At 48.9% G+C, this 140,346-nt stretch overlaps 5 protein-coding genes and 1 pseudogene across 9 annotated transcripts; 1 reads left to right on the plus strand and 5 right to left on the minus strand.

The window, feature by feature from the left end:
• Positions 1-6,757: 6,757 nt before the first annotated feature.
• On the minus strand, positions 6,758-16,075 carry BCAM (basal cell adhesion molecule (Lutheran blood group)). The gene is made up of 15 exons (XM_043998092.1): positions 15,888-16,075; positions 13,615-13,742; positions 12,991-13,219; positions 12,597-12,667; positions 12,344-12,440; positions 11,884-12,066; positions 11,393-11,529; positions 10,925-11,084; positions 9,537-9,652; positions 9,269-9,410; positions 8,790-8,926; positions 8,385-8,520; positions 8,143-8,281; positions 7,271-7,394; positions 6,758-7,178 (listed from the first exon to the last, which is right to left on the minus strand). The coding sequence occupies exons 1-15, from the start codon at positions 15,997-15,999 to the stop codon at positions 7,173-7,175; spliced, it is 1,917 nt and encodes a 638-aa protein (XP_043854027.1). The 5' UTR covers positions 16,000-16,075; the 3' UTR covers positions 6,758-7,172.
• A 2,380-nt stretch (positions 16,076-18,455) lies between these two features.
• Positions 18,456-35,728, minus strand: CBLC (Cbl proto-oncogene C). The gene is given in 12 exon segments (XM_043997532.1): positions 18,456-18,999; positions 19,343-19,412; positions 19,414-19,460; positions 23,957-24,043; positions 24,305-24,424; positions 25,580-25,711; positions 29,650-29,737; positions 32,315-32,452; positions 32,596-32,717; positions 32,890-33,046; positions 33,429-33,575; positions 35,391-35,728. Coding segments are annotated over 12 exon segments (1,518 nt in total). The 3' UTR covers positions 18,456-18,927.
• A 708-nt stretch (positions 35,729-36,436) lies between these two features.
• On the plus strand, positions 36,437-40,215 carry LOC122748234 (annotated as a pseudogene).
• Positions 40,216-44,665: 4,450 nt separating this feature from the next.
• Positions 44,666-52,012, minus strand: BCL3 (BCL3 transcription coactivator). 5 transcript variants are annotated; one of them, XM_043997810.1, is made up of 10 exons: positions 51,517-51,650; positions 50,277-50,556; positions 49,882-50,029; positions 47,814-47,922; positions 47,322-47,526; positions 46,739-46,827; positions 46,470-46,547; positions 45,963-46,130; positions 45,442-45,568; positions 44,666-45,196 (listed from the first exon to the last, which is right to left on the minus strand). In XM_043997810.1, exons 2-10 carry the CDS (start codon positions 50,380-50,382, stop codon positions 45,006-45,008), a joined length of 1,221 nt encoding a protein of 406 aa, XP_043853745.1. In that variant the 5' UTR covers positions 50,383-50,556; positions 51,517-51,650; the 3' UTR covers positions 44,666-45,005. The 5 variants fall into 5 exon arrangements, with proteins under 5 accessions (XP_043853745.1, XP_043853747.1, XP_043853744.1 ...); XM_043997812.1 differs by having other exon boundaries at positions 50,388-50,534; positions 51,517-51,647; XM_043997809.1 differs by having other exon boundaries at positions 50,277-50,534; positions 51,517-51,647.
• Positions 52,013-54,004: 1,992 nt separating this feature from the next.
• Positions 54,005-99,903, minus strand: CEACAM16 (CEA cell adhesion molecule 16, tectorial membrane component). Its single transcript, XM_043993908.1, is given in 17 exon segments — positions 54,005-54,249; positions 71,797-71,996; positions 72,107-72,131; positions 74,341-74,529; positions 80,492-80,818; positions 84,004-84,282; positions 85,195-85,470; positions 85,903-86,262; positions 87,363-87,424; positions 88,100-88,281; positions 90,018-90,118; positions 94,712-94,822; positions 94,825-95,112; positions 95,162-95,247; positions 96,281-96,467; positions 98,203-98,571; positions 99,849-99,903. Coding segments are annotated over 17 exon segments (3,342 nt in total).
• Positions 99,904-114,593: 14,690 nt separating this feature from the next.
• LOC122751811 (nectin-2-like) lies at positions 114,594-126,148 on the minus strand. Its single transcript, XM_043998973.1, has 9 exons — positions 126,022-126,148; positions 125,566-125,791; positions 123,654-124,031; positions 122,695-122,991; positions 119,871-119,988; positions 118,793-118,941; positions 117,754-117,861; positions 116,221-116,252; positions 114,594-115,895 (listed from the first exon to the last, which is right to left on the minus strand). The coding sequence occupies exons 2-9, from the start codon at positions 125,633-125,635 to the stop codon at positions 115,788-115,790; spliced, it is 1,260 nt and encodes a 419-aa protein (XP_043854908.1). The 5' UTR covers positions 125,636-125,791; positions 126,022-126,148; the 3' UTR covers positions 114,594-115,787.
• Between the last annotated feature and the right edge of the window lie 14,198 nt (positions 126,149-140,346).

Raw genomic sequence — 140,346 nt, forward strand, 5'->3', positions numbered from 1 at the left:
TCTCAGCGAAGCATTTTTGTTTTCTCCTCCATCCAAAAATAATTCTTCTGCTCAGAGAAAGCAGGAGCAAAAGACGCATTGAATTAGCCCTGCCCACTCTGTGTTGACCAACACCTTTATCTCCGCCTTCTCATTCCTTCTTTTATCTTGCTCAGAAGACTCACCACCATCTTTAGCGTTAGTCTCAGGTTTGCTGCTCCGGCCAAGATTCTTCCAGAACCATTCCCCTCTTTCGTATCTTCCTCCTCAGTGACTTGCCTTTGCTTCCATTATATCAGTGCCACAGGATTTTGAGCTGGGAGGGTCCTTTAGGTTCGATTGCCCCAACTCCCTAATTTTATGTAGGGGAAACCGAACCCCAGAGAAACTTCACCAAAGTCCCAAAGGTAGAGAACAGCAGAGCTGTGATTCGAACCCAGGTTTATACCTCTTTTTAAACAATGCCTCTAAGATTATTTTTCTTTTTAATGCCTCTTTTAAAAAAATGCCTCGGGGCAGCTAGGTGGCAAAGTGGATAGAACACTGGCCCTGGAGTCAGGAGGACCTGAGTTCAAATCCGGCCTCAGACACTTGACACTTACTGGCTGTGTGACGCTGGGCAAGTCACTTAACCCCAATTGCCTCACCCCCCTCCCCTAAAGCCTCTAAGTTTATACCTTTTTAAAAAAAATAATAAACATTTTGATTTATAGTTTTGAGTTCCAAATGCCATCCCTCCTCCCCTCCCTCTCCTCTCCCCTCTTCCCTCCCTGAGGTGGTAAGCAATCAGATATAGCTAAGTTTATACCTCTTAACAAAAATGAATTAGTTGGCGCTGAGTTCCGTCTTTCTGTGTATGTCTCTCCTATCTTTGTTAATGTCTCTGTTTCTATGCGCCTCACTGTTGATGATTGAGCTTCTTCCTTCCAAGCTCAGCATGGGTGCCAGCCACATCCTCCAGGCTGCTTAACTTGACACCCACCTCCCCAGCTAGGAGTGTGCTCTCCCTTCTTAACTATCCCTAGAGTCCTGGACCCTGCTTTTGTTCCCCTCACCTCCTTACTTTGTATTTCAGTGGAAAACTGGCCTCCCTTCACATCTGGTCTCTGATAAGGACTTGGTTATTCAATGTCTGACCTTAGGTAAGTAAACTGACCTTTCTAAGCTTCAGTAATTTCCACATCTATAAAATGGGGATAATGGCAGCACAGGATTGTTGTGAGTTTCAAATTTCGGATAATGTATGTAAAAGTTTTGAACATACTAGCCGTGTGACCCTGGGCAGGTCACTTAACCCCAATTGCCTCACCCCCCCAAATATATTTTTTAAAAAGTACGTCCTTTAAAAAAAAAAGAGCTTTAGAGCTCAAAGTGAAAACCCTCCCCACCATAGGCAATAAGCTAGTTAGCTCACTGAGCCTCTGGGACTGTCTCCTGCTTGCTGACTTTGCAGTCCAAATGCCTCTTGGATAAATGTTGAATTCTCAGCCTGCTCTCCTGTGTCATCCAGGTTGTCTATGTCTTCCCTCAAGTCCTCTCGCCTCTTTCTCTAGATTCCCTAGGGAGTCTCAAAGAATTGGTCAGAGCCTGTAGTTTCTCCCAGCCCCACAAGGGGGCAGCACAGCCCTACCCCGGAGCTGGCCTTGGTTCTCCCATCAACCTATGGTGAAAAGCAGAGGTTTGTGGGAAAGAAAGCACTGGGCTGCTCTGGCTTGTCCTTCTTGTCTCACTGTCTCTTTTACTTACCTATCATGGGCAGGCGCGTGTGCTCGCTCTCTCTCTCTCTCTCTCTCTCTCTCTCTCTCTCTCTCTCTCTCCCTCTCTCTCTCCCTCTCTCTCCCTCTCCTTCAGTCTTGTTCCCCCATTATCTGTCACTATCTCTGTTACTTGTTCTTTGGCTCTCACCCATTAGGCTTTGTGCTTCAATGGGAAGCATGCTGGTTGCTGAGTCAAAGTACCTGGGTTCAAATACTGCCTCCCCCAATATGACCTTTGCGCAAAAGTCATTTATACTTCTCTACCAACCTCCCCAATTTTAACTCTTCAGTCCTGAACCCTGAGATCAGATTTCTCTTTGTCAGAGGATATTATTTTTTTAGGCAATTGGGGTTAAGTGACTTGCCCACAGTCACACGGCTTGTGTTAAGTGTCTGAGGCCAGATTTGAACTCAGGTCCTCCTGATTCCAGGGTCGGTGTTCCATCCACTGTGCCACCTAGCTGCCCCAGATTTCTCTTTGTCAAAAGCAGAACAGGGCCGGCACAGACCACTGAAATCCAAGCCCTCGAAGAGGGGAAGGAGGGAAGGGCAGATTGGGAGAGGGAACAGTAAAAAGCAAAACACTTTCAAGGAAGGTGAAGATGTTCTGCATAACTGCACATGTATGACTTATATTGAATTGCTTGATGTCATAGGAAGGGTTGAAGAGGGAGGGAGGAAGAAAAATTTAGAACACAGAATTAGCTCAAAGACCTTAATCTCATCAGAGTTGGCTCAAGGATGGAATAACATTAACCCTACAAAAAAAATAGAAGGGGAAGAGTGAAAGAAGTGAAAGGAGCGAAAGGAGGGAAGGGTGAAAGAAGGGAGGGCAGAGCAGGGGAGGGGACAGTCAGAAGTAAAACACTTTTGAGGAGGAATAGGGTAAAAGAAGATAGAAAATAGAGTAAATATAATGGGAAGGGAATAGGATAGAGGGAAATAGTTATGATGATTGATTATAATGGCAAAATGTATGGTACCTACTTTGCTTGGCTATTGTGAAGAAAATTCTTTGTCAAGTTTAAGGGTACTATATTGTAAAGAATTAAAAGTTATGATGGGGGCAGCTAGGTAGTGCAGTGGATAGAGCACTGGCCCTGGATTCAGGAGGATGTGAGTTCAAATCTGGCCTCAGATACTTAACACTTGCTAGCTGTGTGACCCCAGGCAAGTCACTTAACCCCAATTCACACACACACACACACACACACACAAAGTTATGATAAGCAGGATGCTATCAGAAAAACCTGGAAAGACCTATGTGAACTGAAGCAGAGTGAAATGTACTGTATACAAAATAACAGCAATAGTGTAAGATGATCTGCTGGGAAGCATGTGGTTATTTTCAGCAAGGCAATGATCCAATATAACTCTAAAGGACTTATGAAAATTGCAATCCATCTATAGAGAAAGAACTGATGGTATCTGAAAACAGATGGAAACACATTTTTTCCTCAAAAATTCCTAAATCTGAAGTTTTGTTTTTATGTTTCTGTCACAATCTAGCTAATGTGGGGATGTTTTCCATGACTACTCATGTATAACTTATATTGAATTGCTTGAGTTCTTGGGGGTGGGGATGGGAAGGGAGGGAGGAAGAGAAGTTGGAACACAAAGGTTTTGTTTTGTTTTGTTTTTTTGCAGGGGAATGAGGGTTAAGTGACTTGCCCAGGGTCACACAGCTATTAAGTGTCAAGTGTCTGAGGCCAGATTGAACTCAGGTCTTCCTGAATCCAGGGCTCATTCTTTATCCCCTGTGCCACCTTGCTGTCCCTGGAACACAAAGTTTTTTAAAAATTGATGTCAAAATGTGTTTTTCCACATATTTTAGAAAAATAAATTCTAAACAGAAAAAAGAAAAAGAAAAAAAAAGAAAAGAAAAGAAATCCAAGCCCTCATCTTACAGGGGAGGAAGTGGAGGCCCAGAGAGGGGAAGGCATTTTCTCTGCCACACAGCTAACAAGGGAATGATAGAGCTTGTATCAAAATCACTTTACATCTCCTCCAGCCAGGGCTTTTCGAATAATTGGAATAATCAGACTTATCCACAGGCTGGGATTGATTTATTTTGAGAGGGGCTATGTGCAGTGGGAGGGTGGCTCAGAGAACTGAATTATCTGGACTTTATTCTGACTCAGGTGCCTCTGATTACGTTACCGTCTCAATTTGTCTCAATCTCTCTGCCTGCAGGACAGAATATGTCAGAGCTGGGAAGGGCCTTAGAACATAGAATGACAGAGGCGGAGGGTCCTTAGAACAAAGGATGTCAGAGAAACAGAGACTTTAGGATGAGTGTAGGAGGACCCTTACAGCAGGAAATGTCAGAGCTGGGAGAAACCTTAAGACAAAGACCCCAGAATGCTGGAAAAAGAAGAGATCTTTGGGACCATCTACTCTAATCTCCCCATTTTACAGATGGGTACCCTGAAGCCCAGAGAGGGGAAGGGATTACACATTACAAATGATTACACATTAAAGTAGTGGCAGGGTTGGGCCTCTGTCCCAGTGTCTCTGGACTCCCTGCCCTGGCCTCTCACTCCTGCATTGAGAAGCTCTGTCCCTCTCCCCCACACTCCTCTTAACATTCCTGTGGTCACTGAGAAGAGAGAGAGAGGTGGCTGCCCAGTGGGGCCATCCCTGTGGTGTGAGGTGGTGTTGGCCATGCTTGTTCCCAAAGACCTTTGCCTCAACAAGCTCCCCTTTTCTGGCCATTTTAAAGTTCGAGACACCTGCCTCACAACAGCCTTGGGAAGTTAGTCTCACAAGTGGGGTGTCCCTCTTCATGCAAATGAGAAAACTGAGGCTAGGAATAGCTAAAGAGGCGGAACGCTCCAAACCAGGGGACAGTCTCCTCTTCCCCTCTCTCCAAACAGTCTAATCCTCATGGAGGCTTCCGAATTTCTCCGGGGACGGGTCCCCAGAAGGGCGGCAGCGTCAGAGAGTGGGAAGAGCCCTGAGATCCCAGTCTGGACTCTGCCTCTTGCAGAGCTCAGACCTTGGACAAGTACCTTCCCTTCACTGGACCTTGCTTTCCCTCCATTTATAAAACGGGCCCATTTGGCTCTCAGGATGTAGGATTTCTGTTTTGGAGGGTGTGCAGAGGGAAGGGAAAGGAAGGGAATGGCATTTTGTGTCTGAATAGAAATGGTGCTGGGCATTATGCAAACAAGGCAGGCCATATGTAAATATATGCCATTCCCCTGCTGGGAATGGAGCCCGGGGCTTCCCTTTATTAGCTGGGAGCAGGTGCTGGGCGGGATGCCTCCTGACTGTCCATCGGGGTGTGTGGGGTGTGTGTGGGGGGCTCATGTGACTCACCACCCTGTGCCATCTGTCTTCCCTCAGATCCCAGTCTGCCCATCTGCCCCAGAGTGTCTCTTCTGTCCAGCTGAGTTTCTGGCTCTCTCCCCTTGGGGGTCCCTCCCTCTCCCTCAGCTTCTTTCTGTCTTCCTTGGCCTCAGGCTTCCCTTCTCTGTCTCCCAGCAAAGAGTCTTCTTAGAGTCTTAAAAATCCTCCCAAGGCAAGCGCAGAAGTCGGGGGCTGATCGGCACCTTGGGGGTGATTGAGGCTGCCCGGAACGGAAGAGTCTTCAATCTGCCCCATGGGGAGGAGGAGCCTCCCACCTCCGCAAGCGGGCCAGCTCAGGACATCAAGGAGTTTTTCCCAAACCTGCCTCTTTGTAATTTCCTCCCATTGTTCCTGGCTCTGCTCTCCCCAGCCAGGCCAGACTGAGCAAAGCTGATCTCTCTTCCGTGGGGACAGCCTTTCAAACACTCCAGCACAGGGGTCCACTATCATCCCCCATGCTGCTCTTCCTCAGGCAAAACTGCCCCGGTCCGGTCCTCTCAATCCGGCCCGGCAGGCCTGCCCTTGATGGTGGCCGATCGATCCTATGCCATGCAGATCTGTGGCCCGACCCTCGCATTTTAGAAGGGGAGAAGGACATGGCGGGAAAGCAGCAGAGCAGGGGGATGGGAATCTCGATTTACCTTCGTCTTGTAACATTTCTGTGTTTCTGTCTCATAGAGCTTTTCTCAGTATCTTATTGTTTCGGTTTGTTTATCTGGTAAAACCAGTCTCAGAATTGGAAAGTCTCTCAAAAGAAACACTGGATGTCAGAGCTGGAAGGAATCTTAGACCAGGGAATGTCAGAGCCCGGAGGGTCTTCGAACACAGAATGTCAGAGAGCTGGAAAGGAGCTTAGGACATAGAATGTCAGAGCTGGGAGGGAACCTTAGGACAGAGAATGTCAGAGCTGGGAGGGCTTTAGAACATGGGATGTCAGAGTTGTGAGAGAACCTTAGAACAGAGAATGTCAGAGCTGGGAGGGCTTTAGAACATGGGATGTTAGAGTTGGGAGGGAACTTTAGGACATAGAATGTCAGAGCTGGAAGAGAGCTTAGAACCTAGAATGTAAGAGATGGGAGGCTCTGACATTTAACAAATGGGGAAATTGAGACCTAGCCAGTAGATGGGCTTTGCTAGAGGACACTGAGCACTGGGACAGAGTTGCTACTTGAAGCCAGAATCCTGTCCCATCCCCTAAGTTTTCCCACAGTGTTGGGCTACCCCACCCCTCTCACAATTTGTTCCTTTTTCTCCTTCCACACTCAACTTGGTCTCCAGCCTCCTCCCCAGGGCCCTGTAACCAGCAGCTGCAGGAACAATTCACTCCATGGCTTTTCTGGCCTCTTGGGCTCAGTCCTGTCTGTCTTCACCCTCACAAGGACACACCTCCCAGGCCTCAGGCGAGGCCCAGGTACCCAGGGGCCCATCCCCCTCAGGGGCCCAGCTGCCCATCCCATCTCCCCACTCCCCTTCCCTCCCCTCCCCTTCCAGTCGGACCTCATTAACTTTCCCTGCTTCATTTCCTTCCAAATGCTGGTCAGCTGTTTCCGGGGATTGGGGATGGAGGTGGGGTAGTGGGGTCCGGAATAGGCGGGGCACGGGTTGTGTCTCCCACTCTTACCCAAGGGCCCCCCAGGCAGTGAGAACAGAAAGTAGGCAGGGAGGTGGGGGGCAGTTGGACGGTCTTTATTTAGTCTCCAGTGTTTTTGACTAAGGTGAAGGAAGGGTGAGGGGGTGGGCAGGGATCCAGTGTCAGACTGTACAGTAGAAGGGAGGGAGGACAGACCTCAGAGGCTGGTAAAAATAGCTCCCTCCACTGACCCCCTCCTCCCAGGGCCAGGCCCCAGGCCAGAAGCCAAGGGATATTTCAGGGGCTGGGGAAGGAGATTCTCATCTCTGAAGGGCGGGCCAGCCCAGGCCCTACTCAGTATCCCAAGTCTCAGGCAGGGGAAGGAAGTGGTGGGGGAAGGGGTGGCTGGGACCAGATTGAGGGTACTCCCCTGCTCCCACCACCTGCAAACAGCTTTCTGGGAGTCTGCGGAAAGCCTGGGGGGTGGGGCCCAGCAGACTTCCAAGTCCAGAGGCTCAGCACTGTGGAAGGGCAAACAAGGGTGGAGTTAGGAGATTCTGCCCCCACCCCTCTCCTCTGCCCTCCTCCCTGAGCCAGGCCCCCTGGGGCTAACCTCGTCCCCAAAGCTATGGCCTCCTCGGCTGCTGCCCCCTCCTCCTCCACCTCCCCCGGACAGTAAGCCTGTCTGCTCTGGCCGATCCATGCCAGGCCGGCTCATCTCCGGCTCAGGGGGCAGCCTAGGAGATAAGAGAGGAACGGGTTAACATTAGGTTAAGAACAGGTATTAGTAAGAGTCAGGGGACAGAATCTGTGTCTGGAGCCCTTGATTAGATGGGGATCAGCTCTAGAGCTGGGGTCAGGGTCCAGCTCCAACAACAGCGAGGTGAGGGTCAGGAATCCCCAAAGGATCCCCAAACCCCCGCCTGCTTCCTAGTCCCTTACACCATGTTGTGTCTCTAGACTCTGCCCTTGCCCAGCTGACCAGCCCCCACACCTGCTCAGCCCTCCCTCCCCATCTCTCTGAGCAACCCAAGTTTCCTCCCAAGTATAATATATGCCTCCTTTAAGAATCCTTGCTAGGGGCAGCCAGGTGGCGCAGTGGATAGAGCACCGGCCCTGGAGTCAGGAGGACCTGAGTTCAAATCCGGCCTCAGACACTTAACACTTACTAGCTGTGTGACCCTGGGCAAGTCACTTAACCCCAATTGCCTCACTAAAAAAAAAAAAAAAAAGAATCCTTGCTAATCCCTTCTTGGCCCAATGCCCTCCCCTCCTTGAGTTATTAGTCCTCCTCCCCACCCCTGAAACTTCTATGTATTGACGTTATTAGTTTGTATTTATTTATCTGTGTTCCTGTGGTCCCTCCCACCGGACCCCAGCCCCACTGATTGGCCTTTGATGAGTGCTTAAGAATACGGGGAAGGTGAGGGACAAGGATCCCATGGGAAGAGAGAGCCTGGAAGGTGGGGGTTGGAGCACACTCACGGGGGCACCTTCTCCCGGCTACGACAGCACCGGCCCTTCCGACGCATGCAGTAGAAGAGGGCCACAACCAGGAGCAGCAGCCCCACGCTCACGGCGGCTGCCATCACCGCCACGCCCGCCTGGGGAGCCTGTGAGGCCACTGTGACAGAGGGGAAGGGGTCACCGGGTGGCTCTAAACGCACCGGCCCTGGGGCTCCCCCTCCAGGGAGGCTCTCTCCCCTGCCCACAGGACGCTGGCTCACCTGCCTCAAAGTGGAAGATGTGCTGGGTATCACCCAGGGGGTTGGAGGCCGTGCAGGTGACCCCGTCCCTAGCCACGGTCCCCATCACCTTCAGTTTCAGGGAGCTCTGGACCCAGCCACTGACGATTCTGTTTACCTGTGAGGGACAGAGGTCAGGAGGGCGGGGGCCTCCATGTCTACATCCCTGACGGGGTGGAGGATAGAACATCAGGACACCTGGGTCCCCAAGATGTCAAGGGATCAAACACAGGCATCTCTGTCGGACAGGAGGGAGGAGACCCGGGTAGCTGGGTTCCTGAGGGTTCACAGATGGCACTTCCAGACTCCAGTGTCCTCAGGGGCAGCCCCAGATGTTGGGAGTCCCCAGGCAGGGGATTCAGGGGACAATGTTGGGGAGGGTCTTACTGGTTCCCCTTGGTGATTCCAGCTCATCTTTGGCGTTGGGTGTCCCCGGGCGGAGCAGGTTAGGGTCACTTCATCCCCTTCTGTCCAGCCGCTCTTGCCCTGAGGCTGCATCTCCTCTGGCTTCAGCTCCGGTTTACCTGGTTGGGTGTGGAAAGACAGAAACAGACAGAGGAGAGAGATCCAGAGAGACAGAAAGGGGGAATACAGAGATAAAGATAGAAGGGAATAGAGAGAAAGATAGAAAGGGACAGATAGAGAAGGAAAGAGACACACAGAGATAGAGAGACAGTGAAGAGAGACATAGCCAGGGGAAGAAGAGACAGAGGAAAAGGCCAGGGGAGGGAGTCGCAAGATAAAGAAACACAGAAACTGAGACAGTTAGCAGTGAATGAACCCTGTGGCCCTTGACCCTCCTTTCTTCTGGTTTCAGGGTCCCCTTCCTGCCGCCTCCTTAGCCTCTCTCTAGGCCCTTTGGTTACCCTGCACAAACAGCTGCAGGTGCCGGTTCCTGGTGAGCCCAGGCACCTTGGGCACTGAGGCCTCACAGGTGTAGATACCAGCCGAGGTGAAGGAGACGTTGGTGAGAGTGAGGTGGGGGCCCTGCTCCAGGGGGATGGAATCCTAGAGTGGAGAGAAATGCAAAGGCTGAGAGAGAGACAGGGTGTGAGGTGGGGGTGGGGGCAGCATTCATAGGGTATAGATCCAGGGCTGAGAAGCCAGTGGGAGAGATGGGGCCTCCTGCCTCACCTTAGTCCAGAGGAGTTCGGGGGTCGGGTCCCCAGAGGCCAAACAGTCCAACTCCGTGGAGCCCCCCAAGGGTACTGTCACATTCTCCCCAGGGATCAGCTCTAGGGGGTCCAGGTCTGGAAGTTGAGACAATGTAGGGAGGAGGGTAAGGGGAGAGTAGAGAGGTGGGTAGAGACAGAGTGAAAGAGAGAGACAGAGACAGAGAGAAAGAGACAGAGACCGAGACAGAGAGAGACATAGAGAGAAGAGAGAAAAAAGGAGAAGGAAGAGGATAAAGAGGAGAGAAGGGGGCGGGGAGAGAGAGAGAGAGAGAGAAGAAAAGAGAAGCAAATAGATTGGTCCAAGTCATCAAGTCATTGGCCTTTCCTCCCCCTTCTCTTCCCTTCTTCATCATCAATGTCTTTTTTTTTTTTTTTAGTGAGACAATTGGGGTTAAGTGACTTGTCCAGGGTCACACAGCTAGTAAGTGTTTAAGTGTCTGAGGCCAGATTTGAACTCAGGTCCTCCTGACTCCAGGGCCGGTGCTCTATCCACTGTGCCACCTAGCTGCCCCTATCATCAATGTCTTGGCTGGTTCTTCCCCCTTTTTTTTTGGGAGGTGGTGATAGAAAGGGTCCCTTGTTCTTGGGGGTTATGGATAGAGAGACATGATTCCAAACATAACCAATGAGTAAGACCCTCAGAGCCTCAAAGGACAATCTAAAAGAGTTGGGCAATGTGGTCTAGTAAAGAGAGTACTGAACTGGGAATCAGTAAGACCTGAGTTTGAATCCTGCCTCAGATACTTACTAGCTGTATAACCCTCCCTAGGCAAATCATTGAAGCTCTCTGCCTCAGTTTCCTCCTCTGTCAAATGGAGATTGTCACAGCCCCAAGTAATAGCAGTAATAGTAATCTTGGGCTTGTTTTGAGGATCCAACGGGGTGCCCAATGAAGCTATGGTATTATTACCCAGAGTTGATGGGGGGAGATGCTCAGAATTCTTAAGATCACTGGAACTCAGAGGGAGAAGGGCTTTGCCAATTGTCAAATTTGATCCTTTTTACTTAGGTAGCACAGAGGATAGAGCACCTGGCCTGAAATCAGGAAAGACTCATCTTCCTGAGTTCAAATCTGGCCTCAGACACTGACTAGCTGTGTGACCCTGGGCAAGTCACTTCATCCTGCTTGCCTCAGTTTCCTCATCTGTGAAATGAGCTGGAGGAGAAAATGATGAACCACTCCAGCATCTCTGCCAAGGAGACCCCAGATGGGGTCATGGAGAGCCAGACATGACTGAATCACTTGATAAGGGGGAAGAGGATGAGTCACTGACAGACCTTGGCTCTGGGGCCTCCGGCCATTCCCTGCCCCCAGCACCGCCCCCACCCTGCTTTGCTCCTGCTCACATCCCACATGGATCTCCAACTTCTGGGTCAACTCCACCTCGGGATCTGCATCAAAATCGGGCACCTCACACTGATAGAGGCCACTCTGATTCCGGTAGATTCTCCAGAGGGTCAGGTTGCCAATCGTGTTGGTCTCAAGTGATTTTTCTTCCTTCTTTCCCTGGTAAAGACAGAAAAGTGATGTTTCCCCACAGCCTCCACTCCTTCAGAGGGCAAGAGATCTGTCAGGGAGGTGGCCCGGGGCCCCATATCAGGAGCTGTCCCAGGGCACCAGGGCTTACCCTAGGACAAAGGGTCAAGGGTCTTCCTGGGGCAAGAGAAATGACATTAGTCCAGGGCAGTGAATTGGGAACTCCCAGGAGAGGACTTTGAGATTACCCCAAGAGGGGGAATTAAGGGTTATCTTAGGGAAAAAGATTTGGGTTAGGGTCCAGGGTCATTCGTTCTCCCAGAGAAGTGGGGGAGTACCTGCTTCAGGGTAAAGATGTACTCAGGAGTCGGGTTGCCATCTCCCTGACAAAGCAGGTTGACAGTGTCCCCCTCTCGGACCCAGCCACCAGGGGCTGCTGGGCTGGCCACCCAGAACTGCACATTCTCTGTAGGGTCTGTGGGGGGTAGGAAGAAATAGGGCAAGGACTCATTAGGGGTCAGAAGGTGGGCTTGGGGTTGGAAGGTCAAGGACTGGGCTATGGATCAAATGGAGGTCCCGAGGTCAGGATCCAGTCAGAGTTTGAGGCCACTCCCCAGTGTCAGGGGCCTGAGTCTTACCCACTCTGCTGTGGTCAAGGGTCACAGAATAGGGCTTACTAGGTGGGGTCAGAGGTCAGGGATCAAGCTTGTGGCAAGGGGGGGAGAAGTTGACATAGTATGTGATGCACCATCAGGTCAGGGGTCAGAAGCTGGTCACTGTCCTATGTGTTGGTGGTTGGGGGGCAGAGGTCAGGGGTCAAAGTGCTTACAGTGCAGCGTGAGATAGAAGGGTGCAGCATCTTGTTGGCCCTGCTGGCCATTGGGCAGGTGGTAGGTGGCCCTGCAGTGAAAGGCGACATCGCGGTCGGACTTCTTGGGCCGGAAGTAGAGGGTGCTGGTGAGGGACTGGAGGCCTGAGGCCTCTCGGACAGTGCGACTCACGGCGTATATTTCTGGGGGGACAATAGGATCATGGGGGTTCCATCCGACCCTGGCCTGACTCCCCCCATAAAAGGTGATCTCCCCCAGATGTCCCTGTGACAGAGTGAATGGGGAGAGGAGAGTATCAGACCTGCACACTACCTCCGCTGCTTTCCCAAGTCTTCTCAGCCTCAGTTTCCTCTCTTGTAAAATGACTGGGTTGTACCACATGGCCTCTGAGTTCTAAATTCTATCAGGATCAGGCTCCCCTGGGCATCCCTCCCATTCCATCCACCCCATTCAGCTCACCCCCGTTCAGTTCCGTGGGAATGTTCAGCACCTCCCCATTCCGATACCAAGTGATATTGGGGGTGGGATTGGCATTTCGGCTGGTACAGGTGGCTATCTGGAGGGAGGGGGCTGGGCATCAGATTCGTGGGACTCGGGTGTCCAGACCCCCAGCTTCTGTCCCATCAGAGCCCCAGGTAGCCCCTCCCCCGCAGGACCCCAGGAGTTTCATCTTCTGAGAAAGGCCTGTTTCTCTTCACCAGGGTTTTCCTACCTCATGAATTTTCTCATCAACCACTGAAATTGTTCCCTTGTTGGGTGTGACCTCAGGGCGCTCAGGGGCCACTGCAATGGACAAAGAGGAGGGGGGCCCATCAGTGAGAAGTGCCCCTTCCTCTAACCCCCTTAGCTGTATTCTCCCCTCCTTCCCACTAGAATGAAGTTCGGCTCTCTTCCCATCAGTCTTTGTTTTTCCCCCATCTCCCTGTTACCCCCCCCCCCCAATTTTTGTCTCAGCTGCCTCTTCTTTTTTTTCTCTGGTTTCCCTTCCTCTCTGTCTTTTTCCCCTTCCCTCTGTCTATTTCTCTGCCCATCTCTCCTGGCATTTGCTCTGTCCCCTAGTCAGTCACCCCACTTCTCTCTCTTCCAGGAAGATCTCAGGGACTCACCAAAGACTCGAAGGCGGCCGGTGGCCTGCCCCTTTCCTGCTGTCGCAGTGAGGACTTGACACATGTAGCTCCGCTCATCCCCTATCTCAGCTGACAGCAGTTGCAGGGACCCGTTGGGGTACAGTTGAAAGGGACTGCTGGGCTTTGGAACAGGGTCCCCCTTTCTCTTCAGAGCTCCTTTTCTGCCTTCAGCAGAGATCAGCGGAGACCTATTGCCCAAGCGTTCTATCTGTGGGGAGACCACCCGAAAGAGGGGCTGGGGTAGCTGACAGTAAGCCCCCAGGCCTCCTCTTTTTTCTGTTCTCTAGTCCATCCTCTGTCAGTTTGCGGCCTCTCTCTCTTTCTCCAGCCTTCTTTCTTCCCAGTGTCTCTCTTTGTCTCTGTCTCTCTGTCTCTCTCTGTCTCTCTTTGTCTCTGTCTCTCTGTCTCTCTCTGTCTCTTTTTCTGTCTCTGTCTCTCTCTGTTGGTCTCTGTTCCTCCCTCTGCCTCCATCTCTGATTTGATCTTTCAATCACTTCCCTTCCTTGCTGTACATTGCTCCTTCCCCCTCCCTTCCTGGCTTCTCTCTCTTTCAATCATCTCTGTGGGTCTCCTTCCTTCCTTCCTTCCACACTGGTTACTCACAACAAACCACTCCAGAGTTAAGTCTTCTTTGCTTCCAGGCCCAGAAATGGAGCAGTTCAGGGTCACTGACTCCCCTTTCATGACTTCCACCAGGGAGGGTACTGATACTCGAATCTCAGCCTGGGCACCTGGTGGGGAGGGAGACACAGGGATCCACAGATTCCATCCCTGGACTCACCATTAGTCAGGGTCCCAAGTCACCTGAGGCCTCACCCTCTCAGGAACCCAGGGATCCTGATTTCCCAGGCCTCATCCTGCTCAGGGACCCAAGCCCCCAGCCCTGCCCCTGGTGGTTAGGGAAATGAGGGATCCATCAGGCATCCATCCCATCCAAGTTAAAGGGAGGTGAGAAGTGAAGGGGAGGGTGGATGCTGTCTCTCCCCTCCCATCTCTGTCTCTCTCTTTAGATCTCTTGGAATCTCTTGCTATTCCAGTCTATGTCTTTGTGTCTCTCAATCTCTGGGTATGTCTCAGACTGGGTTTCTTAGTCTCTTTGCCCTGTCCTCTTCAGATCTGATGGGTCTCTTAGGCTTTGCTATCTCTGTATCTCTCCGATTTGATGGATCTCTTAGACTCTGATATTTCTGTGTCTACTGGATCATTTAGTTTCTCAGTCTCTGTGGGGTCTCTGGGTGCCTAGGGAGATAGCAGGCAGCCCCCTGTTTGTGGCCTCCTAGGAGCAGGGGGGAGTTAGAGAAGGGAGGAGGAGGTAGATGAGGGGGAGACAGGGCTGGGCAGGTTTTAGGAATGTAGGAGGGGTGGGCCAGCCCAGACCTGCCTCAGCTAGGCACAGCCCCTTCCTCTCTACCCCCCCCACCTCATCAGGTCTTTTTTCACCCCTTTGGGGGGGGAAAGGGTGGGGAGAGATGAGTCATGAGAAGGGAAAAGGAGGTCCTGAGAGGGTTGGGGGGACACTGAGGGGAACAGGGACTGAGGGCCCAGATGTCTGGGTCCCTAAAGGGATGGGAGAACTGCGGGGCTCGGGTGCCCAGCCCTACTGGGGATGAGGATTCCTGGGTCGCTCCCCTAAGGGAGGTGGCTGAGGAGCCAGTAGCCTGGGTCCCTGAGGAGCCCCCTGGGGGCTGAGAGCCTGAGCTGAGGGTCCCTGAGAATACTTGCTCAGGGTCTGGAGGAGGGAACAGACAGGTACAAAGAGAGAAACACAGGCCCTCGGGGTGGGCATCCCACACAGTCCTGCTCTTCTAGTTCCTTACCAGGCCCCACCCAGCCCCAGGGGCTTAGGATTTGCTGAGTGATGGCTGGCAGGGGAAGGAGCGAGGGCCTGTGTGCTCCAGGGAGGCTGGGCACGGGCACGGGGTCCCAGTAACACAGCAGACTCGGGGACTTTGTGTGCCCATGCCTCTCCACAGTTGTCTGTTACCGTGCCCCTCTACCTCCGTCTCTGCACCCCCACTTCCCTCTTGCCCCCCCCCCCCCCAAGCCCGCATCCATTGCCCTGGTTCGCTGTCTCCCTCTGTCTGCACTCCCCCATGCCTCTGTTTCTGCCCCCTCCCAAGCGGTGCTCTCCCTGCCTAGACTATGCCCGCTCTGCCTCGCTCCTCTCTCGCTCCTCTGTAGTGTGTCTGTCTCTCTCTTTACTCTCTCTCCGTCTCTGGGATTTCCCTTCTGTTGTGTCCATTTTCCCATCGCTCGCTCTGTCTCCCTCTCTGGTCCCAGGGTCTCTGCCCCTTCCGCCCTCCAGGTGTGTATGAGTTGGGGTGGGACCAGGAAGTGGGGAGAGGAGGGGAGGGGGATGAGACTGAGCCCAGAGAGCTCCAACTTTTCCCGGTCCCTCTGCGGGTCGCAGAGGGAATCTCAGAACCAGCCCAGTCCCCACCCGGTTCAGCTGCTTGATGCCCCAGGCGGCACCTGCTGACTTCCCAGCCCCGCTCCCTCGCCTCCGATCCCTCTCCAGGCTCGCCCGCCCCCAAGATCGCTCCCGGGGGTGGGGGACGCTAACCCACCAGCCCTCTCCGGTCCTCCCCGGCGCTACGCCCCCCCGAACCCCCTCCGCCCCAGTCCTTCGGCTCCGCCACCACCCCGAGATAGCCGCCGCCTGTCCTACGCGATCCTTCCCCCAACTCCCCCCACCTTATGTCCTGCCGATGCCCCTCTCTCTTGGGGTCCCCGGAGTTCTCTCTAAGCCCTCCCCAAAGCGCTCCCCAGGGCGCCCCCTCCTCCGATTGCGCTCCAGGCGAGCCCCACGCCCCCCTCCAATACATCCCCCCCCCCCGCCCGCTGCAGCTCCGAGCCCAGAGTTCCCGTTCCCCTACCTGGGGCTCCCCGGAGCAGCAGCGCCAGGAGCAGGAGACGCGGGGCCCGGCCGGGGCCGGGGCCGGGGAGGGGGCGGGGGCGGGAGGCCCGGCCCGGGCCCGGGGGCTCCATGATGCCGCGGGCTGCAGGGGAGGCGGTGTCTGGGCCAAAGGCACCGCTGGCTCCTCTGAGTCTCTCTCTCGCTGGGGACGTAGCTTCAAGAGCCCAAGCGGGAGGCCCCGCCCCCAGGCCCCGCCCCTCCCCTCCCCCCTCTTTCCTCCGGGCCCCCAAAGTCCCCCCTTCACCAGCCCGGGCTCCCAGCCAGGACCTCCCACCGCCGCCCGCCCGCAGGCAGCCTCGACCTCCTCCTGGCCGGCCACTGTCCAATCCCGTCTCTGCTCTGACCATGGCCTGCGGAGACCGTCTCCCTGGCGGATCAGGAGCACCCAGATTGACTGGTCACTTACAGCCTGGCCAGTGACTGACCTGGGCTGGGCTGGGCCGGGCTCTCTTAATTTCACCAATGTCCTGAGCTGGGCTCTCCCAGACTAACCAATGTCCTGAGCTGGCTTCTCCCAGACTAACCAGTAACCTGAGCTGGGTTCTCCCGGTCTTACCAGTGACCTAGACTGGGCTCCCCCAGTCTGATCAGTGACCTAGGTTAGGTTTTTTCAGTCTGACCAATGACCTGGGCTGGGCTGGGCTCTCCCAGTTTGGTTGGCCCCAGTCTAACCAATTAACTGAGCTGGGTTCTCCCAGTCTGATCAGTGATCTAGGTTGGGTTCTCCCAGTCTGACCACTGGCCTAGGTTGGGTTCTCCCAGTGTAATCAGTTACTTGGGCTGGGCTCTCCCAGTCTGACCTGGGTTGGGTTCTCCCAGTCTGATCAGTGGCCTAGGTTGGGTTCTCCCAGTCTGACCAGTGGCCTAGGTTGGGTTCTCCCAGTGTAATCAGTTACCTGGGCTGGGCTCTCCCAGTCTGACCAGTGACCTGGGTTGGGTTCTCCCAGTCTGATCAGTGGCCTAGGTTGGGTTCTCCCAGTCTGACCAGTGGTCTAGGTTGGGTTCTCCCAGTGTAATCAGTTACCTGGGCTGGGCTCTCCCAGTCTGACCAGTGACCTGGGTTGGGTTCTCCCAGTCTGACCACTGGCCTAGGTTGGGTTCTCCCAGTGTAATCAGTTACTTGGGCTGGGCTCTCCCAGTCTGACCAGTGTGACCTGAGTTGGGTTCTCCCAGTCTGATCAGTGGCCTAGGTTGGGTTCTCCCAGTCTGACCAGTGGCCTAGGTTGGGTTCTCCCAGTGTAATCAGTTACCTGGGCTGGGCTCTCCCAGTCTGACCAGTGACCTGGGTTGGGTTCTCCCAGTCTGATCAGTGGCCTAGGTTGGGTTCTCCCAGTCTGACCAGTGGTCTAGGTTGGGTTCTCCCAGTGTAATCAGTTACCTGGGCTGAGAACTCTGTTATTCTGACCAGTAGCTCCGGTGGGCTAGGCCACACTAAGGAGGTAGCTCCAATTTGCCTCCCTTCCCTTTTGCAGGAATCTGAGGAATTTGCCCCTCCCCCTCATTCCTCTCTATGGCCTGGCCCTCCCCAGGGGGAGGGAAAGCTAAGAAAAGGGAAGGATGAGGTGCAAAATCCTGCTGGCTGGGCCTGGAGCAGGTGGGAGAGCTGAGGGATTGGCAGACTGTTGCTTCCTAGGCTAGATAACTGCATCTCTGCTGGGGAGAGAGAGAGAGGTGTGCTGCTTCTTGTGGCATCATGGAAAAAGAATTGGTCTGGGTTCAAAACTCACCTGTCACCAGCTCTGTGACCTTTGAGGGTAAGTAACTTCCACTTCCCGAATCTCATTTCTATCATAAAATAAATGTCTAAAGTCTCTTCTTGCTCTAACAGTCTGTGATTCTAATTCTGGGCCCAACTAAAGAGTTGGGAGGGACACCTGCTTTTTGATGGATGAGAAGGATGGGTCCCTTAGCGGGGCTGGGCCACCGGAGCCCTCCTTCCAGGAGTCTCTCTGACTCCTGGTGGCTACTCAGGGGACCTTTTCCCCTGGCCATGGGGTTCCTGGGGTGGGTTGGGAGCTCTTCTCTCTCCCTCATTTCCAACAATAATAATGGCAGACTTTTATATGGCTTTTAAAAGATAATTTAGGGGGGCAGCTAGGTGGCACAGTGGATAAGGCATTGGCCCTGGATTCAGGAGGACCTGAGTTCAAATCCAGCCTCAGACACTTTACACATTCTAGCTGTGTGACCTTGGGCAAGTCACTTAACCCTCATTGCCTCACACACACACAAAAAGATAGGGGCAGGTAGGTGGTGCAGTGGATAGAGCAACGGCCCTGGAGTCAGGAGGACCTGAGTTCAAATCCAGCCTCAGACACTTAACACTTACTAGCTGTGTGACCCTGGGCAAGTCACTTAACCCCAATTGCCTCACTTAAAAAAACAAACAAAACAAAACAAAACAGATAATTTAGAAAGTACTTTACATACTACACACACACACACACACACACACACATACACACACACAGACTCTTTTCTCATCTGTTTAATTTCTTATCACAGTCTCTACCACTCTTGTATCAAGGACTTTTGGCGAGTTGGCTCTCTGGAGTGCAGGTTCTGAGTTCTTGTCTGACCTCCGGACTCTGTTCTGGGTCCTCTGGAGTCTGCTGCGTTTGGACTTTGGGCTCTGGGATCTTTCTGGGCTCTGAGTTCTATCTCAATTTTGCTTGGACTCCATGTTCTGGGTCTTGTGGGCTTTGAGATCTACCTGGCCTCTGGCCCTGGGCTCTAGTATGGGCCATGGATTCTATCTGGGTTCTAGTCTCTGTCTGGGCTCTGTGTTCATCCTGGCCTCTAACTTAGGTCTAGACTCTGGCTCTGACTAGGTTTGGGGCTCTGGAATTTCTTTAGTCATTGTGTACTGGCTGGACTGAGAGAATTTTTCCTCTCTCATGCTGGGTTCTGAGCTGCGAACCCTGCCTGCTCTCGGGTTTCTGCCTGGTTCCTGGGCTTACAGACTCATTGATTTGTAAAGGGGGCAGGGACCTCCGGGATCATTCTGGCCCAAGCCTCTCATTTCCTGGATGAGGCTCTGAGCTTTCTGGGTGTTGGGCTCTGACCGGGACCTCTAGAAGGCAAGGAAGAGGTTGGTCATTGAAGGCTTCCCACAGGGGCACCTGAGCAGGAGCAGCCAGAGCGGACAGGGCTCACCTGGGCTTCATGGGTCCCTCCCTGCTGGATGCTGATCAGTCCAGGGGCTGCCGTGTTAGAGACACATGGCCTAAGTTTCTTTTTCCTCCAGCGTTCCCCATCCCCCACCCCCAGGCAAATCCAGGAAAACCCCTTTCCAGGGGTTTGGTTTCCTCCTCCTCCAAGAGGAAATACCTTAAGGTCCGTAGGGACCTACTATGCAGCCCCTTCCCCAAACATTCTAGTCCCAGTGCCCCTCACTCACCCAGCTGCCCCTACTCTGAGCAGAGGACTGAGATGAGTCCCAGGAAACAGTGGCAAAGGAGCCCATCTGAGGGAAGACGAATGGTGGCCGGAGTCTTGGCAGGTGCAAGAAAGATGAAGAAGATCCTGGGGTCTGGGAAGAACCAAATGGCAGAACCAGGCAATGTCAGTCGCATTCTCTCTAACCCCCTCATCTGCCAGATGAGGAAATCAAAGAAAAACGAAAGGCAATGACTTTCCCAATTTGTTGTTATTCAGTCATGTGTTAGTTGTGTCCCACTCTTTGTGACCCCATTTGTCGTCTTCTTGGCAAAGATACTGAAGCAGCTTGCCATTTCTTTCTCCAGCTCATTTGACAGATGAGGAAACTGAGACAAACAGGGTGAAGTGACTTATCTAGGGTCACCCAGCTAGTAAGTGTCTGAGGCCAGATTTGAACTCAGGAATAGGAGTCTTTCCTGACTCCAGGTCTGGCACTCTATGCACGATGTCATCTCCAGACCCTCTGACTTGCCCAATATGACATAGGAAATCAGGAGCAAAGGTGAGACTCGATTCTAGGGAACTTGCCTCTTAGTTCCAGAGTTCTGAATGGCTCTTTCTCCTTTTGCAAGTGTCAGTCGCTTGGTGGGTTGGGGAAAGGGCCCTGGCCTAGGAGTCAGATGTTACTAATGGGCTCTGCAGCTATGAGCAAATGACTTCTTAAAATCTGTTTCTTCATCTATCAGAATGAGGGAATGGGACTTACTGGTTTGTAAAGGCCCTTCCATCTCTGATATCCTGAGCCAGCGTCCTAAGTTGGCCTTACCCACTCCAACCATCCCTCCTCTTCTCTCCTCTGACTACTATACATCCCATGCTTGAGACAGCTGGGTGGTGCAATGGGTAGCATGCTGGGTCTGGTGTCAGGAAGGCATGAGGTCATCTCTGACCTCAGACATTTACTAGCAAGTCCTTAGAAAGCTATCATGTCCCTCTTGAGTTTAATCTCCTCCAGTCTAAATATCCCTCCTATCTTTCAATGGATCTTCTTATAATATAGAATTCTGTTTCTTGGGACACTTGTGTGTGTGTGTGTGTGTATTGGGGGTGTTTGTGATCAAGATAACCCTGATCCATTGGTTTTTCTTGGTACAGTAGGGAGAGCACTGTTTCTGAGGCTAAAAGACATGGGTTCAAATCTTACCTCTGACATTTGCTATCTTTATGACTTTGGGTAAGTCATTTAAATTCTTTAAACCTCATCTGTAAAATGAAGAGGTTGGATTGGACGGTTTCTAAGATGACTTCCAACCCTAAATTTATGGTCCTTCCTGGTCAGATGAAGAAATCCCAAAGGATCAGTGACAAGTTAAAGGGACAATCCGGTGAAATTGCCTTAAACTAAGGGCAAAGCAGGGTTTGCACTTTGTTACCCCCTTATCAGGTGTGAAGAAATTCTCTTTGATGAAATTAAAGTACAGCTTTCCCATTTTGGAGTTCAAGAGCAAGCTTGTTAACAAAAAGCAGGCTTGGAGTTAACTCTGGAGTAAGGGAAGCAAGCAGTTCTGAGGAGGGGGCCTTTGGTAGTAGAGCAGAGAACCAGCTGTGGAAGAATCCAGCCACTGAGAGGGAAGACTATTCCTTCCCTCTGGGGGATAGGGAATATCTCTCCCCTTTCCCTTTCCTTTCCTGGGTATGTCACAGCTCATTAGATTGTAAACTCCTTTAGGCCAGGGGAGATCTTTCTTTTTCCTTATTTGTATTCTAAGTGCTTAGCACAATGGCTGGGAACATAAGAGGCACCTAATAAATGTTTATTGACCGACAAGAGACAATACCTCACCTCTAGAAAGGGAACCAGTTATAGATTAAAGAAAGAATTAAGGGGCAGCTAGGTGGTGCAGTGGATAAAGCACTGGCCCTGGATTCAGGAGGACCTGAGTTCAAATCCAGCCTTAGACACTTAACATCTACTAGCTGTGTGACTCTGGGCAAGTCACTTAACACCAATTGCCTCACACACACACACACACACACACACACACACACACACTAAATTAAAAAAATAATAATAAAAAAAGAAAGAATTAGCCCTGACAATTGGAAGTCAAGCTATGGAGAGTAGCAAGGCCAGGGAGACTGGTTGAGTAACCTGCCTAGTAGAGATCCTGCACCCATGGGGAATGATCTGAGGACACCCAATGAAGAGAAAGAGTCCAACAGTGCCAGAGGCAGAATTTGTCTTGACTACATTTTTTTTTTTAATGTGTGACTCTCTGTTAATCAGTTTATTAAGCACTTAACTATGCATAAAGGTGGGCCTGGAGTCAGCAAAGACCCATCTTCCTCTGTTCAAATCTGGCCTCAGACACTAACTAGCTGTGTGACCCTGGACAAGTCACTTCATCCTGTTTGCCTCAGTTCAGACAGGACTGAAACTACTGAACACCACCACCACCACCATGATGTATCAGGAACTAAGCTAAGAGCTAAATGAAAAAAAAAAAGTCCTGGGTCTGGAGAAACATACTCTAATAGGAGGTATATAAATGGTACATATGCGTTACATAACAAAGTGGGTGGAAAATACCCTTAAAGGGAAAGGTACCAGGATCTGAGGGGTGCGGGGGGGGGCACCAGGAGAGGTCCTTTTCATGAGGTGAGTTTAAGATGACCCTTGAAGGAAGCAGGGATTCTATATTGTTGTTCTCTGTGTGCCCATTTTCTCCATTGGCACCATTTTTACCTGTGGGAAGAGGTGCCTCAGATGTCTGGGGGAGACAACTTACTACTCTTTCTCTTACAATGCCATCTCGGTAAATACCTTTGCTTTGAGCTGATTGACTTAAAGGAAAGCACACTGGTGGGGGTTCCTGGGCTGTATTGTCATAGCAGTGCAGATCCATAGAATACCTTGAACTGTGGATAGAAGCTGCTCCCATAGGAAGTCAATCTTGCAACCTACAGATGGCAATTAATGAGGGGCCTTGGCTCTAACATTCTGTTATGTGTGCTGAGGTTCTTTTAGAATGGACATCTTAGGGGCAGTTAGGTGGTGCAGTGGATAGAGTGCCAGCCCTGGATTCAGGAGGACCTGAGTTCAAAGCCAGCCTCAGATACTTACTAGCTGTATGACCCTGGGCAAGTCACTTCACCCTGATTACCTATCCTATCTTTAAAGATCTCTTGCATTCTATGTTCTGAAATCCTGCTTGGCTCTAATGTTCCCCGTTCTCAGGGTCCTTCTGACTCTGACAGTCTCTGATTTCAAAGTGCTGTTCTAGCTGGATTTTCTGCTCTAAGTGCCCTCTCAGCTTTGATATCCCAAGATAAATATAAATAGCTCTCAGCCCTCCCCTTCTCTTTCCAAGGTGGGGCTTGGTTTCTATGGACTCTAAGAGCCCTTTAGTTCTGAGTGTCTCCACCTGCACCCCAGTTAAGTGGGCCTAGAGCAGCGCGTGTATCTGTGTGTCTGGTGGGGAGGGCACTTGGGTATACAGAGAAATCAAATGCTTGAAATCAATAGCTGGCCCTTCTTCAAATAAACAAGAGCTCAGGAAGCAAGAGAACACAGCCTGGCCTGGGCAAACAGAGGGCCGGCCGGCAGGAAGGGGGGAAGGACACCCTGTCAGTTCCAGCCAAATATGGAGCCGGGTCCAAGCAGCAAATGGAAGGCAGAGCGGGAGGGGGAGCTCCCCCCGGAGCTCAGGAAAGGGTTTGGGAGAAGAATAACAGCTGAGGAGAAAGGGATCAGGCTCTTGGGGCTGTCCACAGCTGCACGATCACAGGGGCCCGTTGGCCACCCCCCTGCGACTGTGCAGGCCCAGAAAAGGGGCCACGGCAGGCAGGAAAGGCCTCTAGTCTGATGAGCTGGGACTTTCAAGCCCTAGTCTAGCTGACAATTTCTGTCTCTCAGAAGCAAAGGATGTCTGAGCTGGGAGGGAATCTTAGAACAGGGAGGGCCTTAGAACTGGGAATATCAGAGCTGGGAGGGGCCTTAGAACAGGGAATGTCAGGGCTGGGAGGACCTTTAGAACAGGGAATGTCAGGGCTGGGAGGGCCTTAGAACAGGGAATGTCAGAGCTGGGAGGGCCTTAGAACAGGGAATGTCAGAGCTGGGAGGGCCCTTAGAACAGGGAATGTCAGGGCTGGGAGGACCTTTAGAACAGGGAATGTCAGGGCTGGGAAGGCCTTAGAACAGGGAATATCAGAACTGGAAGGGAATGTCAGAGCTGGGAGGGCCCTTAGAACAGGGAATGTCAGGGCTGGGAGGACCTTTAGAACAGGGAATGTCAGGGCTGGGAGGGCCTTAGAACAGGGAATATCAGAACTGGAAGGGAATGTCAGAGCTGGGAGGGCCCTTAGAACAGGGAATGTCAGGGCTGGGAGGGCTTTAGAACAGGGAATGTCAGAGCTGGGAGGGCCTTAGAACAGGGAATGTCAGAATTGGGAGGGCCTTAGAGATCACACAGTCTTATTTTACAGTTGGGGCAGTGAAGGGCAAGACCCCAAGGTTATACTGTAAAAGAGTTAGGACTCAGGTCCTTTCCGCCACATCCGTGGCCTATGAGTGGTGGCCCCAGGAGACAGGAAGGATACAGGGACTACCAAGGGGAGTCTGGCAATGCCATAGGGGGAATCACTCACCAGTTCACTGTCCCTTTCCCTCCTTGGGGGCAGGTCAGGCCTCGGGGGCAGGGGTGGAGCCACAAGAGTGGAATTCCTGGAGCCCACCTTGGGAAGATGTTGGAGGGAGACATTCCAGCCTTTCTCTCTCTCCCTGACCCTTTATGGCTTGTCTTCCCCCGCCCATTCCCACTGTCCATCCCCCAGCCTTCTTTCTCTCCCAGTGTCCTCCCTTTCCCCAATCTCTGCCTCCCTGTCTCCCTCCCCTCTACATCTCCCCACCCCCCATTTTTCTCCTCTTCTCATCTCCTTCCCTTCTCCCACAGCACCCCTCCCTCTAACCACCTTCATCCTCAGCCCAAATCTCACCTGATCTGAGGTCTCCTTGTCTTCCTGGTCTCCTGAGTCCCCAGGGAAAGGCTGGATGGTCACAGGTTCCCATCCCTGAATCATGCATCTGCAGAATGGGCAGGTGTGGCCTGGGGATTTCTGGTGGGTTGGGTGAGGCAAAGTCAGGGTCTGCAGGCCTCTCCCCTAATCTCAACCTCCAGCTTCTAGTACTTAGCATAATGACTGGCACATAGTAGGTGCTTAAATATCTATTGACTGACTAATTTACCCGAGGGTTGCAACCAAGTGGGGAAGGGGAATGGGGGTGGGGTGGGGGAGGAGATGGAGAGATGCACATGAGAAAATGGAGAAGTACTGAGATGGAGCCGATGATAGAGAAAGAATCATGGGAAGATGGAGACTGATACCTAGAGAACCAGAGGAAGAGATAGGGAAGGAATGAGAGACACAGGCTGAGGCAGAGACAGACATGGAAAGACCCAGATGGAGAGAATGATAGAGACAGACACACTGGTAGAAAGAGACTGAGAGGGAGACACATGCACAGTTTCAGAATCACAGCAGGTCAGAACTGGATCAGAATTCAGGTCATATGGTCCAATTCTTATCTGAGCAGAATAGAGAGAGATAATGAGACAGGACCAAAGAAAGAGAATGAGAGAGAAGAGAGAGAAAGATAAAGGTGGAAACAGAGACAGGGATGGAAAGGCTGGGACAGACTCTGTGTGTGTGTGTGTGTGTGTGTGTGTGTGTGTGTGTGTGAGAGAGAGAGAGAGAGAGAGAGAGAGAGAGAGTGAGACAGAGACAGAGAGGAGAAAAAGATGATAGGAGAGAGACGAGAGATAGGAGAGAAGAGGAGAGGAGAGACAGAGACAGAGAGGAGAAAAAGATGATAGGAGAGAGACGAGAGATAGGAGAGAAGAGGAGAGGAGAGACAGAGACAGAGAGGAGAAAAAGATGATAGGAGAGAGACGAGAGATAGGAGAGAAGAGGAGAGGAGAGACAGAGACAGAGAGGAGAAAAAGATGATAGGAGAGAGACGAGAGATAGGAGAGAGGAGGAGAGAGATGAGAAGACAAAAATTGATGGAGGTGAGAAAGAGAGACACAGGAAGAGGCAGAGGTGGATGAAGATATGCAGAGAAATGATAAAGGCAGAGGGGCATAGAGAGAAGTACAGCCAGAGGTCCTAAGAGAGAGACAAGACAGAAAGGCAGAGGGGCAGTGACCAGGCCTGGGACTCTCCCCCTTCTGTCCCTTCTGTCCCCTCTCCAGAGAACAGAGCCTGGCCCACCTGCCAGATATCCAGGCAGGCGTAGCAGAGGAGGTGGCCACAGGGATTCAGCCTGGTATCTTTGTCCCGCTCAGCACAGATCTTGCACAATTCAAAGGTGGAGTTCATGGTGCAGTACAGCTTAAATTCCTCCTGGCCAGGGTGAGGGGGGGGGGGAGGAAACAGGAGGAAATAGAAGTTTAGAGCCCGTGGGGGTCACTGGAGACCCTCTTACCTTACATCATCACCTCACATACCTAACTGAGGTCCAGAGAGGGACAGAAGACTTGCCTAAGGTTACCCAATAGGGTCCTGCTAACTTCCCTCTCTGGGACTCAGTTTCCCCATCTGTAAAATGAGACAGGGTAGTCCTAGATTCAGGAGGACCTGAGCCTCAGGCACTTGACACTTACAAGCTGTGTGACTCTGGGCAAGTCACTTAACCCTCATTGCCCTGCCCCCCCCCCCAAAGACAGGGTGGACCTAGATTAGCTCTGTCTACCATCCCTTCAGCTCTGATATTCAATAATTTTACATTCTAAGAAACTATCGATGATTGTCCTTTCACCACTCACACTTCGCCAAACCTCAACCCTAGGATCACTCTCAGCATTGGCTTCCTCTGCTCGAATTGTGAAATTAAGCAAACCCTCCACATGTATGGAATCTAATCTCAACAGGACGTTCACTGCTGCAAGGCAACCCTCGGGCGCCATCCACCCCTATGTGGGCTATTCCAAAGTTCTTCTTTCCTCAAACCTGCCACACCTGCCCTTCCTCCACAGGACCTCAGGGAGAAAAGTGAATCCACTTCTAGAGAACTTCCTTTTCTGAGCATCTCAAAATCAGCCATCATTGCTATCCTGTCCCCTTCTTTGCTGGAGTCTCTGATGAGGATGTAGATTTATTTATTTTTTCTCCTTGCCAAGACCAACCATCAGATTATACCCACTCTTTTTTGTTGTTGTTGTTCTTTTTTTTTTTTTTTTTAGTGAGGCAATTGGGGTTAAGTGACTTGCCTAGGGTCACACAGCTAGTAAGTGTTAAGTGTCTGAGGCCGGATTTGAACTCAGGTACTCCTGACTCCAGGGCCGGTGCTCTATCCACTGCACCACCTAGCTGCCCCTGTTGTTGTTCTTTGAGGGGCAATGGGGGTCAAGTGACTTGCCCAGGGTCACACAGCCAGTAAGTGTCAAGTGTCTGAGGCTGGACCCGAACTCAGGTACTCCTGAATCCAGGGCCAGCGCTCTAACCACTGTGTCATCTAGCTGCCCCAGATTATACCCACTCTTGCTCCCTTCCCCCTGCCGTTTACAGTCTGTCTCTGTTCACTAATTTTTCCCTCGCTTGGACCTGCCAACCTTTCGAGCGATAATCCAATATTCTTCTTCCCTTTCTTAGTCATACTTTTATAAAAAGCTATGTTATAGGCTGATTCCCTGGTGACTGGCTCTATCTGAGGCTTGGGCCATTTCTGACTTCAAGGCTTTCGGGGTGACCAGGAAGCCTGTGCAACCTGGGCCAGCCGGGATTGTGGCCCCAACAGTAACAGGGAACCTCCCCGCCCCCCATCTAATGAGAGAGTGAGGACAACTTGAAAGAAAGTGCAGGGCTACTTGCTAAATTAGCACTGTTGTGTTGTCACCAAACACAAAGGCTTGCTGACCAGTACCCTGGTCATCTCCCTTCCTCCCCAGGTCAGCAGAAGCAGTAGCCCATCCTCTCAGGAAGGACAGAACTGGGCCCATGCCAGCAAAAGCAATGTTGTAGTTCCATGATATGTCAAAAGTAACTCCTGAGGACTTTGCTAGCCAGACTAAGCCAATGGCTGAAGAGGGATTTAAGGTTATGCAGCCTGAGGAATTAGCCTGTTGTGGGTGGAGCAAGAAGGAAAACAGCCTCTTCCCTCACTGCATGGACCTTGGGGGGAAAAAAGGAAAGGAAAACTGAAGTTTAGCGTGAAGACAGCAGGGAAGCTTCTAGAACTCAAGGATCTTCATTTCTGTGTGTCTGGGGGTGCTGACATTCCCAAATACAGTCATCTTCAGACTGACACAAACGCATGTGAGGGAGTGGTCTTTGAAAGCCCAGGATTTCATAGCAAAAAAGAGACCACCAGCAGGGGTTAGACTGCCTATAAAAAGGTTCAGCCTGCCTGGGGGGACTCTCTTGAGTCCCTTGAAAGAATCAGAAAGGAAACAAGGCTAGGATGAACAATTGATCCATCAGTCAAACCTCAGGATGACTGATGTCATCTCACTAGGGGCAGCTAGATGGCGCAGTGGATAGAGCACTGGCCCTGGATTCAGGAGGACCTGAGTTCAAATCCGGCCTCAGACACTTAACACTTACTACCTGTGTGACCCTGGGCAAGTCACTTAACCCCAGTTGCCTCACCAAAAAAAAAAAAAAAAAAGAAAAAAAAAGTCATCTCACTGAGACTGACTCAAAGAGGGACCCAGCTCTAGAGCTGGACACAGGGAAGCTGTAAGAAGTCACAGAGAGAGCAGAAGTATAGGTGGAGACAAAGACCAGAAAGGGGGCCAGGACCCCGGAAGCAAGGTTGCTTGGGCCAACTGGACAAGAGAAGGATTGGGTAGAAGTGGTATTGCTGAAAATCCTCACCCCTTACTGTAGATCTCGAGGTCATAATCTTATATTTCCAATCCTGCCTTGGATTCCTTCATGGGAAGCCTTTTCCTCTGGGCTTGGGGAAGGGAAAGATGTTTGTCTTTCTTTGTTTTCGATGTTTACTTTGTCTTTATAAATAGTGATAACTGTCACCCATCCCCATTGATGTCCTTATTGGAAATACAGTTGGTAGGAAGCAAATGATGGGGTTTGGAAGTGGGGTAGGTGGAACATCCTCAGAATAAAGATAGATGTTTTGCTAGAAGTTCTGGCTGGGGGCTTGAAGCTAACAAAAAGATGAAGAGATTTACAGTTTCTTAGATATTCTCAGAGTCCCGGAGAAGCATTTATACAGGGAAAATCCATCTGTATAGTGAGTTATTAGTAGAATGAAGGATAAAATTAGTGGTCACCCCACTATCCCCTTAATACTTTTTTTTTTGGTGGGGGCAATGGGGGTTAAGTGACTTGCCCAGGGTCATACAGCTAGTAAGTGTCAAGTGTCTGAGGTCACATTTGAACTCAGGTCCTCCTGAATCCAGGACTTGTGCCTTATCCACTGTGCCACCTAGCTGCGCCCCTCTTAACACTTCTATAAGATTTTTTTTCTTTTTTGGGGGCAATGAGGGTTAAGTGACTTGTCCAGGGTCACACAGCTAGCAAGTGTCAAGTGTCTGAGGTCACATTTGAACTCAGGTCCTCCTGAATCCAGGGTCGGTGCTTTATCTACTGTGCCACCTAGCTGCCTCCCTAGGCCCTATTTAAATTCAGGTCTTCCTAAGATTTTTCCTAAGATCCAAGGCCCCCACTGCCCACTCCAATCCACTGCCCAGGTATTATTATTCTCCTCCTACCCCAAGATATCTAGTAATCATTTGCATATTATTTATGTACATATTATTTGCCCTAATGAAATCTAAGCCTGAGGACAGGAACAGTTATTTCTCTGTCTTTGTAACCCCAGCACAGGGGCCTGGGGTATGTAGGGGCTACAGAAGTGCCCATTGATTAATTGGTGAGAACTCTTTCAGCTAGGACAATCTATGTTCTGTTTTCTAAGGGCCCTCCCAGCTCTGACATTCCCTGTTCTAAAGCCCCTCCCACCTTTGACTTTTTTTTTTTTGCGGGGCAATAAGGGTTAAGTGACTTGCCCAGGGTCACGCAGCTAGTAAGGGTCAAGTGTCTGAGGCCGCATTTGAACTCAAGTCCTCTTTAATCCAGGGCCAGTGCTTTGTCCACTGCGCCACCTAGCTGCCCCTGACGTTCCCTGTTCTAAGGCCCCTCCCATCTCTGACATTCCACATTCTATACTTTTAGGCCTTTTAGTTCTAATACTCCAAGAAGGAGGACTGCAGGAGAAGTCCAGAATCATCAGGACTAGACAGATGACTGAGAGGATGCTGCTGACTGATTCTGGGGCAGGTAGGAGATACAGGGAGTTGATAGATGGGTAGGCTTACCTGTGAGACCTCAATGTGTCTGGGATTCTTCACTTCTGCCAGCTCAGACAGGTCTGGATTCACATTCTTCCCATCCGGATAGAGGTAACTGAGGGGACATGATTAATGGGGGGGGGGACAAGGAATGAAGGAGGTTCACAAGCCATTTGTAGCCCCCCCTTCTTATCAAGCGCAGCCTGGGTGAAAAGTAGACCGTTTATATTCTAGGTAAACCCTCCCATCTCCTCTCTGCTTACTAGCATCTTTCTCCTTCTCCTTCTCCTTCTCCTTCTCCTTCTCCTTCTCCTTCTCCTTCTCCTCACAATGTCCTCTTTGGAGAAGTCAGCCTGGGCTGACAGAGCCTTCCCCTGCCAAGGGCATTGTCAGAATAGGGGTTCTTTGCGGGGAGGTGTCCTGTTTCACTTTGTGCCTCACAGAGTATGAGGCACCAGGAGGAACAAAGGGCCACAGAGTGACCTATTCTCCCAGAAATTGAGCAGATGCCGAACCCCAAAGGGACAGTCACAGGAAGCTGTGGATATTTAGAATGGGAGAGCTAGGGGAGAACATTAGAACTGAGGCTGGAGGGCCCTTAGAACACAGAATGTCATAGGTGGAAAGGAACTTAGAACAGGATGTCAGAGCTTAGAATGAGAAACGTTGGCACTTCAAAGGGAAAATAGAATTATGTCATGATCTTAACAGCCCCCGTAACCATGATGATGTGTGGTTACTGTTTCAGAGCCTGCCACCCTAGAGAATGAAGTCAGGTGGGCCTTAAGAAACATTGTAACAATAAGGCCAGAAGAGATGATGGAATTCCAGCTGAGCTTTTTAAAATCGTGAAAGATGATACCGATAAAGTGCTGCACTCAATATGTCAGCAAATTTGGAAAAGACAGCAGTGGCCTCTGGATTGGAAAAGATCAATTTACTTCCCAATACTTAAAAAGGGCAATGCCAAGAAACGGTCAAATTACCAGACAATTTCCCCCATTTCGCATGCCAGCAAGGTTGTGCTTAAGGTTCCACAAACTAAGCTTCAGCATTTTGTGAACCAAGAATTACCAGAAGAGCAGGCTGGTTTTTGAAGAGACCGAGGAACAAGAGGCCAAATTGCCAACATTTGCTGGATTGCTTCATTGACTACAGGAAAACTTATGACTGTGGGGATCACAACAAAATGTGGTAAGTTCTCAAAGAGATGAGAGTACTGGATCATCTTACTCATCTCCTCAGGAGCCTTTATGTGGGCCAAGAAACAACAGAACCAAACATGGAACAAATGATTGGTTTAAGATTGGAGAAAGAGTATGACAAGGCTGTGCACTGCCATTTTATTGATTTAACTTATACCCAGAGTACATCATGAGAAATGCTAGGATGGATGATTCAAAAGCCAGAATTAAGGTTGCCAGGAGGAATATCAACAATCTCAGATATGCGGATGATACCGCTCTGATGGCAGGAAGTGAAGATGAATTAAGAAGCCTCTTGATGAGGGTGAGAAAGGAGAGTATAAAAGCTGACTTGAAGCTTCACATAAAAAAAAAAAAACCAACCAAAAAACTAATATCATGGCAACTAATCCCATCATTTCCTGGCTAATAGAGGGAGAAGAAATGGAGCAGTGTCCGATTTTATATTCTTGGGCTCAAAGATCACTGCAGACAATGAACTCGGCCATGCAATTAAAAGATGCTTATTCCTTGAAAGGAAAACTATGGTAAATCTGGACAGCACACTAAAAAGCAGAGACATCACCTTGCTGACAAAGATCCACATAGACAAAGCTATGGGTTTTTTTTGTTGTTTGTTTTGTTTTTTGAGGAGCTGTGAGAGTTGGACTTTAAGGAAAGCTGAGTGACAAGGGATGGACACTTTCAAATTGTGGTGCTGGAGAAGACTTTTGAGAGTCCCTTGGACAGCAAGAGGATCAAATCAGTCAGTACGAAATTGATTCAAGCCATTCACTGGAAGGTCAAATACTGAAGCTGAAACAAACTGAAATACTTTGGTCATATAATGAGAAGACAGCTCATTGGCGAAGACCCTGAAGTTGGGAAATATTGAAGGCAAAATGAAAAGGGGAACACAGAGGATGAGATGGAGAGATAGCGGCATGGAAGCAATGAACATGAACTTTGGAAGTCATAACTGGATGTCCAAGATGGAAGGCAGCCTAGATCATAGACTGTTAGAACAAGAAGGGCCCTTAGATCACAGAAAGTCGCGACTTGGAAGTAGGGAAATTTAAGATAAAGGTGTTTTAAAGCTGGAAGGGGCCTTGGACATCATCTTGTTCAGCCACCCCCCACCCCTTAACAGAGAAGGAAACCGAGGGCAGCCAAGATATAGGTCTGATACTCTGAGTCCTAGGATTGAATGGAGAAGTCTGCCCTCTGGTGGAGGTTGCTGGGAACGGTACCTGGATAAGGGGTAAGGGAAAAAGAAGGGTGAAAGTCAAGCGAATGCCTTCCTTTGACAGCGCAGGAGACTGAGACCCACAATAGGGAAGTGACTTATCCACAGTCACCCAGCAGTGACAGAAAGTTTGAACTGGGAGGAATCTTGGAGACAGTCTGGTGTTAAGAGGAAGAAATTGAGGAGAGAGAGAATGGAGCCAGGCAGGGGCAGTGCCCACAGCAGTGCCCCCTCCCAGGACAGGGCAGGGGATAGGACTCACAAGCCTTTTTTCTGCCCTTCTCTCAGGGCTTGGAAAAGCGGTCTGTTCAAAGGGATCGTCTGTAGGACCCGGCCGTCCTCGCTCACAAAACCGATGGCCCACTGGCCCAGACGAGTACAGCTGAGGCGGAAGATGTAGCTGGTGGGGGGAAAGGTCGGGATGAGCATGACCTCTCAAGCCCCGCCCCCCCCCCGCCCCCAGCCTGGTCCTCAGCACCCTCGGGACCCACAGTGGGATATTCTTCTCTTCCCAGCCCTGTTCCTTCCCCTGGTGTCCCACACCTGCCGGGCTTGTCCAGGTAGGTCTGCAGGCGGGCCTTCACCTCCGCATAGGTGATGAAGGCCATGTAGCCAGGGTGAGTGACTGCCAACAGGGTCCAGTTCTTGAGCAGAGAAGACCAGGGCTGGGAAGGAGGGTAGATGTAAGAGGAGGGAGCCATCCAGAGCCTAATCTCCCAGCCCCCCACTCTCTTCCGGGGTCCAGGCATCCAGATCCCTCCTCCCTTCTCAGGGACCCAGGGGGACTGATCCCCCCACCCCACTAAAGGACTCAAGCATCCTAGACCCTCGGGAGACCTGGAAAAGGCGGGTGAAGACATCAAATTCAAAGATGGACACGTAGCCGCTGACTGTTAAGTCAATGGTGGATTTCAGGGCCTGAGCCATAGGACCAGGCTTCACGGGGTGCCGGGAGCTCAGAAGTTTCTGAAATTCTTCCCACACAACCACACACCTAGGAAGTCAGAGAGACAAGCTTGGCCCTGCCTCCCTCCTGGCTTAGAAGGACAGGGAACAAGGGGAAGATACCTAGGGCCTGAATGCAAAAGGGGAGTGGGCACCTCCCTGGGCTTCAGCTGCCATCTTGAACATGGAGTCTGGGGAGATGGTGCCTAAGGCTCCTCCCAGCTCTGACATCCCTTGTTCTAAGGCCCCTCCAGTTTTGACATCCCCTGTTCTAAGGCCCCTCTCAGCTCTGACATTCCCTGTTCTAAGGCCCCTTTAGTTTTGACATTCCCTGTTCTAAGGCCCCTCCCAGCTCTGACATTCCCTGATGGGGAATGGGGATGGTGGTGGGATGCCTGGATGCTAGCCTGAGAGGAGAAACCATTACTCACCTCTTCCCACAATTCTCTCTCCAGAACTCCTGAGCCTGGGGCTTGCTAAGCTGGTAAATGTGTCCACAGTAGTGACCCTCAGGGAAGAGGGCTTTGAGCTCCGTAAGCATGTGACTGAAGATGAGGGTCAGTTTGGTCAGCTGCCTCCTGGGGAAAGGTGAAGGTGAGGTGCCCAGCCCTGGGGCCCCAGGAACCCCCCCGCCCCCGCCAAGCCCCAGAGTCTGTTGGACGATTCCCTTTGGGTTCCTTGCATGAGATCTGGGACAGTCCCCATGACAGAGTCTAGAAGACCTCCTGGACAATCCACAGGGCCCCTGAATGGGCCAACAATGCCTTGGGGCTAGGGCCCCATGTACAGGAAGGAAAGAACTCCCTCAACACCCAGAGCATTCTCTGCTGCTCAAGGGTCTGGGAGTTGTCAAGAGGTTAACTGACAAGGGGAAGACAAGGATGTGTCAGAGGTGAGATTTGAACCCCGGTCTTCCTGGCTTGGAAGCCAGCTCTGTCTGCTTTTCCTTCAAGCTTAGGACAGTGCTGGGGTCCAGAGTGAGGGAGGTGACCGCCCCTCTGCACTCTGGCCAGATCAGACTCGTCTGCAGTATGGATGGAGCCCAGGTCTGGGTGTTGCATTTTAAGGAGGGGGCATCGATAACCAGAGTGAGGTGAGGGGCTATGAGTGAGCAGGACTGGAGATTGTTTCATAGGAGGGTCAGCTGAGGGACATGGTGATAGAGAAGAGAAGAAGCTTGGGGGCTGGGGGTTATCAGTTAGCCAAGATTAGGCCCATTCTTTTGTGTGTGTGCCCTCTCCTCCTCCCCCCTCCCCTCCCTTCCTCTCCCCTCCTCCCCCTCCCCTCTTTTCCTCTCCTCCCCTCTCCCCTCTTTTCCTCTTCTCCCCTCTCCCCTTACCTCCTTTCCCCTCCTCTCCCCTCCCCTTCCTCTTCTCCCTCCTCCCCTCCTTCCCCCTTCTCCCCTTCCCCCTCTCCCCTCCTCCCCTGCTCCTCCCTCCCCACCCCCACAACTAGGGAAGCAGCACCAAGGGAGATAAGGAAGAATGTCCTTATGGGTAGAGCAATGTATAAGTGGAATGAACTGCCTTTGGAGATAGTGAGCTGCCCACCAGTGAAAGGCTACTGGCTGTGCTTGGATGACCACATTTCAGGGATGTGGGAGAGGGGAGTCTTGGCCATGTTGGGCTCAATGGTTTCTGAGTAATAATGATAATAGTTAGCATTTATGGGGGGTAGCTGGGTGGTGCAGTGGACAGGGCACCAGACCTTAGTCCAAATCTGGCCTCACTAGCTGTATGACCCTGGGCAAGGCACTTCACCCTGTCTGCCTCAGTTTCCTCGTCTGTCAAATGAACCGGAGAAGGAAAATGGCAAACTACTCCAGTGTCTTTGCCAAGAGAACCCCAAAACGGGGCCACAAAGAGTCAGACATGATGGACAATGATTGAACAACAAAAGCATTTACAAAGGGCTTTAAAGTTTACTAAGCACTTTACAGATGTTATCTCAGTTCATGTGCACAGAAACCTTGGGAGGTAGGTGGTCTTATTATCCCCTTTTTGCAGATGAGAAAACTGAGGCTGAGCCTAGCAAACATCTGAGAGGCAGGTTTGAACTTCCTGATGCTAAGTCCAGAACTGTGTCTGATAACACCACCTGGTTGCCTGCTGCTTCTGAGGTCCCTCCCAAATCAGATCTGGCATTCCAGCCCCCCAGGGGACATGGTCCACAGGGCCTAGGATGGTCAGCTGGCATCTCCTTTGCCCCCATTCAGGTCCCACAAATGAGGGTACGGGTGTGGAAACCAATCCCTCTGGTCTCTCTGGGTCCAGCCCCTGGACGGGTCCAGCCTGGCCAGTGGCAGTAGCACCTACTCTAGCACTGGGTGGATTGGAGTTAGGGGGCTGAGCCCTGGAGATGGGGCTGGGGAGTCATTCCTCCCCCCTCCTCACCTGTGGCTAGGACCCTCCCAGGTCTTGTCCCCTGCAGGGAAGAGGGCGGCTACCTGCTGCACCTTCTGACTCAGGTTACTCAGGAAGCCAGCTAGGAAGTCAGCGGCCCCCCCAGACTCCTGGTGGCCCCCTCCAGCCTGCCTCCGGGCTTCTGCCACCTGTTGGAGCAGCCCACTCATCTGAGGGAGCAGGTCAGGCAGTGAGGGGGGGCTGGAATTCAGGTGGGGGGCTCGGCACAGGACAGATGCCAGCTGCTCCAGGGCTCTCACAGCCCTGGTCAGGGCCTTCTGCTCCCCGCGGGGACCCCGAGTCAGGCCGGGCCGGGCTGAGGAGGCCATGGAGAGCTAATCCCTGAGAGGAAGAAGGCTGAGAAATGCCCGCCCAAGGGTGTGGGCAGGAAGGGGAGGGTAGAGGCAGGCCCTGGTATGGTGAGACACCTGGCTTCCTGAGGACAATGTCCAGCGCCCTGGACACTGGAGTCCAGGAGAGGCCAAGAGGAAGGAAGGCCCGAAGGTCTGAGGCCCTCATGGGAGCAGGGCTGGGGACCCAGGTGCCTGGATTCCTGATAGGCAGCGAGGTGGGGTGGCTGGCCCCTGGGACTCCGAGGGAGCTCGGAGCAGGTCCCTGGAGCCCACAGAGGAGCTGGGCTGTGGTCTCAGAAGCTGAGGTCTCCAGGGGGGTCATCTGAGGCTCTGTGAGCAGAGGGTGGGGGGCAGGTATGCTGCAGGGGCAGGGCTGGGCAGGGTGAGGCCGGGGCCCAGTTTTTTCCAAACTGGAGGTGGTGGGGGGAGGAGAGCCCAGACTAGACCGGTGGAACCAGTAAGAGCCTGGGTGGGGCAGCAGCAGGCCACAGCTGGCGTCCACGAGGGGGCACTGTGGTCCCTCCTGCCTAACCTTCCCTGCAAGCTCCCAGTCCAGCAGAGAGCTAAGGATGATGGTCTCTGCAGGAGGCTCCCCATGTCTTCCCATCCTCTGGCCCTCTCTGAGGAAGAGAGGACCCTGGGGTATGAGCACACACACAGTCAAGAACACAGCAATGCAGAGACATGATCCAGACACACCCAGAAACAGACACAAAAGACCATTACAAATACGCCGAGAACAGGCACAAGCACACATGGACCCAGACATACAGATCCATCCTACTAAAGGACCCAGAGCCAACAGATGCATGTTAACATATGGGCACCCACACATGAAGACTTGGGATCTGCTCACACAGACAGTTGCACAATCTGTCAGTCAGTACACATTGATTAAGAACCTACTATGTTTCAGGCACAGCTAGGTGGCGCCACAGTGCATAGAGCACAGGGCCTGGAGCCAGGACAGACTCAACTTCTTGAGTTCAAATCCGGCCTTGGACACTTACTAGCTGTGTGACCCTGGACAAGCCACTTAACCAAGTTTGCCTCAGTTTCCTTATTTGTAAATTGAGCTGGAAAAGGAAAGGACAAACCATTCCAGTATCTTTGCCAAGAAAACCCCAAATGGGGTCACAAAGAGTCAGACACGATTGAAATGACTGAACAACAGTTAAAAGTCAAATGGAGGATTTTATAATTGATGATGAAGCTAATAGGGAACCACTGGAGTTAATTAGGAAGGGAGTGACATGGTGAGACGTATTACTTTAGGAATATCATTATACTAGCTGAGTGGTGGATAGATTGGAGCAGGGAGAGACTTCAGACAGGCACACTAACCAGTGGGCTACTGCATAGTAACAGGCATGGTCTCTATTATAAACAGAGACACATACATATTTTTTATTATTAAAAATTATAGAGGGCAGTTAGGTGGCACAGTGGATAAAGCACCAGCTCTGGATTCAGGAGGACCTGAGTTCAAATCTGGCCTCAGACACTTGACACTTACTAGCTGTGTGACCCTGGGCAAGTCACTTAACCCTTATTGCCTCACCAAAAAAACAAAAACAAAAAATTATATTTAGAGCCATAGACTGACCTATATGCCTTGAGTTAGGAAAACCTGAGTTCAATTCTGGATTTAGTCACTTACTAGTTGTATAAGCCTGGGCAAGTCCTTTGGTTACTGCCTGCCTCAGTTTCCCCAATTGTAAATTGGGGGTAATAAGAGCTCCTCTCTCCCAGGCTTGTTGTGAGAATCAAATGAGATAATAATTGTAAAGTAGTTAGCACAGTGCCTTGCACATAGAAGGCAATAAATGCTTGTTCCCTTTCTCTCCTCACCCCCTCCTCCACTCTACCTCTTCCCATATGAGTACTTCTACAGACAAAGTAGAGAAAGAAGATTGTCTATGAAACTGTGAAACTCTATTATTCACATCTTGGTTTTCAACACGTAGCTTTCAAAGTTGTTCCTTTTGGCAAGTCAGAGACATAAGGCTAAGTGCTGGACTTGTGATTTCATTGGAAAGTCCCATAAGGCAGGTTTTCATTCTCTTAGGCACTGAGAGGTTAAGTGACTTGTCTAGGGTCACCCAACCAGTATGTATCAGAGACTGGACTTAAACCAAGATATTCCTGGAGGGCCATCTAACCACTACCTTAACCTGTCTCTCAAGCTGTCCTTGTCTACACTGATATGTATTGAGACCTACTGATACTGACAATGTTGTCCAGTTGTTTCAGCTGTATCCAACTCTTTGTGACCCTATTTGGGATTTTTCTATGCAAAGTTACTAGAGGGGTTTGCTGTTTCCTTCTCTGGCTCATTTTACACATATGAAACTGAGGCAAAGCGGGTTAAGTGACTTGCCCAGGGTCACTGGGCTAGAAAGTGCCTGAGTGGGGCAGCTAGGTGGCGCAGTGGATAGAACACCGGCCCTGGAGTCAGGAGTACCTGATTTCAAATGGGGCCTCAGACACTTAACACTTACTAGCTGTGTGACCCTGGGCAAGTCACTTAACCCCAGTTGCCTCACTAAAAAAAAAAAGAAAGTGCCTGAGGCTGGATTTGAACTCAGGAAGATGAGTCCTGACTCTAGGCCTGGCACTCTGTGCATTATGGTGCCACCTAACGGCCCTAAGATGCATACAACAGTCACATCCAGAGGTGTACATGCTTTCACAAAGACACATCTCCCCACCCGCACAGACATATGTGATACATTGTGACACATGAAGATTATAGATGTACAAAAGCAGAATCCCACATTCAGACCCACATATACACACAGTCACGCAGAGACACCCAGAGCCAGAGACATCAATGGCCCTGTGTACTCACAGACACTGACATGGTCATATATCCAGAGGTAGGTACCAAGTCCCACCCAAGAACACAGACACAGATAGACACAGCCCTCTGCTCTCCTCATTGACACACACACAGATACACACCAATACAACCAGCTGCAAAGACCCTTAGTCATGCAGACAATTCCAAGGGATAAGGATAGGCATGCAGCAGGGGCCAGTAAGTGCTTGTTCATCATGGCCAATGTGGCAATATGTTTTGTGTGACTTCATATGTATTACAAGCCTTCTCCCAATAGGTGGGGGAGATCATTTGGAACTGAAAATTTAAAAAAAAAAAAAGAAAAGAAAAAAAAAGGGGCAGCTAGGTGGTACAGTGGATAGAGTCCCCAACCTGGAGTCAGGAAGACTCATCTGTGTGAGTTCAAATCTGGCCTCAGCCACTGACTAGCTGTGTAACCCTGGGCAAGTCACTTAGCCCTGTTTGCTTTAGTTTCCTTATCTGTAAAATGAGAAGGAAATGGCAAACTTCTCCAATATCTTTGCCAAGAAAACCCCAAATGGGGTCATGGAGAATTGGACACCACTGAAATGACAGAAGAACAACAACCCATTAAAAAATAAAGAAATTCGTGTTTGTGGATAACAATAATAACAACAATGCTAACAGCATTTCTATAATGCTTTAAGGTTTGTAAAGTGCTTCACCTAGGTTAACTCATTGGGATTAACATACATTAATAGTGTATTATTATTAAAATATTAATTCATCAATATAATATTATCCCCACTTTACAATTGAAGACATTGAGGCAAATAGATTAAATGACTTACCCATGGTCACAGAGGTAGGAAGTGTCTGAGGGAGAATTTGAACTCAGGTCTTCCTGATTTCAAGTCTTATGTGATCCAACCACATACTCCTATTTGCTGTTCCTCACACATGACACTCTTTCATTTCCCACCTCCATGCCTTTGCATTGGCTGTTGTTCCTCATGCCTGTAATGCTCTTTCTCATCCTGTTAACTCTTAGGAATCCTTGATTTCCTTTCAATTTCAGCTCAGGCACCAGGAGGCTTTTTGTGACCCCCACAGCTGCTGGTCCCTTCTCCTCTGAGGCTCCTTCCCATTTGCTTGGAATTTTCTGTGCATTGATCTATTTATATTTGTCATGTCTCCCATTAGAATGTGAGCTTTTTCACTACTTGACAAAAACTTCTGGGGAAACTAGAAAACAGTATGGCAGAAACTAGGCATAGACCAACATCTTATACCACATACCAAAGTAAAGTCATGATCTAGACAAAGGGTGATACTATACAAAAGTGACATCATCATCAGAAAAGAGGCTTATGTCTATAAGAGTGTGATGGAAGAACTGAAGAGAATCATTGACAACAGTGAGATTACAAAAGAAGATGATGCTGTGAAGCCTCCGCCTGACAGGGTGGACTGGCAGGAACTTGAAATTGTGATTGGAGACGAACACATTTCTTTGACTATGTCTATAACTGGCTCCCTTATTGATATGAACCAGTTCAAGGATCCTGAAGGTTTGTGAGTCTTTTATTACCTGGTGCAGGACCTAAAGTGTTGAGTCTTCAGTCTTATTGGTTTGCATTTCAAGATCAGGCCCATTTAGGTTGTAGGTTTTGCCTTTTGATGGGTGCTTAGATGGCAACATTTTTCATTCCCACTGTCAGAAGACTTGTGTAAGCTAGGAAAATATATTTTTTTAATATGCTGTGGAAGTGACTGTCTTTAAAAAAATATTCAGGGGCAGCTAGGTGGCAAAGTGGATTAAGTACCGGCCCTGGATTCAGGAGGACCTGAGTTCAAATCTGGCCTCAGACACTTGACACTTACTAGCTGTGTGACCCTGGGCAAGTCACTGAACCCTCATTGCCCCACAAAAAAAATATTCAGGCAAAAAAAAAAAAAGAAAAGAAAAGGAAGGAATAGTTTACTTGTCAGATCTATGGGGAGGTGAAGAATTTATGACCAAAGATGAGATAGAGAAAATTATGAAATGAAAAATGGATCATTTTGATTATGTTAAATTAAAAAAGTTTTTGCACAAACAAAACCAATGCAAACAAGATTAGAAGAAAAGCAGTAAGCTGAGAAATAATTTTTACAGTCAGTATTTCTGATGAAGGCTGAGTTTCTCAAATTTATAGAGAACTGAATGAAATATGTAAGGATACAAGTCATTCCCCAATTGAGAAATGGTCAAAGGATATAAAAAGGCAGTTTTCAGATGAAGAAATTGAAGCTACCTACAGCCATAGGAAAAAATGTTCTCAGTCACTACTGATTTAGAGAAATGCAAATTAAAACTACTTTGAGGTACAACCTCACACCTATCCAATTGGCTAATATGACAAAAGAGAGGAAAATGTTGGACAAAATGTGCAAAAATTGGAACACTAATGCACTCTTGGTGGAGCTGTGAACTGATCCAACCATTCTGAAGAGCAATTTGGAACCATACCCAAAAGGCTATTATAAAACTGTGTATACACTCAATTGGGTAGAGTAATTTCTCTAACCCTGCAGGAAAATAGGAGGGGAAGGTGATAAAGAGAGAGAGGCAAAAGAAGGAAGGGCAGAGTGAGGGAGGGGACAGACAGAAGCAAATCCCTTTTGAAGAGTGATGGGATGAAAGAAGATGGATAATAGAATAAATATCATGGGAAGTGAATAGGATGGAAGGGAAACAGTTAACAATAGTAATCATGAAAAAGAGAAAAGGGGGAAAATTGTACAAAAATATTTATAGCAACTCTTGGTGGAGGCTAAGAATTGAGAATCAAGGGAATGTCCATCAATTGAGGAATGATGGAAAAAGCTGTGTTATGATTGTAGTGGAATGGTCTTGTGCTACAGGAAATGACAAACAGGATGATCCCTGAAAAACCTTGAAAGACTAATGAACATCGATGTATAGTGAAGTGAGCAGAGCTGGGAGGACATTGTGCGTAGTGACAGCAGTATTGTTCAATGAGCAATTGTGAATGACAACTACTCTCAGTAGTGCAATGATCCAAGACAATCCCAAGGAACTAATGAGGAAGCTTACTATGCACCCCTATAGAAAGAACTGATAAAAAGAACACTTGTGGATTGTACATATATAACCTGATTGTGATCTTGTGGAGGGGGGAGGAAAGGGAGGGAGGGAGGGAGAAAAATTTGGAACTCTAAATCTTATGAAAATGAATGTTGAAAACTACCCTTACATGTAAATGAAAAATAAAATAAATGTTTGTTGCTGAAAATAAAAATTAAAAAAAAAAAACAACAAAAAATTGTGTATACCCTCTGACCCAGCAGTTCCACTACTAGGTCTATATCCCAAAGAGATCATAGAAGAGGGAAAAGGACACACATGTACAAAAATATTTATAGCTGCTCTTTTCGTGGTGGCAAAGAATTGGAAATTGAGAGGATGTCCATCAATTGGCGAATGGCTAAATATGTTGTGGTATATGAATTAATGGAATACTTTTGTGCTGTAATAAATGATGAGTAGGTAGATTTAAGAAAAACCTGGAAAAACTTACATGAACTGATGCTGAGTGAAATGAGCAGAACAAGGAGAATATTGTACACAGTGTCAATGACATTATGTGATGATCAACTGTGATAGGCTTAACTCTTCTCAGTAATACAATGATCCAAGACAATGGCAAAAGACTCATGAAGGAAAATGCTCTCTACATCCAGAAAAAGAACTATGGAGTCTGAATGCAGATTGAAGCATACTATTTTCATTTTTGTTGTTGTTATTGTTGTTTCTTCTTTCTTGTGGTTTTCCCCCCCTTTTGTTCTGATTCTTCTTTCACAACATGACTAATGTGGAAATATGTTTAACATGAATGTAATATATAACCTATATCCGATTGCTTGCTGGCTTTGGGAGGGGGGAAGGAAAGGAGGGTGGGAGAAAACAGTGGAATTCAAGATCTTACAAAAAATGAATGTTGAAAACTATCTTCACATGTAATTGGAAAAAAAATACTAAGAAAAGAATGTGAGCTTCTTGGGAGTGAGACAGACACATGGTCCCCTCTTTTCTCCCCTGTGGTTATACACACAGATCTACAGTGATATGTTTACATGCAGGTGCCATGTAGACACGAGGTCCCACATGTACAAAGACAGGAAGTTTGGAACACACAGACACATTTATACATGTAAGGCAGACAATGTCTGAGTGTCTTGAGTGGGCTAGAGCCTTTGAGGAAGACAGAGATAGGCCACATCGCTTCAGCCCTGGGCAGCTGGGGAGCTGGGCCTCCAGAAGGGGACAGACTCATCTCTGTGGAGGCTCAGGGTGGGGGCCAATTAATATTCCTATGTGGCTAGAGATGATCAGGGAGGACTGACTGGAAGAGGCAAAGAGCTGGGCTGGACCCTGAAGGAGAGAGGAGTGGATAGGAAACAGGGAGGGGATGGAAAGGGTCTTCCAATTAGGCAAGGATAGTCTGGGCAAAGAGAGCAATGCCCATTTTGTGGAGAAGCTTGACCGGGTGGAACAGAAGGGGCGTGTGGAAGCCTTGAATGTTGTTGTTGTTCATCCTTTGTTCTCAAAGAGGATCATGGGGCAGCTAGGTGGCACAGTGGATAGAGCACCGGCCCTGGATTCAGGAGGACCTGAGTTCAAATCCTGCCTCAGACACTTAACACTTACTAGCTGTGTGACCCTGGGCAAGTCACTTAACCCCAATTGCCTCACTTAAAAAAAAAAAAGGATTCTAGTCAGTCAAAGAGGATCATGACAGATGTCATGACTTGTGGTGAATTGGATTGAAGTGAGGGAGGGCTGTGCAAGGTCACCAGCCTCACTCTCTCCTCCAGAGCCACCAGGGTCCAGTAGCAAGATATGCATCAAGATGACTGGAGATGGCCCTGAGGCCTTGACTGTCTACCTGAGAAGTCTGGACAGGAGCTTGGGGGCCATGGAGAGGCCTTTGTAAGGGCCTGAGGAAGAGAGGGGAGCTCATAGAATGTCTTTGATGAGACCAGCCAGACCTCATTGTACAGTTGGGGAAACTAAAGTGCAGGAAGGGAAAATAGCTCCTCCACTTAGTGCTTGACTTGGGTGTCATCTGTACCCTGAGGTTGGGCTGTGCGGCCTAACGAGGCTCCTTCCTGCTCTTCAATATATTGGCCTCAGAGCGGTGAATGTCACAGCTGGGGGGCCCCGGGAATATAGTATCAGAACTGGGAGGGAACTTAGAACACACAGTGTCAGAACTGGGAGAACTTAGGAGGTAGGAGGGGTCTTGGAGAGGATGAAACAGGCACAGAGAGGGGAATAATGGACTTTTCTAAGACCACACACAGGAGCGGGTTGAAGACTGGATTCTGGGGGCTCAGATAGGCCCTAACCCCCAGCCCAAGCCTGAGAGATAGAAACCCAAAGGCAGGGGGCGACACTCATCCAGGTACACTCTTTTGTGTGTGTGTGTGTGTGTGTGTGTGTGTGAGAGAGGCAATTGGGGTTAAGTGACTTGCCCAGGGTCACACAGCTAGTAAGTGCTAAGTGTCTGAGGCAGGATTTGAACTCAGGTCCTCCTGAATCCAGGGCCGGTGCTCTATCCACTGTGCCACCCAGCTGCCCCACTTATCTCCAGCACAATCCCAACCATCTGCCAGCTTGCCTTCTAGGGTTTACAGAGTGCTTTTTCCCCAGCATCCTGATGTGCCTGCCCACGGGAGCATCCTTTTCCAGACAGGACACGGAGGCTCAGAGGGACAAGGGGCTTAGCCATGAAAAATGACATTTCCACTGGACCTCATGTCCCCTCTGCCATCTTGGCCTCAGCCCAGGCCTGGGGGCACGAGTGTATAGTGGAGGTCTCTGAGGGCTGGAGAGGTCACATGACTAGGATTCATTCCTAGACAGGTCTCTGACTCTAGGGACAGGGCCCCGTCCCATAGCAGAGCTGCCTTTCCAAGCAGCACCGGGTTCCACAGTTCATAGGAAACAAGAGGGATTTTATGGGTTCTTTGGGAGCTACCTGTCTGTCACACACACACCCACACCCACACACGCACGCACACACACACCCACACCCATAGCATATGGTACAAAAATAGTTTATTATAAAAGTAAACTGAAATCCCCAATAATTTACATTGTCCTCCACCCCAGGGAGGTAGCCAGAGCCCTGGGGAGGTATCTCAGACAAAGGGGGTTGGGGGCAACGAGGAGGGGGGCAGGCAGGCAGGGGGATGTGCCAGCCAGACGCCCAGTTTCCCTGGCAGAGGATCAGAGACATGGAAGGGGGGGTGGAAGGGAAGTTAGGGGTAGGGGTGTGTGTGCAAATCTTGGTCCTGTGAGTCTTGGGAAGAGGGGGAATGTGCCTTCACAGTTTTGAGGGGGGCCTTCCCTTGATGTCAGAGGCTTTCCCCCCTTTTCCCTCAGCTTCCACCAGGAGCAGGGGATGGGGGCACAGGTCGGCCTGGGGCGCGGAGGGGCCCCACGTAGGGAAGAAACGCTGTTGGGGACTGGGTTGGCAGGAAGAACATCTGGGGGCCCTGGAGTGAGGTGGGGGGGTCCTCAGGGGGTGAGCGGGGTGGCGAGGAAGAAGCTGGCGATGCTGACGCGGGGCCTGGAGGACAAAAGAGTTGTGAGGGGGGAGAGCAGTGCTCCCCGGTCCCTGAGAGGAAGAGGGTCTGGGGGATGATGATTTCAGGAATCATGGGAATGGGAGCCTGGGCCAGCAGGTGACTTAATCCAGGAGGCTCAGATGCCTGGGATGTCCCTGAAATGACCGAGGTCTAGGGCAGGGACTGGGGAATCAGGAAGGCAAGGGGGCTGGGCTATAGGATGCCTAGGTCCCTGGGGGGCTCTTACCACTAGATCCCAATTGGCTGTTGCCTTCAGGGGAAATGGGGGCACTTCCATCTTGGCTGGGCTCTGGGGGTCCCAGAGTGGGCTGAGGGCCGGGCCGGGCAGCTTTCCCTCTCAGGATGTCAATGACCTTTGGGGAAGAAGGATGAAAGGGGAAGGAATGGTGACTCACAGGAGGAACTGGGACCTCAGCTGTCCTCTCCCTCTGCAGCTGCTGGAAACAAGGCTCCCCAACCCTATCTCCCCAAAGTCCAGCTCAGGCTGGGTCCCCAACACCCAGCCTCAGTCTTTCCCTTTCTTCTTTACCCTTCCCCCCATTTTTGCCTCTCCTTTTCTGTTTGCACTGCCTTGCATCTTTGCACACATGCGAGCATATGTACATGTGCATGTGTGTACCCCAGTGTGTGTGTGTGTGTGTGTGTGTGTGTGTGTGCCCTCCCTCCTTTCACCCCCCATATTTGGCTGGCTGGCTCTCTTTCTCCATGGTCCACACCTCCTCAATTCAAGACCCAGGGGGGACTCACTCGTCGATTTCGGGCCACCATGAGAGGTGTGTCATTGTGACAGTTCTTGAGGCTACTGTCAGCCCCGCTCCGGACCAAGGTTCGAACCAAAGGCAGGAGGCCTCTGCCTGAGGCTGAGTGGAGGGCAGAGCTGCCTGAGTACATCTGTGCGTTCACATTGGCACCATGCTGGGGACAGGGGGAGAGAAAATGATCAGAGCCAGGGGAGAAGGACAGATCACCTCGGGGCTGGGGCCAGAGCCCCTGGGGGTGGGTCCAGAGCCCCTGGGGATGGAGCCAGAGACCCTGGGGGTAGGACCAGAGATGATGCGGGATGGGGCTAGAGCCAGGGGATGGGTACAGAGAAGGGACATGGGTATAACGATGAGGCTCCTGAAGGCAGGGCCTGTACTGAGCCCAGAGCTCTGTAATCAGTAGGTGCTTAATCAATGCATCAGACTGCACTGAAGGCCACAGAGGGAAGTTGGGGCTGGGGGCGGGCTGGGGGCAGGCAGGGGTCTCTCTCACCTGCAGTAGCAGCTGCACCATGGCTAGACTGTTGTTCTCTACTGCGTGGATGAGCGGGGAGCGGCCGCTCTTGATGTCCTGGGCAAGGAGAGGAGGGCTAGGTTACCCCCCACCCACTGAATGCCTTCTGCTCTCCCAGGCCCACTCTCGGCTCCAGCCGCACCCCCCCCCAGGGAGTCCCCTCCCAAGACCCTGGGACTTGGGGAGGGGTCACATGTGGGGGCCAGGAGTTTGGATGTCCCTCCCCCCGCCCCCTCCCCCCCACTCACCACTGCATCAATGTCGGCCCCGCGGTCCAGCAGCAGCAGCACCGTTTCTGTGACTTCTGTGTTCACGGCCACATGCAGGGGGGTCAGCCCTGGGCGAGGCAGAGAACAGAAAAGGGGATGAGGGACGCCCCGCCCAGTCCCTGCAGCTCCCTAGCCCCCATGCCTGCATCTTAGGGGGATGAAATAGAGGGAGTAGAAAGCTAGAGGCTGGTCCTGGCTCTGTGGCCACAGCCCCTTCTCTGGGCACGAGAGGGGCGGCTTGGAAGTTCCACTGAACCGTGTGATTTCTAAGGTCCCTTCTACCTGACCTGTTCTTTGCTCTAACATTCTGAGTCCCAGGTTCTCACCTAGCTCTGTCTTTTGATGTTCTAAGGCTCCTCCCAGCTGACATTCCCTGTTCTAAGATCCCTCCCGTCTCTGCCTTTCCATGTTCCAAGGGGCGTCCTAGGTCTAACATAGAACATAGAATGTTCTAAGGGCCTTCCCTCCCCAGGCTTGGTGTTTTAAGTTCTAAGGGTTCCTCCTCTGACATTCTGTTCTGCACCTGCCCCCCACCCCGGGGCCCCCAGGCTGTGGCCCTCACCCTCATAGTTCCTGGCTTCCAGGCCCAGTGCCCCAGGGGCCGAGGTGTCCAGCAGGGCCCGCAGGCAGCTGGGGCTCCGGTGTTCACAGGCCAGGTGAGCTGCTGTCTGGCCATTTCGGTCCAGGGCCATGGGGTTGGCCCCCATGGACACCAGGAGCTTCACCACGGAAGGCAGGGTAGTGATGACCGCTAGGTGGAGGGGTGTCTGCCCGGGAGAACAGCCATGAGGGTCCTGAGCATCGAGGCTCCGCCAACCCCCCCTCTCAATGACTCAGACTCAGGCTGGCCACTAGCCAGACTGACAAAGGCAAATAATGGTCCCTGCCCTCAAAGAGTTTACAATCTCCAGGGGGGATCGGGAAGTACCCCCTGTGTACAGGTAGACTACCTGCAACTACAAAGGAGTTAACCAACGACTGGGGTTCTGCCAGGGCGAGGACCCTCCCGCCCAGCCCCCTCCAGCCCAGCAGGGTCCCTGATTTTCGGGCTCACCTGCCTTAAGTTATTGTAGACGTCCAGGTCCCGACCCCCTTGTTGGAAGAGGTGGACCAGGCGCTGAACTGCTAGAAGGTTGCCCTGGGCTACTGCGATGTGTAGAGGCCTGGGGGCACAGACAGAAAGGCCGGTGGGCTCCCTGCCTGTCCTCCCCGTTGGCCCCCAGCGCCGAGGAGGATGACAACCAAGTGGGGTCAGTTGAGCAAGGGAAGGGGGAAAGGCTGTAAAGCAAGTCACGCTGGCTGAGCCTCAGTTTCCCCTTTTTGTAAAGACCTGGAGAAGGGATTGGGTGGATATTCCTAAGGTTCTTTTAAATTAGCCCAAGGGCAGAGGTCCTTCCCAGCCAGTCTGCCCTGCATTGGTGCCTTTCTCTCTCCACTTTCTTGTCATCCTTTCCCTGCCTGCATCCCTCTATCTCCATCCCTTTAGCCTCTACCTGCGGTCACTTGATCTCCAGTTCCTCATTCTCTTTTTGCCCCACCCCCACCCCACCCCCATCCCAGTCCCTTAGTCCCAGGCCCCAGGGCACGTGGGAGGGGCTCGAAAGGGGAGCAGGAGCTGCTGATTTCAGAGAAACCTTGGGGCCGGAGGCCGGAGTTCCCATAAACCGAGGCCTGGAGGGAGGGGGAGGGCAGGAGGGAGGAGGCGGGGTCGAAGGAAGTGGGGATGGGAGGGGCTGGCCCTGCCCTCACAGACTTCCAGTAACCAGGCTGGGGGGGGAGAGGGGGGGCGGAGAATCCACTTCCTGCCCCAAGGAGGGGAGGGGGAGGGGAAAGGATGGGGCAGAAGCTGCCCAAGCTGGGCTCTCCCCCTCCCAAGCCCCTGAAACCCTGGGGCCCATGAATTGGGGAGCATATTCCCTCCATTAGGGGATCCCTAATTTCCTGCCCTTTGGGGACCTAGGAGTTGGATTCCCAGCTCCCTTACATTCATTCTAGAGACCCCAGTGTCCCTTAGGACTCTAGGCTCCTTCCCTCCGTGGGCTTCTCCCCCACGCTCTCAGGCTCATTTGCCTCTGGGACCCAGAGTACCAGCTCTGGGGCTCTCGATTTCCTTTCGGCCCCTGGCATTGAATCCCCTCTATTCCTGACCCTTTGAGAGTTCAGCGCTCCAGGCTCCCAGCTTCAGCTCCCCACCCCAGCATCCAAGGACAGGACTAAGGTCAGGGGTGAGCAGGGTCCATTCCAGTAAGCCCTGTGGTGTCTGCCTCCCTCGTGGTGGGAGCTGAGGGCGGAAGGGGTTAAGGCCAAGTGTGTGTACAGGGGGAGGCTGACGCAGGCCTGGGGAGCAGCTGGGGCTGCGGTGTGTCCTGCGGTCTGGGGCTTCCCCGGGAGGCAGCCACTGCAGAAGTGTTTGTGTTGGGGTGTGTGTGTGTGTGTGTGTGTGTGTGTGTGGAGGACGAGAATGAAGCAGGGGGAAAGGGACACAGACCAGGGAGGGGAACCGAGGGGCAAAGGACTGTCAGAGGGAGTTGGGGTCACAGGGCAAGGGATCTGTCAAAGGGGGAAGGAGACATGGACATGGGACATGGAAGGTGAAGAGGGACGGGTGGTTGTCAGAGGAGATGAGGACAGAGGGGTGAAAGGGGACACGGAAAGGGGAGAGGCAGAGGGGAGTGTGGCTGTCAGAGGGGGAGGAGGGCAAAGAGGGGGGAGGGGAACATAGAAGGGGGAGGGGAAGAGGGGGAGTGTGGCTTAGAGGGGAAGAGGGGACAGAAAGGTGAGTGGAGCAGAGAGGGGGAGGGGGACATGGAAAGGGGAGGGGCAGAAGGGTGTGTGGTTGTCAAAGGGGGAGGGGACATGGAAGGGGATGGGGAGCATAGAGGGGGAGGGGGACATGAAAGGGGAGGGGAGCATAGAGGGGGAGGGGGACATGGAAGGGGGAAGGGCAGAAGGGTGTGTGGTTGTCAAAGGGGGAGGGGACATGGAAGGGGATGGGGAGCATAGAGGGGGAGGGGGACATGAAAGGGGAGGGGAGCATAGTGGGGGAGGGGGACATGGAAGGGGGAAGGGCAAAGGGGTGTGTAGCTGTCCTTGGACGAAGCTGAGGTCCAAAGGTCACTCACGTGTCTCCATCCTCATCAGGTCTTGTGGCCTTGGCAATGTCAGCAGTGAGTGGGTTCTCCAGGGGGCAGAGCACTGGGTATGTGGGTGGTGGCAGGCCCAGGACTGGAAACGGGGCCCCCATGGCTGGTGCAGGATATAGGAAGGGGCCTGTGGGGGAGAGGGTGTGAGACCCAAGACCCCCCTCCCCCTCACTAGTACTAAGTGCTACTATACTAGTACTACTACCTAACTTCACTTTATACAGCCTTACTGGGTGCCGCGCATGGTGCTAAGTGCTTCACACTTATAGCTAATGACAGGGAAATAAGGAAGGGGAGGGAAGACCAAGATTTTAGTGTGAAGGAAAAGTACAAATGAAATCCAGACTTTTCAGTGGGTTGGGAGCCAGACCTACCAGAGGCACAGTGGGAAAAGGCAAAGAACTGGCTCTGCTGCCTAACATTGTGGCTTCCAGTCCTGGTTCTTTTGCTAAGCCACCTGTGTGACCTTGGGCAAGTCATTTAACCTGTCCCGATTCAGTTTCCTGGCCTGTAAGTTGGGACCAAGGTCTCTTTCAACTTCACATGTCTGTGATTCACGCTCATCTGTGAGGCTGGGGGGCTTTCAGAATGTCAGAGTCTGAAGCAGTCGTAGAGACAGTCTTGGTTCATCACTGTACACAGGAGGAAACAGGCCTGAGAGGAGGGAAAGGACTTGCCCAAGGTCTTAGCCAAGGCAGGGCTAGAATTACATTGAAGTCTCCCTCCTCCCAGCTCAGGGTTCTCTCCACTGAGGTTCTAGGGGCCTCAAGATGGACTGAGGGCTCTGTGTATGTGTGTGTATATTGGGGGGGATGCCTGGGAAGGGCTCTCTGTGGTTTTTCTGGGTGACTCACGGTCACGTCACACAGTGGCTAGAGTCAGCCAGTTTGTGCAATGTCCTTGCTCTTGGGGTGGGCTACAGAGCCTTGGGGGGACAGGAAAGGAGGATTGGACAAAGATCCAGGAAGCACAGGGTGACTGGGTTGGGAAGGGAGGAGGGACAGGGGCTGGGGAAGGAAGAGCTGGGTTCCAGGTTGGACAAGAGGTTAGGGGTGAGGATGATCCGGTCTGGGAGTGGAGGGGGGAAGAGTGCAAGCTGTGCTGACATTGGAATAAAGGGAGGGAGTCAGGGAGGATGCAGAGTCTGGGGGGTGGGAGTGGGGTTAAGATGAATGTGGGATGGGAAGAGGTAAGGGGCCCGGGAGAGGGCAGACGTTCGGGTCTTAGGGTTAGAGGGAGGATGCCCAGGTAAGGACTGGTAGGGCATCCAGATCAAGGACAGGATGGAGAAGGGCAGGTGGCCAGGCTGCAGGTGCCCAGACTGGGTTGGGCACCTGCACCCAGTGCCCAGGTTGGGTTGGACAAGGGTGCCTGGGTCAGGATGGGGTGGGTCTGCTGGAATATGTGGAAGAGAGCCAGGTCAATGTCAGGCCAGGCAGCCCAAACCAGGTCGGAACAAGACTGCCTTGGGCAATGGGAGGCTGCCTCAGGCCAGATGGAGGGTGCCCAGTGAAGCGCAGGGGAACGGCCAAGGATCGAGGAGGCCTGGAGGAGGGCCCCTAGCTCGGGTCGGGCTGCCAGGGGTGGGAGTTTCTCTCAGTCCCTCTCACTCACCAGGATAGTAGATGGCTGTTGCAGGACCCGGGAGGCCAGGGTACATGCTGGGGCTCTGGGGCGAGGGCTCCGGGGCTGGGGCGATGCCGGGCCCCGGGGACTCCTGGGGCTCCCGGTAGCGCCGCTTTCTCAGGGGCAGTGTAGCCTCGGGATCGGGGGCCCCGGCTTTGGGCCGCGTCCGCAGGTCCACGGGCCCCTCGTCCATGTCCCGGGGGCATCGGGGCATGGCCGGGGCCCCTGGCTGCCTCGGGGACTCTCTGTGGCCCGCCGGGGCAGAGGCAGGGCTGGGGAACTGCGCCGAGCCGACGGGGCGGACTGAGCCCCGTCTGGGAGGGAGGCCGGGTCGCCGCCGCCGGGCACAGGCTGCAGCTCCGCTGGGCTCCGCTCAGATCTCAGCACAGCGAGCCGCGCACCAGGGACTTCCCCTCCAGCCAGCTGAGCTGAAGGGACTTTTGTGAGCCGGGGCGGCGCCCGCCCTCCCCCGCCTCCGCCCTCCCCCGCCTCCCTCCCCCTCCCCGGTCTCGTCCGGGCCCCCTCCCGGTAGGGCTTTCCTGGAGGCTCCGGACTCTATTCTCTCCCGGCTTCTCCTCCTTCTCCTCCCTCCCCTCCTTTAGGGGCTTGTTTTTGCCTCTGTATTTTCACTCACACACACACACACACACACACACACACACACACACACACACACACACACACACACACACACACACACACACACACACGGCCAATGTCTCTGATTCTCTTTGTCTCTTCCTATTAATCTTTGCTGCGTGTCTGTCTGTTTCGTCTGCCGTTCGGCCCCAACTCTTATCACTGTGCCACCTAATCTCACCCCCAGCCTTTGCGCCCTCCGTCTTCTCTCAGTCTCTGTCTCTCCGTCTTGTCTATTTCTGGGTCCCTCGTTCTGTCTGTGTCTGACTGCCCCCCCCCCCGCTTCGAACCCTGTCCCGTCCTCTGTTTCTCTTTGTTCCCCTACTCCGCCTCCCCCCCCCCCCCCGCTCCGCTTTCTGCCCATTTCTCTAGGGCTCTGCCCTGTGTGTTGTTCCTTTTTCCTCTCCTCCACCCCATTTTCCAGGAGGGAGGGGCATGGTGGATGGAGGGAAGGGTAGGGGTGGGGGCAGGTGGCGGGAGTACAGGGGCAACAGAAGAAGCGGTAGACACCTGTGGAATGACTGAAAGGCAGAGATCGAGTCAGTCTGCGAGAGAAAGTCCAAGCCAGTCAGAGATCTGCAAAGACCTAGATAGAGACCGAAGGTGGGGGAGGGGCGGGACAACCGAGGTCAGAGGGAAGCGGCCCAAGGGTGGGGGTGGGGAACAGGCCCAGCTGGTTGGGGGGAGGATGAGTCACCGAGTCGCTGGGAGGGAAGGGGAAGGAACCCTGGAGCCGCCCTCCCCCTGCTTTCCCTCTCCCCCCCACTCAACGTCCCTCCTCTCTGCATCCAAGAACTGGGGCCCCTTCTTTTTCTCTGTCCTCACAGGAATGGGATGAGGGGCAAAGAGGCAGTGGGGGGTGGAGAGGAACAAGGTGAGGTGCTTCTTCTCACCTCTGCCTCTCATCCCGTCTGTCCCGAGCCTGGCCCCTTACACCTCTAGCCAAGCTCTCGGTTTCTGCGGGCTTCCCTACTCTTCCCTAGCTCCCTTGTCTTGCGCTCCCTTTCTCCAGTCTCCCTCCCTCCACTCCCCTCCAGGAATGGGGGTGGGGGCCCGGGAGAAACCGGGGCTTTCCCGTTTTTCCCCAGGGGCGAGGCTCCTCCCATCCCTTTCTTCTTTCCTCCTTCCCTCCCGGCTTGAGGTTGAGTCCGGGTCACTGAGTCACGGAAGGGAAGGAGGGAGGGACCCACTTCTCCCTTCCCTACTCCCCCCCCCCCGCCCCCAATCTCCCAGAGCCTTAGAGAGACCTGCCCAGAGTCGCTCTGTCTCCTCATCGCTTTCTCTGGTCCTCTAAGAATTTCAGAATCCTAGATCGGGAAGGAGTCTCCAAGATCAATGGCACCCATCTCTTCATCTCTTAACTGGCTCTGTCTCAATCCAGTGCTTGGCAGGGGGGTGTAATAGAGAGCACTGGATTTTAAGGCAGAAAACCAGATTCAGATCCATACTAGGGGTGTGACTTTGGGAAAGTCATTTCCCATCGCTAAGCCTGTTTTCTCATGTGTAAAATGCAGGGGGCGGAACACCTTTTCATGGTGGACCCCTCTTTGTCTGCCTTCCTCTCTGCATCTAGCTGGCTCCCTGTCCCCTCTCTCGGTGTCTTCTGTTCTGTTGTAGTCAGGTCTTGCCCAGTATTAAATATGTTACCCTGAGGGTCTGTTTCTTTGCCTCCGTGTAATCCCAGGTCTCATCTCCAGTCTCTGGGACCACATTAATGAAAGTGAGTGTGATTAGGGGAGAATCTCCTGTCCCACCCTCCTCCCACCTCTAGCCCTAAGCAGACCTTTTCTGGACTTGGACCTGACCTTTCCCCCTCCCCTCCCCCTCCATTTTCCTCTCAATCATTAACTAGGGCCAGGTTGGGGTGGGGGTGGGGGGTTAGAGACCGTTCTGGGTCCAGGTCAGAGTTCAAGGAGCTGCGTGGGGTAGGGAGGTATCTGTCTCTGTCCCTTCCGGTGTCACCTTCCCAATCGCTTTGTTTCTCTTGCTCCCGGATGGTGGTGGGATGCTGGGGTAGGATGGATGTACTCTTTCTGTTTGGCCCAGGAATGCAGTCTGAGGGTCCAGGGAAAATCTTACGGTCTGAGGGGGGCGGCAGTCAGAATAGGGCATGAGGAAGTTGGGGATTTGAACAGAGTCTAGGGAAAGACTGAGTCTGAGGAGGATCTCAAGGTCTGGGAGAGTCTGGGATCAGGGCTTGTTGGGGGAGGGGGAAGTCAGAGGTGACCCAGCCCCCTCTCCCCCCCCCCAAGCTGGGCCTAATTTCCCAGAATCTCCAGGAGATCAGGAAAGTCCCGGCTTGGGGAGTCTCCTCCCTCCCTTTCCAGTGTCGGGAATGGGAATGGAAGAGACAGTCAAGATCAACCTGTCCCCTCCTCAACCTATTCCCTGGGAAGGGGTTTTAATTAACCCTTGCCTATCCCTTCTGTGCCACTTTCTAGGAAACTTGACAATCTGGACCTTTATCTGTGCAAGGAGAATCAGGAGCTTCCTCTTCTCCAGGATCTGGTTGTCCAGATGACTGATCCTTCATCCCTTGGCTATTTAACTTGAGTAGTTGGGGCAGCTGGGTGGTACAGTGTATAGAGCCCTGGCCCTGGAGTTGGGAGGACCTGAGTTCAAATCTCACCTCACTTACTAGCTATGCGACCCTGGGCAACTCCAATATCCTTAAACATCCAGGGCCATCTCCAGTCCTCCTGATGTATCTCTAGCCACTCATCTCAGATGGCTCTGGAGGAGAGAGTGAGGTTGGGGTCTCTGCACAGCCCTCCCTCACTTAAATCCAAGTCAGGACATCACCTGCCTGATGTCATGGTCCTCTTCCAGAAAGCAGGACAAACGACAGCAACTTTTCCCGCTTTGGGCTGCAGGTTCCTGATCTAGAAACCTTTGGGGATTAGGGACCGTCTGTCTCTTCCCTGAATCATGTTCCACTCTTTCCAAATCTATCTCGATGCCTCTCCAAGGAGTCATCTGGGATTCACCCCAGGAATGCTCCCTCTCCCTGCACAGGAAGCCCTCTGCAAGCAGGGCTGGGCCTCCTCCTGCCTCTGGTGGTGGCTCCCCAGGGCAGGCCCCCAGATTCAGGGCCTCTCCCTCAAATTGCCCAAGCAGCAACTTGACTCAGTCCTAGGCCCTGAATTCCACAGAAACCTGGGCCGAAGTCAGTGGGTGAATCCGGGCCAACTTCCTGGAGGAGGAGCTATTCCCTTCCCCCTCCCCCCCTTCCTTCCCCCTAGACCCTCCCTGCCCTGGGGAGACTGGCTTATCCTGGCACTCAACCCACCCTGCCCCACCCCAGGGCCTTCTGCCAACATTTAATCTTCTTGGAGCCACAGGCTGGAGGGGCTATTGCAACATAAACCCTGGAGGGCCCTCCCCCCCCCCTTCTAGGGGGAATCAGGATGAAATTCCTCTTTTCTGGAATCTTTTTTAGGCTTTCTCCTAGGGAACACTGAGGCAGATCTGGGAAGACCCAAAGCCTTAGGGGACCCAGGTGGGAAAGGGTGTGAAGGACCCAGGAAAGGCAGGAAAATGTTGGGAGAGACAGGGAGAGTGTCAGGGAGTGGATCTGTGTGAGTAGCTTTGGGTGGGTGAATAGCTTTGGGTGGGTGGGTGGGGGGTCCTCTTCTAGGGTGAGGCAGAAGGCATGATTCTGCTCCCCTGACTCCAGGGGCCTGTGGGGGCTTCTGCTGCCCACTCCTCCAGCCCAGAGAAAGGGAAGTCCTAAGAGCCTTGGAAAAGGCCCCTCCCTCATCCCCTCATCAGGTCCAGGAAGCAATGAGGCCATCCTGTCTAAATTTCCCAGTAGTTCCGTGTCCTGAAGGGCAGGAGCATGGGGTGGGATCTGAGAAGCAAGGGGTTCTCTGGGTTTTCTGGGTGTGGAGAAATCTGGAGGGCAGGGCTGCCACCTCATCTGGACCAGGGAGGGAGCCCCTGATAACCCCTAGCAGGCAAAAGGAATTAGCCTTGTGATGGGCTGGTCTGGGTTAAAATCCTCACTGTGCTACCTGTGTGACCTGGGGGAGTGACAAGGGACCACCCAGACCTCTCTGTGCCTCAGTTTCCTCTTTTGACCTAGATGACTTCTGAGGTTCCCCCTGGCTGTGAACACAGAACTCTTTTTGGGTGAAGTGGGAGTCCTTGAATCTTTGGTCGATTCCCAGGAAATGGGTGCCTCCCCACGGAGACCACAAAGAACCCCAGCCCTGGCCACCATAGGATTAAAAATAAAAGAGAGAAAAGTCCCTGAGCTCCCGGGAAGAGCCCTTTGCCCTGAAACCAACGGCACCCTTGGCCCTTCCTCAATCTCAGGCTTCTGGCTCAGGGTCAGATGGCAGCTTTCCCACGCCCAGCCTGGACAGTTTTTTCATCCTCCCCCTGCCTGAGGCCTGGGTTCCATCCCCATCTTTGTCACTGACTCACTGAGTAACAATGGACAAATCTCGGCCCCTTTCTGCCTTAGTTTCCTAATTTGTAAAATGAGGAATTGATTCTAAGATTCCCTTCCCAGCTCTGCCAGTCTATCATCTTGTTTGGGATGTTCCAAGGACTGTCCCAACTCTGCCATCCCATGTTCTAGGCACCTTTCTGGTCCTAACTTTTGTTGAGTCTTTTTAGGAACCAAGATTTTAAAAACAATTTGTGTTATTATTTTTTTTTCACCTCACCATCTTTTCCTAATAGATTTCTCCCAAAGAATAAAGAAAAAGAATTCAGAATAACTAACTTCCAAAGCAGTTGAGTGTGACACTTGTGTTCCACACCAATTCTCTCTCTCTCTGCAAGGGAGAATTTGTAACCTCTATGAGGAAGGGAGAGGTGCTCTTTCTTGTCCTATCTTGGGGTCATGTGTGTGTGCGTGTGTGTGTGTGTGTGTGTGTGTGTGTGTATGTATGTGTGTAGGGAAGGAACAATTATTCCTACAGCACCTACTATGCGCTCTGTGCTAAGCCTTTTTTACAGATCCTCACAACAACCCTGTCAGGGAGATGCTGTGATCCCCATTTTATAGATAAAGAAACTGAGGAAAATGGAGGTTAAGTGACTTGCCCAAGGTCATATACCTAGTTAGTGTCTGAGGCTAAGGAATCAAGATTTATTGGGTATGCCAGGTTCCCAAGTTATCTGCTCGTCTGATGCTTCGAGGTTACCGTCATCATCATCTGGTTCACGGCTGGTCCTTTGCTTTCTCCAGTTTTGCAGATTCTCCCCTTTACAAATTAACCACTTTGGGGCAAATGGCCCATTTTGGTAAAGGAGCAAGCAGACAGGCCCAAACTTCCTCATTTGCTCTTCTCCAGTCTGTCCTTCCTCTCCCTGCATTGTGCTAAGCTGATTCTTTCTTGTGTTCCTAAAGGGAGTGGCCCCCCAAACACAGGCAGCCACATCTGCTGCCCCACCTCAGCCACCAAATAAATCATACTCTCCATTTCAGAAGGTAAAACCTGCTCCTCCTCCAGGAAGTCTTACTTGATGAATACCAGGTGACGGACCTGAGAGTTTCTGGCTTGCTTACAGATTCACTGAATCCTATACAGGGGGATGTTCAACTTAATAGAATTATTGTTAGGATGTAAGCCTCTTGGAGGCAAGGATTAGTTCATTTTGTGGTCTTAGACCCCCTAGTGCCTGACACGTTATGTTGTTGTTCAGTTGTGTCTGACTCTTCATAACCCCATTTAGCATTTTCTTGGCAGAGATAGTGAAATGGTTTGCCATTTCCTTCTCCAGCTCATTTTGCAATGAGGAAACTGAGGCAAACAGGGTCAAGTGACTTGCCCAGGGTCATGCATATAGTGTCTGAGGCAGGATTTAAACTCAGGTTTTTCTGATCTAGGGCTGGTACTCTATGCACTATGGCGCCACCTAGTGCCCTGCCTGACACATAGTAGGCTCTTGTTGATTGGTTATTGAATGTTTTTTTTTTTTGGTAAGGCAATTGGGGTTAAGTGACTTGCCCAGGGTCACACAGCTAGTAAGTGTCAAGTGTCTGAGGCTGGATTTGAACTCAGGTCCTCCTGAATTCAGGGCCAGTGCTCTATCTACTGCGCCACCTAGCTGCCCCTGGTTATTGAATGTTTTAGTCTCATATTCTTGAGTTCTTAAAATCTTAGGTTCATAGAATTTTACTTGCTTAGAGCTTAGAATTGTTGCCTTTATAGATTCTTGGACTCATGGACAGAATATTGGGTTTTGAGTGGTAAGGGATGGCCCAGGGAAGTCACATCCAGTCCAACCCACAGCAAGGGCAGAACTCCCTTTGTTCTGCAGCTACGAGGGACCATCCAGTCTTGGCAAAAACACCCCCGGTGTGGAGAGCTAACAGTCTCTCTAGGAATTCTGGGACCAGAATGATGGCAAAGGGTAGGCCCGTAATAGTTAAATAATTGTTGAGTTGAAAGATTGTAATGTATAATCTATATTAGATTGTCTTGGGGAGAGTCGAGGGAAGGAGAAAAATGTGGAACTCAAATAACGAATGCTGAAAACTGTCTTTGCATGTAATTGGGGGAAAATACTATTAAAGAGGGGGAAAACCACCCCAAAACAAAGTAGTTGTTGAATGCAATTTGGATAGTAGGTAGGTGGCACAGTGGCTAGAGTGCTGGACATGGAGTCAGGAAGAATCCCCTTCCTGAGTTCAAATCCAGCCTCAGATACTTACTTAGCTGTGTGACCCTGGGCAAGTCACTTCACCTTTTTTTTTTTCTTTCTGTTTTCTCATCTGTAAAATGAGCTCGAAAAGAAAGCCCCAAATAGGGTCACAAAGAGTGGGACAGGACTGAACAACAACTAAATTCCTCCTCATTTTATAGGTGGGAAGAGGCAGTCCAGGGCGTAGAAACGAATGTTCTAGGCCATCCAGTGAGCATTCAGCTTGGGTTCAGAGACTAAGAAGCCAGACCTCCTTCCTTACTCTAAGGTCGGCTTGGCCCATGGCTGCTTCCATTCCAAAAACTGGATTGGGGGTGGATGACCTCTAAAGTCTCTGCCAGGTGTTCTATTATCTATAAGCTTATGACAGGGTTGTGTGGTGTGTTGTCTGGATGCTTCTGAGAAAGGGGATAGAATTGTAGATCTTTCTAGGTATCTATCTATCTATCTATCTATCTATCTATCTATCTATCTATCTATCTATCTATCTATCTATCTACCTACCTCTCTCTCTCCCCCTATCTCCATCTATCTTCTCTCTCTCTCCGTATCTATCTATTTATCTATCTGTCTACCTACCTATCTCCATCCATCCATCCATCCATCCATCCATCCATCCATCCATCCATCCATCCATCCATCCATCCATCCATCCATCCATCCATCTATCTATCCATCTAATCTATCTATCTATCTATCTATCTATCTATCTATCTATCTATCTATCTATCTATCTATCTATCTATCTATCTATCTATCTACACACATGTAGAGAGAGAGAGGAAGAGAGGAAAAGACAGAGAGAGAAAGAAAGAGAGAAACACACAGAAACAGAGAGAGAGAGAAAGAAAGACAGAGACAGATACACAGATAAAGAGAGAGAAAGAACCCAGGCTTAGGCTTTTTGGGGTTGGAGCTTGCAAGAGATGAGAACTGAAATGCCACAGAACAGAGGATGCTGGGATTGGAAAGGGAGGAGGCAAGGAGAGGGTGTACTATCTCCCCCTCACCCCATTCTCATTCCCTGGACTCATTAAATCCAGCTGAAGTTGCATGCAGCTGTCATCTGCCCGGGCAGAGAGCGAGGAGGGCTGGGCTCTGTGGGGAAGTCCCTGGGCTGAGCCTCACTTCTCTGGCACCTGGTGTATACCAGGATCCTGGAATCCTGGACTGTTTGAGGCAGGTGGACTTTGCCTGATAAAGCTGGAGTTGGTGATAACGGCTGGGAGTGAGGAGGAAGGGAAAGATTAACTGGGTGAGGAAAATGACCCCCGCCCCTTGCCCTCCAGATAAGTAGCCTGAAGAACAGAATTCTGGGGCCCCTAGGAGAGCCAGGAGGAAGGAATCTCAAAACGTCAAAGCCCGAAGGGTCCTTTGTTCAGTTGAGTCTGATTCCTCGTGACGCCTTTTGGGGTTGTCTTGGCAAAGATCCTGGAGGGGTTTGCCATTTCCTTCTCCAGCTCATTTGACAGATAAGGAAACTGAGGCAAACAGGGTTAGTGACTTGCCCAGGGTCCCACAGCTAGTAAGTGCCTGTAGCTGGATTTTAACTCAGGAAGATGAGTTTTCCTGATTTCAGTCCAGTGCTTTTATGAACCGTGGTGCCCCCAGCTGTCCTGTTACTGAAGGGTCTTAAATGGTCTTAAATGTCCTTCAATATCACAGGATTAGGAACTAGAAGGGGCCTAAGAAATCATAGAAACAGAATTAGAGCTGGAAGGGATCTCAGGGATGATTTCATGCATTTTCTTCACTTTACAGAGGAGGAAACTGAGGCCCAGAGAAGATAAGGAACTAATTCTAGGCCACACAAATAGAATGGAGGATTTGCACCCAGACCCCCTGACTTCAGATATTTTTTTCCCCCTATTCCTCCCCCATCAAAAACCTCTTTGTGCTAATAAGGAAACCTGGGATCCAGAAAACTTAAGGGGTCTTCTCCTGGGTTCTGGGTTAAAATCAGGGTCAGAAACGAGGTGAGAACACACTCTATGTTCTCTGGGTAGAGCTGGTGAGAAAGTAGACCTCTCATTATATTTGGAGAGCTGTGGAGAGAGGCCACCTGGGAGATGACACCACAGGATATCAGGGTATATGCCCTTCCCCTCCACACTTCCTGGGAGGGAACCTTAGGATATGGAATGTCAGACTGGGGAGGGAACCTTAGAACATGGGATGTTGAAAGTGGAAGGAACCATAGAACATAGAATGTCACAGGTAGGAGGGTTCATAGAACGGAGAATATCAGAGCTGGGAAGAGTATAGAACATGGAATATCAGACAGGAGGGACATTAGAACATGGAACATCAAAGCTGGAGGGATCTTAGAAAATGGAATATAAGGGGTAGGAGGGACCTTAGAACATGGAATGTCAGAGCTAGGAGGGGCCTTTGAATAGAGAGTGTTGACTGAAAAGACAAATATAACAAAATGTTATTAAACTTAGAACATAGATCAGAGAATGACAGAACTGGGAGGGAGCTTAGAACATGGAATGTCAGAGCTGGGTGGGGCCTTAGAACATGGAATGTCAGCACTGGGAGGAAACAGAGATACCAATTAGTGCAACCCTCTAATTCTACAGATGAGCGAGTTGAGCATCCACCAAGGGCAGTAACTTTCCCAAAGTCAAATACACAGCGCTGGTGGCAGAGCCAAGTCTAGAACACTGGCTGGAAGGGGGAAAGTGGTGGTGGGGGTGGCATTTAAACATACAAGTGCAATTTCAGACAGGAAAGTAGAGGAATGGAGACTCCTAGTGGTGACAGTATATGCCTTGGGCATAGGGGATCAAAGAACATTTGAGTTGAGAGAATGTGTAGACCCTTAGAACACAACTGAGTAGGTGGGAGGGTGGGGAACCTGGGAACAGATAATAGGCATTCCCTCCTTCGTGGCTGTCCCCCAAGTCTCCTTCTACCTCTCTGACTGTGCCTTCTCCGCCTTTTCAGCCTTTTCCCAGTTGTAGTCCGTTTCCCATGATGCTGCCCAGGGCCCTTCACTTTTCTCTCTCTACACCTTCTCTAGAACTCCATCTAGATGACTCCCAGATCTGTTCCTGGACATAGACCTCATTTCCAGCTGCTTCCTGGACATCTCTGCCTAGGGCTCCTGTCTGTATCTCAGATTCAACATGTCCCAAACAGCCAAGGTTAGCACTTTCTTCTCTCTTCTTTTTTCACCCCCCCCCCCAATATCCAATCAGTTGTGGAGTCCTATCTGTTCTATTTCTGCATCTTGGCCCTTTGTCACAGTGTCACTGTCTTACTTTACATGAGGAGGGTCAGGCCCTCATCACCTCTCACCTGGACCATTGTCCTGTGGGGGGCACTGCTCCAAACCAGCCGCCACATCTCTGTCCCAATAATCACCCTAAGGTTCCCATCTTGCCATGTCACTCTCCAGCTAAGAACTCTTCTGGGGCTCCCTAGTACCTTGGGGAGAAAACTCCCCAACATCCCAGCCTGATGTTTATAGCATATTGCAGCCTTTCCACCATCATTCATGGTGTTCTCCTTCCCATCCTGCTTCTAGCCAAACTCCCTGTCCCAGCTATGTGTATGAGAATGTGCACCAGGGCAGGGAGATCTTCCCTCCACATTTCTGCTTTCCATCATCCTCATCCTCTGCTTCTTAAAACCTTCCCTAAACACAGCTGAAAGTCTTCTCCTTCTTGGGTTTTTCTGGGGCTCTTTGCCTAGATCTTTCCCATGTTGCATCCCTCCTGACATTGTTCTCTCTCTCTCTCTCTCTCTTTCTCTCTCTCTCTCATCCATCTATAATTTGTGTACACCTGTCTCCCTGCATGGTTCCCTAGTCAGCTAGATGGCCCAATGGCTAGAGCACTGTAATGATTGGAATGATGCCACCTGCTGGAGACTTACTGTAGAAAAGCTCCACCATGAGGTGAACGTCTCTGAGGGCAAGACCATGAGTCTTTTCTTTGGCGTCAGGAAGTGACATTTGCTTGTGGGAGGAAGAAGGGGGGAGCCTGACGCTCTGACTGGGGCTCTTTCCTCAGGACTCTGGTGGAGACGGGAGCTAGAAATGTGCTCTCCCTTGGATAGATAGATGAATCTAGGCCTTTCTCTCTCTCTTTACCAAATTCTTATTCTCCTCAATAAATGCTTAAAAGTCTAACTCTTGCTAAGGCTTATGGTTTGTTGGCGACTACTCATTAGATATTTTAGAGAGACAAGCTAGAATTTTAGCCCTTAACAGCACTGTACATAGAGTTTGGAAGACTCACCCTTACTAGCTATGTGACCCTGGGCAAGTCACTTAATCACTAGACTTGCCTCATTTTCCTCAACAAAATGGAAAGAATAATAATAGCACCTACCTGGAAAGGTTGTGGTGAGGATCAAATGAGATAATATTTGCAAGCACCTGGCCCATAAGTAAGGCTTTGTAAATGCTTGTTCCCTTCCACTTCCCATGAACTATAAGTTTCCTGAAGACAGGACTGTGTTATTTTTGTATCTTTTTTTTTTTTTGGGTGGAGTAATGAGGGTTAAGTGACTTGCCCAGGGTCACACAGCTAGTAGGTGTCAAGTGTCTGAGGCTGGATTTGAACTCAGGTCCTCCTGAATCCAGGGCTGGTGCTTTATCCACTGTGCCACCTAGCTGCCCTCTATCTTTGTATCTTTATGGACAATGCAGTATACTATATATGGTTTCTTAAAAAATTAATTAATTTATTTAGAATTTTATTTTTCAAAATTACATGTAAAACAAATTTTGACATCAATTTTTTAAAACTTTGTGTTCCAACTTTTCTTCTTCCCTCCCTCCTCCTCCCACTAAGAACTCAAGCAAATCAATATAAGTTATACATGAGTAGTTATGCAAAACACCTCCTCATTAGCCAGGTTGTGAAACAAAACAGACAAAAACAAAACTTCAGATTAAGGAACTATCGAAAAAATTATGATTCCATCTGTTTTCAGATACCATCAGTTCTTTCTCTGTAGATGGATTGCAATTTTCATAAATCTTTCAGGGTTATCTTGGATCATTGCATTGCTGAAAATAACTAAGTCCTTCACATCAGATCATCTTACAGTATTGCTGTTATTTTGTATACAGTACATTTCACTCTGCATGTAGGTCTTTCCAGGTTTTTCTGATAGCATCCTGCTCATCATTTTTTTTTTGTTTGTTTCCACTAAAGTAACTAACAAAAAAAATTATGTTTCAATCTGTATTCAAATGCCATCAGTTCTCTCTCTGTAAATGGATTGCATTTTTCATACTATATATGTTGTTACTCAGTCATGTCTAACTCTTCTTGACCCCTTTGGGCTTTTCTTGGCAATGATACTTGACTAGTTTGCCATTTTCTTCTCCAGGTCATTTTACAAATGAGGAAACTGAGGCAAATTGCATATGTTAGGAGCCTAATTTGTGGGATTGAACATAGATTGTCAGCTGGGAGGGACCTTAGAGACCATCTCATCTCCCTCCTCCCTTCCTCTCCCGCACCCCCGCTGAACCCCTTGTATCCCCAGCCAGAATTCTCCCAGGTAGAAACTTCCTCCACAGTTGCAGATTAGCTCTTGTTTTGCAATTTGCAAAATTTTAGACACATGTCTGAGGCACAGAGAATTTCAGAGACTTGCCTAGGGTCCCACAGCCAGTGACTGTCAAAGTGGGGCTTGAACCCAGGTCTTTGTGATTCCCAAGCTGGATCTCTAACCACTAGGCCCCTCTCTCTGTCCAGGAGGAGAGACCTATAACGGGGTGTGAGCTGTCACTAGGGTTCAGGCTTCTAAAGCCTTCCTCCTCAGCCTGTCTTGCTCCTGCCCCTCATGGAAAGCTCTGAGCAGGGGAGGCTCTGGCCTCTGTGTCCAAGACAGGGGAGCTCAGAGACAGCCTGCTTGTCTCATTTTTCCAGAGCACCCCAATGCTTCTCACTGTGCAGGGGCCTCCTTGTCAAGGCTAGCAGGGTGTGGCAGAGACTCATCCTCAGTTTCCCCCTCAGTACAAAAAGGGGATTGACCCATATGGTCTCTAAAATCTCTTTAAACTGTTCCAGGGGATTACCAGGGTGGGGTGAAGGTCCCTGTTTCTGGGTGGGGCCTTCAAGGCTGGAGGGGGAAAGGGACAAAGGCTATGGGGGTGGGGGGGTGGGAAGAACACTAGTTCCTCCTGCTTGGAGGGGAAAACCAGAAGGGCAGTCTTAAAAATAAAGATAACAAGAGAGATACACCCTTGTTTTCCCAGGATAAGGCAAGGTCAGAGTCATTGAAAACCCTTCTCTGAAGGGTTCTGAAGTTCGAATGTCTAGACCCTTGGTCCTTCAATCTGCTAAAGCCTTGGGCCTTTCTCAGAACCATGGTTTAAAATGCATACTATAAAAATACATAAAATCACAAGGAGATCACTTGCTTTGAATGCATTTATTAAAATATCTTTAAAAGCAAGTACTCATAGGCTATGAGCCCTTCCTCTGATCTAGACCATTTTGGACCCTTTCCGAGATATTGGCCCTTCCCTTCCCCCTCCTGATCCCTTTCCCCATTCTATATCCCTATACCCACTGAGTGGATGAAGACGGTGGTGTTGGCAGAAGAGCATTGTATCTAGAGTCAAGAAGCTCAAATTTGGGCTTTGTGATCCTGGACAAGTTTCTTAATCTTTCGTATGGAAAATAGGGGTGATCATATTTGCCAGATATGGGGCATGATCTATGTAGAGGTATCCTCAGTAATTGGGATGGGCCCAATGTCAACACCCATTATTAAAATTATTAGGAATAGAAAGACCTGGGTCTTGGACCTGAATCACTTGGTCACCTTGGGTAAGTCACTGCCCTTCTGGGGATGGGTCTCAGTTTTCTTAACTGGACTTGAAAATGAAAACTCTCCTGGGTCTGATATACTATGTTCTTTTCTTTCTTTTCTTTTTTGGGTGGGGCAATGAGGTTTAAGTGACTTACCCAAGGTCACACAGCTAGTAAGTGTCAAGTGTCTGAGATCAGATTTGAACTCGGGACTTCCTGAATCCAGGGCTGGTGCTTTATCCACTGCGCCACCTAGCTGCCCCCTGATATACTATGTTCTAAGGTTTCCTCTGTGTGTGTGTGTGTGTGATGTACTTCTTGGGTAGCTTTTTTTTTTTTGTGGGGCAATGAGAGTTAAGGGACTTGCCCAGGGTCACACAGCTAGTCCTTGGGCAGCTTAATGAAGGCTGTGGGCTCCTTCTTGAAGTTTTGTTCTTCAATGCATAAAATATGATACTTGGGTTACAATGGAAACCAACTCTATTGAGATGGTTGTCAGAATATATTTTAGAAAATTCACCAACCCCAGGTGAAGATCCCTCGTGAAAGCGTTATAGATTTGGCACTGGAGAGGGACTTAGAGACTGTTTAGCTCGATCCCTTCATTTTACACGTGAAGAAACCTAGGGCCAGAGAGATGAGTGACTTTGCCCAAGGTCATGCGAGAAGGGACAGAGGAGAGCTTGGCTCTCTTGTGCAGTGACTCCAAATTGAGCACTTTCCCCAACTTCTGGCCTCCGTGGTTCTAGGTCCATTAGGCTGCTGTGAGCTCTTGGAGGGCAGATCCTGTTTTTGCTTTTCTTTGTAGGCTTCTAGACTCAACTCACTGAGTTTGAAGATTTCATCCTCCAATATTTTATGAGCTTACAAGTAAATACCTTGTGGATGGTGGGATTTCTGGCCCCAGAAAGGTCTTGGGAGCATGGAGGGACACAGCTTCCCAAGAAGACAGAGTGGCTTCCTCTCTGGCCCTTCCCCCCAACTTCAGTTGTCCAAGGCTTGATTAACTGGGTTCTCCCCATTGCAGTGCAAACAAGGTTGGCTTCCTTCCTCGCCTGGGACCAATTCCAGAGAAAAGAAGGTTGTTGGCTTCTTTCCCCTTCTCAATTCCATTACCTTCTTGGCTGCTCTTAGACACATTTCTGGCTACGGGCAACCCCTCTGTCACGTCCTTGGGAGTACGAGTGGAGAGGATGGGGCCATACAGCCTACCTGAAGTTCCTCATCTTGGTATTTGAGGCTTTCCACAGTCTTCAACCATGTCCTCCATCACCAGCTTGGTCTGTCCCCTCCTCTTCTCCACCTGCACATGATAGGCTCAGAGTGCCTGTTTTTCATGGTCAAATCAACCTCATCCTTCAAAACCTAGCCCAGGTCCCATCTCTTTTAGGATGAAGCTTCTTACACCGTGGGTTGTGACCCCTCTATGGGGTCATGTAACTGAATGTGGGGGTTGTGAAAAATTTGGCAGTAGACATTTGATTCATATGTCTATTTTATGTATCTTTATACCCGGGGTCTTGTAAAAATTTCTTGGGCAAATAGGGGTCTTGAGTGGAAAAAGTTTCAGAAGCCCTGCTCTAGGAGGCCCTCCCAGACTGCTTCAGGCTATACCAGCCTAGTCTCTTGACCTGTCTTATTAGCTTTTAGGAGTAGCAGAATCACAGTACAAGAAGGGATTTTAGATTTAACTCAGGCCAACTCTTGCCAAGTCAGGAGACCCAGATCCAAGCTTTGCCCTGGTGAGTGTCTGGGTGGCCTGGGGCCAGAGGCAGCAGTATTGGGATCAGTGGACCTGACTTTGAATCCTCCTCTTATTAGCTATGGCTTCCTATGGAAGGTCAAGTCAAAGTAACTAGCATTTACTGAGAACTTAGTTTGTGCCAGGTACTGTGGGCAGCCCTGTGATACAAAGAGGAGCCAAAAATAGTCACTGTTTTCAAGTAGCTTACAGGTTAATGGGGAGACCTACATGTAAACTGATAGGCATGATCAAGATAGAGAGAGAAGCACCAGCCCTGAATTCAGGAGGACCTGAGTTCAAATTTGGCCTCAGACACTTGACATTTACTAGCTGTGTGACCTTTGGCAAGTCACTTAACCCTCATTGCCCTGCAAAAAAAAAAAAAGGTATAGAGCTAATCAGTATGAGGAAGGAGGATTGGGAAAGGCTCCTGCGGAAGGTGGGGTTTGAGCTGAGCTTGGCAGGAAGCTCTGGTCTTCTCTTGGAGCAACATTTCCCTCTTCTGTGAAGTGTTTGACCCTCAAGGTCACATTCAACGCTGACTGCTGTGCTCCTTGCTGTCTCTGTTTCCTTCTGGGCAAAGGGAGAGTCAGCCTTGTTCTCTCAGTCCTGTTGTTCTCTGACATTTGCCTAGGCGCGGGGCGTGTCAAGGAGGCAATGCGGTTGGGGTGGTCTCTTCCACTGAGGCACTGTTCAAGTACACCCCCCCCACCCGCCCCAAATCATACGTTCTGTCCGTGGACTTGGCTACTTTCTGCCCTGTCCCTGGCATTGTGTGTTCACAGAATTGTGGAAGCTCAGAATAGGGAAGGACCCATGTAGCCTGGCCAAGAATCCACTCTACAAAATACCCAACCATAGCGGGCAGCTAGGTAGCGCAGTGGATAAAGCACTTGCCTTGGATTCAGGAGGCCCTGAGTTCAAATCTGACCTGTGACCCTGGGCAAGTCACTTAACACTCATTGCCCTGCAGGAAAAAAACAAACAAACAAACAAACAAAAAACCCCACCAAAATACCCAACCATTGGAACCCTCTGCCTCTTGATTAAAACCCACTCCACTTCTGGCTAACTCCAGTTGTTAGGAAGGTTTTCCATATATGTATAGGACCACTAGGTGGTGCCACAGTGCACAGAACACCAGGAATGGAGTCCAGAAGACTCATCTTCCTGAGTTCAAATCTAGCCTCAGACACTTCCTACCTGTGGGACCTTGGGCGAGTCACTTCATCCCATTTACCTCAGTTTCCTCATTTGTCAAATGAGCTGGAGCAGGAAATAGCAAACGACTCCAGTATCTCTGCCAAGAAAACCCCACAAGGGATCATGCAGACTTGGACCCATCTGAACCACATCTAGGAAGCTAAAATTGGCCCCTTGACAATTTCCTCCACTGTGGCTAGTTCTGCTGTCAAGGGCCAAGCAGTCCAGGGCTAAGAGAGTTGGCTTTAATGCCAGGCTGACCTGCCTTCTGACATTCTGGTTTTGAGACCCTGGGTAGATCATTTCACTTTCAGAGAAGGTGCCAATCTGCATTGGCAGAGGGAAGGTCCTCACCAGGGAGTTCCCGATGTTGTCCTCTCTTCTCCAGGATAAGCATCCTCAATTCCTTCATCTCCTATTCATATGACTTGGGTTCAAATCTCTTTACCATCCGTTAATTAATATCCACATTTTAAGATGTGGTGTCCAGACCTGAGTGTGGCATGTTGGATTGTGGTTTGACCCGGGTTGCCTTTCACACCCTTGACTCAGATTGATCTTGTGGTCCACTCAAACCCCCAGCTCTTTTTTTCAGCCAAACAAATTACCGTCTAGCAACACTTCTCTTGCCCTTGGTAATTTTTAAAGACTCAAGTCTGAGATTTGCTGTTTAGTCCCATTTAATTATTATTATTTTTTTTTTGCGAAGATATTGAAGTGTTTTGCTATTTCTTTCTCCAGTTTATCTTACAGAGGAAGAAACTGAGACAAATGGGGTTAAGTGAGTTGTCCAGGGTCAGTAAGTGTCTGAGGGCAGATCTGAACTCAGAAAGATGAGTCTTCCTGACTCCAGGCCTTGTGCTTTATCTATCTTACCACCTAGCTGCCCTAATTAAATCTTATCAGATTTGGCTCAGGCTGCAAAAATCTTTTGTGATCCTGACTCTATAATCTACCTCTATCCCTTCTAGCTTTGAGAAATTTTCACATTTGATAAAGATGCCTTCTAAGCCTTTATCCAAATCATGGATAAAGCCATTAAGCTGAGGGAAATCATGGTGTAGGGGATAGAGAGCTGACTTCAGTGTGAGCAAGCCCTGAGCTCAAGCCCTGCCTAAGAACACATATTGTCTCTCTCTCTCTTTCTCTTCCCCCTTTTCCTCTTTTCTCTTCTCCCTCTCCCTCTTTCTCTTTTTTTTTTTTTGTGTGTGAGGCAATTGGGGTTAAGTGACTTGCCCAGGGTCACACAGCTAGTAAGTGTCAAGTGTCTGAGGCTGGATTTGAACTCAGGTCCTCCTGAATCCAGGGCCAGAGCTCTATCCACTGCACCCCTAGCTGCCCCTCCCTCTTTCTCTTTTTATCTTTTCTCTCTCTCTCCCTTTTTCTCTCCCTCTTTCTCCCTTCTCTGTCTCTCACCCTCTCCCTTTTTCTTTTCCTCTCTCTCTCTCTCTCTCTCTCTCTCTCTCTTTTTTTCTCTCTCCCTCTCCCTTTCCCTCTCCTATATATGTTAATCTTTCAGTGTTCTATTTAACTTTCTAAGACTAAGCTGCCAACATGTATCAGTAGAGGGAGTTTCTTTCTTCCCCAAAGCTCCCTGTATTGATGAAATCACTGGTTCTTTCCCACCCTCCCAGGACAGATCCCTGGGGCACGCTACTGGAGACCTTTTATTTGCCCTCTAACTATTAATGCGTATTCTATGAGTCCTGTTCTCTGCTCAGTCCCAAATCCACTTTCATTTGACTATTGTCTGGCCTACCATTCTTCTTTTTCTCCACACCAAAAGCATGATCTTTGCTACCATCTGGGGAAGCCACATCTATAGGTAGGTGCCACAGTAGACATAGTGCTGGGTCTGGGTTCAAATTTAGCCTCAGTCACTTACCAGCTGTGCCACCCTGGGCAAGTTGCCTAATAATAATACTAGTGAAATGATAATTGTGAAATGTTCAGTGCATAGTAAGTGGTATTTAAATGTTAGCTATTATTATTTTTACTTCATGTCTGCCCCGGTTTCCTTAACTGTAAAATGGGGGTAACAAGAGCACCCCATCCCATCTGAGATTGTAATTCTTCTCCCCCAAATCTCTGCAACCAAGAGGATTAATGGTCCGACTGTGAATCAAATGGACCATTTTTTTTTTCCTGCAGAGATAAGTGAAACTAACTAATCTTGCCCATAACACTTCCAGGGGCAGCATCTCCACCACTCCTGGTTAGGTCTGAAATCTCTGGCTCCCTAACACTTGTTCTAGCCCAGGTGTTTCTTGGAGGTGCCCAAAGGCCTTTTGAGGGAACTGCTCTCCTGTACCTTATCCTTATTTTAAAGGTATCATGGAGGAAGAAATTGTCCTGCTACCCTGTCTCTTAGAGTTGGGAGGATCAACTGAGGTACTAATTAAAAAAAAAAAATTTCCCCAGAGGCAATGGGGGTCAAGTGACTTGCCCAGGGTCACACAGCTAGTAAGTGTAAAGTGTCTGAGGTCGGATTTGAACTCAGGTACTCCTGAATCCAGGGCTGGTGCTTTATTCACTGTGCCACCTAGCTGCCCCAGAGATACTAATTATAAAGTACTTAGCATAGTGCCTGGCACATAGTAGGTGCTTTATAAATGCTTAACTTAAAAAACCACACACACACACACACACACACACACACACACACATCCCAAACCACAGTTCTGTATATCTACATGTTATTACCAGTCTAGGGGTCTAGGAACCGTGGCACTAAGGGAACGAGGTTAGTCTGGCTTGACCTGTTCCTCCTGAAGTCACAAGGGTGCTTTGTGACCCGGGCTTCCTTCTCGAGGTGTTCACTCGTTGTTACTATAATGATATTGCAATCCTGGGTTGCAGCAACCCTTTGTAAATCACAGGTGACTAGTGCTTCCCCCTTAATTTCCAATGGTTATGCAGGAAAGACTGAAGCAGGGGACTGCTACCTTAGCCACGTTTAGCCCATCTTGTACCTTTGAAGCTGGTTTTTGAACACAAGTCCAAGACTATACCTATTCCCAATACATTTCATCTTATCGGATTTGGCCCAGACTTCTAGGCTGTCAAAATCTTACTGGAGCCCAGCTCTGGCCAAAAGTATTAAGCCCAGAGGCAGTGTGGTGCAGGGGTAGAGAAGCTGGAAAGATCTGAGCTCAGTTCCCACCTTAGACATATGGTGTCTTTGTGATCCTGGGCAAATCATTTAACCTCAAACTGTTGGGCATGGGAGGGTCACACTTGGCAGCACGGATCCTTGGCAGGATGTTTGAGTGGCCTCCCGCAGGCTGCTTGGCAAAGAGTCTGCAGAAGCATGCCGGATACCTGTGACGGGGAACTGCAAGTTGACACCCAATGCCATCCCCTTGGGCTGATCAGGCAGACTTGCCAAGCTTGAAGAGGCATCGTGGTAGGACAATTTCTTTCTTCCTCCATGATACCTTGAAAATAAAGTCCTGGAGAGCAGTTCCCTCAAAAGACATTTGGGAATCTCCAAGTAACACCTGGGCGGAAGCATGAGTGTTGGGGAGGTGGAGATTTCAGACCTTACCAGGAGGGGGTGGGAATGCTGTCGCCTGGAAGAGTTACCAGGCAAAATTAGTTAATCACAGGTGAAACAGTAACCATTTTGGATCCAGAGATGTTGGGAAGAGAAATTCGAATTTCAATGGGATAGAGGTGAACAGAAGTCAAATGCATTTTGGGAAAATAGGCATTCTGAAGAGCAGACCGGGACTAACCCAGACGTAGGCATTGAGAGGGAAAAGGCAGGTCTTAATCCATTCACATACAGAGAGAACGAAGGGACCAACTCTGGCCAAAATGGAGGCGGAGCGCCATCTGGTGGCTCTTGCAGAAATTGCACCCAGAATATTTTAGTGCAGGTGGAAAGCAGATGCTTCCGTAGCTTGGGACCCTCTCCTCCCCCACTTCAAGTATCAACTAGAATCTCCACTTCTTCTTCTTCTTCTTCTTCTTCTTCTTCTTCTTCTTCTTCTTCTTCTTCTTCTTCTTCTTCACTGGGCAATGAGGGTTAAGTGACTGTGACTTGTGCAGGGTCACACACTTGTCCAGTGTCTGAAACCGGATTTGAACTCAGGGCCTCCTGAATCCAGGGCTAGTGCTTTATCCACTGCGCTACCTAGAATCCCCCCTTCTACAGGAAGCCTTTCTTCATCTTCCTTAATTCTAGTGTTGTCTCCCCCACCCAGCCCTGATTATTTCCAATTTATCTTGTACATTCCTTGTTTGTCCACACTTGTTTGCGTGTTGTCTCCCCATTAGACGTTGAGTTTCTTGAGAGATGTCTTTTGCCTTTCTTTGTATACCTAGGATTTAGCAAAATGCCTGGCACACAGTAGATGGTCAACAAATATTCTAGAATTTTTCCTGGAATTGATATCTAGCTCACTGGTCTGTAGTTTGTAAACGTCCTTCTCTTTTCTTTTTGGAAATCCAACTAACATTTGTCCTCCTCCAATCCTTCAGCAGCCTCCCCAGTCTTTCAGGGGTCACCGATGTTGGCTCAACAATCACATCAGCTGGTTTCTGTGGTACCCTAGGATCTAGTTAAATCTGAGCCTGGTGACTTGAACTAATCAAGGACAGGTAGGTGCTTTCTTACTGTGACCCCAGTTATCCTTGAGTATCAACTTCCTATTAGCAATTTTAGTCCTACCCTTCCCAGTCCAAAGGTCATCATCTTGGCAGAGATAACAGAATCAAAGGAAAAGTTGAATAATTCTGCTTTCTCCCGATCATCCCTCCTCCTCCCCATGCCCTTTAGGTCACTCCTGTAGGGTTTCCTTTTTTTCTTTGATCCTTTTCTTTTCCTCCGGTGTAGTCAGCCTCCTTTAGTATAGTCAGAACACTCTGTAAGATGTGGAAGACATTGTGGGGGCGCTGACTCTCTTGGGAAGTGGCCACCCCGAGAGTAGCACCACCTGGTGGCCAAATTATATACTGTACTTCCTGGCTGGTTGGTTAGTTTATTATGGGACAGCCTGTTCCTCTATAGGTAGGAGAAAGCAATGAAACAAATTATCTGTGAATGAATACAACTTCAGCAAGGATACACCCAGCCCACACAACTCCTGGCACCCAGATTTCTTCACTCCCTATCCCCTGTGGCAGAGCCAGTGTGTCCACAGGTGCAAGGTGGATTTGACCTATGGGAGGTGGAGGGCACCTTGTCTCTCAGAAGCCGCTCCTCTCCCAGCAAGGTTGGGAGTCCAAATAGGAAGAACTACAGGGCTGGAAGTCTTCTTTAAGGAGACAAAAGGAAAGAGAGGTTTGTATGCCTGTTTATATGTAAAATCTTGGCCCTACCCCATCCTCTGGTCTCTTCTACTGCTCTCTCCTGGTCTCAAGCTACAAACCCTTTGTCCTCATCCTATCCTCCTAACTGATCTCCCCCGTTCCTTTCTTGATTCTCCATTTGTCCAATGAAGAACCTTGCTTTTTGTTTTGCTGGCCAACCCCAGCTTGTTCCGAGCCTCGGCTCTCCGGGTTCTATTTTTTGCCATGCATTCGTATTCATCCTCCATCACCTGGCCTCATTTCCCTCATTTGTATGTGTCTTTTAGAAGCCAGGGAAGGTTGGCGATGCCATCCATCCAGATTCGTCTCTTTAGACAACTGCACCTTTCTTCCTCTTCCCCTGCATCTTCGTCTTCAGGATTTCTCTCCTTAGACTTTCCCATTATAGCTGAGTTGGGTTCTCCCGTGGGATTTGAGTTCATGGGATCCTACTGAGGCTTTCTATTCTTTACTGAGCCCTTCTACCCTTGACCTTCTGTGTGGGCGAGCCTCTGCCGGTCCTGGCACTTTGCTTGGCTTCCTGGGGCCTGAGACACTTGAGCTGCCTGGCTCTGGAGATGCGGAATCTGGTGTGACCTAGAAAACTGATCTGTTCCCCTCCCTCCCCCTCAGCTTGCTGCCCTCGATTCCTGGCCACACCTTCTGTCTGTGTACCTGGAACAAGTGAAAACGGAAGGAGATCTGCCAACATCTAACCCAAAAACCTTTGGATATGGCCCCAGATCCCTTTGTTGAGAGTTTTGGGGAGATGGGTTAGTCAATGTTTCCCAGGAAGGATCTTTGGACAGGAAAGGAGGTGAAAAGGGGAAAAATCACCCATTTTGTCAGCGGGGTGGGCATAGGCCCTGGACTTGGAGGCAGGGGCCTGGGTTCTAGAGTCGGTTCTGCTTCCCCCATCCCCTCCAGTTCTTGTGTGACCTTGGACAAGTCCCCTTCCCTTTCTGAGGACAGATGGACCCTCAGGTTCCACATCTATAACATGAGAGATTTGGACCAGATGGCACTCCAGGTCCCTTCCAGCTCTGATAATTCAGGACCCAATGAAATGGGGCATTATGGGAAGTGAAAGAAGTTTGTAACACACTTGGTGTGGTGATTTTTTTTTTTGTGGGGCAATGAGGGTTAAGTGACTTGCCCAGGGTCACACAACTAGTAAGTATCAAGTGTCTGAGGCTGGATTTGAACTCAGGTCTTCTTGAATCCAGGGCCTGTGTTTTATTCACTGCACCACCTAGCTGCCCCCAGCGTGTTGATTTTTAAGAAAGAAAAATCTTTGCAAAGTTCTCAAGGATTTTGTGAAGCTTCGAAATGCTCTGTCACCTCCTAAAACTTTGGAAGGTGAGTAGCCTGGGCAAGTCTGATTGGGGATCTTCTCCTCTCGGGGCCTCCAGGGAACTTGCCAGGGCTGTTAAGTGGCAGGTGCTGGTCTGCTGCCTCGGTGGAGAAAATTCCACACTGGAGGCTCATTCCACATGGATGAAATCATAGAGTCAATAGAGCCAGCCCCCCCCTTTCCAAAAAAAAAAAAAACAAAACCCAAACCCAAACAACAATCCATAAAACTTTGGGAGACTGTAAAGTGTTTATATGAAATCATAGCTTTGTAAAGTTGTCTTAAAAGCCTTGTAAAACCACCAACACTTCTATACTTCTAGGATCTGGTAATTTGTGGCTGATGTGAAAATGCCCTCCTCTGACACAGATTACAACCCCTCAACAAGTTAGTAGATGTTGCAATAGTCAAAAAATTCATCTCTCTGAGTCCAACTGGTCAATGACTTCTTCTGGCCTTTAGGTGGGTCCATGAAAACCAGACATATAAGCCATCCCCGAGCCCGTCCTTGGAAGTTTTCCAGAGGGCTAGAAACTTTCTACTCTTGGTAACCCAGGCTCACCTATTCTCCCTACAATAAGGCATAGGAAGATGACTCCAATGTTGGGAAATGTCAGAGCTTAGTGATTACTTGAAAGTTTTGCAAACTGTAAAGTCCTATCAGAAGCTTTGTGAATGGTTAGAAACAGCTTGGCTCAACTGTTGAGTGCTCTGCAAATGTGACGGATCACTGATCTCCAATCAACCTAACACACTTTCCCCTGGGTTGGGGATTAGGTGGTTTGGGTCTAAAAGGCTTCTTATTGAGCTCAGAGAGAGAATGAGAGGGAAGATCAAACCTTGGATGCCTATTGTCTATACCACTGGGTGACCAATCACCTCTACCAATCACCTCTTCGACGCAGAAGAAAAACCACAGATGATCCACTGTGCAGGTAACTGATATCAACTGTATTTTTAAAATCCTAACCAGCCTGGCTAGAGTTAGCTCTAAAACTCGCTTGTAAGCACTAAGAGAGCAGGGGGATCCCAAAGCCCTACTGTGGGCCTGCCCCACCCTGCCCCTTTCCTGGACTGAGGGTCAGAGGGAGGCTGGGGATGCTGCTGCCGAGGATGGAGGTGCTGACCGAAGCCGTCTTTCTTTTTCTGCCTCCTCCGTCTCCACTGGGCGGCTCATTCTTGGGTGGAATGAGGTGGGAGTGGGTGGGGGTATAGGGGAAGGAAAAAGGGTGATCAGAGACACAGAGAGAGGGCCACTCATCCAGCCTTGAACTTCAGGCTTCCCCCCATGCCCTCCCCTTCCCACTGCCCAGTACTCCTTCCCACCTAAGTCTCAGGCCTGGGAATTAAGGTTGGAGTGTCTTATGTGCAGTGTGGTGTGGCTGGAAGACATCTAGGCTAGGAGTCAGAGGACTTGAGTTCAAATCCTGACAGCTTTTTCCTAGCTGTGTGACCTTAGACTTCCCATTTGCAGAGCCTCTGTTTCTCTACCTGTAAAATGAGGGGTCTGGATGACATGAGTCATTTTCAGGGACCACCCCGCCAGCCAGATGGGGGGTACAGACATCATTCTCACCCCTTTGGTAACCTCTAGTAGGATAGAGGAGACTTGGAATACATATCTAAGGAGTTCTTGGGTGGTTGGGACTGATAGGGTACTCCTCCATGGGAGCCTCAAATTGGAGGGGCTTCTGTAAACCTGGGACCTGGGTTCAAATTCTGCTGCTCTTTCTTTGTCTTGCAATTCTGGTCTAACACCTTCTCTCTGAACTCTAGTTTCATGAGATCATAGCTTTAGAGATGGAAAGGAAGCTGGAGGCTACCAAGTCCAGCCCCTTCATTTTATAGCTCATCAAAGTCACAGAGAAGCCGGGTGACTTGCCCAGCATCACTCACTCAGCTAAAGAAGCGTCTGAGGCAGGATCTCAATGCTCAACTTCCTGACTTCAAGTCCACCACCTAGCGGTGAAAATACACATCTGTCTACCCAGGAATACAGGGAGAAAGTGCTTTGATAAACCTTAATAACCCTAGAAAACAACTTTTTTTTTTTTTTTTTGGCGCAGGGCAGTGAGGTTAAGTGACTTGCCCAGGGTCACACAGCTAGTAAGTGTCAAGTGTCTGAGGCCGGATTTGAACTCAGATCCTCCTGAATCCAGGGCTGGTGCTTTATCCACTGCCCCACCTAGCTGCCCCCCAAAACTATGAACTGTTATCAGCATTTGTATATAATTAAGGATTATTATTAATTATAACTCAGCAATAATAATAGTAATTTGATACCTGGATGCTTCAGTGGATCCAGGATGGGCCTTCTTTCCTTTCTCCTCTTCCTTCCTTCCTGTTTTCCTCTATCCTTCCGTTCTTTTTCTTCCTTTCTTTTTGCTCCTTCGTTCCCTCCATCTTCCCATTCCTTCCTTTCTTTCCTCTCTCCTTTTCCTTCCTTCCTTCCTCCCCTTTCTTCCTTCCCTTCTTCCCTCCTTTTCCTTCCTCCTTCCCTTCCTTTCCTTCTTTCCTCCTTTTTCCTTCCTTTCCCTCCTCTCTCTTTTTCCTTCTGTTCTCCCATTCCTTTCTTTCTTTCCTCCCTCCTTTCCCTACCTTTCTTCCTCCCTCTGTTTCCTTCCTTCCTTTCCTTCCTCCCTCCTTTTCCTTCCTTCCTATCCATCTGTCCACACATCTCTCTCTCCATTTCCTCCCTCCTTCCCTTCCTTTCCTTCCTCCCTTTCTTTCCTTCCTCTCTCATTTTCCTCCCTCCCTTTCTCCCTTCCTTCCTCCCTCCTTTTCTTCCCTCCTTCCCTTCCTTTCCTTCATTCCTCCTTTTTCCTTCTTTCCTTCCTTTCTCTCCTCTCTCTTTTTCCTTCTTTTCTCTCCTTCCTTCCTCTCTCATTTTCCCTCCTTCCAAATTCACATTCCTTCCTTTCTTTCCTCTCTCCTTTTCCTTCCTTCTTTCCTCCCTCCCTCCCTCCCTTCTTTTCTTCCCTCCTTTCCCTGCCTCCATCCCTTCTTTTTCTTCTTTCCTTCCTTCCTCTCTCTTTCCTTCCCTTCCTCCCTCCTTTTCCTTCCTCCTTCCCTTCCTTTCCCTCACTCCTCCTTTTTCCTTCTTTCCTTCCTTTCCCTCCTCTCTTTTTCCTTCTGTTCTCCTTTTCCTTCCTTCCTTCCTTCCTATCCATTTATCCATCTCTCTCTCTCTCCTCTCTGTTTCTCTCTCTTCTCTCTGTCTTACTCTGTCTCTATTTTTTTTTTTTTTACTGGACCTATGATTTTGCTGGTGTAGGAAGCTCCCAGGAGAGGAAACTCCCTCTGCTAATGCAGATTGATTCTGCATCTTTCAATAAGAGAGTTTTCTGGGGCCACTAAGAGGCTAAGTGACTTGCCCAGGGTCAGACAGCAAGGAGATGTTGGAGGGAAGCGATGAGGCTGAGTCTTCCCACCTCTGAGGCTGGGTCTCTCTCTGTTCTATCACGATGCTTCTGACATTTATTTATTTATAAAAACTTTAATTTTTTTTTTAGTGAGGCAATTGGGGTTAAGTGACTTGCCCAAGGTCACACAGCTAGTAAGTGTTAAGTGTCTGAGGCCTGATTTGAACTCAGGTACTCCTGACTCCAGGGCCAGTGCTCTATCCACTGCACCACCTAGCTGCCCCACTTCTGACATTTATTAAGACCAGTATCTCCTGTTCTCATCTTTTTAGATTTTACTGATTCTGGCCGTTGTTTGTGTTTGTTGGCATTACCACCATCATCAATGTGGACAGTGTGAGGTGGTGGCAAGAGTTTTGGGCTTCGAGGTGGGAGACCAGAAGTTGATGTTTTCTGTATGACCTTGTGTAAATCACTTGGCCTCAGTTTGCTCATCAGTAAGATGGAGCGAATTATACTGTCTCGTGGAGTAGTGTTGACAGCGAAGTGCATTGGAAATGTAAAAGTTCTAGAGAAATGAAGGCAATAGAGGCAGCATGCTGAAGTAGACACAGCAGTGATGATGAAGATGCTAGTAATGAGACATTACTAGAACAGAGGAAGGCAGAGGGATTCGGAGAAAAGAGATGGCCCAAGAATGTGTTCCAGAACCTTGGGGGCATAACCGGTTTTTTCTTCCTGGTCCTCTCCAGGGACAAAGACAGACAGATGTTTATGCTGGGTTCTAGGTTAGGCTTCTGGAGAGATGATTTAAAAGTAGGGGATTCCATTGACTCTGATTTATCCCCTTCTCCCTTCCCACTTCCTCTACCTAATGAGAGAAGCTATGGATGCCAGTCTTGGGGATCCCTTGGTTTGATTGTGAGAGACCCAGTTCCCAACTTCAGGGAGCTCTGATGGAGGAGACACGGTTCCCATTTTTAGGGAGCTCCCTGGAGGATGGAGGTGACAGGGTCCCTGATGTCAGGGAATGCCTAATTGTTCCTTGGTGAATCTGAAGGGAGAGATACAGCTCTGGTCTTTGGGGGGCTCTCAGTTGGAGAGAGGAGGCATGATCCTCAGCCTTAGGGAGCTTTCTGGGTGATGGGAAGGGCTCCCCAGTGTGGCAGGGGAGACACGGCCCCCTACCTTTAGAGTGCTCCCAGACTGATGGAGGAAACATGGTCCCCATCCCTTGGAGAGCCCCCCCCCCAGTCTGATAGGGGAGACACAGCCCTCATCTTTAGGAAGCCCATAGCCTAATGAGGGGAGACATGGTTCTTCTCCCTTGGGCAGCTTCTAGTCAGATGAGGGAGACATGGTACAAATCTTCAAGGAACTCCTGTTAGGTTGGGGCTGAAAGGATTCTCTCCTCTGGGAGCCTCCAGTCTGATGGGGGAGACACGGTCCCCATGGTCTGTGAGCTCCATTCTAATGGGAGAAGACACGGTCCCCAGCCCTCCAGGAGTTCCCAGTTTGAGAAAGAAAAACTGTTCCTTCCCAATGGGATGTCCCAGTCTAATGGGGGAGAAACAGCACCCATCTCCAGGCACTGATGGAAACTCAGCACCAAGAGTTTAATAAGAACTGAATGAGATATTTTCTTTGAGCCAGACCCAATTCTGAGTAGGAAGACATGGTTCTATTCTCAGGGAACTTTAAATATGGAGAAACATGATTTTACTCCTTGGGAGCCCCTAATGTAAAGGAGACAAACATAGTCTGCCCTCAGGGAACTCATGATCTGGGGGGGGAGGGCGGTGACATGGTCTCAGCCTTCAGCCCAAGGGACAGCCTAGGTCCCCATTGTTGAAGACAGGACAGACACACACAAAGAGGAACACCCACAGTGTGCTTGGGAAGAATGAGGTGAGCAACTTACTTGAGACCTGCAGTTGGACATCCAGTGTTTCTGTCTTTCCCTGCAGGGTGACAGTCTTCAGGGTGTAGCGGCCGGTGTCTGTGAGGTTTAACTTCTGGATGAGCAACGAGCAATTGGCAAAACCCATCTCCCTCCCGGTATGGGCTGGCCCTGCGATCCAGTTTCCAGAGGGCAGCTGGCTGAGGAGGCGGTTGGGCTCGGAGGCTGTCCCTCGGTACCAGGCGTAGACCAGAAGATCCTTGGGATAGCCTTGGACAGACAGGATGACATCCTTCCCCTCGGTGGGCTTGGCAGGAACAGGCACTATTGTCATAGCTGAAGTGGCAACTGAAAAGAGAGGGGCATTGGAAATTACTTGAGGGACAGCTGTATGGCTTGTTTGTCCTGGTGCCATCTGCAATGGAGCCCAGTGTGGGGCTGGGCATATTGGAACAGCTTTCTAAAAGTTTGTGGAAGGAAGGAAAGAAATAAAGGAGAGAGAGAGAGAGAGAGAGAGAGAGAGAGAGAGAGAGAGAGAGAGAGAGAGGAAGAAGAAGAAGAAGAGAAGGAAAGAAGGGAGGAAGAAGGAAGTCAGGCAGGAAAGGAGTAAAAAATGAAAGGAATGATGAAGGAAGGAAGAAAAGAACAGAAATGGAAGAAAGGAGGAAAGAACAGAAGGAAGGAAGGAAGGAAAGGGCAAAAGGAAGAAAGGAAGAAATGAAAGAAGAGGAAAGAAGAGAGGGGAAAAGGAAAGAAGAAAGGAAAAGACTAAAGGAAGAGAGACAGGAAGAAAGGAAGGAACTGAAGGAAAGAAAGGAGCAAAGAGAGGGAGAAAGGAAGGAAGGAAGAAGGACTAAAGAAGGGAAGAACCAAAGGAACTGAAGAATGACTTAATGAATGAATAGATGTCAATCATTCTATTGCTACTTGGCCAGTCCATCCGTTTGTTGATGCCCTGGACTGAGTGCCCACCTCATGGGCTGAGCCCTGTGCTGGGCATGGGGAGGAGAAATGGAGGAAAGAGGAGACAGGTTGAGGAGGGGATGGTGTATTCCCTCTCAAAGACTGAGTTTCCCAAAGACAAGGATGTGTCTTATTGTTAGACTAGGGGCTTCCTGAGAATGGGAACTATGTCTCCCCTGGGAATCTAGAGCTCCCATCTGTCCGGGAGCTTTTTGAAGATGGTGGGGGCCACATCTCCCTCATATTGGGAGCTCGCTGAGGATGGGGGCCGTGTCCCCCCTTCAGTCTGGGAGCTCTCAGTGAGTAGGGCCCTTGCCTCACTGTTAGACTGAGGGGCGCTTAAGGATGGGGACCGTGGGGATCCCTGTGGATGGGACCCATATTCCCCCAGTGTGGGAGCTCGCTGAGGATGGGGGCCGTGTCCCCCCTTCAGTCTGGGAGCTCTCAGTGGGTAGGCCTCTTGCCTCACTGTTAGACTGAGGGGTGCTTAAGGATGGGGGCTTTGTCTCCCCCATCAGTCCGGGGGCTTCCTGAGGATGGGAGCCGTGTCTCCCCCATCAGTCTGGGAGCCCTCTGAGGATAGGGTCTGTGTCTCCCCTAGGAGAAATGGAGTCGTTCTGAAATGGGGACATTGGGTATCTCCTAATAGCCCTCAGAAAAGGGCACTGTTTCCTCTTTCCTCTGTCTTTCCCCCTCAGACCCAGCACAAAGGGTCCTGAGGCTTTAGGGGCAGTGGGCAGTGGGAAGTAACAAAGCTCACACACTGGACGGCTTCCCATGTACCTTGAGTTCAATTAGATGGGTTTTTGCCCATCTCTGCCTTTGTCAGGAGGGGAGCTTCTGAAGGCATAGGACCATGGGATTTCAAGCTGGAAGGGACCTTAGAGACCATCTTGTTCAACCCCCTCATTCTACAGAGGAGGAAACTGAGGCTGAGAGAGGTTAAGTGACGTCCAAGGTCACCAAGTAGTATGAGGCAGGATTTGAACCCAAGCCCTCTGACTCCAAGTCCAGTGCTTTTCCCACCAACCACCATGCCCCTTCCAGGCAGGGTGGCTCCCAAGTGTACATCTCCAGCTCTTTTCAGGACCACTTACCTCTGGGAACCCGCCCCCATGTCGGGGAGAAACAGGATCCGCCCTTTGGACAAGACCCACCCAATTAAATGGGACAGTGCTGCTAGTTTTCCGCCTAGGGTATCGTCCGGCACTTCACCAGAGATGTCTTCTTGGGAAGGAACTGATGGTGAATTAACAAGGTCTTAAGGCACAAAACCACAGTCCCTGGGGGGCCAGCCACCTCCCCAGGAGCCTCTGAACCATGCCCACTGGGTCTGCTCAGGCGCCCAAGCCTCAGCATCTAAGGGCCATGGCCAGACTGCTTGCATTGGCTGTATTCACGTTGTCACAAAAGCACAGTGACAGGTCTGGGGGGAGCCTTTGAGCTCACGAACAGGGAACTTCTGAGCTGAAATTGCCTCAGACACAGAATATGAAATGTCTGAGCCAGATGGGAACTTAGGTCATGAATGGCAGAACTAAAGGGAAGCTTAGAACACAAAACACCAGAGGAGGAAGGGACCTTAGAACACAGAATGGCAGGCCTGGAGGGGACTCTAAGACGCAGAAAGCCAGAGCTAAGGGTGAGCTTAGAACATAGAACACCAGAGGAGGAAGGGACCTTAGAACACGGAATGGCAGGGCTGGAGGGGACTCTAAGACACAGAAAGCCAGAGCTAAGGGTGAGCTTAGAACATAGAACACCAGAGAAGGAAGGGACCTTAGAACACGGAATGGCAGGGCTGGAGGGGACTCTAAGACACAGAAAGCCAGAGCTAAGGGTGAGCTTAGAACATAGAACACCAGAGGAGGAAGGGACCTTAGAACATGGAATAGCAGAATGTGAGAACACAGAATGTCTGGCACTCAAGGGAGTAGAATGTAAGAGGCAGAAGAGACCGCTTTATTTTATAGAGGTCCAGATGAGGTCCAGAGAGGGGGCCTGGCTTTCCCTAGAGCAGCCCCCAAATGGCAGGGCGAGCCCTTTTGTCTGAGCTCCATTCAGACCAGTTCTCACGCGCTACACTGTGAGCTATGCAGACTGGGTAGCATTGGGCCCCCAGCTCGTGGCCTGCCCCTCAAACCCCAGTCAGCTTCCCCACTCATGTGCCCTGGAATGGGTTGCCAGGCAGCTGGTTCACAGACATTGAGCAGGGAGACATCTTTGGGGTCCTCTGTGGGGTCTAGTCCAAATCCTTCACTATACAGAAAGGACAGCCCAGAGAGTAGAAGGGGATTGGCCAAGGCTGTATGGAGCCTAACCTCTTCATTTGAAGGAAAGGGAAACTGAGGCCCAGTTAGACTGGCCAGCTGGCTGACCGGTCTTCTCACTTTGTCATGGCTCATGGGAAGAACCTGACCCTCGTGGGATTTTGAGTTTCCATTGAGCCTATGGCTGTGTCACTCTTTGGAGGGGCTGGGATCTCCCCACCCAGTCAAGCCCCCCTCCCCTTATTGCCTTACTTACCCAATGGGTCAAACCTGTGCCTGAGAGATGAAGGGGCCACTCACCCGACATCTTGACCAAGACTGATGCTGAGCCTGAGAGCTCAGTCATAGGGTTCTTGGCAATGCAGGTATACGTCCCTTCCTTGTCCTTAGTCATCCCACTGATGTTGAGGCAGCTGGTGGTGGTCTCGAGGGTCCGCCCATTGAAAGACCATGTGTACTCTGGGTCTGGGCAGGACCTGGTCACGCACCAAAGTGTTAGAGATGCATCAAATTCAGCCTTCACAGTGCAGCCCGTCTGGAAGGCGGATTCCTGGACAATCATTACCCGGTCTGGGCCATCTTGGGAGAGAGCATAGAGAGAGGCCCAGAAGAGAGCAATGGGGCTGGGGAGAGAGGGGAATCTGGGGCTCCATGGTCCCCCAGGGCTGGTAGCTGGGCAGACGGCTTAGCTGGGAGACCCTTGGCTCCATTTGGGATCAGCTACTGACTCCCTGTTGTGCTCTTGGGTATGTCTTCCCCTTCTAGGTGTGTTTTCCTATTCATAAAATAGATCTGACATTCCCTGTTCTAAGAACTCTCCAGCTCTGACGTCCCCCTTTCTCAAGGCTCTCCCAGCCCTGACATTCCCTATTCTAAGGGCCTTCCCAGCTCTGACATTCCCTGCTCTAAGGGCCTTTCCAGTTCTGACATTCTCTGTTCTAAGACCCTTCCAGCTCTGACATCTTCTGTTCTAAGGGCCCTCCAGCTCTGACATTCTCTGTTCTAAGGCCCTTTCCAGCTCTGACATCCTCTGTTCTAAGAACTCTCCAGCTCTGACATCTCCCTTTCTCAAGGCTCTCCCAGATCTGACATTCCCTATTCTAAGGGCCTTCCAGCTCTGACATCTTCTGTTCTAAGAACTCTCCAGCTCTGACATCCCCCTTTCTCAAGGCTCTCCCAGCCCTGACATTCCCTATTCTAAGGCCCTTCCAGCTCTGACATCCTCTGTTCTAAGGCCCTTTCCAGCTCTGACATCCTCTGTTCTAAGAACTCTCCAGCTCTGACATCCCCCTTTCTCAAGGCTCTCCCAGATCTGACATTCCCTATTCTAAGGCCCTTCCAGCTCTGATGTAGCATGTGCTGAGATTCCCTCTAGCTTAGACATTCCCTGAGCCTTTAATGATGGTTTCTACCTCCTTGTCTGGAAGGGGAAGCCCAAGCCCAGGTCTGAGAGGGGCAGAGGGCAGGCGCAGGGTCTTGGGGAGGACTCACAGTACACCGTTAGGTTGACAGGGTCACTGCGGCTGATGCTGACAGGGTTCCAGACCTCACACTGGTAGGCCCCAGCCTCTTCTCTGCGGACATTATGCCGGACCAGGACCCGGTTGTCTGGAGTGAGGCCCAGACGGCTGCCAATGGGGAGCGGCTCCCCATTGAAGAACCAGCGGACGTCCCCCGTGCTGGGGGTACTGCACAGCAGGTGGATGGTATCTCGGCGCTCCACCAGCTCGGTGCCATTGGCCAGGAGGAGAGGTGGGTCTAGGATCTCTGGGGGGAGAGGCAGAGGGGGAGGGGACTGGACACCACCTAGATGGTGACCCGCCCCCCCCCATCTCCCAGCCAAGCCACACAGTTAGTGAGGCAGGATGGGAGACCGTGAGAAATTCGCATATTGCAAATCCAAACAAAACCTGGTGTCATGGAGAGAGCACTGGACCCGGAGTCAGAGAACCTGAGTTCAAATCCCAACCTAGCCACTTAAGCCCTGAGTGGCCTTGGGGAAGTCACAAGCTCTCTGGACCTCAGTTTTCACACCTGTAACATGAAGGGGTTGCACTAGACCATCTCTAAGGCTCCTTCTGGCTCTAAGTCCCAGGACACTGTGATCCTGAGGCGGGGGCACAGATTAAGAGAGAGGAAGGAGAAGGTGGAGAGCGGAGGAACCAGCTGGCGGGAGGCCAGCCAGGGGGACCCTCTCACCATAGACCAGCAGGTGCCCATAGGCAATATCGGTCTGGAACTGCTGGTTGAGGGTCTGCAGGATGTAGGTGCCCGAGTCCTCGGGGACCACGGCCCGGAGGTCCAGGCTCCCATCCGGGCGCACGGCTTCCCGGCCAGTGTAGGCAGTGCCGGGCGTCTCATCTGCGGTGCTGATGATATAGCTCAGAATGAGGTGGGCCTGGTTGAGGTTTGTCCCTCGGTACCAGTTGTAAGCCAGAAGCTCCCCGGGGAGGCCCCGTACCAGCAGGGTGACGTTCTCCCCCTCGGCCGGCTCCTCTGGGATGGATAAGATGTTCAGCAGGGCTGGGGCTGGTGGGACCCGGGTGATCAGGAGGACAGCTGGTGGGATGGGAAAGGGGAGAGTGAGAAGACATGATCAATTATGTGAGACCTTGGGTGGGTCACATGCAGTGCTTGAGCCTCTCTTGACTCATCTGTCAGATGCACTCAGTGAAATCAGTACTCATAAAGGCATGGTCTACCTCACCTCTGGCATTCCCTGTTCTAAGGCCCCCCCCCACCCCCCCAGATCCGATGTTCTATGTTTTTCATTCCTAAGATCTCCCAGCTGCAACATTTCCCAAGGCTCCTTCTGACATTGGCACCCTCTGTTCTAATGTCCTAGATTTGGCATTCTGTATGCTGACTCCCCTTTTCAGTTCTGATGGTCCATGTTCTAAGGATCTTCCCTGCTCTGACATTCCAGGTCCTAACTGTCCCTTCCCCTCCCCCCAGGTATGACATTCTATGTTCCAAGACTCCCCTTGAGCTCCCAGCGTTGTGTGTTCTCATCTCTGCTAAGGTCCTTTCAGTCTTAGACATAGAAACACAGAGACATTTTCTTTGGGGGGGGGCGTGTCGTCTAATCAATCCTCACCTTTTGAGTAAAGAAACCGAGACCAATGGAGGTGGTGAAATTCCCCCGAAGTCACACAAGCAGCAAGGACTAATCTGTGTTCTATGCTTTAGATCCCTCCTATATTATTCTAAATTCCTTTCTATTTCTGACATTCTATGTTCTAAGACCCCTCCCAGCTGACATTCCCTGTTCTAAGGTCCCTCCTACCTCTCAGTTCTATGTTCTAAAGAATCTTTAAGTTCTGAATTTCCTTATTCCAAGGGTCTCTCTTGGCTGTCACACTCCATGTTCTAGTTCTGATAGTTTGTATTCTAAAGCCCCTCCCAGTGTCCACATTCTTTGTTCATTCTATATTCTCGTCTATACTCTATGGTGCTTCCCAGCTCCAACAGTCAATATTTTAAGGCTCTTCCAGCTCTGACATTCCCTGTTCTAAAGGACACTCCCAACTCTGATGGTCTATGTCCCTCCCAGTTCTGACATTCCATGTTCCAGAGACCCTTCCAGTCCTCCCATTCCATGTCCTCAGATTCTTTCCAGCCTGGACATTCTCTGTTCTAAGTGCCCTTCCAGCTCGGACATTCTAAGGGTCTTCCCAGCTGGGACATTTTGTCCTCTATAATCTCTTCCAAGTCTGCCGTTCTGAATGTGGGGCATGAGGGTCTCAGTTTGAGGCTTTTACTGGTGGGGTAAGAGGGGTGGAGAAGAATCAGTAGACAGGACATTCTGCTGGTGTCTTCCCTTAAGTAGATATGAGGTCCTAAGAGCTGTACAGAACCTCAGGGGACTTTGAGCCCCACCCTCCAGGTTCTCCTGGTTTCCAAACAAGGGGATCAGGTCACACAGCAGAGGGAGCATCTTAGCTTTCCCTAACTCTTCATTGCCTCCACTCTCCTCACGAAGACCCCTCCTGGCTGTTGGAGCTGGAGAGTACCACAGAATATGGGATAGGATATGGAATGAATGTAGATTATGGAAGTTGGGAGGGGCTTTAGAATATAAAGGGAAGGAGCAGCGGAGGGACTCTGGACCCGGCTTGGGAAGCCCCCTCTGCACAGGGTGCCCTCTCCTCCACTTTAGTGCTCTAACCTTGGGCTCACCCCTTCGCTGATCACGTGGGAGCCCCCCTCTCACTCGGCCTCTGTGCCCCTCTTAGAGCACAATAGGCTTTTGGGCTGGGAGGGACAAGGCACCTTAGAGTCAAGTACCCTGATTTTACAGACGAACCTGAAGCCCCACTCTAGCCCTTGGGGTGTGTGTGTGTGTTTGTGTGCGCCTGTCTGGGGAGTCAACATCCCAGCTGCTGGTCCTTCTTACCTGTCAGGAGAAGTCCCTTCCAGGGCCAGGAGCCCCGCTGGTGGGGGTCCCAGCTGCCCCAGGCTAGTGCCATCTGTCACTCCCAAATGGAGACCAGTGAGCCTGTTGTCTGTGTCTGGGGATCTTCTGGAGTCCCTGAGGTGAGCTCCTGGTTCTGACTCCTCTTGGGTCTGGGGCGGGATCTGGGGGGGGGGAGTGGCGGCTTGGAACGTGGGGGAGATCACCTGAATTTGGAGGGATCGAGTCACCAGAAATCTGGGTCTTGCTTGGGGCACCTGGCTGGTGCGAGCCAAGGGCTGCAATGGGGCCGTGACCTGCCCTGGTCCCTCGGGGGAGGGAGGCTGTACCTTTCTCATTGTTCTGCAGGCACCAGGAGGACAAACAGGCCAGAGGACAGAGGGGATGGGGCAGTTGCAGGGGGCAGAAAGAGGAGGATTTCAGGGCAGCTCTTACCGAATTACCAGAACCTGGCTCCTTCAGTCAATCCTTTTATGTGCTTGGAGATCACTGGGGGACAAGAAACCAAAAACTGTTATACTAACTTAGAAGAGGGAGGGAGGTATGGAGTGATGGAATGGACTTTGGACTGGGAGCCAGGAGCTCTGTGGTCAGGAGACCCGGCTGCCAGGCCTGTTTCTGTCTCTGCCTCACCGCCTGACCTCAGGTTTCTGTGCCTCAGTTTCTCCCTGTGTAAAATGATGGGCCTGGGCTGGATTGGACTCTCACGTGATTTACAGCTCCAATGTTCTATCTTTCTGAGACTCTAAGATGTGTTTCAGGGTCCAATTGCTGCCTACCCACCAGAAGGTCTCTGGAAGCAGTGGCTACAGTGGGATGGGACCAGTCATATTCGGTTCCAAGATGGCTCTGACTCTCTGGGTCAGCAGGAAGCTCTGGTCTCATGCAGGTCTCTCCATTATCAATCTTCTTATACCTTAAACCCCTCTTACTATATTTGCTCTTTGATTCAGGGACAGTGACCTTCAGGCTGTTATACAAATAAGACCCTCTATCTCCAGACTCTGAGCATTTTCCTGGGCTTGTGCCCTATGCCTGGCATACTCTCCCTTTTGAGCTCTGCTTCTTGGCTGCCTTCAAGCCCCAGCTAAAATTCCACCTCTCTAAGAAGCCTTTCCCAGTGCCCCTTAATGCTAGTGCCCCACCTCTGTTGTCCATCTACAATTTATCCATTCCTTGTTTGTGTGTAGCTGTTGGCTTGTCATCTCCCCCATTAGACTGAGAACTCCTTGGGACCAGTACTGTTAGCACCATACCTGGAACAAAGTAGGCGATTAATGAACACTTATTTACTAACTTACATGTTCCCCAAGATAAAGCCCAGCTCTGAAAGTATGGAATGTCAGGGCTGGAGGGCCTTAGAACAGGAGATGTCAGAGTTTGGAGGGCCCTTAGAAAAGGAGATGTCAGAGCTGGGATAGCCATGGAACAGACAATGTCAGAGTTTGGAGGGCCCTTAGAAAAGGGAATGTCAGGTCTGGGAGAGGCCTTAGAACAGGGAATGTCAGAGCTGGGATAGCCATGGAGCAGACAACGACAGAGCTTGGAAGGGCCTTAGAACATGGAATTACAGAATTACAGACTCTACAAGTTGGGAGGGAACATCAAGTCCAAAGGGTAACCAAAAGAATCTTGGCTGGGACATGCTCTATCATTGAAGACCCCCAAGGAGCCCCCCCCCACTCCTCCTTGTGAGGCAGCTCCAGCTGCTCTGGGACAGCTTGGATTGTCTCCCCCTCCTGAGCTCTGCCCCTCCCATGGCTCCTGCTTCTGTCCTCGGGACAAACAAAACAGGTGTAATTGGTCCCCCACATGACAGTGTGCTTGACCTCAGCTCTCATGTTCTCTCCTCCAGGCTCCTTCCACCAGACCTCATATGACTCGGACCCATGATCCTTACCCAGTCTGCTTCTCTTCCCCTGGATGCTCTCCAAGCCTGCAGCTTATCAACATCCTTCTTAGACTGGTTCCCAGAAGTGAACCCGATCCTCCAGGTGAGGTCTGGTGAGGGCAGAGGACAGGGGGCTGGCACCTCCCTATCCCTGGGAGCTTGGGCCCTCTTAATACAGCCCAGGCTCACATCAGCTGCTCTATGCTATGATTGACTCATGTGAATCCACTGGGGGTCCACTGAAACCCCCAGATCTTTTTCAGAGCAACCGTTGTCTAGCCATGACAAGCTTTATAATACTTGTCAGGCTGAATTTTTTGTGTGTGTCCAAGTTAAGACTTTATACTTGTGTCTGTGGAATAATTTCAGCTTACAAGACTCAGCCCAAGGTTCTAGCCTGTCAAGATTACTTTTTGGGTGGGTCCTGATTCTGCCATCCAGTGAGTTAGCTCTTCCTACTAGTATTGTGTCATTTGCAAATATGATGAGTCTGCCATCTTGTTGTTTGTTCTTCATTCTGGAAGAGGACTATGACATCAGGGTGATGTCATGACTTGCTGTGAATTAGATTTAAGTGAGAGAGGGCTGTGCAAGGTCACCAACCTCAGTCTCTCCTCTGGAGTCATCTGGGTCCAGTGGCAAGATATAAATCAGGATGACTGGAGATGGCCCCGGATGTTTGAGGCAATTGGAGTTAAGTGACTTGCCCAGGGTCACACAGCTAGTAAGCATCAAGTGCCTGAGGCTGGATTTGAACTCAGGTCCTCCCAACTTCTGGGCCAGTGCTATATGCATTATGCTACCTGGCTGCCTGTAAACCTGCCACCTAGGTTTTTATCCAAAGTCCACCATAGATCAGATCTCTGGGGCACTCCACTGCAGACCTTCAGCCAGGTTGACAACCATTACTCACTACTCTTTGAGTCCAGCATATCCTAACAATCTTGGATCCCCCAATTGTCTTATCACCCAATTAGTTTCTTTCCATCTTCTCTACAATAGTGATAGGAGATCTGTTTTGCTGAGATCCAGATAGCTTATATCCATAACCTTCCCTGATCTACCACATTAGTAGGGGACAGGAAGAGGCACTAAATCAGTGGCATAGCGAATCCCTCCAAAGAAGAAACTCCAAATAGTCACAAAGGGTTGGATATGACTGAAATAAATGAACAACAATATTATAGGGGAAATGGTTACTCCTTTAGCTACAGGTAAGTGGTGCAGGGGATAGAGAGCCAGCTCTGGAGTCAGGAAGACTCATGTTCCTGAGTTCAAATCCAGCCTCAGACACTTCCTAGCTGGGTGACCCTGGGCAAGTCACTTAACACTATTTGCCTCAGTTTCCTCATCTGTAAAATGAGCTGGAGAAGGAAATGACAAACCACTCCAGTATCCTTGCCAACAAAACCCCAAATGGGGTCATGGAGAGTCAGACATGACTAAAAATGACTGAACAACAACGCACTGTTTCTTCATGGCTCTGCTGACTTCCCTCTGCATCAGTTCACGAAGATCTCCCCAGGCTTCTTCAAGCAGCCCCATTCCATTCCGTTCAGGGACCACAGTGTGTTCAGCCCCCCCCCCCCCCATTGATGGACATCGACTTTGTTCCCACCTTTTGGCTGTCCATAATTTGGTGTCTCGGATGCCTCCTCTCCCCATGACTTCTCTCTCCCTACCTAGCGGTGGGATCTTTGGTCTCTACAATGGCGGTCTTTCCACAACCCTCCAAAGGTCGGGATTTTCCAAAGGGACTTTGAATTGGAAACCAATAAACAAAACCAGCCCTCCCCAAGGCACTCAGTCATCAGTCTGTGGGATTGTGCTGCCCCCTGGTGGACGCTGGGGCTCCGGGGCTCCATTCGAGTCACACAATCCCCTATTGTTGAGCTGAAAGAGGACCTTAGGTGCCAGTCTGCTTCACCCCCGCCACATTGTCCGCATGAAGACAGGGAGGCCCGGGGAGGACAAATCCTTTCAGTAGGACAGAAGTAAAATGTGACCGGGGGACTGCCTCTCCCTTGGGATGCCCTATGTCTTGTGGCCAGCCCACAAGTGGAATTTTCCACACCAGAGGCAGAGGGTTGGATGACATGACCCCGCCCCCCCCACTCCAGTGCTGTTACTGGGGGCAAAAGCAGCCTGGAGGAGGCGGGGGCGGACAGAGTCCCACTTTGAGAATGGCTGTGAGGGGAGGGGATCTGGCCTCATAGGGACATAGATTTCTGACCTTTGAGGTCAGCCGGCGTATGTAGGCACACGTGTAAGCTGAGGCCAACAGCCTAAAGCCACATGACTGGTAAGTGTCAGAAGTGGAATTTGAACCTGGCTCCCTCTGACTTTTCCACTATAGCCCACTGTCCTTCCAGCAGGAAGGAATGAAGTTAGATATTACTAGAGAACCACTCCTCCCTTGGGACAACCAACAGGTCTCTAGATGGTGCAGTAGATAGAGCTAGGTCTGGAAGACCGGAGTTCTAATCCTACCTCAGACATTTACTGCTTGTATGACTCTGGACAAGTTGCAAAACAGCCCCACAAACCTCAGTTTGCCTCAGTTTCCCCAACTGCCAAAGTGCCTACCTCTCAGGGTTGTGAGCATCAAGGGAGATAATGTTTATAGATGTGCTTAGCGGGGCGGCACACAGTAGGCACTTAATAAGTGCTCATCCCCTTCCTCTTGTGATGTAGTCTAAGCCCCTCATTTACTAGAGGAGGGTCATGAGGTGAGTTTCCAGGTGGGAAGCAGCAAGGTGGTTGGGAGAGGACCAGGACTCAGGGCCAGTGGTGGGGGCAGGGAAGGCCTGTTTGCCCCCTGGTGCCGAGAGCTGGGCCTCCACCTCCTGGGCCCAGCTTTCCTCTTGGTGTCCCCTCCTCCAGGGGTCCCAAAACTCAGCCAGAGCCCCTCCCCTCAGCCCCTCCCCAGGGACGAGCCAGGGGCTGGGAGAAGTCATGTTTAATGAGGCCTGAGACACAAACAGGGCTGAAGTGATTTGGTCCTTGGTGCTGTCTCTCTGGGATCCCTGCCCAGGCTCGATCCTCTCTGGCAGAGCCACTGGCCCAGGCCTCCCTGGATCCCAGACCTGGAGCTATTTCCCAGCAGAGTCCTCGGCCTCAGTCACTCCCCAAGTAAGGCATTCTCAGATCAGGCTGTGGGGGTGAGTTGGCAGTATGGAGCGGGGTCCGGGTCCTGCAGCTTCTGTGGGAAGAACAAGAAAGTGAGCTTGGCTCAAGTCTGGGTCGCCTGGACACCCAGAGAGAGAGAGAGAGAGGCAGGGACGGGGCTGGAGAGAGATCCACAGTGGGAGAGCCGTGTGGGGAGATGGGAAGTCAGCAGTATGGGATAGGGGGTGGCTAGGTGGCGCAGTGGATAAAGCACCGGCCCTGGATTCAGGAGTACCTGAGTTCAAATCCGGCCTCAGACACTTGACACTAGCTATGTGACCCTGTTAACCCCCATTGCCCCGCAAAAAAAGAAAAGAAAAAAAAAAGAAAAGAAAAAAAAAAGAAAAAAAAAAGAAAAAAAGAAGTATGGGATGAAGCAAAGATGACTCTTCTTCCAGTTTGACTGAAAAAGATCTGGGGTCCTAGTGGACTTTGAGCTCATTAGTAGTCAATAGCAGGAGCCATAAAAGCTAATGATATCTCAGGCTGCGTTAGGAGAAGATTAGATTGGAGGAGTGAGGAAGTGCTAGACTGTGTCTTCTGGTCGGTCAGCTCTCGTCCAGAGTCCTGGGATCCATTTTAGTCACGAGTTTAAGAAGGACATTGATGACCTGGAAAAGGGTCAGAGGCAGGAAGGGTCTTAGGTCTAATATGCCATTTGGAGCCTCATTGAAGGGGAGGAGAGCTAGTGGGGGACAAGAGCTGCCTACAAGAGCCTGAATGGCTATTTCATTGAAGAAGGATTGGCCATGCTCCAATCCAAGCAGAGCCAGGCTTCCAACAACGACAAAAGTACAGGTAGTGAGCTGCCTATCCTTAGAAGTCTCCAAGCAAAGGCTGGAGGACAAAGTGTCAACTATGTTGGAGAGGGGATCCTTGTTCAAGTAAGAGATGGACTAAGAGGCTCTTGCCCTGGATTCTGCAATACCTCCCTCATTGGGCCTCAGTTTCCTCCTCTGTAAAATGAGAGAGTTGGTCTCTGACATTCCTTGTTCTAAGTTTCCTCCCAGCTTGGATATTCCCTGTTCTAAGGTTCCATGTTCTTAATTTTAAAGACCCTTTAAAGTCTGATGTTTTATGTTGCACGGATCCTTCAGCCTTAACACTCTGTAATTCTGGGAGAGGAAGAAAATAGAGGTAGAGTCAGACAGAAAGTGGAGGAGAAAGGGAGACCCAGAGAAGCCAGGAGCCCCCACAATCCCAGAGTCCCATTTGTTGACTCTCTCCCCTCCCCCTCTTTCTCCTTTCCTCCCTCCCTCCCTCCCCCGTGCCTGCCTAGCAGATTTTCCTGTCCTCCCCTCCCCCCACTCTATCCCGTGCTCGGATACCTGGTAGAGGTGATCTTCGGCCTCCTGGTCCTTGGTCTGGGGCTGGTAATGGACGCAGCACAGGTAACTATAGGGCATTCTCCTCCTCCCTCCCCTCATCTACCTGGTTACCCACAATCCTAAAACCTGTGGGCAAATCCTTTAAGATGCTTTTGGCTCTCCCCAATTGAAACCTTTAATCTTTGACCTCTGGCCTCCTCCCCTGACCTATCCCTTCCCAGTTTCCCCAGGAAGGACGCTGAGGCAGCTTGGTGAGAAGAGAATGAGGCTGTGGCCTCCTGATTGTGCCCTTTCACTGGGCCCAGCAAATGAGAAAGAACTCTTTGTCTGTGTCTGTAAACTGGGCATTATCCCTCATGCCCTGCCTCCCTCCTTGGGCTGAGGCCTCTGGGAATGTGCTCCCCGCAGAGCCGGGGAGCGTGGGGACTGAGGGAGGGAGACACTTACGGTATCTGTGGTCAGGTTTGGGCTGCTGACCCTGTTGTCGTTTGTTGGGCTTATCAGGTCGCTGGGAGAAGGGATCACCTCGTAGATGTTACTGTCATCTGGGGTGGGGGGAGAAGCAGGGGGATTGAGTGACTCTTTGATAGGGAGCTCTGGACCCCCAGGGATATGGGGGCAAGGCCCCATCCCCTCCCCGCCCTGCCCTGCCTACCACCCCCTGCCCTTATTGGTCTCCAGTCTTACCGGCTCCGTGTTTATGGCACCTGTCTCTTCCCAGGTCTGGTTTTTCTTTTAGGGCCCTGGAGGAAGATCAGAGGATTCTGGTTGTCTTGGGGCCTCTTCTGGGGAGACCAGGGAGGAATCTGGGGCCCAGAGAGGATAATAGACCCGTCTAGGGGCCCACTGAGGAGTGAGGTGTGGGTATGTGCCAAGTGTCTTCCCCACCGCCCATGTGCTCTCAACAGGGATGGCTCATGTCCAGCTGAGGGAGGTGAAATCCCTGCTGTCCTTGGAGCAGGTCTTCCCATCTGGAACATAGTGTCTGACTCTGGGCGCCTCATCTCAGGAAGGACGCTGACAAGCGGGAGAGGAAGGTGTCCAGAAATGAGGAAGTGGGGATGCAAAGACTGAAAGGGAGGACCCTTGTTGAGGGAAGTCAAAGACTGTCATGGACCCGGGAGGAAGAACAGCCTTGGTGGGATGGGAAGAAGAAAAAGTGCCAAGTTCTCAGAGGCAGATCTCAACTTTTTTTTCCTTTTTTTTTTTTTTCTTTGCAGGGCAGTGAGGGTTAAGTGACTTGCCCAGGGTCACACAACTAGTAAGTGTCAAGTGTCTGAGGCCACATTTGAACTCAGGTGGCCTAAATCCAGGGCTGGTGCTTTATCCACTATGCCACCTAGCTGCCCCAGATCTCATCTTCATATGAAGAAGAATTGGCCAGCAATAGGATAGGCTAGGGGCAGCTAGGCAGTGAAGTGGATAAAGCACCAGCCCTGGAGTCAGGAGGACCTGAGTTCAAATGTGGCCTCAGACATTTGACACTTACTAGCTGTGTGACCCTGGGCAAATCACTTAACTCCCATTGCCCCACCAAAAAAAAAATAGGATAGGCTGCCCCTTACTGGGGGTGGGTGGGGGTGGAGTGAGCTGCCTATTCAAGCAGAGTTTACATGATCACTAACTCATCGATGTGGTAGAGGAAGCTCCTGTTCTCTCTGGAGGGTGAGCTCTAAGGGCAATTTGGGTCCGTGATTCTTAGCTTAAGGGGAACCCGTGCTGGCTGTGAGTGGGACAGAGGGAAAGGATTGGGAAAGAAGGAGTGGGCCACTCTACCCAGGACTTTTGATCCTCCAGCCCCTGACCACCAGCAGATAGACCAAGCCGCTGCCTATAACGAGGGTCCCAAAACCCAGGCAGCCAAGGACGATGGCGACCGTGGTCCCCGAGTTCATGGATGAGGTGCTGTCCTTCCCTGAATGCTGGTGTTTGGGGACGGAGCTGGTGGTGTTCAATTTTTTCTCTGAAAAAGAGCGAGAGGAAGCAAGTCTTGGTCTGGGGGAGGTTCTGCCTCAGGCTGGTATTGGGGGGTCCCAGAATCTTCTGTTCAGATGCAGCTCCCCAGATCTGGGGTGGCCAACCCTCTGCCCATGGAAGTGGGGGCCCTTTCCCTTCTTTCAGCCTCAATTCCTTCAACTCGTAAAACTAGATGAGCCCAAAGGTCCCTTCTACCTCTGATATTTCATTAGTTTTTTTTTTTTGGGTGGGGCAATGAGAGTTAAGTGACTTGTCCAAGGTCACACAGCTAGTAAGTGTTAAGTGTCTGAGGCTGGATTTGAACTCAGGTCCTCCTGAATCCAAGGCCGGTGCTTTATCCACTGTACTCATTAGTATTTTTAAAAGCATACAACAAATTTGGCATATTATTTTCTTTTTTTTTTAGTGATACAATTGGGGTTAAGTGACTTGCCCAGGGTCACACAGCTAGTAAGTGTTAAATGTCTGAGGCCAGATTTGAACTCAGGTCCTCCTGACTCCAGGGCTGGTGCTCTACCCACTGCGCCACCTAGCTGCCCCCTGGCATATTATTTTCAAAACTTGAGGCAGCTAGTGGTAGAGTGCTGGGCCTAGGGAAAGGAAGACCTGAATTCAAATCTAGACTTAGATACACAAGCTGTGTGATCTGGGGTAAGTCACTTAATCTCTGTCTGCCTCAGTTTCCTCACTTGCAAAATGGGGAGAATAACAGCACCTCCCTCCCAGAGTTGTGAAGATCAAATGAGATAATATCTCTAAAGTGCTTAGCTCGATCCCTGGTATTCAGTAGGTGCTTAATAAATGCTAGCTATTATCATCAGCACCAAAACTGTCTTCCTCATCTGTGTTTCCTTCTGAGTTTTCTTCCCCCACTTTTTCTTTTTTGGTTGGGCAATGAGGGTTAAGTGACTTGCCCAGGGTCACACAGCTAGTAAGTGTCAAGTGTCTGAGGCCGGATTTGAACTCAGGTCCTCCTGACTCCAGGGCTGGTGCCATCTAGCTGCCCCTATGCCACCTAACTGCCCCCTTCCCCTTCTTTTCTGGGCAACCCTCACCCTCTGTTCTCCTCAACAATCCTCCCCCACTCTCCACAAAAACACAACAACATGATCTTTGTAATAAATATGCAGGGGCAAGGCAAAGCCAAAGCAATCTATACATTGTCTGGGGCCAAGAGTATATGTCTTCTGTCTGGCTTCAGCATCCCTGCCATTCAGTGTTCTGGGGCCTCTCCCAGCTCTGCCATCCCCTGTTCTGATGGGCCCTCCTACCTCTGACATTCCATGCTTTCAGTTCTAAGGTCCTTGTCATCTCTGAGATGAGGTTCTCTATTCTGTGTTCTGAGGTTTGGCCCATAAGTCTACGTAGTGGGCAGAATCCTGGCCTACAAGTTAGGGGCCCTGACTGTAGGAGATGGTGCAAATTAAGTCCCCACTCTGTGCCTCAGTTTCCCCCGATGTCAGATGGAGAAGGTAAGGGGAAAGGCTCTGATGTTCTTTTTTTTAATTTAATTTTTTTTAGGCTCTGACATTCTAATGTAAACTAGACTTTTACTTGTAGCTCTCTGGGGACTCTGTCCTGGGGTTGTTCAGAGGCAGGTTCAAGGGCAGGGTCACATTTTTCTCCTCAGACCAGGGGCTGCCCAAGGGCAGAGCTGTGTGCCCCTTTCCAAGGGAAGGGTCATGCCTCCCCTTCCCTTTGCCCTCTGCAGGTCCACTCACCTCTGACTTGTAGCTTGGTCTTGGCCCTCAGAATCCAGGATGGATTCATGGTGATGCCCACTTGGTAGGTGCCACTATCCTTGGGCTGGGCTTGGAGGAGGAGGAGGGAGCCGTTGGGAAATCCAATGATGTTCCTCCCCTTCATAGCATTCCCATTCCTCTGTGGCCTCTGCAGGCCTGGGATGTAGGAGAGGATCATTGTGCCGCCACTGGTCTCCTCACCCTGGTACCAGTTGAAATCCTTGATGGCCCCTGGGACGCCATGAACAGACAGAAGCACATCCTGGCCTGCCTGGGGCACCTGGGGAATCTTCTCGATGAGGAGAGAAGCCCAGGCCTGATGGACAGTCCACCAGGCCATGAGGGAGGCTGTAAGAGGGGCAGAGGGAAAGTCTTGGAAGTCACAGTCCCACCCTTCTGAACTGGAGGGGGATTCGTCCTGAGGACACCTGGGGAGCTCAGCCGGGCTGAGCTGGGTAGGAGACGGAGTAACACTGACCCTAGGCCTTACCTTTCCTGGACCCTGGGCCTGTCTAGTCGGGAGAAACTTTTCCTTGCCCCTGAAAATTATAGAATAATTGAAAGCTAGAGTAGGAAAGCCCCTTAGAGCAGGGAAGGTCAGAGCTGGGAGGGCCCGTAGAATAGGAAATGTTAGAGCTCGGAGGGCCTTTAGAACAGGAAATGTCAGAGGTGAGAGGGCCTTTAGAACATGGAATGTCAGTAATAGGAGGGAGCTTGCGGTTCAATTCAGCTCAGTGTAGTTCAGCAGGTGTTTGTCAAGTTCTTCCTCTATGAAAGGCATCATGCACACAGCGATGGAGCTTATAGTCTCCCGGGGGGTGACACACACAGCATGCTCACAAATAAATATAGTGGAAGGTAGAGAGGAAGAGTGGCAAGGGAATGATTTAGACAAGAGCCCGTCTGACTCCCGAGTGAACTTTACTTTTGTTTTTAAGAAGAGAAAACTGAAGGGGAAACTAGGTGGCACAGGAGATAAAGCATTGGCTTTGGATTCAAGAGGACCTGAGTTCAAATCCGGACTCATACACTTGACACTTACTAGCTGTGTGATCTTGGGCAAGTCACTTAACCCTCATTGCCCTGCCCCCCACAAAAAGAAGAAGAAGAAGAAGAAGAGGAAGAGGAAGAGGAAGCTGAGGCTCAGAGAGTTTACATCTGAGGGCACCCAGCTCTTGAGGGAAGAGAGGACAGCCTCTGACTGCCTGTCTGTAGCCCATGTGAGCTTCTCCCTCTTCCCCCTCCCCTGTTAGGGTGTCTTGGCTCCCCTGGGGGGACGTCCTATTTAGATCAGATGGGGACATGCATCCCAGCCTCTTGTTACTTCTAGTGCCTCTCCCTCCAACATAGGCATAAAAGGCTATGCTACACATAGACACATACATACACACATGTACACACACAGATACATGCACAGAGACTACCTTCTTGTCTTGTCTTACTCAGTGGGGATCACACAGTATCTATCCATCCATCTCTATGTGACCTTGGGTAAGCCCCTCTATGGGCCTCAGTTTCCCCCTCTGTAAAATGGGAGAATTAGGCTAGGCTCCCGTTAAAGTTCCTTCTGTCTCAAAGCCTTATCAGGTGGCCCTCTCCCATCAGCCCCCGGGACCCCCTCTCACCTGTCAATGTGCGCTTCTTCCAGACACAGCCCCCTCCTCTGAGGAGCCCGACCATGGCTTGTCCTGCCCCTCCAAGAGGCCGCTACTGCCCCTGGTGGCCAGTCTCTCCCAGACCCTAGTGAGGAAGGCTTCCCCTGAGATTCTGTTTCCAAAGTGAGATGATCCCCTCAGGGTGGGCAGCAGTACATCTGTCCGGCTCTTACCTACTGCAGGTCCCTCTCTCCCATTTCCTGCGGCCTTCCCACAAACGAGCCAGGGAGGGGACCAGGGAGGCCAGGCCTCCACACCTCTGGGCTGGCCTGGATCCTCACATACCAGACCGACCTGTTCCCCAAGCCTGCTGATGACTGGAGTGACTAGGGAACTTTTGGGGCTTCCCCAGGCCCTCCTAACCCCGATCTCAACAAGAATGAGGGTCTGAGGGGCTATCTCCTCTTCCCCCCTCCTCCTGGTGGCCAGGTAGGGCCTGGGGCTCCAAGCCCCACCCGCTTAAGGATGGCCACACCCATATCAGAGATCTTAGGGGTCACAAGATTCCAGATCTAGGTTGGAAGGCATCTCCAAGGACATCCAGTCCAATCCCCCTAGGAGAGAAGTGACTTGTCCAAGGTCACACAGCTAATATACACCAGAGCCCTCTTCTGACTCAAAATCCAGCCCTCTTTCTTATTGCACTCTGCTAGCTGATGCGTCTCTAGCAAGTGGATTGGGAGCCAGAGGCTCTGGGTTCAAATTCCCGCTCTGGATTCTAAGAGAGAGGTAAGGAGAAAGTGGCATCTCAGGACTAAGGGTGGTGATGGCTCTGTGGTAATGGAGGCGAGAGATGGAATGTGGGGTTTGGGAAACTCTGAGGAGCTCAACTCCAGTGTTTCCTCATTCAGGAAACCCTCCTGCTCTGCAGGCTCTGATGACCTTCCCTCTTCCCTCCCCTCAGCTTTGTTTATCTGTGCTTAATGAAGAGCCATGTGGGACATTGCATCTTTTGTCCCTCCTGTCATAGGCAAGATTTGAACCCTGGCCTTACTGTATCATACTAATAGTATAATGCTATCACATTTTTTGTGTTGGTGGATTATTTTTTGGGGGGGAGGGGTTCATTTTTGTGTCTCTGGTGTTCAGTATGGTGCTTGGCATACAGTAGGTGATTAATAAATGTTTAATGTCTAATTGCCTGGTGTCATTCCTTTTATAAACTATGAGCTCGGGGCAGCTAGATGGCGCAGTGGATAAGCACCGGCTCTGGATTCAGGAGTACCTGAGTTCAAATCCGGCCTCAGACACTTAACACTTACTAGCTGTGTGACCCTGGGCAAGTCACTTAACCCCAATTGCCTCACCAAAAACAAAAACAAAAACAAAACAAAACTATGAGTTCAGGGGCAGCTAGGTGGCGCAGTGGATAAAGCACTGGCCCTGGATTCAGGAGGACCTGAGTTCAAATCCAGCCTCAGACACTTGACACTTACTAGCTGTGTGACCCTGGGCAAGTCACTTAACCCCAATTGCCTCACCAAAAACAAAAACAAAAACAAAAAAAACCAAAACCAAAACAAAACTATGAGTTCAGGGGCAGCTAGGTGGCGCAGTGGATAAAGCACCGGCCCTGGATTCAGGAGGACCTGAGTTCAAATCCAGCCTCAGACACCTGACACTTACTAGCTGTGTGACCCTGGGCAAGTCACTTAACCGCCATTGCCCTGCAATAAATAAATAAAAGAAACATTAAAAACAAAAAACAAAAAAACTATGAGCTCTGTGAGGTCAGGAAGTGGCTTTTGTCTTGGTTTTGTACCTCTTCCAGAGCCGAGGCTAAGCCATTGAATACATTTGGCATTTAGGACAGTGGGTTATTGACTGACTGGATGGATGAGTAAATGAATAATCAGATGAGTGAATGAAGAGAGGGCCACACATCTAATAAGGGAGGGAGATGAAAAGATTTAAATCAGGGAATCTGCCCTTTGGCTCTTGTTGAGTCACTGAGGCTGGGGGACAGAGGGTTTGTTCCCCTGTGCTTCTGGGGTAGCATGAACTCAGGCTATGGTGTTGAGGTGTATGGGGGGGGGCAGTGGTGCTTGGTGTGGGGGGAGAATCCCAGCGGCCTTCTCCCTGGAGTCTGATGGGATGCTAGGAGACGGAAGAGAGGGCAGGCAGGATGGGCATCCGCCCTGAGTCTGGTGACTTGGAAGTGAGTCATATTTATGGGGTGGAGGCATGTGCAGAAACATGTCATATTTTGGGCCTAGTAGGAATATACTGCTGTGGAATGCACACACGTGTGTGCCTATATGTACAGGTGTGCATGTTATACAGGAAGCTGAATGCTTGTGTAGATGGCATCCCTCTGTGTCGGGAAGTTCATGGGTAGCCAACTCCTCCTCCTTGACCTTGGTGCCATGGGGAGGGGATGTGTGTGTGTGAGAGAGAGCAGGCAGAGCCAGCCTTAGGTGGTGTCTTTGGGAGAAAACTAGATTTCAGAGGCTCAGAAGATGGATGTAATTTGAGAAGAGACTGGGCGTCACACCTCTTAGAGATAGAAGGGACTTTAAAAGACAAGAAATAATTTAAAATATCATTTTACTGATGGGAGAACTGAGGCCCCACTGAACTTAAGCAACTTGCTCAAAGGCCACACAGATAGTAACCAGGTAAATCCAGGATTCGCAGTCAGATCCTGTCTCTAAATTCAGTGGTCTTTGCCCACAGTAAGAGAGAGGTCCAAGGGGTAGAGGAGTATGGGGAGTGGGGAGTTGACTCTTGGGGATGGCAGTGACTGGCATAGCCACCGTCTTACTCTTTTAATATGGATAATTCAATTCAACCTAACTGTTTATTAAGCTCCTGCTACATGCCAGGCATTGTGTTAGGTGCTGGAGATTCAAAGACAGAAGTGAACGGTCCCTGACTTCAGGGAACTTATAATCTATTCAGGGCAAAAAATGTGTAAGCTGGTAAGGAAACACACGATCATTTAAAAAGAGAGAGAGAGAGAGAGAGAGAGAGAGAGAGAGAGAGAGAGAGAGAGAGAGAGAGAGAGAGAGAGAGAGAGAGAGAGAACACTACCAATGGGGTCATCGGAGAAGGCCTTCTGTAGGAAGTGGCACGTGACATCCCTTAATCAGGGGTGTCATAGTGGGGATTCCTTTCATGGAAGGACTTGACTTGATGCAGAGGCCCCTTGAATCTCTCGGATTCTATGATTCTTTGAGCAGAACCTTGAAGGAAGCCGGGGATTCCAAGAGGAGGAAGTGATGAGGGACTGCATTCCAGACAATGGGACAAAGGTGTGGAGGTGGGAGACAGCACTTCCTGTTTGGAGGACAGTGAGTAGCATGGTTTGCCAATGTAGAGTGTGTGAAGGGGAGCTCTGAGAAGTCAGCCTGGAAAGATAGGCAGGAGCTACGGGGCTGGTGGGAAGAGAGCACTTAACAAATTTGAAAGCCCTAGAGAAATAGGGGTTGTTACTGGTAAAGGGTATCACATCATTGCCCAGTCCCCAACCTGCAATTTTCTCTATTCTTTCTCCATAAAGAATAAGATAATGTTAGTGCTGATTGGAGTTTGAAATGATGAGAACCATTCAAAAATAGAATGGACTGCCTCCGGTGGTAGTGAATGCTATGTCCCTTACTTCGGGGAGGAGGAAGTAAGCATTTTTTAAATGTAAAAAATTATTTATTTATCTATCCATTCATTCATACATATATATATATCTATATCTATAGATATATATATCTATAATATATAGATATATTTATTGTGGGGCAATAAGGGTTAAGTGACTTGTCCAGGGTCACACAGCTAGTAAGTGTCAAATGTCTGAGGCCAGATTTGAATTCAGGTCCTCCTGAATCCAGGGCTGGTGCTTTATCCATTGTGCCACTTAGCTGCCCTGGAAGTAAGCATTTATTAAGTGCCTACTGTGAACCAGACACAATGCTTTGCAAATTGAATCCTCACAACAACCCAATGAAGTAAGTAGTATCATTCCCCATTTTACAGTTGAGGAAACTGAGGCAGACAGCAGTAAAGTGACCCATCCAGGGTCACACAGCCATGCTCAGCACTCTGTGCACTCTGGTGCCACCTAGTGGTCTCTAGGTGGTTATTCTGGTCCTTCTGAGTGCTGGGATCTTTGTTCTTCCTCATCTAGCTCAAATTCGTAGTATATTGATGAGAAAAATGAGGTATCAGAAGGGAAATTCCTTCCCTAGGGTCACAGACAGGGAGTGACAGCCTGTGGTCTTTTGTGACTCCCAAGCTACCACTCTATCTCTTAAAACAACAACAACAGGGGGCAGCTAGGTGGTGCAGTGGATAAAGCACTGGCCTGGATTCAGGAGGACCTGAGTTCAAATCTGGCCTCAGACACTTGACACTTACTAGCTGTGTGACCTTGGGCAAGTCACTTAACCCCCATTGCCCCACAAAACAACAACAACAACAACAAACAAACAACAATAATAACATTAAACTCATATTTAAATTTCTCCTAATAAAAATGAGGGTACTTGGTATTGTGGCTAGAGGGATGGCCTTGGAGGCAGGAAGACATACCTTCAAACTCCACTCTGGCACATACTGGCTCTCACTTAATTTCTTAGTGCCCTAGAGAATTCTCTAAGACTATAAATTGCAGAAGAGTTGTCAGTGGGTATCAGTGGAGAGAGTTTCCGTACCAGAAGCTCCATTTTCCAACAAAATCTTAGATCCAGGTCCCCAAAGACCCAATTCTTCCTCCAAACAACCTAAAACACAGCCCAAAATTAATAAAGATTTGTTAATCTTTGAGATTAATTTTGTTTGTTAAACTATGAGATTAAGCTTGTTTCTTGTTGTTTTTTGTGAGGCAATTGGGGTTAAGTGACTTGCCTAGGGTCACACAGCTAGTAAGTATTAAGTGTCTGAGGCCAGATTTGAACTCAGGTACTCCTGAATCCAGGGCCAGTGCTCTATCCACTGTGCCATCTAGCTACCCCTAAGCTTGTTTGTTAAACAAGATGACTAAAAATAGATTCTTTCAGAAATATTTTATGTGAGCCTCTTTCTCCACCAGCACTGTCACTTTCATCCTATAGTTAGGTTTCTTTTGAAAAAATAATTTTTTTTTTTTTTGCGGGGCAATGGGGGTTAAGTGACTTGCCCAAGGTCACACAGCTAGTAAGTGTCTGAGGCCGGATTTGAACTCAGGTACTCCTGAATCCAGGGCCGGTGCTTTATCCACTGTGCTACCTAGCTGTCCCCAAAAATAAATATTCTTTATGAGTTTTCAGACATAAAAAATGGTCCAGGAAGGGACATTTCCTATACAGTGAAACTTGTATTACTGTAGGAGATTGACCTCATTACTCTAGCAAGGAAATGAGAAGGCTTTCCAAGTTGTATGAACTAGTGATGTGTCTACTATTTGGGGTGACTTTACTTTGTATTTTGCTCCCTGGCCTTACCCCACTCCCCAAACCAAGCCACCCAAACCCAAAATGATCCATACAGAACAAAGCAATTTTCTATTATTCATCTAAGAATTTTTCCTCCCTTTCTTCTTTCTGTCTCTCTTTCCCTCCTTCCTTTGTGTTTCTTTCTTCTCTTGCTTGACTTTTATTCATTAATTCCTCCCTGAAGTCTCTCCATACTTATGTTGTGTTATGGGCTCTTAGATCTTTCAGCCAGTCAGGCATGAGATCTGCCACTTATGTAGCATTCAACCTCACAGGGTGGTCCTTCAGGTCGCCACCCCTAACTGCCTTCATTATTTAAAACTGCAATCATTCCCCTATGAACCTCCCTCCCCACCACACCAGAGAACCCTCCTTTTTAACACAATTAGTCAAAATTGCCTGATATAGCAGACATGCCTGACAGTGTATGTAATGTTCTGCACCTATAGTCCCTCACTTCTCTATGGAGAGGAGGGAACTGTATTTTTCAGCTGTCCTCCAGGACCCAGCCTGGTTGTCAGGACTTAGCCTGACTTCAGTTGTTTATTAGGTTAGTTTTGCTTATTTAGTTCTGGTGTGGGTCATTTTCCTGGTTCTACTGGCTTTGCTCTACATCTGTTCCCAAGTTGTTCTGAATTCCCCACATTTACTGTTTGTTATAGCACAACATCCCATTATGTTTATATGCCACAATTTGTGAGGCCATCCTATAGTCAATGGGTACCCACTTTGTTTCTCGTTCTTGAAAGAATACACAGAAAAATATTTATTAAGTATCTATTATGTGGTCAGCTAGGTGGCGCCATTGAGAATAGAACACTGGGCTTGGAGTTAGTCTTCCTGAGTTCCAAACTAGTCTCTGACACTACCTGTGTGACCCTAGACAAGTCACTTTACCCTGTTTGCCTCAGTTTCCTCATCTGTCAAATGAGCTAGAGAAGGAAATGGCAAACCACTCCATTATCATGGCCAAGAAAATCCCAAATGGGGTCACAAAGAGTCAGACATGACTGAACAACATTATGAGGTAGTTGCTGTTCTAGGTTCTGGACACACAAAGGCAAAAGGGAGATTGTCCCTGCTTGCAAGAAACTTACATTCTGTTCACTGAGAGAGATAACTCATATCCTGGAGTAGTGGCCTGGAAGGGGAGTTTTCCTTATTTAAGATAATACAAATATCATCATGATTTCTTTCATCACTTATAAATAAAATAATATTTATAAATTCATGTAAATAAAATACTATATGATAAACAATATAACTAATAATCACAATAAATAACATAGGATAAAAGTAAATAAATATATACATAAATTAGTGCATTTTAGCTTGATGCCCTGTTTTCAGAGAAGTGCTGGAGCCAGTTTGAACCTGCTGAGGAGACGTGGTTGTTAAATTTTCAGGTTCAGCATTTACATCTTAGAAATTGACAAACACAAGGATCGATTTATTGTTTTCATTGGTTGTCTGAACTTAAGAAAGTAATGGAGAAAATGTGAAGAAAGCAGGTTAAATTTATTTTTTTTTTTTTGTGGAGCCACGGGGGTTAAGTGACTTGCCCAGGGTCATACAGCTAGTAAGTGTAAAGTGTCTGAGGCCGGATTTGAACTCAGGTACTCCTGAATCCAGGGCCTGTGCTTTATCCACTGTGCCACCTAGCTGCCCCCTAGCAGGTTAAATTTAAAAGCATGTGGTGGGTATATACTTCACCCTTCCCCCACCCTCACTCCCAGAACCAAAACTTACAAGCACAGCACTGCCTGTTTCTCTGTCCCAGAAGGCACCCTCAACCCCAGGCAGCTTCTTCATAAATAAGTACCTCAGGTGAGATCAATTGGGAATGGTTTCATAAGGCCAGCCTCCCATATCACAGGGAGATTATCAAGGAATGGTACCTCTGTAGATGAATGGTTGACGGCATTGGCTCAATCCCAGCCCCACTTTGTAAAATGTTTTCTGAACGATTCCTATTTATAAGTGCCTCCTATATGTAAGGCATTGGGCTCAGTGCTAGAGATGCAGGTATGAAAAATAAATAGTACCTACCCTCAAACTGCTACTGGGGGAGGGGGGAGAAGAATATCTTACTACCTTTACTTGAGTCAGGGAAGGCTATCTTACATAATGCAAAGTCCAACATGAGAGCATAGCAAAGGAGAGAGGCGGTTAACGTGCTTTAGAAAATTCTGGGAACATTTCCCTTTGGAGGATGTCATTCAGGAGCTCGGCTTTGAAGGGGGATTATGAAAGTTGCAGGCTTGGAGATGGGATATGGCAGAATGGGTTTGGAAGATGGGCAGCTATCCCACGAGACTGGAATTTAGAGTGTGTGAAATGAGGTAGGGAAGCTAGGATGAAGCTAGCCTGGGAAGCATTTGGAGTGCCAGGCTGAGGGGTCTGCATTTCATCCTCCCAGCACTAGGGATCCCCTTTCGAGATGCCAGTGTGAGCAATACAAAGAGTGATGGCTTTGGAAGTGGAGGTTTTGTTGTTGTTCAGTTATGTTCAACTCTTCATGAACCCACGGACCATAGCATGCCAGCCCTTCTATCCTCCACTATCTCTCTTGTTTTTTTTTTTCAGGGCAATGGGGGTTAAGTGACTTTCCCAGGGTCACACAGCTAGTTAGTGTCAAGTGTCTGAGGCTGGATTTGAACTCAGGTACTCCTTAATCCAGGGCCGGTGCTTTATCCACTGTGCCACCTAGCTGCCCCCTCCACTATCTCTCAAAGCCCGTCCAAATTAATGTTCATTGTCTCCATGATACTGTCTATTCATCTCATCCTCTGTTGTCTCCTTTTCCTTTTGCCTTCGATCTTTCCCCAAATCAGGGTCTTTTCCTATGAATCCTCTCTCTTCATTATGTGGTCAAAGTATTTCAGTTTCAGCTTTAGTGAACAGCCCGAGTTAATTTCAAGTATTGAATGATTTGATTTCCTTGCTGTCCAAAAGACTCTCAAAAGTCTTCTCCAGCCCCACGATTCCAAAGCGTTGATTCTGTGGTGCTCAGCTTTCTGTATACAGCTTCAGATACATCTTCCCTCCCAACTCTCACACCTGTGCATTACCACTGAAAAAACCATAGCTTTGACTATATGGACCATTGTTGGCAAGATGAAGTCTCTGCTTTTTAGTAGGCTGGGCAGGTTTGCCATAGTTTTCCTTCCAAGGAGCAAGTATCTTTTTAATTTCATGGTTGCAGTTACCATCTGCATTGATCTTTGAATCCAAGAATATAAAATTGAACACTTCTTCCATTTCTTCTCCCTCTATTTTCTAGGAAATGATGGGATCAGTTGCCATGATATTAGTTTTTTTGATGTTAAGTTTCAAGCCAGCTTTTATGCTCTCCTCTTTCACCCTCATCAAGAGGCTTAATTCTCCTTCACTTTCTGCTATCAGAGTGTTATTGTGTGCATATCTGAGACTGTTGATATTTCTCCAGGCAGCCATAATTCTGGCTTTTCATTCATCCAGGTTGGCATTTCTCATGATATACTCTGGACCTGGGTTAAAATCCTGACTCTGACGCTTATTCTCTGTGTGACTTTACATTCTCTGAGCTGCTCAGTTTACTCATTTTTAAAATAAAGGGGTTGGCCTTGATAGTCTGAGATTCTTCCACCTGTAACTAATGATAATGATGATGAGCTACTGAAGAAGATGTTTAGCACGGGAATGACAGGATTAGTGGCATGCATCAGGATGGATTGAACATCATGACCTGGGTCCTGGACAGACCTGATATCCAGCTTCTTGGATTACTGAATCCCCTTACTAGCTATGTGACCATGCACAAGTAATTCAACCTCTCTGAATCTTGTGGTGTCAGAGATACAGAATTGGAAGGGACCTTAGAGGTTCTCTAGTCCAGATGAGGAAAGCAAGACATAGAGAAGCTAAGTGACTTTCCCAAGGTCATATAACTAGTAAACTTCAGAGACAGGATTTGAACCCAGAACGTGTCCCTCTAGATCCAGCACTCTTCCTACTACACCATGCTGTCTTAGTTTCCTCATCTATAAAATGGGGATAATAATAGTACCTGCTTCACAGGTTGTTGTTAGGATCAAATGAGATAATGGATGTGAAGCACTTTGGAAATTGTAAGGAGGATCATCATTGTTATTATTATTATTATTATTATTTTTTAGTGAGGCAATTGGGGTTAAGTGACTTGCCCAGGGTCACATAGCTAGTAAGTGTTAAGTGTCTGAGGCTGGATTTGAACTCAGGTACTCCTGAATCTAGGGCCGGTGCTTTATCCACTGCACCACCTAGCCACCCATTGTTATTATTATTGAAAGGTTATTCTTCTCATCTTGTTTGATGGGGTTTGGTTAGAAATGGTCTTGGGACAAGACGAGATCCTGTCATTGTTCTTTTTTTTGGGGGCAGGGCAATGAGGGTTAAGTGACTTGCCCAGGGTCACATTGTTCTTTTATATTTAATGTTCTATGGACAATCCATATAATGGTCTATGGAGAGAATAGGTGCTTTTTGTAGATGAATAAAAGAGTGAGGATGTGAGCTCACTAGTAGCTTCTGGGAGCATCCTAGGTACCACTTCAGTAGAAGACAGGATAGCCTCCTTTGGGAACCCTGATAGGGTATTGGTAATTTTTTTTTGTTTTTTGTTTTTTTGTTTTTTTTTTTTTGTAGGCAATGGGGGTTAAGTGACTTGCCCAGGGTCACACAGCTAGTAAGTGTCAAGTGTCTGAGGCTAGATTTGAACTCAGGTACTCCTGAATTCAGGGCCGGTACCTTAACCACTGCGCCATCTAGCTGCCCCGGGTATTGGTAATTAATGATCAGGTCTCATGTCCTCAAATGCATCTGTGATCTCACTGGTTATGAGGGTCCTTCAGATACATCTTCCCTCCCAAATAACACATTTCCATGTATTTTTATTTCTTTACTTTATATTGCTGTGATATGTATTTTATTCACTTGTTGTTTCCTGTCCTTGTGAATGGGCACTGTTTCATTGTTTGTACTTGTGTCCCCAGGTCCTAGCACAATGCCTGGCCCACCATGACTGCTTAATGAATGTTTGTTGATCGAGTGGCGAAAGGTTGCCCATCCTGAGCATCCTGGGATCTCCCTTTTGAGGAAGCCATATTTCATTCCTCTCCCTGCTTTGTTTCTGACTCTCTGGCCTTTGTCTTCGTGCCTTAGCCTCCTTCCCATTTTGGAACAACCGTCAATCCTTGTGGCCCCCTTCTCCCATTGGGGAAGTTTTCCCCAAACCTCCATGTGGAAGAAGGGCTCAGGCCAGCCATCTTTCATTCCTCTCTCATTTCTGTTTCTGACTATGGACTATCATAAGGGTATACTCCTCACCTGCTTCCAATTCCCTTTTAGCTGCTTTTTTTTTTTTTTTTTTTTGGTATTGGGGCAGCTGGTGGCACAGTAGATAAAGCACCTGGGCCTAGAATCAGGAAGACCTGAATTCAAATCCAGCCTCAGACACTTTCTAGCTAGATGACCCTGGGCAATACACTTAACCTCTGTTTGCCTCAGTTTCTTCATCTGTAAAAATGGAGATAATAATAGCATCTACCTTTCAGCATTGTTGTAAGGATCAAATGAGATAATAAAGGTAAAGTGTTTGGCACAATGCCTGGCTCATAGTAAGCACTGTATAAATGTTAGTTATTATTATTGTCTTCCCCCATTAGAAAGTTAGCTCCTCTAGGATAGAAACTGTCTATATTTTTGTTGTATTTGTATCCGAAGTGATTAGAACATGGTAAATGCTTAATAAATGTTTGCTGACTGACTAACTGACCAATCCACTGAGGTACATCTCCTCCTGTTAAATTGTCTTGTGGGGTTTGCCTAATATGCTGGAAAGCCTTCTTTGCTTTTTCAACATATCCTGAAAATAGTGCTAGAGTGCCCTCGCCATTCCTTACCTTCTCCATGGGAGGTAGATGCTATTATTATTTTATTATTTTTTTCAGTGAGGCAATTGGGGGTTAAGTGACTTGCCCAGGGTCACACAGCTAGTAATTGTTAAGTGTCTGAGGTCAGATTTGAACTCAGGTCCTCCTGACTCCAGGGTTGGTGCCCTACCCACTGCGCCACCTAGCTGCCCCCGGTAGATGCTATTATTACCTCCATTTTCCAGATGAAGAAACTGAGGCTGAAAGAGGGAGCATGACTTCCCCAGGACTTAGGCCTTCCTCACACTAGGTCCAGCTCTTTATCCACTGTGCCACCTGGGTGCTGCCTGATTATCCTGCCCTCCTACCCTCTCCCCAGACACCTCTAAGGTCCCTCTCCGATGCCCTCTAGGTGATAAAGTGATATATTGAATGGCACAGATCAACCTTACAGTCAGGAAGACTTGGGTTCAACACAGGCCTCCCAAACATACTAGCTGAGTGACCTTCAGTACCCTGGACAGCTCTTTAAGTCCATACCTTGAAGGTAGCCTGGTGATTTGCATCAATAGAGAAAATTTCCAGACTTGGAATTCCCTATATTGATGTAGTCACTAATTCATATTAAAAAATAGTGTCATTAAGGGAACATTTATTTAAAGTATTTTATTATTTTCCAGTTACATATAAGTATAGGTTTCAACAGTTGTTTTCACAGGATTTTTAGTTCCAAATTTTTTTTTCCTCCCACCCTCTCTTCCCTCCCTTCTCCCCAAGATGGAAAGCAGTCTGATACAGGTTGTAGATGTACAATCACATTAAACATATTTCTACATTAGTCATCTTATGAAAGAAGAATCAGAGCACAAGGGGAAAACCTCAAAAAAGAAAGAAAAAAAAGTCCAAAAGTAGAAACAGTATGGCTCAATCTGCATTCATAATTCACAGTTCTTTTTTTCCTGGATGTTGAGAACATTTTCTGTCATGAGTTCTTTGAAACTGTTTTGGATTGTTGTACTGCTGAGAAGAGCCAAGTATATCCCCATTGTTCATCACACAATGTTGCTGTTACTGTGTGCAATGCTCTCCTGGTTCTGCTCCTGTCAGTCAGCATCAGTTCATGTAAGTCCTTCCAGGTTTCTCTGAACTCCTCCTGCTCATCATTTCTTACAGCACAATAGTATTTCATTACATTAATATACTACACCTTGTTTAGCCATTCCCCTATTGATGGGCATTCCCTCGATTTCCAATTCTTTGCCACCACAAAGAGAGCTACTATAAATATTTTTGTACAGATGGGTCCTTTCCCCTTTTCTATGGTCTCTTTGGGATATAGACCCAGAAGTGGTACCATTGGGTCAAAGGGTATGAACATTCCCATAGCTCTTTGGGCATAGTTCCAAATTGCTCTTCAGAATGGTTGGATCAGTTCACAGCTCCACCAACAATGCATTAGTGTTCCAATTTTTCCACAGCTTCTCCAACATTTATTATTTTTCTTTTTTGTTACATTAGCCAATCTGATAGGGGTAAAGTGGTACCTCAGGGTTGTTTTAATTTGCATGTCTCTGATCAATAGTGATTTAGAACATTTTTTCATGTGGCAATAGATAGCTTTGACATCTTCATCAGAAAACTGCCTGTTCATATCCATTGACCATTTCTCAATTGGGGAATGACTAAGGGAGCATTTATTAAGTATACACCATATGCAGTGCTTATGTTATGTTTGTGCTAACTGGCCATAGAAGTTAGAGCTACTGGAAATTGGAAATTATCTCATGTCAGCCCCTTGTTTTAAAGATGAGGAGAATTGAAGGCTAGAGACATAAAATGATTTGCCTAAGGTGGACAGAGTGCTGGACCTGGGGTCAGGAAGACTTGTGTTCAAATTCATCCTTAGACACTTTCTATTTATTTATTTATTTATTTATCTATCTATTTATTTGTTCGTATGTTCGTTCGTTCATTGATTCGTTTATTTATTTATTTATTTATTTATTTACGTCCTTAGACACTTAATGAGCAAGTCACTTAGCCTTTGTCTGCCTTAGTTTCCTCATCTGTAAAATGGGGATAATAATGGCAGGATTACCTGCCTCTCAGGCTCGTTGTGAGGATCAAATAGGATAATATCATGAGTATCAAATGAAAGGATATTTGTAGAGCACTTTGCAAACTTGGAAGCATTATATAAATGTTGTTATTATCATTATTTCTCTTCCAGTGCACCCTGTTGGGATCAGGGGAGGGCAAGGTGTTCAAATGCTAGGCTAGGGAATCTGGACTTTGGAGGCAGGCAAAGGGAGAGCAGAGAAGGTATTTAAACAGAGGAGGGGCATGATAAGAGCTGGCCATTGGGAGAGCAACTTGGGCAGCAGCGTAAGATGGATTGGGGCAGGGGAAACCAGTCAGGAACCTGGGGACGTATTCCTCACCTCTGTCAAGTCTCCCAGCATCCTTTATGGTCATGGATGGACATGATATTTGACTTTTTTGTTTGTTTGTGGAGGCAATTGGGGTTAAGTGACTTGCCCAGGGTCACACAGCTAGTAAGTGTCTGAGGCTGGATTTGAACTCAGGTTCTCTTGACTCAGTGGCCCCACCACTGAATGTTTTGCCCATTCTTTGGCTCTCGGCCCCAGAAGTACTGGGGACCAATTTCTTCAAGCCCTTCCAGTGTGGAAGGGAACCTGGCTAGTATCATGTTCCTTTCCCCTTGGCCTAGCTTTTCTTCCTCGTCCAGAGGGACAAGGTTTGTTTCAGCTATAGTATGACAAAGTTTAGGGAACCTCTAGGTTGGGCAGAATTTCTGTACAAAGTTCCTCTTTGATTCCCAATGATTCCCTTTGAGAAAGCCACCACCAGAAGAATGGATAGGCTGGTCATGTGTCCAGGACAAGGGATAACAGATAGATGGCCTGTGAACTCAATGGGTAGCCACAGAAAGTCAAGAAAACTAAACCAAGACCCCTACCTCTGGGAGAATATGGATAGGAGGTAAAAGTTGGGACCCTATGATCACAGAATCACACAAACACAGAGCTGGACCTGAAAGTGACTTGAGAGGGCTCATCATTCCTCATTTGACAGTTTGACTGGAGGATTGTAATTTCTGGGTTGGAAGGGACCTCAGAGGCCAGCCAGACCAACCCTTCATTTTTTTTGGGGGGGGGCAGGGCAATGAGGGTTAAGTGACTTGCCCAGGTTCATACAGCTAGTAAGTATCAAGTGTCTGAGGTCAGATTTGAACTCAGGTCCTCCTGAATCCAGGGCCAGTGCTTTATCCACTGCCCCACCTAGCTGCCCCACCAACCCTTCATTTTTTTTTTTTTTGGTGGGGGGCAATGTGGGTTAAGTAACTTGCCCAGGGTCACACAGCTAGTAAGTGTCAAGTGTCTGAGGTTGGATTTGAACTCAGGTCCTTCTGAATCCAGGGCCGGTGCTCTATTCACTGCACCACCTAGCTGCCCCCAACCCTTCATTTTTACAGGTAAGGACATTGAGATCCAGGAAGGTCAGTGACCCTGCCCAAGATCACAAAAGCAATAAACATAAGAGATAGTGGGATCTGAACTCAGGCCTGCTAGCTCACGAGTCAGGGCTCACTCCATAACACCATGTTACAAGTATGTGTCTTTGGGTGCCTTCTACCCCACTCCTTTAGGGTGAGGGCTGCCTCCCACCTACTCCCTATTGGGGTAGTCCTCCACATTGGGGAGACAGCAGAAAGCTTTTAATAATAAGTTAAGTTATAAATTATTAATAATCACAAAAATAAAACTATTACGAGTCTGGGATGAGGACGAGTCAGGACCTGGGGACTTGCACCTTTGTTGGGTGTTGTCCTTGGTTCTCAAAGAAGACCCAAATGATCTCACTATGTCAGAGTCAAGTTACAGTGGGCCCCACTGTGGCTGCTCAGACCAATGTGCGTTTGGAAAGCTCTGTCACAAGTGGGGCACAACTATTCCATGTGAACATTTGGGTGGATTCTCTAAATTTGTGTATCTTGCATTTCTTTTGAGCTGCTTTAATTCTTCTTTGCTCATAGAGCGAAGCACCTTCTTTGTTGAGGGCATGCCATGCTGTGGGGTCCTGTGCCAGGCTCTCCCATGTTACACAGTCAATTCCAAAGTTCTTCAGAGAGGCCTTGAGAGTGTCCTTGTATTGCTTCTTCTGACCTCTGTGTGAGCAGCACCTGGTATGCCCTCTTTTTTTTTTTTTTTTTTTGCAGGCAATGGGGGTTAAGTGACTTGCCCAGGGTCACACAGCCAGCAAGTGTCAAGTGTCTGAGGCTGGATCTGAACCCAGGTACCCCTGAATCCAGGGCCGGTGCCCCAACCACTGTGCCATCCAGTTGCCCCTATGCCCTCTTTATTTAGCATGGGGAAGCTGAAGCCAGGAGAGAGGAAGGATCACACAGTCCTGTCAGAGGGTCCGCAGGGGCAGAGAGTCAAGTCTCCTGATGTGCATGTCTGAGCTCTTCCCAACAGGCTGACCTTCCCCTAGGCATCGGGCGGGGGACAGTGGAGCCTAGTGGACAGGGATGTTAGGGCAGGCATCATCCTTGTCTGGCCTAAGGAGATTCCAGGAGCCTGGGTCCATCACTCCGGTAGTGTCTGCCCACCATTTTGGTTGATGCCACCTGCCACACTATTCTGGGTCATCTTGGGTGGACTGGTGGCACAGGCCACTGAGGTATAGGAGATTTCCTACAAAAAACCAAAGTGGCCATCGTTTATGGGGCTCCTATCCTTGGCCTCCCACAAAGCAGCTAGAGACCTCAGGGCTCCTTCCCCACTCCCTGCCCTCAATACACATGCTTGCACTCACACACAGGCTTTTGACTGACCAGGGAAGGGGATCTATGAGGTCATTACTCTCTGTATGTGAACATCCCTTGGCTTGGTCCTCTCCTTTCCCTGAACCACTCGACTCACAACTTCCCTGCCCTGGGCCTGAGGCTGCAGTCAGACCCTCTTCAGAGTCCCCTCTGCCCCCTTCCTGCATCATGGGAGAGAAAGCAGCCCTTCTTACCACATTAGGTGAATAGTTCCGGTGGTCTTGACCTGGAGGAGCAGAAGCAGTTATAAATATATGCCCACTTAGTTCAGTTGGCACAACATAGGCTTGGGAGTTGGGAGACTCAGCTGGGCTCTCCTGCCAGCTCTACCCTGACTAATGACACTGGGCAAATCCAGGGAGGGGGGCCAAGTGGGGGAACTCTAAGGCGCCTCTAGCTCTGACGTTCCCTGTTCTCAGGCTCTCCCAGTTCTGATATTCCCTCTTCTAAGGCCTCTCCCAGCTCTGACATTCCCTGTTCCAAGGCCCCTCCCAACCTTGACATTGCCTGTTCTAAGGGCCTTCCCAGCTGACATTCCCTGTTCTAAGGCCCCTCCCAGCTCTGATATTTCCTGTTCTAAGAGCCTTCCCAACTGTTCTAAGGCCTCTCCCACCCTTGACATTCCCTGTTCTAAGGCCCCTTCCAACTCTGACATTCCCTGTTCTAAAAGCCTTCCCAACTGTTTTAAGGCCTTTCCCAGCTCTGCCATCCCCTGTTCTGAGCCCCCCCGCCCCCAGGTCTTCATGGTCTCTGTTCTAGGGCTCCTCTCCTCATTGTCATCCTAAGAGTCCCCTCAGCTCAGATGGTCTGGGATTCAGCTGGGGTGTAAGAGAAAAAGGAAGGAGTTGGGCAGTAGGGAGACCTCAATTTGAACCCTAGCCCTTCCACTTACTTTTTGACTCTGGGTATCCCTCAAACTCTCCCAAGGCTCAGTTTCCTCCTTTTTAAAATGAGGAGCTTGGGGCGGCTAGGTGGTGCAGTGGATAAAGCACCGGCCCTGGATTCAGGAGGACCTGAGTTCAAATCCGGCCTCAGACACTTAACACTTACTAGCTGTGTGACCCTGGGCAAGTCACTTAACCCCCATTGCCTCGCTAAAAATAATAATAATAAAAAAATAAATGCATAAAATGAGGAGCTTGGCTTCCTAGCTTCCTTCCAGCTCTCACCCTAGCTAGTACCCCCTGTCTCCCAGTAGTGTGACTGCGGGCCAGTCCCTAGAGCCCCTCCGAGTATCAGTTTCTGGCTCCATACAATGAAGGAGAACAATCCCAGTCTCAGAGAGTGTTGGCAGGAGAAAGTGCCTTCTATCTTTCAGCACTAGAGATGGTGAGTTCATACCTGGGGTGTTTTACAGTGACCTCACCGGCATTTCAGGGAGTGGTGCCTGCATCTGAGTAGGCTGACTAGTTATTTGGATCACTCTCTCCTCCTCCACAGAACTGATCTCACCTCCATTCATCTGATGGGCTCTGAACTCCCCTCCTCCGCATTTGTCCCAGCAGCCTGCCCCGCCCTTCCTGTTTCGGCTGACCAGGCTTCCTGCCCTCCCTCCACTACCTCCATGAGAGGCTGTCACCCCCCCCCCCCCATCCTTGGTTCTCTTGTTCTCATGCTCCTGCTGCACTCATTCCACCCCGTCTGGGGCTTTGGTTTCAGGAACCATGGGCAGCCAGGGCCGAACCCTGAGAAGGGAACTTTCTGGGGAGGAGTAATGGATGACTCACATGGGCACCTTCTGGTATACAGGCAATACCCCAGGATGCAGAGCGTGACAACCACAGTCACGACAATGATCACTGCTGGTAATACAGTTTTCTTGGAAGATGGTGGCTCTGGAAGAGAAGGAAGTGAGTTTGTATCAAACCCTCAATTTTCCCGGGTTTCAATTTCCTCCCAAATAAAACAAAGGGGTCCCCTCTAGCTTGGTATTATGAACCTATGCATTGTGGGCCAGTCCCTGTGAATAAGTCTCATCATTCACTTCTGTAAAATGGATGAGAATCATCTCCATCTTAGAGGGTGTTGGGAGGGGAATGTACTGGGTTGGTTTGAGTATTCTGAGTATCCTCAGTAGGCACTGCTGAGTATCTTTTTTTTTTTTTCTTGTGGTTTTCTAAGTCAATATAGTTTCTATCTGGGTTGTTTGTATTTTTCTTCCCCTCCCCCACTTAATAGTATTTTATTTTCACCCAATTACATGTAAAGCTGGTTTTCAACATTCATTTTTATAAGATTTTGAGTTCCAAATTTTTCTCCCTTCCTTTCTCCCCTCCCTAAGGTAGCAAGCAATCTGATATAGATTATATATGTGCAATTGGGTTAAGCATATTTCCATATTAGTCGTCTTGTGAAAGAAGAATCAGAACAAAAGGGAAAAACCATGAGAAAGAAAAAAAACAAAAACCAAGTGAAAACAATATGCTTTGATCTGCATCCAGACTCCACACTTCTTTTTCTGGATGTGAAGAGCATTTTCCACCATAAGTCTTTTGGAATTGTCTTAGATCACTATGTTGCTGAGAAGAACTAAATCTATCACAATTGATCATCACACAGTTTCTGTTACCATGTACAATGTTCTCCTGCTTCTGCTCAGCGTTAGCCATGTAAGTCTTTCCAGGTTTTTCTGAAATCTGCCTGCTCATTGTTTCTTATACACTGCTGAGTATCCTCATGGGGAGGTGAGTTCCCCAGAGTCCCAGCACCCTTACATCTAATTTCTGGGGATCTCCCCTACCCACTTCCCCTGGGCTTCCCCCTCACCTTCGACATGGATGGTTTGATTAGCCCGTCCTGTGCCCACAGCATTAGTGACTTGACAGATGAAGGTGGTGTTGACTGACCAGTCTACAGAGTTGATGATAAGCTTGGGGCCTTCAGACACAGCTGTCGAAGGGAGGGAGCCAGAAATGCTGAGGGAGAGAAAGGCAGCTGAGACACCTCACCTCACTTCTTCCTTCAGAATCATGTCAGACCTCCAATCCCCCTGTCCACTTCAGAGACCCAGGAATATAGCCCTCAGTTTCTATTTCCTTTATGGTTTTTTTTTTTGGGGGGTGAGACAATTGGGGTTAAGTGACTTGTCCAGGGTAACATAGCTAGTAAGTGTCAAGTGTCGGAGGTCAGATTTGAACTCATGCCCTGAATCCAGGGCTAGTGCTCTATCTACTGTGCTACCTAGCTGCCCCTCCATTTCCTTTGGAGAGTCCACTGTGAAGCTGCTCCAGTCTGGTGGGGTGAGGAGACCACTGCATCTGTGCTCAGGGACTTGAGTTGATATTTCCCCTATGAATGTTTGCTCTTTTTCTGACCTTGGACAAGGCATTACCCTGTTTGAGCCTCAGTTTCCTCCTCTGTAATGTGGGAGAGTGTGTGTAGATGGTGGGGTCATAGATTTAGAGCTGGAAGTAACTATAGAGGTCCTTAAAGCCAACAACCTCATTTTCCAGATGAGCAAACCCAGGTCCAGAGAGGTTGTCTGACATCACACAAATAGTAAAACAAAGAACCAGGATTTGAATCCAGTGCCCCTGACTTCAAATCCATTGCCCTACCTGGCCTCTCTTAGATTATTGTTTTTTTTTTTCTTTCATTTTTTCCTTTTTTGTTTTTGAGACAATTGGGGTTAAGTGACTTGCCCAGGGTCACACAGCTAGCAAGTGTCAAGAGTCTGAGGCTGGATTTGAACTCAGGTCCTCCTGAATCCAGGGCCAGCGCTCTATCCACGGCACCACCGAGCTGTCCCAGATTATTGTTAAAATCCTTTCCAGGTCTAAATTCCATGACCTTTGTCCCTCTCTTTAGGGACTCAGGTGTCCAGCTGCCCAGGCCCAGGACTCACGTGCTCCAGTTATAGTCTGTGGGCTTGGGGTTGCTTTGGGCGTCGCAGTTCAGGGAGACTTCCTTTTGCCCAACGTACCAGTTCTCATCATCTCTTGAGATGGAGACCTTAGGAGAGTCTGGGGAGAGAGAGAGAGAGAGAGAGAGAGAGAGAGAGAGAGAGAGAGAGAGAGAGAGAGAGAGAGGGGAAGGTGAGGGCTTAGAAACTGGGAGACCCCAGGGAGGTGGGAGGGGAGGCCAGTCCTCCAGACAGAGGGACAGAAAGTTGTACTTCTATAATTGTAGGGTCATAAGGACACATATTTGCACCCATAAGGGAACTCAGAGGTCCTGTTCCCTTACTTTACACATGGGGGAAACTGAGGCTCACTGATCCACTCTGCTTCCCCTATAACATATAACAATAGCATTTTAAGGGTTGCCAGACCTTTGACACCCAGCAGTCTCAGGAGGTCGGGCCCATCGATGCTAATCTAATGCTCCAATGGACTTGTAACCTCATCCTTGCAGATTACTACTACTACTACTACTACTAACAAAAACAATGGCAATGAACATTTATATAGGGCTTTAGAGGTGGCAAGGCACTATCTCACTGGATGTTCAGAACAACCTTGTGAGGTGGGAGCTGTTATCTCCATTTTACAGATGAGAAGACTGAGGGGCAGGAATGATGAAAGGACCTGGAGTCACACAGTGAGGAAGTGTCTGAGGCAGGATTTGAACTCAGGTCTAACACGACTCTAGGTCCACCATTCTACCCACCATGCCAGGCCCTTCCATCCTGGGACCCTCTCATCTATGTCCTCCACCCAGTTTGGATGCTGGGGGTCTGCTGAAGGTGCCCAGAGCCCTTGCTTTCCTTCTCTGACATAGTGCAGTCATGGGCACAGTCCATTACTTAGCCCTTCATCCCATTCCATGAGCAGACTCCTGGTGTTCTTAGTCCCACTTTATAGGCAAGGAGGCTGGAGTGAGCCTCAGAGTGGACATTTGAGCCCGTGTTTTTCCTGGGTCAAAGTCTAGTGTTCTTCCCACCGCTGCCTCAGTTTACCACCAACAAGCTACTCTAAGGGTGGGGAAGGGTTTTCCTAAGCCCAGGGCTGGACTTTTGCTTCCTTGCTTCTCAGAGGCACTCAGTCCCTAGAGGAGGAAGCTTATCTCATTTCTGGCTTTGTTCTTTCTGGCCTCTGTCCCAAGGCCTGCCCAGGGATTCCCAAGGGAGAGTGGGAAACCACAGAAATTACACTCTTAAAAACCCATGCCTGGCTCTTTAGAGAAGGAGGGGGGACGGTGCTCAGGGGTATGTTGTCACTTCCTGCAAATTCCCCAGCCAGAAAGGCAAACCTACAAAGACATTGCCTTGTCATGTTTCTGTCTGGGTCATTCAGAGAGAGAGAGATGACCACTACTCGATTGGGGGGCTGTGGGGATCCCACAGCCCAGGTTTGAATGCCAGCTCTGTGACTTATTTACTGTGTGGCCTTGGACAGTCACTTGACATAGTGGGGAGAGAGCACTGGACCTGGAGGCAGGGAGATCTGAGTTCAAATCAAGTTTCAGATACATACTAGCTGTGTGACCTTGGGAAAGTCACTTAACTCTTTTTGCCTCAGTTTCCTTGTCTGTAAAATGGGGGTAATAATAGTACCTTCCTTCCAGGGTTGTTGTGAGCATAGAATGAGGTGAAACCTAAACCCACCACCTTCAACGCATCTCCAGGAACTTCTGATGGAGAAAATAGGGTTTTTAGCCAGAAGCATTGTGCAGAAAGGGTGTGTGGGAATCTAGGGGAACACCCAGATTCTAGGTCCTTTTCACTTGCTCAAAGAGCTGGGTCCAGGGTCAAGGGGAAATAAGTGTGGGTGAATCACCAAGGAAGTGGGTGTCATTTGGAATAAATAAGGTCTAGGGGTGTTAGGCTGGCCAAGAAGTTAGGAAGACCTGCTTGTGACCCTGACAGGCTATATGGCCATGGGTAAGTAATTTCTCTTGTTTCTTCATTTGGCACTTTGCAAACCTTGAAGTATTATGTGAATATCAGTTATTATTGGAGGTGCATCATGGGAGAGAGTATCTGGGGAGGTCACTGTAGACAGTACCTACATCTTAAGGTTGTTTAACTTGGGGTCCATGAACTTTAAGAGATTTGATGATTGGCGTTCCTTTGTAATCCTGGTTATTTTAGATAAGCATTTAAGCCCATTATTCTGAGAAGAGTCCACAGGCTTCCTTCCCCAGCCTGCCAAAGATGGCCCCCAAACACAGACACAGAGAGGGAGTCTAGGATGAGCTGGTGTTAGACAGGTGTTGGCAACAGCTTGAGAATATCACCAAAGACAATGTTTAGGGGAAGACTCAGCCTTTCTAGTTCAGGGGGAGCGGATGGAGACAGACACTGGCCTGGGGGCAGTCACTGATGATGTCTAGGGAGCTGGAGCCTATGGTATAGAGGGTGTGCATCAGTGTAGATGGTACCCACAGGTAGGTGGAATGGATTCTGGCCAAGGGGAGGAAATCGGTATAGACAGTGCCCAGATCAGTGTAGACAGGGGAAGTTGGTGCAGTGTGTGTGTGTGTGTGTGTGTGTGTGTGTGTGTGTGTGTGTGTGTGTGTGTGTGTGTATCAGTGTAGATGCTGCCTGGGAAATAGCTAGGGCCAGGTCAGTATGGACTACAGAGAAGGAACTGAATAGCCAGCCCATTTGGAGATGCCAGTGGGGGGAGTCTGGGGCAGGCCAGTATAGGCCATCCCCAGGGCAGCTGGTGTAGATAGTCCTGGGGTTCACAATTTAGAGGGTGTCTGTGGGAGGGGGTGCCACTCACATCTCACGACCAGGGGGATGGTCAGCAGGGCAGGCTTCCTGAGGGTCTCATGCTCCACTTTACAGGTGATGTTTTGCTCATTCACTTGGGCTGTGGGAACGAGGGTGAAGTGTCTGGTGACGGTGAAGGTGTCGGGCACTGGTCCTGCTGTCCTGGTCTCGTTGCTCTGGTCAGCCAGTGGAGACAACCAGGAGATTCGGGCAGGTGGGCGGCCCCCAGTGGAGACACAGGTAGCCAAGGTCATGGGGGCTGGGCCCAAAGTCACCTCATAGGCCTCTGCCCTGTTCTTAGGTTCAGCTAGAGGAAAGATGAAGAAGCTGACTGAGCCAAGATAAGTCAACCCCTTTCTTTGGGTCTCAGCTTCTGCATTCATAAAATGGGGAGGTGGGACTAGTGCTCTTCCAACCCTAAGATTCAACATTTTCACATTCTAAGGTCCCAGATAGTCCTAACAGTTTGTGTTTTATGTTCTAACATTCTAAGTTCTAAGGGCCCTTCTCTGTCCCAGGTTGGGATTCCATGTTCTAGGAGGACCCCCCCCCACCAACTCTAATGTTCAGTGTTCTATGTTCTAAGATCCCTCCCAGCTTAGAATATTCTATATTTTTCGGTTCCTTCCAATACTGACATTGCACATTCTAAGGTCCCTCTCAGCGCTGACATTCCATATTCTAAGGTTTCTTCTAGCTCCCAAAGTCTGTTCTACATTCTAGTTTTCTACCGAGTTCAGATATGAATTTCCTGTACGAGTACGAGAAGACTGGACTCCATGACTTCTAAACCCCTTTCAGCTCTAGGTTTGTGGTCTTAGGGTGTCCTGTGGCTCCCAAGTGTCATGAGGGGTCAGCAGGAGCTGGGCTTTGCCTCCACTCTCCTCCCAAAGTCCTAGCTGACTGCTTCCCAGGAGCCCCCGGGCCCCACTTGCCTCCTGTTTCTTCTTCCTCCATGTTCTCACTTACCCAGCACTCTAAGCTCTGTGGTGCCTTTGCTGTTGCCCCCAGGAAAGGTGGCAAACTCGCAGGTGTAATTGGTCTCATCCTCAGCCCTCAGGTCCCGAATGAGCAGGGTGGCATCATGGAACTCCGAACCTGGACCCTGGTTCTGGGACACAAATGTCAGGCGTTCTGCACCGGGTCCTGTGCTGGGGAAACCAGCGCCGTGGGTTGGGTGGAAGACGGCTATGCTCAGTCTCCCGCTGGTCTTATCGTGGCGTAGCCATGTCACCTGGGACACCTGGATTTCAACTTCCCCAGGCACCAGGTGGCACGGGAGCTGCACATCTGTCCCCAGGAGCCCACGGACCACTGAAGACACATTCACCTTCACAGTTTGAGGTGCTGAGCAGGACGAGGGGTGGGGGATGGAGAGAAGAGAGAGAAGTACATTAGGGGCTGAGATTGGCATTGGTCAGGGCAGAGGTGGGAGGAGGGGAGAGGGGCCAGGGTCCAAAATGGTGGAGAGAAGACAAACTTTGAAATCCAATGCTTTAAGATCCTTCCTGGCTGTGGTATTCCATGTTCTCAGTACCCTCTCCACACTGACATTTTCTATCTATTTATATTCTATCCCACCTATTCTAGGCTCTAAAATCCCTCCCAGTTCCACATTCCATGTTCTCAGTACCCTCTCCACACTGACATTTTCTATCTATTTATATTCTATCCCACCTATTCTAGGCTCTAAAATCCCTCCCAGTTCCACATTCCATGTTCTCAGTACCCTCTCCACACTGACATTTTCTATCTATTTATATTCTATCCCACCTATTCTAGGCTCTAAAATCCCTCCCAGTTCCACATTCCATGTTCTAAGTTCCCTTCCAACATTCCTTGTTCTAAGGTTCCTCCCAACACTGACATTCTATGTTCTAAAGTCCCTCTGATGTCCTGTTTTCCTAGGTCTCTTCCAGCTTTGACATTCTCTTTTCTACATCCTGTAAGTCTAATTCTATAGTAGTTAATGGCAGGGACACTGGGGAGGATTAAATGCTGGAGGAGGGGGTCTAGTGGACGCTGGGAGGTTATCAAGGCATGGGAAGTCAGAGAGAAAGGGGAGGGAGAGTTGGTGTAGACAAGGGGGGGGGGGGCAGGAGTCAAATAGAATTAGGGAAGTGCTGAGTTGGGAGTCGGGGTGACTGAGGCTCGAGAAAGATGGTGCTGACATGGAATTATCGGGGAAAGGGGAGATGAGAGAGAAGAAGCTCCTCTGTACTCCCCCCACCCCTCAGAAAGGACAGAGCATTAAATGAAGAGGCTGGACTAGGCGGCTTCTGGGAACCCTTCTCCTTCTAGGCCAGTGATCTGAAGAAGATGGTTCTGAGAGAGGAAGACCACATGAGCAGCCTTGGGGTGAGGGGCAGGTGCATGGACACGAGTGTGTGTGTGTCTGTGGGGCAAAATCCTTAGGTCTGCCTTGTGGAATGGAAGGATGGGGTGGGGGGAGTGGCACAACAGAGGGCGTGAGTCAGGGGTGAGTCAGGGGTGAGTTGACAGATCACTTCTCATGCCACACATTCTGTCACCAGGTTATTCTGGGAAAGTGAAACCGATTCTGATGCTCTACCTTACTGGGAATTTTCTCTCTTTCCCAGACCAGGAGTCTGGGGCTCCGTGCTCCCCTGGAATAGGAAAGGAGGGCTCAGGGGGTGAGTGTGTCTCATCTCTTTTCTGGGGCCTGGGGTGGGTCAGGGTGTGGGAGCGGATCTGACCACTCTCTCCTCCTGCCCCTTTAAGTGTACGCTGAGGTGGAGGGAGCATTCATTCAGTTCCTGGTTAGTGAGATGGGGGTAGGGGAAGGGGAGGTTCTCCAAGTCAGGGGCACACCTAGTGTGGTGGGGTAGGGGTTTGGGCTACATGACCTCTGAGGACTTACCAGCTCCCAGGTGTAGAGGCAGCAGCAGCAGCAGCAGCATGGGGAGGGGGAGGGAACTGTCCTGGACCATCGGGGTCTCTTCTGATGCCCACCAGTCCCCTGACTGGTCAGTCACTGTCTGGACAATATTTCTTGCTGCAATCCAATTCTCAGTCTCTTTTCCCCTTTGGTTCTATCCTCTGCCGGCTGGGTTCCAGGCTCCACCCAAAGTCCCAAGTCCAATCACCTGCGGAGAAGGGAATTCCTCTGACCATGCGGAGATCTGTAACTCCTGTAAGCCCTGTCTCCAAAGTCTCTCCCAACCTCTTCTTAACCCGGCTTTCTGACTCTGGTGTTCTCCACCTATGAGAATATTAGTTTTACCCATAACACACCTGTCCCCAAATCTTTCTGAGAATCAGAGCATTTCACAACCCTTAGAGACCACTGGGGAGAGAGCTTGGATTCAAATCTTACCTCAGATAGTACCTCTATGACTTTGGACACGTCACCTCATTCGTCTGTGCCTCAGTTTCCTCATCTGTAAAATGAACGTCAGGGAAGGACTAGCTGGTCTCTGAGCTTCTATCCAGCTCCAAATATGGGATCCTTCAGTGTATTTCTGTCTCCAATCCCGTGCAAGTTACAGCTTTCCTGACAGATGATAAATCAGCTTCCAGCCGAACATCTCTGGCGTCCATTGGTTCCCAGGGTAGCTGGTTTTAACAGCTCTGGGTAGAAAAATTTCCCTTATATTGAGCTAGGAAACTCCTCTCTGACTTTTTTCTGCCCCACTGTGAAGTCAGTCTTGTCTAAGAGCTTGATGAATCCCAGTGAACCAGGGATAGGGGTTTCCCCTCAGACATTCCGGGGGTGCCTGGGATCAGAAAGAGGAAATGTTTTAAATTTGTTTTTATTCACTGGGCACCCAGTCAACAGAACCAGGAAGAAGGGGAAGTTACCCAAAGTTAGATTTAATATCTATATAAGGAAAAGCTTCATTTTCATAATAACATAAAAAAGAATAACTCCATACTTCGATAGCACTTGAAGTTTTGCAAAATACATTCTCTCAGTATCCTTTGAGGCAGATATTTTACTCCCATTTTATAGATGAGGAAACTGAGGCTCAGAGGGATGAAGTAATTCACTCAAGGTAACACAGCTAAGAACAAATCATATTTCAGTAGTTCTCGAAAGAGTTAAAGAGTAGCTGTATGCTTGTGTAACCAGGCCACTGAACTCTGTACCTATTTTTATTTTTTATTTTTTAGTGAGGCAATTGAGGTTAAGTGACTTGCCCAGGGTCACACAGCTAGTAAATATTAAGTGTCTGAGGCTGGATTTGAACTCAGGTCCTCCTGAATCCAGGGCCAGTGCTCTATCCACTGCGCCATCTAGCTGCCCCTCTGTACCTCTTTTTTTAGCTTGAACTTAACTTTTTCTTTTATTCAAGTTTTCTTATACAAAATGACTAATATGGTACTTTTTTATACAACTGCACATGTATAACCTATATTTGATTGCTTACCTCAGGAGGAGGGAGGGGAGGGAAGGGAAGGAGGGATAGAATTTGGAACTTAAAACTTTAAATAAAAATGTTTATTAAATAGCAACCCCCCCCCCTACAAACAATAAAAGCAATAGGCTCTTATAGTCATCAGATCTTTCACTCAGTTCTGTAATTATAAAAATGTGGTCCATTGTGGAATGTTGCTTTTGAAAGCCTGACTGTTCTCCACTCATGCTCTCTTTGATTAAATTCTGTGCATGGGCTCTCTATTGCTTGAAACTGTAGCCTTGATGTTTTTGGAGAATGGTAGTAGTAGTCCAGGCATCTTCAGGCTGAGCGTCCTCTGGTGGCCAATGGGGGTACTGCAACATAGTGGAAAGCTAGTTGCACACATGCTCTAGAGAGAATTTGAAGCTGGGATTCTTCCTCCCTCCTTTCCTCCCTCCCTCCCTCTCTCTCTCCCTCTCCCTTCCTTCCTTCCTTCCTTCCTTCCTTCCTTCCTTCCTTCCTTCCTTCCTTCCTTCCTTCCTTCCTTCCTTCCTTCCTTCCTTCCTTCCTTCCTTCCCTCCCTCCCTCCTTCCCTCCCTCCATCCTCTTCCTCTTTCCCTCCCTCCCTTCCTTCTTTCCTTCCTTCCTGCTACAAGTTATTTAATCTTGCTTATTTAATAATTTTTTTTTACATTCTGAGTTCTTAGTTGTCTTCCTCCCACCCCCCAACCCTGACTTTGAGAAGGCCAAAATTATACATGTATACAATATAATACTTAATTCTATATATCAATTCTTTTTCTGGAGGTGGGCAGCATTTTCTTTCACAAGTCCTTCATAATTAATCCAAATGGGGCAGCTAGGTGGTGCAGTGGATAGAGCACCGGCCCTGGAGTCAGGAGTACCTGAGTTCAAATCCGGCCTCAGACACTTAACACTTACTAGCTGTGTGACCCTGGGCAAGTCACTTAACCCCAATTGCCTCACTAAAAAAAAATAATTAATCCAAATGATCATATTATTCAGAATATCTCAGTCATTCATAATTTCTCTTCAAATAATATCGCTGTTATTGTATATAATGTTCTCTTGGTTCTACTCTTTCACTTGGCATTATTTCATGAAAGTCTTTCCATGTTTTTCTAAAACAATCCTGCTCGTCATTTCTTATTGCACAGTAGTATTCCATCACAATCATATATCACAACTTACTTGGCCAGTCTCCAGTTGATGGGCATCTCCTCATTTTCCTACAATGAAGAGAGCTGCTATAAATATTTTAGAAGATAGGGTTCCTTTTCCCCTGGTCACCTTGGGAAATAGACCTATTAGTGTCATTCTTGGGCCAAAGGGTGTGCACAGTTTGATAACCCTTTGGGAGTAAATCTAGATTGCTCTCTAAAATGGTTGGATCACCTCACAGTTCCACCAACAGTGTATTAGTGTTCCAATTTTTCTCACATCCTCTCCAACATTTGTCATTTTCCCTCTCTATAATTTTAACTGATCTAATAGGTGTGAGATGATACCTCAAAGTTGTTTTAATTTGCATTTTTCTAATTAAGGATTTACAGCATTTTTTCATATGATTATATATAGCTTTTATTTCTTCTTCCAAAAACTGCCTATTCATATCCTTTGACTATTTATTCATTGGGGAAATGACTCCTATTATGAATTTGACTTGGTTCTGTACATATTTGAGATATGAGGTCTTTATCTGGGAAACTATCCAAAAAATCCCCCCCCCCAATTTTCTGCTTTCCTTCAAATTTTGGTTACATTGGTTTTATTTATACAACATATTTTAAATAATGTGATAATTATCCATTTTACATTCCACAATGCTCTCTATCTCTTGTTTATTCATAAAGTTTTTCCTATCAATAAATCTGATAGGTAATATATTCCATGCTCTTCTAATTTACTTATTATATCTCCCTTTATATCTAAGTCATGTATCTATTTTGATTTAGGATATTGGTTTGTACCCAGTTTCTGGCAGACTGCTCTCTAGTTTTGCTAGGATTTTTTTTCTTTCTTTTTTTCTTTTTTTTACCAAATGAGTTTTTATCTTCAAAGCTTGGATCTTTATGTTTATCAAACATGAGGTTACCATAATAATTTACTACTGTGTATTGTATACCTACTCCATTCCACTGATCTGCCACTCTATTTCTTAGTCAGTACCAGAGAGTTTTGATAATTATCATCTTATAATACAGTTTAAGATATGGTACAGATAGATCATCTTCCTTTACATTTATCAATTAATTCCTTTGATATTCTTGACCTTTTGTTCTTCCAAATGAATTCTGTTATTGTTTTTTTGCAGCTCAATAAAATATTTTTTGGTAGTTTAGTTGGGATGGCACTGAATAAGTAAATTAGTTTGGGTAGAACTGTCATTTTTATTATATTGGCTTAGCCCACCCATGAACTTTCCAAATTATTTAAATCTGACTTCATTTGTATAAAAAGTGTTTTGTAATTATGTTTATGTAGTTTCTGGTCTTCTCTTGGCAGGTATTATCCCAGGTATTTTGTATGGTCCACAGTTATTTTAAATGAAATATCTCTTCTTACAAGGCAGGATTTTTTTTTTTGGGCGGGGCAATGAGGGTTGAGTGACTTGTCCAGGGTCATATAGCTAGTAAGTGTCAGGTGTCTGAGGCTGGGTTTGAACTTAGGTCCTCCTGAATCCAGGGCCAGCGCTTTATCCCCTGTGCCACATAGCTGCCCCCAAGGCAGAAATTTTTATTCTTAGGGTCTGTAAACCTCCAGGCCTCAGGGGGTTCATGAATTTAGATGGGGAAAATCTCATCTTTATTTTTACTAACCTCAAACTGAAATTTAATATTTCCTTCAATTATTAAAAAAATTCTGAGAAGGGGTCTATAAGCTTCACCAGTCTTACAGAGGGGTCCATGACCAAAAAAAAAAAAATTGTGAAGAAGCACTCATTTGAGGTAGCTTAACAGGCAGTTTAAGGGGCATGCCACCTGGTGGCCAACTCAGCCATTGCAATCTCTTTCAAGGTCCTGAATATCATGAGTGATATGCTGACTTTTTGTAGGCTGGAGACTCTAGGAAGGTAAACAATTTGGGCTGCTTACACTGTGGGGTGCTACCTCTTCAGAGACATAAGTATCCATTCTGGGCCCTCTCTTCTTCTCCCTCTATACTACTACAATTGGTAGGGCAGCTAGCACTGGCCCTGGAGTCAGGAGGAACTGAGTTCAAATCTCACTTTAGACACTAGGTATGTGACCCTGGGCAAGTCACTTGACTCCAATTGCCTTAAAACATCTAGGGTTGGGGCAGCTAGATGGCACAGTGGATAGAGAACCGTCCCTGGAGTCAGGAGTATCTGAGTTCAAATCCGGCCTCAGACACTTAACACTTACTAGCTGTGTGACCCTGGGCAAGTCACTTAACCCCAATTGCCTCACTTTAAAAAACCCAAAAAACCCCAAAACCAAAAAAACCCCACCCATCTAGGGTCATCTCCAGTCATCCTGATATATATTTTGCCACTGGAGCTAGATGGCTCTGGAGGAGAGTGAGGTTGGTGACCTTGCCCAGCTCTCCCTTACTTAAATCCAATTTACTGCAAGTCATGACATCTGTCATGGTCCTCTTCAAGAACTAAGGACAAAACAACTACAACTGGTGATCTTATCTGCTTCTGTGGGTTTAATGACCACCTCTGTGCTGATGATTCTTAAGCCTACCTATGCTGCCCCAGACTCTGCCAGTTGCCAATCTTGCATCTCCAACTACCTTTCAGAGATTCTAAACTGGATGCCCCAAAGGGCATTTTAAACTTAATATATCCCCAAAATATCTCATTATCTTTCCCCCTACCCTTCCCCTCTTATCTCCTCTATTAGAGCAGAGGACAGCATCCTCCTTCCAGTCCCTCAGGATCACAACTTCACCATCTCCCCCACCCCCATATCCAATCTTTAGCCAAAGCCTGTAGATTTCATCTCTGCACCATCTCCCCCCTCCTCTGACACCACCCTCACCCCAGGCAGGCCCTCATCCCCTCATCCCCTCATACCTGATTAATACCTTTCTTTTCCTTTAGAAAAATCATTTTAGTGGCTGGAAGGAGGATGGATTGGGGTGGAGAGAGATCAGAGCAGGAAGACCCACCAGCAGCTGCTGCAATAGTTCCAGGGTGGGGAGATGAGGGGCCTACACCAGTGGTGTGGCAGTGTTAGAGAAGAGGGAAGGGTTCATAGTGTACCATTTAAGCTAAAAAACCAAGTGTGGGCCTAAGCTCCCCTTAGAGGTACATTGTATCTGTAGCTTGTGCCTTGTTACTGTGGCTCTGAACTGTATGGACTAGGTTCAGCCCCAGGTTTTTTCCTGGGGATGTATGGATTTGCCTCATATTTAGCTTTCCACATAAAAAAAGAAAAGGGTCATTTTCCTGCCATGTAAGCACCCAGGCTAAGATAGGACAGGCTTCATTTAACTCAAGAAAAATACACAGTGTTATATAAAAACAAGTTCTGCCTACTCTTCTTCCCTTTTCACTGGACTTACCCATGGATCTTCATGACCTTCCACACCTTATAATCTACCTAAGGAGGGCTTCTGTCCACAAAAGGGAAAGTACCAGGGACTGTGGGAGGTGTCATGGCACAGTGGAGTATGGGGAGATGGGTTCAAATTCTGCCTCTGACATTTACTACCTGTGTGACCTTGTGGAAGTCTCTTAACATCTCTGAGCATCAACTTCCTCATTTCCAGGATGAGGGGGATGGAATAGAGGGCTTCTGAGGCCTCTTCCAGCTCTAGATTTGTGAGCCTATGATGCCTTCTTCCCCCAAAGGACCTTCATAGTCTGCAAGACTCACATGTAGATATGTGTTGTCTGCCCCTATTGGAATGTAAGCTCCCTGAAGGCAAGGACTGTCTTTCTGCTTGTCTTTGTCTTCTCAGTGTCTGGCATGTAGTAAATGCATAATAAATGTTTGTTGACTTGACTTCTTCCTCTCCTCGGTGGCAGTTTGGCTCCATGGAGGGGCCACACATCTAGAGGTACAGGCCTCCTTCCAAGGAACCGAGAGCTCTTTGGGTAGTTCCCTCCTCTGCCTGTTTGATTGGGACTTTGGTAAAGCGTGACCTTGAAAGACCAAGCTGAAGGGATAGGAATTAACTTTGAATTTTATCACCAGTTTGGTGCCATGGAGCTGCAGGGGGCCAAGCCCCATGAGCTCATGTCTGGTCAGAGTTGTGAAGAGAATTGGACAGAGAATTCTTTTTTTCTTTCTTTCTTTCTTTTTTTTTTTTTTTTTTTAGTGAGGCAATTGGGGTTAAGTGACTTGCCCAGGGTCACACAGCTAGTAAGTGTCAAGTGTCTGAGGCTGGATTTGAACTCAGGTCCTCCTGAATCCAGGGCCAGTGCTCTATCCACTGCGCCACCTAGCTGCTCCTCAGAGAATTCTTCAGGGAAAAGAAGGGGCAGGAAGGATTCTTGTTGGGACAAGTGAAAAAAAAACCTGGTAAGTCAATTTCACTGTGTTCTGTCATGGGCAGACTTTGGGATGTTATTTTCAGCTCTGGGCCCCACATTTTTTTTTTTTTTTAGTGAGGCAATTGAGGTTAAGTGACTTGCCCAGGGTCACACAGCTAGTAAGTGTCAAGTATCTGAGGTCAGATTTGAACTCAGGTCCTCCTGAATCCAAGGCCATTGCTTTTCCTACTGTGCCACCTAGCTGCCCCAGTCAGCTAGTTTTTATTAAGCATTTGTATTTACAAGGCACTGTGCTAAGTACCAAGGATACAAGAATAGAAAAAACCCAGTTCCTGACCTCAAGGAGCATATATTCTTTTTTTTTAAATTGAATGTAATTTTTAGTGTTTTAGTATATGAAAAGGAAACATTTTTGTTTTGTTTTTTAAAAAATCTTAATAGTATTTTGTCTTTTTCCAGTTACACGTAAAGATAGTTTTCAACATTTGTTTTTATAAGATTTTGAGTTTCAATGGGGCAGCTAGGTGGTGCAGTGGATAAAGCACTGGCCCTGAATTCAGAAGGACCTGAGTTCAAATCTGGCATCAGACACTTGACACTTACTAGCTGTGTGACCCCGGGCAAGTCACTTAACCCTCATTGCCCTGAAACAACAAGAAAAAAAGATTTTGAGTTTCCAATTTTTCTTCCTCCCTCCCTTCCCCGTCCCCAAGACAGAAAGCAATCTGATATAGGTTATATAGGTACAATCACATCAAATATATTTCCACATTAGTCATGTTGTGAAAGAAGAATCAGAACAAAAGGGAAAAATCTCAAAAAAGAAAAAAAAGAGTAGAAATTGTATGGTTCAATCTGCATTCAAAATCCACAGTTCTTTTTTCTGGATGTAGAGAGCATTTTCCACCATGAGTCCTTTGGAATTGTCTTGGATCTTTGTATTGCTGAGAAGAGCTAAGTCTATCACAGTTGATCATCACACACTGTTGCTGTTATGGTACAATGTTCTTCTTCTGCTCACTTCACTCAGCATCAGTCCACTTAAGTCTTTCCAAGTTTTCCTGAAATCTGCCCTCTCAGCATTTCTTATAGTACATAGTATAAGGAGCATAGATTCTAATGGTGGGGTGCAACATGTAATTAATTAGGAACCTACAATATATATTGGCATTATCACTATTAGGAAAGGCCTCCTGCAGGGGCAGGGTTTTGACCTGAGTCTTGAAAGAAATCAGCATGACTAAGAGTCTGAGATGAAGGGGCAGAGCATTCCAGGCAGAGGGGCCAACCAAGACAAAGACATAGAGATGAGAGATGGAATGACATATGTAAAGAACTCAGAGAAATGATTATTAAATAACAAATTATTGGGGAAATCCAGGTTTCTCCCCTCTTCCTATATCCTCATTCTCTGCTAGGTCAAGCCAGCATCTGAAGGACATTGCTGATAATGAGACTGGATTAACTTTCTTCTTCTTCTTCTTTTTTTTTTTTTTTGTGGGGCAGTGGGGGTTAAGTGACTTGCCCAGGGTCACACAGCTAGTAAGTGTCAAGTGTCTGAGGCCGGATTTGAACTCAGGTACTCCTGAATCCAGGGCCAGTGCTTTATCCACTGTGCCACCTAGCTGCCTCCACGATTAACTTTCTTCTTAATCTCATCCAGACCCCACCCAAGTGGGGAAGCCCATTGTTTTCTACTCAGGATTTTTTATCATGATGTTTTCAGCCATGTTGTCAATGAGGACTAACAGCGGCATCAAGGCCAGCTACCACGCTGATGGTAAATTCTTCAACCTGAAAAGGCTACAAGCCAAGACTAAAGTGGAGGGAGTGTTGGTGCATGATTTTTGATTTGCAGATGATTGTGCATTCAATGCAGTCTCTGAAGCTGAGATGCAACAAAGTATGGACCAATTCTCTATTGCTTGTGATAATTTTTGCCTTACAATTAATAGCAAGAAAACACAGGTACTCCATCAGCCTGAACCACACTATCTATCTGTGGAGCTATCAGTTACAGCAAATGGAGAAGTTTTGAATACTGTGGATAAGTTCACTTACCTTGGCAGTCTACTTTCCAGGGATGTACACATTGATAATGAGGTTGACACACACATTGCCAGAGCTAGCTCAGCATTTGGGAGGTTCCTAAGGAAAGTATAGGAGAGAAGTAGTATTAGACTTGATGGAGGAGGCTAAAAAGGGTTAACAGGCAACCTAAGATCTGAGCTCTAAGACCCAAGCTCTAAAAGGGGCTAATAGATAACCTATCAGTTGTAGCTAAAAGGGGCTAGCAGATTACCTAAGACTTGAATTCTTATCAGTAGTACCTAAAAGGGTTAATAGAGAAACTAAGGTTTATGTTCTTTTTCTTTTTTCTTTTTTCTTTTTTTTTGGTGAGGCAATTGGGGTTAAGTGACTTGCCCAGGGTCACATAGCTAGTAAGTGTTAAGTGTCTGAGGCCGGATTTGAACTCAGGTCCTCTTGACTCCAGGGCTGGTGCTCTATCAACTCTCATTAATTGTTAACCCATCAGGGTTGATTGCCTCTCTCAGGAACACCCACTCTTCCAAGGGCATATAAGCATTGAGTGGGTTCCATGAAGGTATTTGGCATTTGAGAGTGCCACTGACCCCTTTTATTAATTATATGCTAGCATGATTAATAAAATGATTAATTACCCAGAAACTATGTCTCTTGAACTTTTTATACATCACAGGACTGTAATTAGGCCTGGGAAGCTGGATTTTAGAGAGTGGAGTAAAGAATAAGCAGACTGGGAAGGCAGGAAGGGGGCCACTTTATGAAGAGCTTTAAATGTCCAATGAAGGGACTTATGTTTGATTCTGGAGGTAATAGGAAGATGCTGGGGGCTCTTGAGTATGAAGGTCACATGGTCAGACTTATGCTTTAGAAAGATCTCTTTGGCAGCAGTGTGGAAGATGAATTGACTTGGGTAGAGATTTGGGGAAGAGCAACCAGTTAGAAGGCCTTGCCTTCTGATATAAGATAAAGAGATCCTGCAGTGGGGTGGTGGCTATGTGGGAGGAGAGAAGAGCATGTATGCAAAAGACATCATGAAGGTAGAAATAACAAGATTTGACAATGAGATAATTATGTGGGGTGAATGAGAGAGAGAGAAACTGAGAATGACACTAAGGTTGTAAGCCTGGGTGACTGGGAGGATGATGGGGACTTCAGTACTAAATAGAGAAGGGGGCAGTGAGGTGGCACAGTGGATAAAGCAACTGCCCTGGATTCAGGAGGATCTGAGTTCAAATCCTGCTGCAGACACTTGACACTTACTAGCTGTGTAACCCTGGGTAAGTCACAACCCTCATTGCCCCACAAAAAACCAAAACAAAATAAAACAGAAAAACAGAAAAAAAAACAAACAAAAGAAAAAAACATGACAAAAAACCCAGATAACCCCCAAAACTGTTGGTAACTTTGGAGGCAGAAATTTCAGTTGAATGATGAGGTCAGAAACCAGATTACAGAAGGTTTAGAAGAGAGAGGAGAGGAAGAAGAAGCACTGAGTGTTGATGACCTTCTCAAATGGTTTAACCAAAAAGGGGAGAAGATATGTCGAATAATAGCAAGCAAGGATGGGATGGATCAAGTGAGGGTTTTTAAGTGAGGGTGAGACATGGGTATATTTATAGACAGCAAGGAAGGAGCCAGAGTGAAGATTAGCAAGGGGAAGATAGTGAAGCCAATTTGCAGAAGTTGGGGCAATGAGATTGAAGGTTCATGTTGTAATGATTGGAATGATGCCACCTGCTGGAGACTTACTGCAGGACGCTCCATAATTAACTCACCAACCTGAAGAGAGAGAGAGAGAGAGAGAGAGAGAGAGAGAGAGAGAGAGAGAGAGAGAGAGAGAGAGAGAGAGAGAGAGAGAGAGAAAGAGAGTTTGAGTATGAGTTATATTTTGAAGAACTCTCACTGTTTAATTTGATCATTGACAATGCTATGCTAAGGATTAGTAAAAATCCAGCAGTTCAACAGCTAAAGAAGTGAGTCCAGAGACAACCAGAGTCCAGCTTTCCAGACCAAAGTCCAGACCAGAGTCCAGTTTTCTCCTGATGACATCTTACCACTCCAAGAAGACAAGAGCTCAGAGACTTTAAATGAACAGTTTTGTTTTGTTGTTTTTTCCTTCTGTTATTATATACACCATCTGTAACATGAATTCTCTGCGGAGGCCCTCCCTCTTCAAGGCCAGTGTCAAAGTGTCAGTTCATGACGGACTGCCCCTCTGGACAAAACTTTTCTTTCTCCCTTTTCTATATTGCTATTAACATATTGTTTGCTAGCATAGGGTATTATATTCTGGTATTTTTGGCTGTTTCATTGGCAAACCCATACAGGTTTTCCAAAGAAACAAAGGGGGGGAATGTGGTAAAAATTATTTGTGTTTTTAGCTGTTTTTAGCTAAATCATTTGGGAGGGGCCATACCTGGCTAGCTCCCTCCATGAGGGAGAGGAGTTGTTAAGAATGTGCCTGACTCAGCTGGATATCCTGTTAATTCATATCTGATATTGGGACAGAAAGAAACATTCATGGGTCATTCAGCAGTTAGCCAAATGTTTACTTGCTCATGGCATAGAAATGGTATTCAGCAAGATACTTCAGTGCTTAACTGAGCAGACTAGGGGCCCCTCCTTGTCTCCAAATGGAAATACATCTGGTCATTCGGGCAGGGTATGGTGACTCACAAGGTCTTGGGAAACCTGCCAATTCTGAAGGGCCCTATGGCCAAGAGAAAGGAACATTTTTATTCCTTTAGGGACCAGGAAGCCACATCAATTTGATTAGAGGCTGCCAGGAAATTGCATCAAGGGAAATGCATTTCAAGGTCAGTTGAGAAAGATTTATTTCTTTTTAAGGAGAAAATAGCCTAACCTGGTCTAGGGGGTAGATGGGATCCATAATAGATTCTGGCCATGTTACCGGGGGAAAAGAAGAGATAGTGGGAGTGATTTGAGATGAGAGAAAGACAAGAAGAAGTTCTCAGTAAGTGGCCTCAATTTTTTCAGTGACAGATGAGGGAAGTTCTTCAGTTGAGAGGGTGGGAGGAGGTGGGGTGCAATGGGAGACTTGAGAAGAGATGAAACAGTTTGGAGAAGCCACTCTAGAGAGTGGGATAGTGAATGAATTAGGGAGAATGTTGGTCTTGGCCCAGTTGAGATGACATCAACATGTGGTGGGACCAGTCAATAATGGTTTTATGACTTCCTCCAGCTCATTCAGGAGAATGGGGATTGGAGTGAAGAAGGCAGATGGTGGGGATGATCTAGCATCAGGGTTTGGAGAGGCTTGATTGGCGACAGGGATTTGAAGCTATAGGCTAGTGTAGAGTTCAGTGGGTTCATCAAGAGGTTGAGGTAGGGAGAGGAAGAGAATGTAGGCAGGGCAAGGATGAGGGCCTGAGCAAGAACTGAGCAGTGGAGAAAATGGAGGTCATGATGAAGACAAAGAACAGGGAGGGATTGAAAAACATAGAGAAAGATGGAACGAGAAAAGATTATGAATAGAGAAAGGAATTCAGAGTTTTTGTTTTTGTTTTTTTTTGGTTGGGCAATGAGGGTTAAGTGACTTGCCCAAGGTCACCCAGCTAGTAAGTGTCAAGTGTCTGAGGCCAGATTTGAACTCAGGTCCTTCTGACTCCAGGGCCGGTGCTCTATCCACTGTGCTACCTAGCTGCCCCAGAGTTTTTGAATGAAGTAAAAGAATACTTGTGGGTGATGGTAAGATGAAGATCATCTCTGTCTATAGCTGAGTGGAGTTGGGGTGGAGGAAGAGGTCATGGAAATGGATAGATTAAGGAACTGGGAGGTTAGGTTATTTGAAGGGGTATTAATATGTGTTGAAGTCCCCTCATCTGAGGATAGGAATTGAGGAGGAGAGAAAGACTGAGCCAAGCGCTGAGTCCATTGAGGAAGGGAGGCAAATACCTTTGGGTTGTTCATAGATAACAACAACCAGGAGCTCAATTGGTAATAAATTTGGAAAGGGTGAATCTCAAAGGTGGAGACATCACTGAGTGAGGGGTGGAAGAAGATTCTGGAATAGCCACAAGGAACAGGAAGTATTCTAACTCCCTCGCCCTGACCAGAGAGAGTGGGGGTATGAGACAAAGCATAAACATTTCTGGAAAGTGGGTGAAGGAAGCAGTTTTATCGGGGGGACCCATGCCTCAGTGAGGGCCTGAAGAGGGAGGGAGTGAGAAAGACAGTTTAAAATGAAAGGATTTTGTTAATTATGGAGCAGGTATGCAGAGGGCACAGTGGAAGGGGCAGACAGATCAGGAATGGGATGTTGGCACAGTTAGTGTTAGGCAGATAGATGTGAAAGAATAGCAAGTTGAGGATGGGGAAACTGTGTTTGTACATTGGCATCTGGAGTTCAGAATCATTGGGAAGGAGTGAATGGAAGACACCTCATTAGTTCTTGGAGAGAAGTTCATCAAGGGATACTGAAGTAATGAGTAATGACTACCACAAAAGCAACAACAGCAACAAGGAGATGCTGTTTGCTACAATCTATTCAGAGCACTGACAACAGTCAACAAGACCTGAGTTCAAATTCTGCCTCTGACACATACAGGCTGTGACCCTGAGCAAATCACTCCCATCTCAGTGTTTCAAGGAGCTCTCTAAGATTATAAATTGCAGAACAGGGGATGATTTGCTCTTATAGGGTTTCCACAGATGTATCTAACAGTATGCCTGGATCCTTTACAAGCACCCAGGGTAACCAAGTGATATCCTAATCACCCAGGCCCATAATCTCACTATTGCTCTGGATTCCTCACTCTCCCTCACCCCACATATCCAACCAGTTGCCCAATCTTGTCATTTCTACCTTTGCAATGTCTCTCACATCTGAGGCCACCATCCTTGCTGAAGCCCCCATCACCTTTCACCTGGCTTAGTGCAATAGCTTCCTTTTTGTTCTTCCCGTCTCTCACCACTCTAGTGCATCTTCTCCAGTTTCTCTTCCAGAGGTGCTGAAGCAATTTCCTAAAATACAGATATGACCCTGCTCCTTCTCTATTCAATAAATTCTAATGGTTCTCTTTTGCTTCTAGGGTTGAACATAAGCTCTCTAATTAGCCTTTAAAGTTTTTTTTTTTTTTTTTGTAGGGGCAGCTAGGTGGTGAAGTGAATAAAGCAGCAGCCCTGGATTCAGGAGGACCTGAGTTCAAAGCCTGCCTCAGACACTTGACACTTACTAGCTGGGTGATCCTGGGCAAGTCACTTAACCCTCATTGCCCTGTAAAAAAATAATAAAAAAAAGTTTTTTGTAACCTGACCCCAACCCACCTTTCTGACCTTATTATATGAGCTCTTCCCACACAGTAAAATGGGCCTTTGTGTTATTCTTCATGCATGGCTCATGAGTCATTTCCCATCACCACACCTTCGAATTGGTCTGGAATGTGTTCCCACCTCACTTCTGTCTCCCCAAATCCATTGTTTTCTTGAAAACTCTGCCCGGACATCACTTTCTGCATGTGATCTCTTTTGACAAAATTAATAATATTTGTAAAGTGCTTAGTATAGTGCGGGGCACATAGTAGGTGCTTTATAAATGCTTGTTTCCTTCCCTTTTCCTTCTATCCCCTTGATCCGTCCTTTCCCAGCTATTGCTTGGGTCTTCCTTCCAAAACTGATTTTGTATTGTTTTTGTAGATATTTATTTATGCACATGTTGTTCTCCTATATATATCTATATCTATATCTATCTATCTATCCCCAGATGGTTATATATCTCAAGAAGAGAAAAAGAAATATATATCAA

Source organism: Dromiciops gliroides, chromosome 3 (assembly GCF_019393635.1).
Source record: "Dromiciops gliroides isolate mDroGli1 chromosome 3, mDroGli1.pri, whole genome shotgun sequence".
Lineage (NCBI taxonomy): Eukaryota > Metazoa > Chordata > Mammalia > Microbiotheria > Microbiotheriidae > Dromiciops > Dromiciops gliroides.

Excerpts from the sequence above, each read along its gene's own strand:
- BCAM (XM_043998092.1), bottom strand. The coding sequence starts at position 15,999 with ATGGAGCCCCCGGGCCCGGGCCGGGCCTCCCGCCCCCGCCCCCTCCCC. Across the intron at positions 9,411-9,536 it reads CCGAACTCCTCTGGACTAAG|GATTCCATCCCCCTGGAGCA; the intron begins GTGAGGCAGGAG and ends TCTCCACTCTAG. Across the intron at positions 8,927-9,268 it reads CCTGCAGCTGTTTGTGCAGG|GTAAACCGGAGCTGAAGCCA; the intron begins GTAACCAAAGGG and ends ACACCCAACCAG.
- BCL3 (XM_043997808.1), bottom strand. The coding sequence starts at position 51,742 with ATGCCCCGATGCCCCCGGGACATGGACGAGGGGCCCGTGGACCTGCGG. Across the intron at positions 50,030-51,516 it reads AACAGCCATCTACTATCCTG|GCCCCTTCCTATATCCTGCA; the intron begins GTGAGTGAGAGG and ends TCTCCCCCACAG. Across the intron at positions 45,197-45,441 it reads CAGCCAATTGGGATCTAGTG|GCCCCGCGTCAGCATCGCCA; the intron begins GTAAGAGCCCCC and ends TTTGTCCTCCAG.
- LOC122751811 (XM_043998973.1), bottom strand. The coding sequence starts at position 125,635 with ATGGTCCAGGACAGTTCCCTCCCCCTCCCCATGCTGCTGCTGCTGCTG. Across the intron at positions 124,032-125,565 it reads GCCTCTACACCTGGGAGCTG|CACCTCAAACTGTGAAGGTG; the intron begins GTAAGTCCTCAG and ends CGTCCTGCTCAG. Across the intron at positions 116,253-117,753 it reads GTATACCAGAAGGTGCCCAT|GTCAAGACCACCGGAACTAT; the intron begins GTGAGTCATCCA and ends CTGCTCCTCCAG.